This window comes from Adiantum capillus-veneris, chromosome 10, assembly GCF_014529385.1.
Source record: "Adiantum capillus-veneris isolate H3 chromosome 10, ASM1452938v2, whole genome shotgun sequence".
NCBI classification, from domain to species: Eukaryota; Viridiplantae; Streptophyta; class Polypodiopsida; order Polypodiales; family Pteridaceae; genus Adiantum; species Adiantum capillus-veneris.
This window is the reverse complement of record NC_140940.1, coordinates 119,971,615-120,115,793: the sequence shown is the minus strand read 5'-3', so window position 1 is coordinate 120,115,793 and position 144,179 is coordinate 119,971,615. Positions and strand designations below refer to the sequence as shown.

The 144,179-nt window shown below is 42.8% G+C and overlaps 2 protein-coding genes across 3 annotated transcripts; one reads left to right on the top strand and one right to left on the bottom strand.

Annotated features, from left to right (window-relative positions):
• The first annotated feature begins 40,090 nt into the window (after window positions 1-40,090).
• On the top strand, window positions 40,091-108,182 carry LOC147449546 (uncharacterized). Of its 2 annotated transcripts, XM_086521973.1 has the most exons (6): window positions 40,091-40,282; window positions 40,619-40,718; window positions 41,498-41,849; window positions 102,542-102,685; window positions 106,346-106,536; window positions 106,634-108,182. In XM_086521973.1, the coding sequence occupies exons 2-6, from the start codon at window positions 40,668-40,670 to the stop codon at window positions 107,441-107,443; spliced, it is 1,548 nt and encodes a 515-aa protein (XP_086378099.1). In that variant the 5' UTR covers window positions 40,091-40,282; window positions 40,619-40,667; the 3' UTR covers window positions 107,444-108,182. The 2 variants fall into 2 exon arrangements, with proteins under 2 accessions (XP_086378099.1, XP_086378100.1); XM_086521974.1 differs by lacking the exon at window positions 102,542-102,685 and having other exon boundaries at window positions 40,101-40,282.
• An 11,422-nt stretch (window positions 108,183-119,604) lies between these two features.
• On the bottom strand, window positions 119,605-120,093 carry LOC147449545 (uncharacterized). Its single transcript, XM_086521589.1, has one exon. It carries the CDS (start codon window positions 120,091-120,093, stop codon window positions 119,605-119,607), a length of 489 nt encoding a protein of 162 aa, XP_086377715.1.
• Between the last annotated feature and the right edge of the window lie 24,086 nt (window positions 120,094-144,179).

Genomic DNA, 144,179 nt, shown 5'->3' with positions numbered 1-144,179 from the left:
ATGATGCCTCACGGCTACAAATTTTTCCTCTACTAATGAAAGTAGAGGCCAATTCTTGGTACAATGCTTTGCCCCGAGACACCAATAATGCATGGGACATACTACATGCTGCCTTTGTGAAGAGGTTTGGTGGAGGCACAACCTCAAAAAAGTTATGGTAGTTGCTGATAGAGGTAAAGCAGGGAGGTCTGCTAGAGTATGCCACTTACGAATCCAAGTTCGTGGATTTGTGGGAGCGATGGTTGCCTCACTAAAGAAAGGTGAAGGAGCACCTAACTTTTTGAAGAGGACCATTTCATTGCTGGCCTGTGGTCGCCGCTTAAAGAGAAGGTGAAGGGGAGATTCCCTGCAACGTATGAGTTGGCACTGGAAGTAGCCCGCCTTAAATACAAAAATCTGCACATGCAAGCAAGAGTCAACGAGTCAGAGGAACAGAGCTCAGTCCGACTAACTCCAGTGGACTGCAACAGCCGCTCAGAGAACCCAACCATAAGAGGCATCAAAAGAGAAGCAAGACCTGTTGAGTCGCATCACTACTCAGCTTGAAAGTTTATCTATGCATTTGATGCAGCAAGGGCATGCCCCTGTCAAAAATCCAGAGCAAGGGAGAGGAAAACAGAGGCAAAACCAAGAGTACTAGTGCTACAACTGTGGGAGGACGGCCTGGCATGTATTAATGCCAACATCCAAGAAGGCAGAACTTCAATAGAGGAGAAAGGAAGAATCATATTTCTCCACCAAGGGCAAGGCCACCACCGCCCAGGCAACCAATCCCACCTGTTCAAATCCCACCACCAGTTGTGCAACCATAGCCAATCCCACCAATTCAAGTTCAAGTTTAAGTCCTACAGCCACCAATACAACTACCACCACAATCACCACTTACACTCATCACCAATTGGCAGCCGCACACTAAGTTTCATTGGTCTTGCAATAAGTCAAGATGAAGATAACAGAAGAAGGGTCAAGCAAGAAGTTTGTTCAAAGGACTGAAGGAGTGGAACAAGAGGTTAAATAATCAAAAGATGCTACCCCGATGAGGGAGGTAAGTGAAGGGGAGGAGCTGGGAGCACAACGGAAGAGGAATACGCACGCACACACACTCACACACACACACACACACACCACCATAGCCACACACACACAGGTGGAAGGGGGGAGAACCAACGTACTGTGTGCCCCCTTTCTTTCTTTCTTTCTTTCTTTTCCTTATCTTATGCACTAAGGCACAATACACATTGTACTTGGTGTTAGTGCTCACACAAGTGTATAGCTGTACACTTAGGGTTAGTGGCCGTTAGTAATGGGCGATCGGCCACATGGCCATTAAACCTAACATTCTACCACTTGATGTCCAATGTGGGAGACTATAAGAATGGAAGAGAACCACTCTTCACCCAGTGCCCATCAACTCATGACAGTGCTGAAACTGATGGCTGGAGAGACTCTTAGTGAGTGCATCCGCTATGTTCTCTGACGTAGGAATCTTCACTAAATCAAGGCTCTTGTTTGCCAGGCATTCACGACTGAAGTGATAACACACATCAATGTGTTTTGTTCTAGAATGAAACATTGGATTGTTAGCCAAGGCAATAGCACTCTAACTGTCACAATGAAGAACTGGTATACACTGCTCCAATCCAAGATCTTTCACTAAGCGAGCAAGCCAAATAGCTTCTTTGCATGCTTCACTCAATGCAACATACTCTGCCTATGTGGTAGAAATTGATGTACAATCTTGAAGAACAGATCTCCAAGAAATAGCAGAACCAACAAATGTGTAAATCCAACCTGTTTTTGATTTATGACTGTCAACACAGCCTGCATAATCATTGTCTACAAATCCTTGAATGGATGACTCTCCATGACCATAGCATAACTATCTATCTGCAGTGCCACTCAAGTATGTAAGAATCAACTTGATAGCATCCCAATGCTTTTTATCAGAGTTAGACATAAATCTGATGACAACTCCCATTGCATGTGCAATGTCAGGTCTTGTAGCCACCATAGCATACATGAGACTACCACAAGATGAAGCATAAGGAACCTTAGCCATCGCATCTTTTTCCTCAGTAGATTTGGGACAATCGTTCTTGATAAGTTTCAAATATGTAGGCAATGGAGTACTCAAGGCCTTCCCCTTCTGCATGTTGAAACAATCAAAAACCTTGTGCACATACTCTTTTTGAGAAAGGTACAACAACCTCTTCTTACGATCACGAGTAATGCGCATACCCAAAATGTGATTGGCTTCACCCAAATCTTTCATGTCAAATTGACTTTTCAGCTTGGTTTTCAAGTCAGCAATGATCAGCAATGAGCATGTCATCTACATAAAGGATAAGCATAATAAGTTTTCCATTTGGTTGTCTTTTCACGTAAAGACATGGAACCTCATTACTACGCTTATAGCCTAGGGAATGCATCAAACTTGTGATACCATTGTCTAGACGATTTCTTCAAGCCATAGAGACTTTTCAGAAGCTTACAGACCAAATGTTCCTTGCCCTTTAGCACAAACCCTTCAGGTTGCTGCATATAAATCTCTTCCTCGAGATCACCATGTAAGAAAGTTGTAATGACATCCATTTGATCAAGGTCCATATCTTCAGTGGCAACCAAAGCAAGCAACATTCTTAGTGTGGTCATCTTGACCACTTGAGAAAAGATTTCCTGGAAATCAACACCATATTCTTGCTTGAAACCTTTGGCCACTAAACGAGCTTTTTAATTGTCAATCTTCTTCCTGTAAACCCATTTACAAGGCAATGCTTTCCTACCTTTTGGCAATGGAACAAGTTCTCATTTTTTGTTCTTTGCAATAGTGGACATCTCCCTCTTCATAGCATGTTCCCAATGAACCTTATCATTGGCTAGCATAGCCTCTTTGTAACAAGAAGGCTCACCACTGTCTGTCAGCAAAAGAAAATCCACGCCTAGAACAAAACATTCTGGTGAATGTGAGACTCTTTGAGATCTTTGCAACTGATCAAAACTCGTACTAGCCTGTGTAGTAATGGGCTCGGGAGCTGTCTGGACAGGAGGTGATACATCGAAAAATGTCACTTTTCGGAATTCAACCTCTTTCACTGGCTGTTTATGCATCTTAGTCTCATTAAAGACAACATCACTGCTACGCACCACTGATCAACTTTTTGGATCCCATAAACGATAGCCAAATCGACCATCTACACCATAGCCAATGAAGATGCATTTCCTAGATTTAGGATCTAGCTTAGCACGCAACTCCTTGGGTACATGTGCATAAGCTTCACAGCCAAATGTGCGGAGTTTTTCATAAGACAATTTATGTCCTGACCATAACTCCAAAGGTACATGAAACTGTAATGAAGCATGTGGTGATCTATTGATCAAGTACACGGCTGTGTATAATGCTTCAACCCAAAAAGCTTGCGGTAAATTAGCCTGTGGTGATAGCATAGACATAATCCGCTCTTGGATGGTCCTATTCATTCGTTCTACAACACCATTTTGTGCAGGGGTATAAGGAGTTGTAAACTCACACTTAATTCCCCTACTTGGACAGAAGTCTGTAAACTCTTTGGAGACATATTCTCCACCATTATCTGAGCGTAAAGCTTTCAACTTATGTTCAGACTGAGTTTCAACACTCGATAAGAACTCCTTGAAGCAAGAAAAGGTCTCATCTTTAGACTTCATGGCATAGACCCAAACATGCCGTGTTGCATCATCAATGAATGTAACATAATAGGATGCACCACCATGGGATTTAGAAGGCATAGTTCCACATAAATCAATGTGCACAAGCTCTAAGGGTTTTCTTTCTTTGTCAAAAGAATGTGTACGATGTGTCCGTATTTGCTTTCCATATCGACAGTGCTCACAAAAGGGAAAATCTGAAAATGACAAAGACGATAAGTAGCCCAAACAAGAGAGTGTCTTCATTCCCTTCTTTGACATATTTCCTAACCGACTGTGCCACAAAGCAACAGTTGGTAGCTCGGTTACAGAAAGAACACTATTTTTATCAGATATATAAAGAGGATAAAGTGAACCAACTTTAGAACCATGGGCTATAATAAGATGACCCTTCGCAATACGCCAAGACTGCTGATGAAAAGTGACTTTGTAACCCAATTCATCAGGACATCCAACCAAAATCAAATTGCGTGTCAAGGCTGGAACATGACACACATTATGGATGATAAACTTCACCCCATTTTCCATAACCATGGCAATATCACCTACGCCAACAATGTCACAAGAGTAGCTGTCACCAAGTGTAACAGAGCCAATGGTTTCCTCATATGTAGTAAACCAATGCCTATGAGGTGTGACATGCAACGAAGCACCCGAATCAAGAATCCATGTATGGGATACTTCACCACTAACAAGGAGTTCAGCTGGCATAGAACTTTGCAAAGATAGAGTTTCTTGTGCATCATAAAAGACGTCATTTTTTTCAGTCAGCATATTAATGTCTTGCACATCACTATCATCTTGAACTATGTTCAGTCTTCAATGTTAACCGAAATCTTTGGTTTCTCCTCTTTATCATCATAATCTTTGCCTTTACCTTTGCCCTTCTCTTTGTCGTGCTTCCAAGCATAACAATCCTTCTTTATGTGACCAAACTTATCACAATAATGGCATAGAACATTGCGGTGACCACGAGACTTTGATCTATCCTTTGATGCATCTCTATTGCCCTCTTTCTTGGACTCACGTTGCGAAGAACGGCCCTTACGTTGCTTATCATCCCTTTGCACATAATGAGCTTTGCCATGATGCAAGCTAGTCATGGTCTTTCGATGCATCTCCTCTGACAAAAGTGCACTAGTAACATCATCGTACTTTAGCGTACCATTAGGAGCAGAGTTACTAACAGCTGTGCAAAAGATATCCCAAGAGGGTGGCAATGAAATAAGCAAAAAAATTGCTTCCATCTCATCATCAATGGTCATACGTTGTGCACGAATCTAAGAAAAAAGAGAATCAAAATCATTGATATGGCTGGCAACGCTAGCTGACTCCTTCATACGAAGGTTGAAAAATTTTCTCATCAAGAAAACCTTATTGCTAGCCGTATCCCTTTCATAAGTGTCGCATAATTTTAGCCATAAAGCATGAGCAGTCTCGCATTCTAACAATGAAAAGTACACTGACTCTCCAAGGTGCAGTCTAATCGTAGACCTGCATAGCTCATCAAGTTCCTCCCACTGAAACTGAGTCATGTGCATATCTTCAGTTCTAGCCGCATAGGTAATAGGCAACTTTTTCTTCTTTTGGACAAGCACATCATGCATTTGGTTCTTCCAAAGCTGGAAATTAGTGCCATCAAAATTCTTTATGTCACAGTCTTTGCTAGTAGACATGGTGACAAAACTACCAAAAGATTCTAGGAAAATTTCGGCAGAGACTCCTTTGTATTTGGGACTATGTCAACCAAAATACAAGACAAAATGAGCAAGTATGTCATTCACAAAGTATAAAAGAGAGCAATGCCTCTCAAAAGCACATTGTATAGAGACCAACTGAGGCGCATAAACTGTCAAACTGACAATAGACTGCCAACTCGGCGTCAAAAGCACCTATACCACTCTATACATGTCCTATGGCGAGGCCTCGTAAGCGATGCTCCAGCTACCTGTATCAGTGAAGGTATCTCCACATTTGAGAATACCCTACCTCAATGAAAACCTCACGCTATTGACCCTCAACAACGTAGGTTATGCAGCAAAACGTATAGCCAAGTCTCAGAAATGGCTATCTTCCGGACCAAGTCTCAAAAATGGCCGGGATTGTCGTACTAGCCAAAAGATGGCTCCACAAAATCATATAATGGCAGTATCCACAAAGACGTACAAGCTTGTCAAGACGCTCAAACAGGCATCAAATCATGTGCATGCAAATAAACATCCCTACGAGGAGTCAAACCGCTCTCAAAAGAGCTCAAACACTGTCAAAAGTGTCAACATATACATGTACGCATAAACAATTGCTCCCACTGGAACCATAATATCGCAAGCACTGAAACCTGTAGCCTGTGAGTCGATGCCGATGTCATAGCCGAAGCCGAAAGCGAGGTCGAGAAACAAAGAGAAAGCTAACTAGCCGCTCTATGTACCTGTAGTCGAAGAAGACAATGCCGTCAAACTCCCACTCTATGTGTGTGTATGAGGCCACTCCGAAAAAGGCTACACACTCCCGAATGAACCGTGGGCTCTCATAGATGGAAGAGACTGCAACAATGGTACCTGTAACTCGCTATGGAAGCTCTACAGCACAAACTACCAAAAGAGGGCTGAAAATTTTAGCTCCTCAGCCGTATCTCAAATGGGATTTCTAATGGCTCGAATGGCTCCGAAAGGGGGGTAAAACCCCAAAACACCAACTGGAAACGCTCTCGAGAAGCTGAATTTGCCAATGGCGAAATCAAAATCCTATTTGCACTATTGAAAGTGCGCACACGCACACAAAAATGATTTCTGAATTGAAATGGCTCTGATACCAGATGAAGGGGAGGAGCTGGGAGCACAACTGAAGAGGAATGCGCACGCACACACTCACACACACACACCACCATAGCCACACACACAGGTTGAAGGGGGAGATCCAACGTACTGTGTGCCCCCTTTCTTTCTTTCTTTTTTTTCCTTATATTATGCACTGAGGCACAATACACATTGTACTTAGTGTTAGTGGCTCACACAAGTGTATAGCTGTACACTTAGGGTTAGTGGCAGTTAGTGATGGGCGGTCGGCCACATGACCATTAAACCTAACAGTAAGTCAAGAAAATTGTGTCACAAATGTAGTACATCTCTAACCTTGGATGATGTAGACACCAAAGCAATCATCGACAGCATTGGGCAGTAAGGGTAAGAAGGTGTAAAGTGTTGATGAAGACTCGTCAGAGTAAGAGAAATGCAAAGAGCATGGAAGATACAAGAGAAGAGGAATACCAGCTTGCTAGCAAGGCTTTACAAAAGATGGACAACATATCAAGAAAAGGGGAGGGATTTGGAAACTGAAGCCTTTGCACCATCATGGACCAAGAACAATGTAGCAAGCTGAAGGCATCCTGCATCAGGGAAGTTTCACTAGAGGACCATAACAAAGAGGTAAGTATGAATGAAGGTTTGGAGCTGGATATTATTCCAGAGGCTTGGTAGCCAAGCAAGACTTTATTGTGTAGTGTCATAGACTTGGAGATGGGTAATGCCTCTAGTCTACGGAAAGGTGTTATAATCTTGGAGATGGGTAATGCCTCCAGTTTATGTGAGGGTGTTCAGAGTAAGTTTGATGATCAACATGTTGCCAACCTTTTAAGGATGTTCCAGACTCCTCCACAACGCAGCATTATGTGTGCGTGGGATGCATCAGACCTATGGCTATGGTTAACCACTAGAACATATATAGGTAAGATGAGCATGGAGATAAAAATTAAGGAGCCATGGATAGACAAAAGGCTGATAGAATGCAAGAACGAAGGCCTCATTCCCAATTTGGTGCAAATTTTTACGAATAGTGCATCCTCTCTTTGGAGAGCGATGAGTGGATTACGCTTGTATTTAAGCCACAAGGTATGTGGCATGCTATCAACGTCAAAAAAGACAGCTGCCATGTTTGAGCAACGCAAGAGGAGCATGATATGCTTGCTGGTTTTTCCAGTCGCGACAGTAAGCAAGATTTTGAAGACAATTGGAGCTCACCACACCAACAAGGTGGCCATATATGGTGGATTCTTGGCACACTCTTGGGAATCATAATCTTCAGTTATGTCTTTGCAAGAGCCAAGATGCTCATTTCTCCTCTCGCTAGTAGTGGTCACAAATTTGGTCCTATTTGGCATGCAAATTTTATTGTTCAGACGCTGCAGATAATGATCCTATTCTTCACTTGGGATCCACAAGGACACTGGCATAAAGTTCAAGAAGCCATGGGCTTCCCATTTAATCAGCCCGTACTATCCAAGGAACAAGCTATCATTCAGACCTATTGCAGAATCATGGATATCCCAGAAATCTCACCAATGGCCAAATGGAATGGCTAGTTTAGAAGGCAACTCGTTATCAATACCTACAGATTAGCTGAAGAAGAATCAAAGGTAGGGCTTGAGACATGAATGCCTCTAGCCAAAAGGGGAGGGCTAATGATAGCCGGTTTTTAGAAATCAAGAAAAAAAAAGAAAAATTTTATCTTTCCTCTACCCGAAGCACAGAAACACCACCGGAGGGCTCGACAATTCCCCGATCAATCATCAGTGAGCCACGAATTCTCTCTCTCTTCCCCCCCCCCCCCCCCCCCTGCCACGGCCCATGCGGCCCAACTCTAAAGGCACCCTTGGCCAAGGTCCGTCACTGTCCATTCATTAGCCCCGGATTTTGGAGCCGCGACCGCAAGAACTAACCTTATTCGGAAAGCATGAAAAAATAAAAGAAATGTTTGTTTCTGGCTCTATTACTGTCGACCCCACTTTTTTTCCTTAACCTGGCAGCAACAGGGGCCGCCCCGCCTCTCAGCTTGGCCACGCTCCTCCATTATCACCAGAGGACGAGCTCTCTCTCTCTCTTGCTTGGCTCCGCCAACATCATCTCTCTCTCTCTCTTTCCCTTGTTCCTGTGTCACCAAGCCCAATGGGCGCATAAAACATACTTTCTCTCTCACAAGGGCCACCATGCTTGGGACAAGAAGTCTCCCTCTCTCTCTTTCATTACACACACATACTCCACACACCCCCTCACCCCATCCCCTCAGACCCTCGCCCCCCCTAGCCCGCTACGCTTCTCCCTCTCTCCCCCACCCCCGTTGACTCTCTCTCCCCCACTTGTTTTCATACTGGGATAGCCAAGAGGGCGCATACAAAGAACAATTTTCTCTCTCTCTCTCTCTCTCTCTCTCTCTCTCTCTCTCTCTCTCTCTCTCTCTCTCTCTCTCTCTCTCTCTCTCTCTCTCTCTCTCTCGCCACCTACACACGCACACACACACCCCCCTACACACTCACCCCCTCATCCCCGATCCGTCTCCCCATCGCTCACTCCCACCCTCTCTCTCTCTCTTCCCTTCGATGCCGCCATGCAAGGCGTAGCTGCACAGGAATCAAACTCTCTCTCTCTCTCGTATGCACACACACCTACACACACACACACACACACTCTCCCCATACCCCTCCAATCCCTCTCACATCCTCACTGACGCCATCTCCCCCCCCACCCTTGTTCTCTGTAGCTTGCACGTAACCAGCATGTAAATATATATATATATATATATATATATATATATATATATATATATATATAATTCCCTATGTTATCATTCACACACACACACACACACACACACACTTGTCGATGAACACACACACCTACACACACTCACACAAACCCACATACATACGCACACACACTCATAGCACCCACACCCTCACACAATTACAAACATCACACACACGCATTTACGCACTCACAAATATATGCACTCATATATACACGAGCACACATGCCTACGCACATGCACATATTCAAACAATACATGTGCACATAAACGCACCCACAAAACGTTCAAAAAAAACGAAGGAATTCGACATCCACACCCAACACCAAAGAAGAAGGACAGCCAAGTCACGTAGTGGAAACATCAAACCAATAAATGATGCGGAAGGCATGCCCCCACGGCCCGAGGCGAGTGTGCTACATCGATGCACCAGCAAGGCCCGCCATTCACCGGCATCTCGTCCATGACGCATCTCCGCAGTTACAACCTTGTATAAAAACCCATTCTAAATTGCCACCTCTTTCTAGGAGATGGTCATAAAGTCCCACCTAGGAGACAATTATAACAATATTTTTTATGATATGATCGCGCTACAGTTATACATTGTGAAATTGTTCAATGTTACGCCTGAAGAGTGCAACGGCATCCTGAAGTTTGTCATCAAGCTAGATGAGTGCGACCTTGTAAATGAGACAAAGGTTGAGCGAGTCACAATCACACTTATGAATAGAGCTCACAATGCAAGCATTAGGGCCAGATGATCCTCGAAACTTTAGTGTGCAATCTGAGCACAACATTTTTCTTCTTGCAACATTCAAGGTGCGTAGAAGTTATGTTTAAGATAATTTATCGTTATGTTTTAGTTGAAATGCTTTCGAATGTGCATCATAATAAGTTCAAAATTATCTTTTCAGGTGCCCACTAAGAACTTTGATATATTGAATTGGGTTTTTCATCAAACAAACATACCACAAACAATAAGCAAACTGAGAAATGGAAAGAAATTGGATGTGGAGGGCATGGGATCCTACAATGTAGAGTGGCACATGGCTGGAGACCTAAAAACCTTGAAATTCATGTACAACATTTCAAAGGAGCAACAAGCAAAAGCCCTTGCTTGTATTGCATGGGAGGGGTGTAAAGAAATAGGATGCAAGAGAGCTACACAAGACAAGCACACACCACACAGAGATGGAAAGCTTCTTCTTCTTCTCACAGAAAAGAGAGTACAAAATGACTAAGTGCTAAAACTAAAAAGTAGCACATATGTACATGCGGTCACTAAGTGTGAACTCGCTAGAAGCGTACTAGGCTAGCACTATAAGTGTAGTCCAGCTGTAGAATCACTGGCAGAGATCCTCCGTGTCAGTCACCTAACACGCCACTGGGTAAATGCCATAAGCGGCCAAGACCCGTAGTGGATGACAGCTCAAGATGTAGAGCTCAACATCTCAACACTCCCCCTCGAGCTCTGCATGTCGCAGAGTCCAAGCATAGTCCGGAAACGTCGAAGCTTCTCAGCTCCGAGGGCCTTGGTAAATATATCCGCTATTTGCTCCTCTGTGCTGACGTAGACCAAGTCGATGTCGCCCGCCAACACTCGCTCTCGAACGTAGTGGTAATGGACCTCTATGTGCTTGGTCCTAGCATGGAACACTGGGTTCCTAGCCAACTGCATGCTGCTGAGGTTGTCACAATGGATGAAAATCTGCTGGTCCACCTGCACTCCCAAGTACTCAAGTAATGTGCGTAGCCAAGCTACCTCGCACACAGCAATTGCTGCACTTCTATACTCGGCCTCTGTGCTCAATAAAGCAACCGTAGGCTGCTTTTTGCTGCTCCAAGTAACAACAGCACTCCCAAAAGAGAACATGAAGCCACTCGTAGATCTCCTATCAACAATGCTACCTGCCCAATCTGTATATGTATACCCATACAATGCTAATGGTGCATCTGCTGCATAGAACAATGCATAGTCAAGAGTCCCTTGCACATACCGAAGTGTGTGTCGTACTCCATCCAAATGTGGCTTCCTCGGAAGCTGCATGAACTGACTCTCCAAGCCTACTGTGTAGCTCAAGTCTGGCCTCGTGATAGTCAAGTAGATTAGGCTACCCACAATCTTCCTGTATATCTTGACATCCTCAACAACATCACCCTTCTCTGCACTCAGCTTTGCATTCACATCCAATGGAATAGAAATTGGCTTACAATCATCCATACCATACTTTGACAACATGTCCAAAGCATATTATCTCTGTGATAGCCATACACCCTCTGGAGTCCTGATCACCTCAATGCCAAGAAAGTAGCGCAACTCGCCCAAATCTTTCATTTCAAACTCCTGTTTGAGAAGACCCTTCACATGGTCAATCTCCATAGCATTGTCACCCACAATAATAAGGTCATCTACATATATGGTAATGACCTTTGGAAAGCAAAGCGCATATTTGGATGTACGGAGCTCCTGAGAGTGTAAGTCTTAGAAAGGAAGATTGCATCGTAGAGCGTTCAATAGAAGATGAGACATATATTCCAAAGCCTTTTCTAGAGGAGTTATTTGAACCCTTTGGATGGAATCAAATATTGGCCACTCTTGATGTGTGTGTGTGAGTGAGGTGACCCTAACTAAATTCTGTGATGAGGAATGGTATGATATAACTCCCATATTTACGATAATGGTGTTGAAGGAAGCTATAAGGTTTGTGAGTGTGAAAGCAGAAAATTAAGGTGAGGCAGATAGCTACGTCCTAGACCATGATGCCAAAGTGCAAACGAAGGAAGCAAAGCAACCACTAGAATATGTCATCATTGACATACCTAAAGAATCGACAGAAGTTGTTTCAAGGAAGTCGACTCCTGAAAAAGCGCAAACAAAAATAGATGAAGGAGAAAACCTTCCAAGTTCAACGGCAAATCTTTGTTACCATATACATGTGGTAGTGATGTGTGTGAACACACTAGGACCGCCGGGGCATTTTTTCCCTCTTTATGAGTTTTTTTCCCCCGAGCATTGTATATACGCCCATCACTCTAGGGCTATCTATCTTTCCATTGCACACTAAGTAACACACTCTCTATTGTGTGCCTTGAGCTTCCTTCGTCTTCTCCAAGCTGTGTATGTCTCTCTACAACCCTAATTCCAACAATTAGTATCAGAGCAGGTCACGTCCTCTCGGGCTTAGTTGCCAGCTGCTCCAGCACATGCCTGCTCACTTTCTTCAATTTCAGTGAGCTTTGGCAAGCCTTCGCAAGTTGACAAATATTTTGGGATAGCTCGTAGAGCTTGGTCTGCTCAAAATTTTGATTTGGGCTCATTTCGGCCTCCGTTTCCACTACAAGCATTATTGCATAGGCTATTTCGTCATTTTGTGTAGAATTTTTGTCAGTGTCGTTTTTTGCATAATAGGTGCCTTATAGTCTTCTACGGTTTGTGCTATATAGCACAGGTTGTTCCCGCTCCGTTTCTCCTATTTTCGGGCAGTTTTCACATCAGGTGCAGCATTTACCATGGCTGACAACAACAACACAGATATGTTCAAGATGCTTGTTGCTGAGGACAGGTTGGATGGGGACAACTACCCTATGTGGGCTTATATGATGCAACATGTTCTTGTGTCAAAGGGTATCTGGAACATTGTGCAGGGCATTGATGTACGTCCTGGTTTTGAGGATGTAGGCGATGTTGAGGATGTTGCAGGTCTTGCTGCAAGGATTGTTGCTGTTACAGTTCTTTTGCCTACGGCAGAACAAGCTCGTTGGGATGTTAAGGATGCACAGGCTCATGCATTGATTGCGTTCTCTGTGAAGCGCACAATTGTTCCTCACATCCGTTCAACAAAATCTGCAAAACAGGCTTGGGATATTCCAGCAGGTCTTTATGCAAGCCGCAATGAGGCTAAAATTGCTTTGCTGCGTAAAGAGCTGGAGTCGAAGATTATGCATGAGGAAGATGATATGGACACTTCCTTGCTAGTGTCAAGGATATCAATGAGAAACTTATTTCTACAGGAGAAGTCATTTCAGACAGTTCCCTTGTGCAGACTGTTCTTGATGCCTTACCAGATTCTTACGAGACTTTTGCTAGTACTTGGAGACTTATGACCCAAGGAAATCCAGAAGTTGTCAAGTTTGATGCATTATGCACATTGCTGTTGCAAGAGTCACTTTCCATAAAAAACAGGACTAGATAGCGTGCAATTGAACAGGCTTTTATTGCTTCTCAAAGAAAGGGTGGTAACAGCAATGCAGCCACTTCTTATGGTTTTGCTGCGAGTGGCAAAAATTCTGTTCCTAATGCTTCTGCTGGGAGCAATTCGTGTGGAAATTCCGGTGATAAGGGCAAAAAGAAGATGTGTTGCCATTATTGTAAATCCAATGATCACTTGATCAAGTCGTGTCCTAAGTTGAAGGCCAAAGAGGCTAAGAAGAAAGAGGGTGGTTCCACTGCAAATGCTGGTTCCACTACAAATGCAGCCATTGTTGAGTCTTATGTGAAAGGAGACTGTGTTGCTGATGTTGATGCAAAATGGGCTTTTAGCGCAGAGTGCACTTACAATCCTGTTGTCCATGATGCATGCTTGTCAGTTGCTGCAGATTCACATGTGTGGTATTTCGACAGTGGTGCTACAAAGCACAATACCTCACATTGTGAATTGTTTACTTCTCTTGAGTCTGTCCCTCATGGGAATTCAGTCACTTGTGAATTGTTTACCTCTCTCGAGTCTGTCCCTCATGGGAATTCAGTCACTTGTGCCAACAACGCCTCTTATCCAGTTCAGGGAGTTGGAAAGATTGTGCTCACTGCTGCTAATGGCAGTTCCTTCACACTTGTTGATGCACTTTATGTACCTGGGATCAAGAAGAATCTCTTGTCTGTATCCGCACTTGTTAGACTTGGACTTGTAGTCAAATTTGTGGATGAGAGATGTACACTTGCTGATGCACTTTATGTACGTGGGATCAAGAAGAATCTCTTGTCTGTATCCGCACTTGATAGACTTGAACTTGTAGTCAAATTTGTGGATGACAGATGTACAGTTCATGATCTCAATTTTGGTGATGAAATTGTTGCATCTGGGCTTTTGTGCCGTGGGCTGTATAAGCTCACTTTGTATGACAAGTGTGGACAAAATTTTGCAAATGCTGTTGCAGATTCAAGGGCTATTTCAGATGCAAGACTTTGGCATGCACGTTTTGGTCATCTGAATTTTGCCAGTTTCCTGCGTTTGCAGAAATCTGATATGGTTGCTTCTTTGCTGCCTCTTGAAGCACTTGTCAAACATGTTCGTGAAGGCTGTATTTTGGGTAAGATGCCGTTCTAAGTTTCCAAAGGATGGTTCAGTTCGGGCCACATGCAGGTTGCAGCTTGTGCATAGTGATGTTTGTGGGCCCATGCAAACTCTGTCCTTGGGCAATTACCTGTACTTCGTGACTTTTATTGATGATTACTCTAGGCATGCATGGGTATTTCCACTTAAAGCTAAGTCCGAAGTTTTTATGTGCTTTAAACAATTTCTAGCTATGGCTGAAAATGTCTCGAAATGTACTATGGGGCACCCTCCGTTCCGATCGAGGGGGGGAGTATATGTCTCATGAATTTAATGCATTTCTGGCTAGTCGTGGGATAAAACACCAATGTACAGTGACTTATACACCTCAACAAAATGGTGTTGATGAGAGGAAAAACAGGTCACTGACGGAAATGGCATGATGTATGGTCAAAAGTCAAGCTTTGCCGCATTCTTTTGGCTTGAGGCCATCATGTATGCCACTTATGTACTTAACAGGTGTCCTACGAAAGCTTTGCAGTCTATTACTCCATACGAAGCATGGCATGATAGAAAGCCTTCTATTGAGCACATGCATGTTTTTGGTTGTTTGGCATATGCTTTGGTGCCACAAGTGCAGCACAGAAAATTGGATGATAAGGCTGTCAAATGTATTTTTTTTTGTTATAGTGCTGAAAGCAAAGGTTACAGGTTGTATCATGCGCAAACAAAACTTATTCTATTTTCACGGGATGTAGTGTTTGTGGAAGATTCTCTTCAGCCCTTGCTGTCATGTACTAGAGACAGTAATGTAAGCTCACAGGACATTTATGACACTTTGTTGCCTCTTTTTAGTGGTGGAAATATGAATGTAAGTTCCAATGAGGCAAATGTACAGCCTATGGGGGTTTCTGAAAATATTTTAGATCAGCCTATCATTGATGCATATGTACATGATGTACTTGATGAGGAAAGGGCTGAAAATGAGCAGGCTAGAGGTATGCCAAAATGGCTGCTGCACACTTTGCGTGACAGTAAATTGGATGCACCTTTGTCTAGTCATACTCGTTCAGGCTCTCGCCATGCATCTTATGCATCAGATTGTTATGATTTGGCTGTGTCTAGCTTACATGGTGTTGAGGAGCCTCTGTCTTTTGATGAAGCATAGAATTCAGAAAATTGGATGGCTGCCATGCAATCAGAATATGATGCACTCTTAGAAAATGACACATGGACTTTATGTGATTTGCCATTTGGCAAAAAGGCCATTGGTACAAAGTGGGTTTACAAGTTGAAACGCAAGCCGGATGGTGAGATCGATCGCCACAAGGCTCGACTTGTTGCAAAGGGTTATGCACATCAAAAAGGCATAGACTATGAAGAGACTTTTGCCCCCACTTGTCGTATGACTACTGTGCGTTTTCTATGTGCATTGGTAGCTCATTTTGGTTGGGATGTACATCAATCAGACATTGTTACTGCTTTCTTGAATGGTGACATATTTGAGGAAGTTTATGTAATGCAGCCTCGCGGTTTTGTCATAAAAGGACAAGAGGACAAATTGTGCAGATGTAAGAAGGCTTTGTATGGGTTGAAGCAATCTCCTCGTGCTTGGTATGAGAAAGCTGACACTCATTTGGTCAAACAAGGCTTTCGTAACAGTCCAACAGAAAGCACATTGTATGTAAAGCATGAGGGTGATGCACTTCTCATTGTGGTTCTTTATGTCGATAATTTTATGATCATTGGACCAAATGAGAGACATATTGCTGAATTTAAGGCTGATTTGAATGCTACTTTCAAGATGAAAGATTTGGGGATGTTGCATCATTACTTGGGTATACAGTTTAAGCAGTGTGATGGTGGTATTTCCTTGTGTCAGAAAAGTTACATAGAGACATTGCTATTGATAGCCGTTTTTCGGCTCTTTGTAATTGCCACAGTGAGTTACCTCACCCTACCAAATTCACCCAAACGCTATGGCTATCCTTACCATTTCACTGTACATAGGCGTGCGTGAGTCACGGGACTTTTCCCATATCTTCTTAAAAAAACCCTCAATTAGCTAGTCATTGGGCTAGTTGAGCAAAAAAGAAAAAAAAATAATAAAAAATATAAGTATATTATGGCCCATGCGTATGTAAATATTTCTTAGTATATAGGGCCTAAATAAAAGATTTTTTCATAATTATTTTGGTATTTATTTAAATATTTCTACCTAGGTGTGTGTTATTTATGCTCTGTACATTGCCTCACCATTACCACAATTTTTCTTACCATTTTTCATATTCTTTATTCCATATAGAAATATTTTCATGTAAGCTTCTCTTATATTTGGTGTAACTCCACCCCAACAAAAATCCAAAAAAACTAGTTTTATTTATGTGTATATTTATTCACTATTGTGATTTTTCCCTTCCTACATCTATTTTGTTTTTTTTTTTAAAATTAGAACACCAAAAATATTTATCTTTTTATGGTAGCCTCATAATGAGAGAGATTTCTTTTGACCCCTTTATATTTTTTCCACTTATATTATTTATATTTGACATGTACATATTTTTTAGACCCCTCAATGTTTGATTTTCTTAGTTGTACTATTCACTTATATCATAATCTCAACAATATCTTCAATTATAGACCTACCAAATAAGGTCAAGGGTAGGTGGCATGCATACATGCACTATGGAGGGCTCACTCTTGGAGGTATTCAAAAGAATCATCCAAAGAAGGACCCCACAAGGACCTTGTGCAGTGGAAAAAAACGGTCAGTTTTGCTGAATTTTTAAAGTTCACTTGCTCTCTGAATTTGAAAAGGTGATACAAACAAAAGTTGTAGCTCGTGGGCTGAACTTTTGCCTCAAATTTTTTCATATTTTTTTGAGCTACGAGCTGTGAGCTATGATTTTATTAGTGGACCCCAGTTTTCCCATGCTATGCAGCCACACTCTCTCTTCCACTTTATCATTTTCCTCTTTCACACACACTTCTCCACTCATCATCCCCACCTCTCTCACCACTCCTCTCTGCACCCTACTCACCTTCTCCTCAACCTTGAAGAATAAGAGAAACCATGGTGAACTCATACCTCCCACACACAATTCCATTCCAAAATTGACCACCTAGTCTCATTTTTCCTCCTCCAATTTACCCATATCTATAAAAAAACCACAAAATTCAGCCTCTTCTCGTTAAAGACAGCATCATGGTGGTTGATTACTCAGCTTCAATTACCTTGTCTCTCAAGGAAGGTCAAGAGTGGAGAAAAAATGTACCGTCAAAGCTAGTGGACCGTCAACAAGCGTCAAAATTGGCCCTACTCAAGACACTTGGAGCATCAACCTTGTAAGAAATCCACCTTTTCTTACCTCTTAAGAGTTTTTCTTCCTTATTTGTATCCTACATGGATGCTCCCATTGTAAATATCCAATTCCATTTGTAAATTAATACTAACTCTACTAACACTAACCCACTATGAAAAGTCCTATCACCTCCATTTCTCTCCTCTCTCTTTCCCCACCAACTTCTTGATAATTCCAAGCAAAAGAAATTAGATAAATTGCTGAAAATCTAACCCAACCATGGTTAGAGGAGTAACCCTAGCCTTCAAAATTGCTATAAAAGGAGGGTGTAGCTAGCACAACAAGGAGGAGCCATAAGCAAGAGCACTATGCTATAGCTTGAGAAGCCAAGCTCAACCTCTCTAGAAAGAGCTCTTGAGTGGAAGCTCATTGTCTTATGCATGTGCATGTGTTGTAATAGGGGATTAGCAAGGGAACTCTATGCCATTGTAAGAGAGAGAGTGATCATTCAATTGAGAGTAGGAAATCTATCATTTCTCCTACTAGTGTAAGCCCAACATTTGCTGAATCAAGGAGGGTGGATTTGGACTAAGCTTGGATACTTTGTCTCCCTTCCAACGTGAAGTAATGGACAACAATGATGCGTAAGTGTCTTGGTGTTTTTTATTAAGTTCTTGATAGCTTGTCTCTGGTGTTGTCATCAATCTAGTCATAAATTCCACATACTGTAAGAGAGCGACAGGGTGGAGAGGACTCCTCTGGTCTTAAGACAGTGATTGGGGTGGCTTTTCTTGTGATGTGTTGTGGTGAAATTTACGCAAGCTATTTTGAACAAATACTAATCTCACTTTGATTTGTCATGACAGATTTGTAAGAAGGTATTAATGCAACAAGCACCCCCTCCCCCTTTCTCTCTCCTTCTTAAATATATAGTTGTGTTTGCTTGATCATTGCCGATACGTTTCAAAGCAGCCCGAGCACTATCTCTCTCTCTCTCTCTCTCTCTCTCTCTCTCTCTCTCTCTCTCTCTCTCTCTCTCTCTCTCTCTCTCGTGTTTTAGTGTGTGAGAGTGTTCCATTGGTGTTAGGGTTATTGTAAATTCCTTGCTTGTTTGTGGGTTGCTCTAACGATTCTCCTCTTTTGCGTCCTAGTTCGCTCTTAAACTAGGTGGTGCCCCTTGTCTAATTGGGATTTGGCTGTGGGTTTGTTGTTTTGGTTTGTGTTGTGTTGTGCCCCAGCCCCATTGAGCAGCACGGGAGCCTTGAAGGGTGTCTAGAGGTTGCTCTTCTTGTTGCCCGCCCCGGACTGCCTCAAATTGGTGCCCCCACTGAGGACGGCTTGTGTATTTTTGTGTAGAATCAACCTTTAGCATAGTCAAGTAGTTTGCATGAATCACGAAAATTTGTATGATCCCTTCATTCCCATTGCAAGGAAAAAGGTACACATAATTGTTAGTACTAAGTTGCAATTTCAACGTGTCATTCGTAGAATTTTAGGTCCTCTTAGGTTGGCCGAGATAAACGCCTCAGTAAATCCTTTTATTTTGCCTCTCATTAGGTACGACCTTAGTTTGGACGTCTATATTTTTGTTTTGTTTTAAGCATTAGGTCATGCATAGACCATGGATAATGGCCCAGGAATAGAGGTTTTTCCCCTCCATTTCACTCCACACATTAGAATAAATATTGCAATTAGTAGGAAAATCCATTTTCAACAACGTATGGTGTTCATGTTTGGTGCCCAAAGAGTAGGAGAAATTCTCGCATCACCAAACCCTTTCATCCTACCTCTTATTGATTATCATACGTCGTTTGATGTGAATATCCTTATTTTGTTGTAGAATAGATTGCAAGCTAGATACATTATTGTGTAAATCTTTTAAAGAAAGAAAAACAAAAACGGGTGTCACTTTGAAATCAATTCAATGGAAAGCCAACGCCAAATGTCTGGGTATCCTCTTTTCTTTGGAGAGCCTGGAGAGGATGCTGAATTATTTTTAGCGAATTTCAAGATGTCTTGCCGTATCAAGAGGATAATAACTGATCAAGAACGTGTAGAAATGTTTGAGGTGGTCCTTAGGAAAGATGCTAGCACTTGGTTTGACTCTTTGCCTGAGGAAGTTAAGGGGAGTTACACAGAAGTTTTGAATCGTTTCAAGAAATACTTCTTTGATCCCCAAAACACTCAAAAATTATGGCAAGACATTGTTTCTCATAAGCAAAAAGACTTAGATGACTACTACTTGTACAAGCAAGAGTTTCTACGTCTTTGGGCTCTATGGATACGAAATGTTGCTAACCCTGGTGATGGTGCAGAATTTCTAAAGAAGGAGAGGTTCATAGCCGGACTCTTTCCTGACCTTAAGGTAAAAGTTGAGGCGGGTGCACCTGCTACCTTTGATGCAGCTGAAACTAGGGCTGCTGAGAAATATAGGAAACTCAAGTGCTTAAGGGGAGAGGTTCCCATAGAAGGTCTTAGACCCAAAGGTAAGTCACAAGCATCAACATCGAGGGAGATTCCTGAGGTAACGTCGGAAGTAATTGAGAAGTTAAACGAATCTTTAAGCAGCTTGTCAATTCACCTTGCACAAGCTGTAGGTCCAAAGGGACAAGCAAAGAAGTCTGAAGAGCGAGATCCACGACCTAGGAGAGTCTTGCAATGTTGGAATTGCGGAGAGTCTGGACATGGGATGTATAATTGTCCTTGGCCCCGTGGGGAGCCAGGGAGACCTAACTTGAATTACCCAGTGATGAATACAGGTGAAGGAACTGGTCAACAACCAAGGCTTCTACAAAGACCAAATGGACCAAGACCACCTCCACAAGGGGTCGAAGGAGTTCCACCTTTGCCAGATCCAAATGTGCATGTGGTAGAGGTGACAAACTCAAATGAGGTTGACATGGAAGCAAATGGCATTAAGCGTGGCCAAGGGAAAGGTAAAGAGAAAGAAGGAGTCACATCACAGAGTGACCATGGACAAGGCAAAAAGGCAAAGGAGACCAAGGAAAGCAAGAGGACTCGACGTTGTATCAACCTCCAAGACTTCCCTCTTGGACATGGTATGGCTCCGTACAACTTGTTGGAAGACATGAGAGGTAAGGGTCCTGATATTTCATGGCCTCAATTTCTTGCATTATGTTCACAAGTAAGGAGGGATTTAAGAAGGGCAGCTAGCACTAGGAGAAAGGTAAAAGAGAGTGTGCCTGTTGTAAAAATTGCACAAGCTGAAATGAATGAGGACATTACACCGGTGCTAGACTGTTACATCAAAGGAAGATTGGTTAGGAAAGGTCTAGTGGATGGGGGTGCACAAATTTGCATCATGACAGAGGGACTCATGCAAAGATTAGGCATGCACATCCATGAGACACCTGAAATCAAAGTCAAGATGGCAAACAATAGCAAGGCTAGGTGTGTAGGCATTTGTAAAAATGTCTTTGTAGAGGCCTTTGGCATTAAGAAAGCGGTGGATTTTTATGTTATGTCGACCAAGGGAAGTGGTTATCCATTTATCCTAGGAAGACCATGGCCAATGAAAATGCGAGCTTTGCAGGATTGGGAGAGTGGGAAATTAATTTGCAGGAATGACAATCATAAGAAGGTTGTATTTGACATGAAGGAGCAACGCCAAGAGGAGCTCCATGAAGAATCATCTCAAAGTGAGACGGAAGAAGGTTGGACCGATAGCACTTTAGAAGAAGAAAGTAGCGGCAGCATTACTGAAGAGGAGTCTTCCATCGAAGTCATGGGGGTAAGGTTTAAGCCAAGCAACCAAGAGACCTCTTCTCGAGGTTGGGAAGAGGTAGGTTCCCAAGAGAACCAAAAGGTGGAAGATGAAGGAATGTTAGAAGGTATGTTGTCTACAACACTTACAAAGGATGAAAGAGAGGAGTTCAAATGTGTGCTAAGGAAATTTCCGAGGCTTTTTGCTAAAGACTACACCGATGTGCGTGGAGTAGATGTTGTTCAACACAAGATTGAGTTGAAGCCAGAGGCCACACCTAAAGCTCAGAAGCTATGAAGGCTAGGAGTTATAAAGGAACAGGCTCTACTCAAGGAGGTAAGAAAGCTTCTAGCAGCAGGTTTCATTTATCCAGTGGAGAATTCAGAGTGGGTATCTCCCGTTGTTGTCACTCCTAAGAAAAACGGCAAGTGGAGGGTGTGTGTGGATTATCGTCCACTTAATGAGGCAACAAAAAGAGATCACTTTCCCCTCCCATTTCAGGATGAGATACTAAATGAAGTAGCTGGTCATGAGAAGTACACTGTGTGTGATGGCTACTCGGGTTACTTTCAAATAGGTATCGCATTGGAGGATCAATTGAAAACAACCTTTATCACTCCTTGGGGTTGTTATGCTTTTAGAGTCATGCCATTTGGCCTGACAAATGCCCCATAGACGCGGTCAAATTTTTAGTAGCTCTGAGAGATAAAGTGTGCATTGTATAGAAGAAGACATCAATTCATGCAAGCTCTTGGTATCCATCATTTTTGTTGCGGTTTTCCACTGAGAAGATACCATTTTAACCTCCGATTTTGTTTCGAGTTCTCCTATGAAAGATGGTAAAGTCTTTAGAGAGCGTGGTTTAACTCTCTTCAGATGCGACATACCCAACATCCCCATATAAAGATCTTATATCCCCTGGGAAAAATTCATGATCCATGTTTATCTCAAGGATAAGTGCTGACTATAAAGTAGCACTACCATCTTTTTGGTTTCTGATCGATTCCCACAAGGATTGTGGCCACGGTTCTTCTACCTCTGGAATAGGTATCACTACTTGTGAACCCACCCCATTTGTGGTATTGGCTACTTCCCTTGTATCTAAAGGTGCCTCAACTCCTAGCTCTTCCTGGTCTCTATTTACAATACCCTGGCTCTTTAATTTTTGGACTTTATCGCGGATTAGCACCTCCATTTTTGGAGCATCTGGAACATGTGGTTCCATAAGAGCTTGGGCCTTCTAGATGAGCTCCTTGCACATTTGCAACCTCTCTTTTTCATACCCTGGATGAGGATACATCAGCCATCTATCCTCTTGGGTTTGGTTGTTCTTAACCTAGCATCATAAGCTTTCAAGATCGCATCCAAAGGTTCAAACGCTTTGTCGACCAAGATTGAACCTCCCAAGTTAGTCTTTGACTCTTTAGGTCCCTTTGCGTTTTTGTTCCTTTCTTGCTCATGTCTAAGCTGCTCATTTGTTTGATTTAGTTCAGTTTCCAAAGCCGCTTTCTCCTTCAGCCTCTTTGCTTTCATTTTGTCTCGTTTGCCTTTCCATGATCTTCTTCCGAAGGTTCTCACCGATATGTTCTCAAATTTGTTTGAACCTGAAATGTGGCTTTTTCAGCTGGTTTGTTTTTGGCAGCTTCTTGAGCTTGAGCTCGAGTCATCACGTTTAAAGGAATGGCGGGTTCTACCTCAGATCCGCTTGAAGAAGGCATCACGCCTACAATATTCATTGTTGCTTTCCCTTTGTAGTTTGGATTTTTAGCACAATGTTGGCGTAGATGGTCGGTCCCACAACCGTCACAAAACACAAATAATTCTATTTGTGGACCCTTGTTTGGACAACTTCGTGCCCAATGATCACCTCCACACTCATAGCATGGACCTTCTTGTTTCACAGCTAGTGATCTAGCTAATGGTTGTTCTTGCCTTGTGAGGATGTTCTGTGAACCATACTCATGATGATTGGCTATGAACATGAGAGTATTCGCATTGGAGTACTGATTTCTCATGGGTTGTGGCACATACGTTGGTTGAGCATAGTTGACTACTACTCTATCGTCATTCAAAAGAGGTGGTTGTTACCCTAGCACACTATGTGGCTTTGGCTGACTGCTACACCATGGAGTGGGGTAATCCCCTCCACAAGTATTACATCTCCTCAATTGAGGCTGTCGTACATTCAGGTTTTGTTTGTAGCCTTGGTTTATTCTTCTAATTACCCCCTCGACCGCTTGATCAATGATTGGTTCCTAAGGAGTTTGAACATCTCTCTTTGTTGTCAATTCGCTCTTCGGAGATGAAGCACTACTAGTCGCGTTGTCTGTATCTTCAGTCACCTCTCCGTAGGCCTGACAATTGTCAACTAGATATAGAGCTTCTCTAGTGACTTGGTCAAACGTAGTGCATCCTTTCAAATGTAGGTCCTTTTTGAGAGTTTCATTCCTCAAGCTCTCTATGAAGAGAACTAATAATCTCTCATCTTGCGGTAGCACTTGTGTAGGACATCTCTCTATGCATTGTTTGAAGCGAAGAAAAACTTCCTTCACTCTCTCGTTCGCTTTTTTCTTGAAAGCGTAGATTTGGGACACCGTGTTATGTTTGATTCCCCTTTTCGAGAACTCCTCTGTAAATTCTTGGAAGAGTTGTGCTATGTTGGGAAAATCATCTCTGTTTAATGGCTAGAACCAAGACAAGGCTGTTCCTTCGAATGTCAATCCAAATCCCTCATACTGAGTATGAAAATCAGCAATCTGTTCAGCTCTCAAAACTTGTTTGAAGAGTGAGACATGAGCATATGGGTCCTTCGAACCATCATATTTTGTTTTGACACATTGAGCCACTTGATATGGTCTTAATCATTGTGGTTTAGTCACTAATCTAACCAACTCGTGGTCTCTTGGAAAGTCGGATCTCACTCTCTCCTCTAGTCTTGAAGGAAACCTTGGAATCCTCTCAGATATGTGCTCTAGCATCGTTATTGGATGAAAGTAAGTAGAGATCGAAGTACCCTTGTATGTGTATTGTTCTAAGTCAATTGGATCAAAAATCGGACTATGACCAAAAATTAATGGAGAAAAAGGAGGGTAGTAGGGGGTGGGGGGGTGGGGGGGGGAACCAAGAAGCTCACCTCCATCTCTTTTTCAAGAGTCCAACCGTCGACATGGGCCAATCAACTCCTCTCTTGGAAGCTTTTCTCCCTACATGAGTTTGATGCTCAACTTCAAAATACAATCCTCCAAATCCATTTGGCCTCTTCCTTGAACATGGCGGCCCATAATGCAAGGAAGAGGGCTCAAGCTACCATTTTGGAGGAAGCGGAGTCTCTACCCAAGGAAGAAACGGTGGATGAATTGGTGCATCATGAGGTTACCACTCAAATAAAGAACCTTCTCTCACCTCCCCCAAAGAGGCCTTCTAACCTTAAAAACTCTCATCGTGTAGTCCACAATAAAAAAACCGTCCCTTTGGCAAGAGCCTCTCATGAAGAGGGTTTTTATCAACCCTTCAAAAAGCCTAAACCCTCCTCCACGGGAATCCTCTCTTCCTCCTACACCCCTTGTAAACTGCCATTGATCTCCTCCTCCAAGAGCCTCCTTTTTCCTCCTCCCCCCTCTACCAACCTCACCTATGTTCCTTCCCTTTTGAAAACACCTAATTATCCTTTGGTCCCTTCTTCTTCTTCCACCCCTTTCCCTCACCCTCAACATCCCCACCCAAAGCATAGCCTCCCTTTTAAACCTAGAATGTCAAAAAACTTGCAATGGAGGAGGAAGAAATAGGCTTTGAGCACCCTTCCTCTTGGGTCCACTTGCTCTTCTCCCAAACCCCTCTCTTTCCTAACCTTTGGACCCCTCCTCCATGTAACTCCTATTTTCTTCCCCTCTCTTGCCACAATAACAGAAAAAGGTCTAAATATTGGCTCCCCCTCACCAACCCCATCTCTACAAAATCTTAGCCTTGGGCAAGCAAACACTTTTTACTCTAGAGCATAAGATTACTAACCTCTCCTTTCACAACCTAGCCAATCGCTCTCTCTCCTCCTCGGAGCGTAGAGTTTTAGGCCTAGGACTCAACTACATTCCCCCCTCCCCTCCTCCACCTTCTTCTTCTATCTTCGGGGCATACTCCAACCTCGAAAGAAGCATACAACTCAACCTTTTTTTCAATAATGCGCTCCCTCTCACTCCTTCCTTTTCTCTCCCTAATCCCTCTTGGAACCCTCCCTCTCACTCCACCACCTTGAGGCTTGCCTTTGATTGTACTTTCTCACGTTTGAAACCCCTCCTGAATCTTTCTTCTCCTTTCCTTCCCAAAACCTTCTTGTTGGATGCCTTTTCTTCCCTAAAAAATGATCATAAAATTTTAATTAAACCGGCCGACAAGAACCTTGGCCCCGTCATTCTCTCCCAATCTTGGTACACTAAAGAAGTACTACGCCATCTTTTGGACCATGTCACCTACTCTCCCATCTCTACCCCTCCTTTGCCTTTTGTTCAATCCACTCTTTTTGCTATTGTTACAAACTTTCATCTCCTACCTTCCAAAGAGAGAACGTTCATCCTCTCCTCTTCTCATGCCCCTCCCAAACTTTGTCCTTTCTTCCTATTACCCCAAATTCATAAACCTGTCCTTGTAGGCCGCCCCATTTGTTCCTATAAGGGTTATATCCTAGAAAATGCCTCGAACTGGTTACATGTGTTATAGAATCGATATTTTATTATCTATTGCAGCTGACAGGTGGCAAGAGCATCAACAGATAATGGATTATGCAGAAGGATGTTACATTTTATGTATATTTGATTATTCAAGTGCTCTTTGTGAACTTTGGACAATTATGTCCGGCCGGCCAGTTTGTACTCACTTTGACCATTCAAGAATCTATAAATGAAATACTTGCAAGAGGGAAATGGTCACTCTTGCACGCGGGGAGATTGTACCCAGTGCTTGTGTCTTGTTCTCTCCTCTCCTCTCTTCTCTCTCGCCGTGCCGACGTAGCACTCCACTCTAGGAGGTGCGCCTACACGTGTTCTTTCGCTCTCTATCTCTCTCTGTTCGTGTACGACTTGATTATATGCTCACAGGCTTTGTCAGGTATGCGTATTTGCGGTGTTTTGTTGTTTCCTCATGCTATTCGAGGTATTTTGCAAGGATGCTGCGTCTTCCGTATGTAGCAGTGGTATCATAGCATAGGCCACGCTCTAATAACCATAGATTTGGATGATTAACAGCTAAGTATTTTCTCTTTTTTTTGTTCATAAATGTCCGTAGTTAAATCAAATGGTAGAAATTTGTGTAGATTGCATAAGATAATTATGGCCTTGGGAATTTATCAGAGATTGTTTTATTTTGAGTGAAGACCTAAATATTGTTAATATCTCTTGGTAAATATCAATATAGCTTGTTCATGATGCAAGAGAGGTTAGATACAACTAAGAATATGAATAGTAGAAGAACTAGTGATTTATTTTGTAGCAAACCTAGCTTTCAAGCAGTCAATCCGAGGAGCAGTAGAAGAAGAGTTACGTCAATATAGGAAAATTTTCAAGAGATCTCAAAGATCTAGCCAAGGAGGCTTTGATCTTGTAAGAAGCTAGACAGAAGATCTACTACACTATGGTGAATCATGAGGAGAAGAGCAAAGACAAGTTTTGTTTATAATATATGAGGAGCCCTCCCAAAAAATACTCAACGAACCTCCAACTCGAGACCTCTCCTTTGAGGATGATCCATCGCGACTAATGGCTGCGGAAAACCGTCCTAAGAAAAATATACATACTACAAAAACCAAATAAAATGGCGACCCTTTGTATTATCGTCAGACAACTGCCCAAAAATAAATTAAATAAAATAAAAAATGGAGTCTTGAACAATAGCGTCATCAACAACCGAATCAGTGCTCGACAACACCAATTTCTGTCGCAGCATCAGTGGCAGAGTTACCAAAGTAGCAACTTGCAAGGGCATCAGATATCGGTGGCTGCTGCGACGTCAAAAAATGGCGCCCAGCTTTGCAACTCTCTCCCACCAACCACAGCCGCATATCATGCACCAGTGGCGGCCGGCAGCTGGCAAACCACACCCACAAACCTCTCTCCTGCAGCGCTAATGCTTTCTCTTAGTTCTCAACCCCACACCCTTCTCTCTCTGCGGAACTGGTTAACACACTACAGTTCGACATGCAAAGTGGCCCGGGCATTCTAACATGTAGCCAACCGCTGTTAAACTTCACACGCAGCCAAACTTCAATCTCGGCCACTTTTTTTTATATTCGTGGTCTGCATGGCGTCCCCCAGCCACACTTTGGCGCATTCAAACTCTCTCTCTCTCTCTCTCTCTCTCTCTCTCTCTCTCTCTCTCTCTCTCTCTCTCTCTCTCTCTCTCTCTCTCTCTCTCTCTCTCTCTCTCTCTCTCTCTCTCTCTCTCTCTCTCTCTCTCTCTCTCTCTCTCTCTCTCTCTCTCTCTCTCTCGGTCGCGTCCTCAGCCGGTAACCATCTGATCTGTCTCGGTCGTTGGACACACCCGCACCCCACTCCCTCCTTAGTTTCTGGATGCCAGGAAATGGGCTGCACACCACCCGGCCGCCATGGAAACTCGAACTCTCTCTCGCTCTCTCCCTACCACCCATTACTCCTGCGATAACTGAACCTTCTCTCTCTCACACCCTCTTCATGCCTGTCCAGCCGCCACCCTTTTTGCTTGGCCAACCACCAAACTTACACACACACACACACCCCGTCTCAATAACTCTCTCTGCCGCTGGTTCACCACCACGCATTTGCCTCTCTCCGGTCGCCAACCACTCCCATGCAGTGGTTCTCTCATCCCCCACCCACTTCTCATCACTCGGTGGCCGCATGCAGTCTCCAACCACTCCTTTGCGGCTATGACCGTCTGCCAACCCACACACACACATAACTGGTCGACGATCATTTCTCTCCACAGCTTGACTACAACTCTCTCTCTCTCTGGTCGAATACCTCCCAGCCGTCTTTCTCTCCAGTCTCGTTCACCCAAAAGGCCTGCATACCACTCAAAACTCTCTCTCCATGACGAGCACACTGCAGTGCCTTCACCTTTTCTCTCTATTGAGCACCCACACCAAGGTTGATTCCTACCTTCTCCCCTTCTCCTACTGGAAGCTTCGACACTGCGCTCACCTTTCCCAAACTTATCAACCACTTTTGCTGACGAGCTGGAGGTTCATCGAGCTTGCCAGAGGTCATTGCACATAGGTGATACTCTCTCGCGGAAGTTCTCCCTGAGGTATCTGCCAGTGCACTTGATGACTTCATGGTGAGGGAGGAGTCAGAGCATTTCCGGCCAAGCCTTTGCACGCTCAAGCGGTTGGCCGGTTGCACAGAAGCTGAATGCTGCAGAAAAGTGGGGAGTTCGAGTTGAAGAGGGTGGCCTCGACACAGCAAAAAATAGGGCTGCATGTTGGCTATAGAGGGCGCTCAACTGAGGGGGTGCATGAGACGGGCCATGAGCCGCACTGAAGGCTTCAGAACACAAGATGGTGCTTTGCGTAGCATCTGCTTAGAGGAGCTGATAGTGTGAAGTAAGCTGCCATCCGACAAGACGTTTGGTGTCTAGAGGGAGAGACTAGAGAGCACGGCAAGACAACTCAGGGCTTTCCGAGCACTGCAGGAGGGGATATGAGCATTGCGACAGTTGCACCATGCTACTGTTGCATATGATGACAAGGATGCGGGAACGAGGCCGGCACAACAAAAGGACGAGGACGCGGAATTTGGCTGAGAAAGCTCTCAAGAAGTCAATGATCTCCCTCTGTGAGATCGAATGTCGTCCATTGTGTCATCTCCTCACAAGCCTCTCCTTGTGTCTGCGCAGATACAACAAAAAAATTTAAAATTTTTAAAAAAATAAACAAAAACAAAAAACCCGACCTGAAGAATCTCTGATCCTGATATCTCATGACTTTTGTCAGTGGTCCGAAGCCCTCTTTGGACAGACAATGAAATTGGACTCATATCTCATAGTATACTGAATAATGACATATGTAATGTAACTCTATGTTTGGCTGTATATGGCACAATTGGCAAATCCTAGCCTCCGCTAATATTCCACCCCTCTCCTTGTGGTACTGATTATGGCAATTGTCGCGACAAGACATTTAACCTCATAATGGTTGACTACCCATAGTGACGTTGTTTTCTACGTCAAACACCTACTCTGTAATTTGAACTATAGATTACTGATGTAAATTACCACCCACTTTTGGCATTAACACCTGTCTTTACAGGCCATTACAAAAAATATTGGACTCATCATTCCAAGATCCTTACAGATCAATTTGTTCGACGTGGTTTCTCTTTAAACTTCAGTTTTCTCAATAAGGACTTTCAAGTGTTTATACATACTTGCCTGCATCTAACACAAAATCATCTTTAGTGCTTTGTCCTTGAGAAGCCCTTTTGCAGTTGAAGCCCACTACAATGCTATCATATCAAAGGACCTTCAGGTATAAAATTTTTCATTGCATTCCAATCATATACTTTTAGTAGGCTCTCTTTATCGTCTTTGATCTACTGTAATTCATAACCCATGTCTTAGATTAATGTCAATTGTCAGCAGTACCTCTCGTAGCACATGATTCTCGCATCCTTTACACTTTCTAGCAATATCGTTCTCATTATATTTTCAATTGTTGGTGAATGATTTTAATTAGCACAAGCTGGTACACAATGTTATGTGCTCATACTCCTACTGCCAGCTTGCTCGGTAATCACTCTTGGCAACTTCATCTAATTACAACGTGGCTCTATTGCATGCTCTTTCTGAGATTCCTTGTATCAATCAACATTGTCAAATATCCTGCATTATTAATCAGGGACTTAAAATTTGTTAGACTTCTCAAACCTTGAAGATTTTGTGGGTTTTCTCCTTTTCGAATAGCTCATTGTTACATTTTACTAGTTGATGTACATTAGCGCTGCTCCACACCATTATGTTTAGTTCGCTTATCACAATTTTAAGGAAATAAACGTATATGTCTTGCTTCATCATAATCAAATGATTTTTATCATGATCTTCATTTGTTTTTGTTACATTTCTCTAACTCATCTAAGGATTCACAAAAACCTATCCAGACCATAATGCGAGGACATCAGATAAGTAATCTATTTACTTTGCAAACTCATTTTTTTTCATCTCCAGTAAGCATATCCTAACCATATTTTACCCCATTTTATGATACCCCCCCTACCCTGTTATCAAACCTTATTATTTCCTGCTTGACTATACTAACTCTGTCATGCAAGCTTGTGCCAAAATCCTTGTTGTGTTTACTAATACCATTCCCAAAAACAAAAACAACTTTCTCGACATGTACCTCGAATACGTCTATCCTCATTTCTATGCATTGTATTTAAGCTGAATACTCAAACACTACAAACATTGTATTCAAAGGAATTTTTGTTGAGATGATTTGTCATTAAGCTATGCAGCTACTTATATGAACTGTCATGCTTTGAGTTAGTGAACAAAAATTTGTAAGTACTCTGCTACTCAACTATACTCCAAAGTAGTGTCACACACGTAGTAAATGTTTTGTCTTTTTATGTCTTGTCTAGTCCATTGGTCACATGCACACAGATCCGCCGATTTAGGCAGTGTGTAAATGCTCATCTTGGTGTTGATTCGCTGATTTAGGCAACACCAATTATCTGTGCAGATCAGTCGATTTAGGCAGCACATTGACAAATTGCAAATCTATTCACAATGGTAAATGCAGATCCGCCGATATAGGCAGCATTAGTGCAGATTCGCTGATTTAGGCAGAACATCTTAGTGGTGTAGATTCGCCGATTTAGGCAGCACCTATCACAAAATCGTGCTGTAGTGGTGTAGATTCGCCGATTTAGGCAGCACCTATCACAAAATCGTGTTGTAGTGGCTGGTCACCACTGCAACTGGTATGATTTTGTTACCCGGGTACATAATAACAATGATTTTGATTTGGACTTATATTGAGGAATTGGAATTGGATTGGGATTTGGTATCTGGTGATTATTATGGCAGTGTTTATGTGATGAGACTTACTATTATGAGAATTGATTTTGATGAGTGTGACCAATGATATCCTGATTCATCAGGGTATGACATATACTGCTTATTCTAGTGGTATGGGACACTAGAATAGGTAGTATGTGGATGACGGCAAGCATAAGCTAATGTTGTTTAGTTTCATAAATTTTTTTTATGTGATGTTTTTTTTACTAACTACTGTTTTTGACAAGTATTGTTTGCAGATTTTTATCTTCGCAACTGAGGACAGTTGCTTTCCAACGGAGAGGTATGTTATAGAATCGATATTTTATTATCTATTGCAGCTGATAGGTGGCAAGAGCATCAACAGATAATGGATTATGCAGAAGGATGTTAAATTTTATGTATATTTGATTATTCAAATGCTCTTTGTGAGCTTTGGCCAATTATGTTCGGCCGGTCAGTTTGTATTCACTTTGACCATTCAAGAATCTATAAATTAAATACGTGCAAGAGGGAAATGGTCACTCTTGCACGGGGGGAGATTGTACCCAATGCTTGTGTCTTGTTCTCTCCTCTCCTCTCTTCTCTCTCGCCGTGCCAACGTAGCACCCTGCTCTAGGGAGGTGTGCCTGCACGTGTTCTTTCGCTCTCTCCCGCTCTCTATCTCTCTCTGTTCGTGTACGACTTGATTATATGCTCACAAGCTTTGTCAGGTATGTGTATTTGCGGTGTTTTGTTGTTTCCATCATGCTATTCGAGGTATTTTGCAAGGACGCTATGTCTTCCGTATGTAGCAACATGTGCAACTTTTCCCCATACTCTTAGCTAAAAAACAACACCTCAAGGACTCTCATTCTCTTATCTTAGACTTAGCCTCTATCCCCTTCTCCCCCCATGTCACTCTCTTTACCTTTGACTTTGAATCCCTATACCCTAGCATTCATATCCAAGAAGGGCTTAATGCTCTAAAAAGCTCTATCCTAGGTCTCTTTCCCTATCCCAAAGTCAACTTCATTCTATCCCTTGCCTCTCTCATTCTCAACCATCATTACATCTCTTTCAAAGGAAAGTTCTGGCATCAGGTTAAAGAAACTGCTATTGTGTCCAATTTTGCGGTGGTATATGCATGTCTTTTTCTTTGCTCTTTGGAAGAAGGCGGGAACCTTGTCTCTTCCCCTTCTCTCCTATACTTTAAGAGGTTCATAGATGACGCTTTTGGAGTGTGGGATGTCCCCCCCTGCCTGCTTAGAAAAGCACCTCCTTGAGTATGGACATCCTCTCCAAGAGCATATAAGATCACTCCCTTCATCTCCTGCTTCCATTGTCAAAATTCCCTTTTCACCCTTCACCTGCAAACTCAACTTAGCTCGCTCCATCAACCAACCTCTTTCTAAGCTTCTTGTAAACAACTCCAAACTCCCCCCTATTTCCAAACCGGTCATATGTTGGCTAAATGTACCTAATTTGGGCAACCTTCTCTCAAAAAAGAACCCCACTCCCCCATTTCCTTGCCTCCCCTTCATTCCTTAAATCCCCCCCCACCCCCACCCACCCCCTACTACCCTCCTTTTCCTCCATTAATTTTTGGTCATAGTCCCCCCCTACTACCCTCCTTTTCCTCCATAAATTTTTTGTCATAGTCCCTCTGTCTTTGTACCCTATAGTAAGCACTCTTTAAACCTCCTCTTTCCCTCCTTTTCCTACCCCATAAAGAGCTAATTCTCCTCTGTTAAAGAGGCCTCCTCCTCTTTAAACTCTGCACTTACTACCTTGGGAACCCCTCCTCCCTCAGGTGGATACCTATTTAATCCCTCCTACTCCTCTTGTATGGTTGACACCACTGAAGAGCTAATTGCGAAACGCGTTTGGTGTTAACCTCTTTTCCAAGATCTCCTCCCCCTTTCCCCCCCTTCATTACACTCTATAGATATTCCTCTCTCTCACCTTTTCTAACTTTGGCAAAGTAAATGTATCGCTTGCTAAGTGTTATAGCTAGTCAAGTTTTTCCTTGGCTTTCATAAGGTGCGTGCTATTGCCTGCATGCTTTCTTCGTAGCTATACCTGACTCAATTTGGAGTTGTCGATCAAAAGTTAGAGCACTTTTAGTAAACTGCACTTGAAACAGCACTCAAAACAGTCTCGGGACCAAAACAAGGACCAAAACAAAGGAACTTTGGCTTGTATCTTGGCCTCCAGAAGGTATTTTTAGCTCAAACTTCAGATTTGGGATGTACTCAAGTATATGTACAAGATCACCAAGTCAGATATCCCCACTATGCTTAGAGGTACTTGGATTGCCCATACAAGTTGTATTGGATGCTATTTGACTTGAACACAAGCTCTGGGATTATGAAATATTGAACCACTGGGCACCATTTACTATTTCCTCTCTAGACTTGCTTTGCAACATTCCCTCGGATATTGTCGAACAATGTAAAACCCTAGCCCTACATTATTCCAAACATCTCTTATCACATGATGTTCTCTTTGAGCTTAAGCAGATCAAACTGTCTGATGTGGGAGATAGAAAATGCCCCAGTTCTTCAATCATTGCTCACACCAAAGGACTTTCTCTTATGGGCAGAGCAAAAGATTAGAAACGGTTTCTAAGGAACTGTTGGAACTCTTATAGGCCTTTCCTCAAATGCCAATGCAAAAGGGTCGACCCAAATTCAAGTTGTGCTTCTTCAATCATTTGGTTTGACCAACTTTTGTGGTATGTGTTCCAAAATTTACCAAGGTTCTTTCAATTTTCATCAGGGCCAGCACAAGTCTATGCGTTTATAGCTTGAGTAGCTTCATTTCCTTCAGAATTAAGGCATGCAATGATCACTTATTATCATTTCCATGACTTGTTTCACAAATAAACCTTTACAGATGGATATACCTCCAAACACTACTCTGTCTCAATCTACAACATCCCTTCAGGAGGATTTTGCTATTACAGACAAACCAATGAAATACCTTACAGTTTCCATCCAGTGGTCATCACTCAACAGAAAACTCAAGTCAGTTTACCAATAATTTCACTCGAAGTAGATACAGATTCAATCTTTTATTGGACAAAGCTCGGAGTTACAAATGACTTTGACAAAGATACTTACCAAGTTGCAGATGTGATACTCATATTTTTGACAAAGATGAGACAAGTTACAGATATGATTTTTACTGTGTGTAGACAAGGTCATAAGCAAGCTATATACCAATTTTCAGCAAATTCTGAGGTTGAGGTACATGGATCGTGATCCATGTTCAACCACATCTGGACTTGTCCTCTTAGGAGTTTGTTCATGACTATGTCCACAAGCTAAATCTCAAATCCTTTTGGATTTGGACTTGGTTTGATAGGTCAAATGGCCAATACTAGGTCTGCACAACGGTTTTTTGTTGGTCACCTCTTTTGCTCCCTTTTGACCCAAATTTGCTCATCTTTTTTCAAAATTGGACCTAGGGATATGTTTCCTTGTGTAGGCACTATTGATCAAGTCAAGCTGTCACTAGGGTACATGGATCGCGATCCATGTTTGGAGCCCAAATTAACTTCTCTTTGTATCATCAGATTCAACATGATTAGGAGATCCTATGGTATCAATTATTTTTTTAAATGGACCTCTGGATTGAAAGTTAGGTCAGTTTTGACACTTGCACGGAGTACTTAGCAGTTCTAGGCTTTTGGTTTGGTTTTTGATATTCAAATTCAATTTTGAAAAGACCATTAGCCTTGTGATGTCCTCTAGCTAGGGTGCAAATATGGTATCAATATATGACAAAGGAACATGGATCACGATCCATGTACCTATGTGTCAAAAGGTACTGAAACTTGACACGCAGCTTCCCCTTGGTCTCTTGGTGCTGGCTATGTGGTTTTTGTGTGATTTGGACTTGTTTAGGCCAAGCAAAAGTCAATCCCTAAGTCTGTTTTAGGGTCTTCCTCTTTGAAAAGTTTTTGGCTCTTTTCACCCACTTTTTGAACTTTTTTGACAATGCTTCTTTGGGGACGTTTGTTCACAATGGTCTCACCTACAAGCTGGAAAAGTTTCTGTCCAAAATTTTCTCAAGGGTACATGGATCGCGATCCATGTTCCACCACTTTTGGATCTGAATTTTTGGTATGCTGATAGCTTGTGATGTTTGTAGCTTGCCCCAAAAAAATGTCTGGATTTGCAACAATTTTGCCTGACCAAAACTGACTTCTACAGTCTGCTATGACAGTTTTGACAATGTTCTGTTTTTTGCTCTTTTGACCACTTTTTGCAACTTTTTTGCATATGGTTCTTTTGGGAAAAGTGTTTGCCTATGTCTCAGCTACCTACTACTCAAATCTCAGCCAAATTTTTTTCATGAGGTACATGGATCGCGATCCATGTTTAACATCAATTTGACATGAAACTTGGTCAGCTTGTAGTCCATGTTATGGTGATACTCTTCCCCAAATGTTCTTGATTTTGGACAACTTTTTCCTAGTCAGAAGTGAGTTTTTCTGTCTACCATATGGTTTTTGACTAGTTTCTGTATTTGGCTATTTTGACCAACTTTTTTCAATTTTTTGGCATGCTACCTTTTGGCAAAGTTGTTCCACTGAATGTACTTGTCAAATATCAGCCCAAAATGTCAAAAGGTACATGGATCGGGATTTATGTTTGGCAGCATTTTTTCATGAATTTTGTTCTGCTGGTTCTTTATGCCCTGTATAAGCCAAATCTCGCTCCTTTTCGAATTTGGATCCCAAAAAGTTGAAAAAACCCAACTTTTGTGTCTGAAATGCGTGTTTTACTGTTTTTGCCTTAATAGTCAATTCTGATGCGATTTTTGAATTTTTCTTTCAAGCAAACTTGATCAGAGCAGTATCCCAGTGATGCTCAATGTCACTGATCACTTTTCACCAAAAATGGTCTCTGGGGTACATGGATCGCGATCCATGTTCCTCCACAGATTCTTGCCAAACTTTCCAGATTACTTCTAGAGAGTATTATGCCTTTGATCCACAAATTTTTGAATTTGGATCAATTTTGAGGTCTCTACCATCAAATTTTCAGAATTTCAGAGTTATGGTCATTTTTGCCAAAATATGGTTTTCATCCTTTGTTTCCTCAAATTTTTAGCCCAAATTTGATGGTGGTAGTTTCTACTTACCCTACTCCTAAGTACTAAAATGACATGAAATAAAAACAAACAGAACGGTACAAAATAAAGTCGAAACGGAAAATGGAACAGCACTTGGAAAGCATAGAGAAAATTGGAGAATGAAATGCTTTTGGCTATCTCACTCACAACCCTCTTTACTTCTCAAGAATATATATAGCAAGTCCTCGACTTCTAGACTCTATCAAACACTAAACCCCATGTCTAGCTGCTTCACTGCTAAAGTGTAAATGGAAAGGAGAGACAAATATTAAAAAAGAACGCTCTAAATACGCACTAGGTCACTCACCATCTAAGGATCATATCCCTGGCAGCGGCGCCAATGTTAGCGGGTCGCCGTGACGGACGTCTGTAGCATAGCTTTTTGGCACTAACATAATGTCAATACTCAGGGAAAGTGACTCGGATGGGGCACGAAACTCTTTGAGATCATCAATCTCAAGAAGTGAACCTTAACAAGCAAACATAACAACTCTACAAGCAAACCAACACTCAAATATCAGGGAAATCTGCCTATGTCCTTTCTCACAGCTCTAGGTCATCACGCCATTTCGGCACTCGAATGGACTCGAAATGCAACAAAATTTTATGAGGAGGTCTAGGACACCTACGGGCACAATCCTACCAAGTCAAGGTACCAAAATCACGATCCATCATGAAAAAGGTCCTGAAAACTGCAACAGAACATGCCAGAAATGTCGTCCTATGATCTGAGAACACTCTCCTATGGTCAAAATGACTAAAAACAGTGATTTAAGCACTCAAATCTACATTTAAGGCTCACAAACGCGTAGTCATGAACCACAACAAAACTGACAATGCTTACACTAGAATGAAAGAGCAAAGAAAGAGGAACACAATGCAAGTTTCGGATTTGAAAACTAATTACCCATTCATTATTTGTGCCGATTACAAATTGGAGCAGCTCGTAGCTTGAGCGTACGTACAACATAGCTCTTTTCCTCTTCTAAAGATAAACCTCCTTTCTCATTTAGGTTATTGGCCTTTATACCTAAGGGATTCTAAATGGCCAGTGGCCGGCTCACACGGACCTTTACAAATATCATCAGAGCATTACAACTCATGGGATTGATCCACTACTCTGTAATCACGATTTACACAGAGTATTACTACACTAGCTCGAAAAACTTATAGAGTACAAATGTGGTGTCCCGCTACGTGTCTGACCAATTGGGCGCCAGTTTGATCTGTTCTCAAACAATCATGCATATCTATGTCAGTAATAGGCTGATCCGTAGCATTTTTTGAAACCCCCATAGGTTGTACATTTGCCTTATTGGAATTTACATCCAAGTTTCCACCATTTTAAAGAGGCAACAAAGTGTCATAAATGTCATGTGAGCTTACATAGTAGTCTTTGGTACATAATAACAAAGGCTGATTAGAATCTTCCACAATCACAACATCTCATGAAACTAACATACGCTTTGGATCTTTTTTGAAAGTGTAGGGCCTTACTTTAAGAGCTACCTCCCAAGGTTCCATTCCGTTTTTTTTTTTGTTGCAATAGAGACTTCCCTTTAAAGGCTCTTCTAGATAGAAAAACTTATAAGGAGCAACATATACATTTTAAAAAAAAACTCACTTACCTTAAAGGCTTCTCCAAGTGAAAGATTTAAATTCATACTTATAATTTTTTACAACTTTATATGTTTTCCTTTACTCAACTCTTGAATTTTTGAACTTTGAAAGATAGAATTGTATATTAAAACACTCATTTTGAGAGGCTTATATGTTTTATTAGCATGTCTAAGTGATCTTTCAAGGTCACCTTGCCTGTGCAGAGTAGTTGAAGAATAGCTTTCTTTACTTGTGGCTCTTTTGTGAATTTTGAGGTGCTTCCATTTGTGACTTCATCGCCAAAATAATTGATTTACTTATAATTCTCAACTCGGTTTTTTAATAAGAGGGCGTCTAGCGGAGGTACAATCTATAAATTGTGGTATATAGGTTGGGCCTATACACTAGCTCTTAGGAGAAAAGACACGTACTCGGAGAGAAGTTTATCTAGTAAAGACTGATCATTGAAAAGGTTTGGCATTTTTGTAGGCTGAGCTCCTTTGCCTTAAAGCTCTAATACAACAATTATGATATGTAGTGCTCTCTCTCTCTCTCTCTCTCTCTCTCTCTCTCTCTCTCTCTCTCTCTCTCGCGTGCACACACACACACACACACACACACACAAGATTTTGAGTTTAAAACTTCTCAAATCAATCAAAGTAGTGCCTAGGGAGTCCGAAGGCTGCTTTTCGGACATTTTACCCGTTTTATTATGGGCGAAGATGTGAGCTACCTTGCAATACATACATTAAATTACCATAAAAATTTTGCAATCTTTGAACTTTGTTGGGCACCTTTACCTTGAAGGGACCGTGGAGTCCTTTCATCTCTCTCTCTCACACACACACACACACACACACACACATTGAAGATAAAGTTGAAGGCCTAGCAAAACCCTTAAATTAGAAGGCTGCAACACCCTTCAAACTTCCAAGGGGTTCGAGAATTTACCCTTCTAAAGAAGAACTAGGAAAATGCTAGCCTTCAAAAGAATATTAGAAAATTTGAAAAACTAGTTGTATGCCCTTCCGATTAGTGTAGAAAGAAAAGGGGAATTGCTTCTTCAAAATGAGAAGGGCTGCCTACCCTGCGTACTCCTCACATGCCAAATTGGGAAGCATGTCAATAATCACCCCTGCTTAGGAAGGGACTACAAAAACAACAAAGTCCTTTCATCTCCCTCTCTCCCCCTCGGGACTATTTGACACCCACATTTTTAGGTGGGATCGACGATCCACGATCTTTGCATGATGTGGATTGTTCGTTTATTCTCAAGAATAAAAATATTTCGGCCGGGTTGTTCCCTGAAGGATTGAATCCACCACTCGCCACACCGAAGGCCATGACTCTACCATTAAGCTATCACACATCACTTGAAATGGTGGTGAGAACTTGCAATGATATAACAAGAATGCCGGGGTAGAGATCACATGGTGTTCAAAGGGTGATCACTTTGGGATGGGTGGAATCATAGAGGGATCACTTTGCAATAGATGGGTTCACAAGGTCATCGCACTCTAATTGGAAATCACATTCCATGGAGATCACATGGCGGTCACCTGGTGATCACATGCCATGGCGGCCACTTGGTGTTCACTTAAAGTGGGATCACATGGTAATCACTCGGAGATTAATTTAGCATCGAACGACTCAAAACCAATCCCGTCGCCCCGAATTAATAGGGGCCATTGATCCCACTTGACAAGTGGGCTATCAAATAATCATGAGGCTCTCTCTCTCTCTCACCCTCACACCCCCACACACACTCTCTCTCTCTCTCTCTCTCTCTCTCTCTCTCGCTCTCGGTACACATCGCAGATAAAGTTGGAGTACTCACATGCCAAAACAGGAAGCCATTTAAGAACCGTAGTCGTTCAGACGTAAAAACGTTTTACGTTTTTGGGTTGTCCGCACCTCAATCAATTGCAAACCACTTGGGCGGCAATATGCAGGGGAGTAGCAGCCATGGCTTCCCTCCCCAGCAGGTACAGATCGTATACCGTAGCCTTCTTATTTCTGCATTCAGAGCTCCCAGCTATACGCTTAATAGAAGAGAAGAAGGAGCTGAAGCTTGCCTTCTGTTTTTCATGGAAGAATCTGAAGTGTCTTATCAACATAATGTGTAGAAGTTCACTTTCTAGTGAAGAGGAACATCATCTGCGTGTTGCTAAAGAGCCGCATTGTCTGTCGATAGTAGTTTGTCTAAAGGATATCATGAGACCCTAGGATAAAAACCTTGCCCTTCATTCTCTTCTGCACGGGGCCATTTCTTGCTTAAGTGTCTACATTTTGTTGGCTCACCAAAAGGCCACTTTTTGCAGGTTTCGCATAGCCTTGGTTCAACAATCACAAATCCACATGTGATCAAGAATGGACAAAGCAAAATTGCACGAAAAGCTGCCGGATGTAGACATCAAAAAGGTAGTGGCCATTCTCCATCTACATGCTCACGTTCATCTGTTAATTACTAGCTGGGTTCACCTGCAAGGTGGAGCTAATCTTGTATAAGCATGCGAGAGGTTTTCTCGAGGGTGAATCTGCTTTGCATCCCTCTATTTATGATGACTCAGACCTCTATACCAATGCTTGCTCACACGCCCCTTCCTGAATAGTAAATGTGTGTCGTAGTTCTACACTGGTGGTTGGCTTTAATGAGGATGTCACTTTGTTTTATCAAGATCATTGTTTTATTAGTCTTGTGGATGATCACAAGCAAGTTCATGATTTTATATGCAAATTTTGCATTTGAGTTGTGACCACCTGATCTTGTAATTTTATTTGCGGCATGCCCCGTCATCTATCTTTCTGGTGGTATTTGATATTACTGTTTGATGTATTTTAGTAGTGGTAGATTTAAGTGTGGCCAAGTCTTGCCGTTGCTGTTAAAGCTATGCCAAAAACTAAAGGGGGAGAAAATCATACGAATGTATGCTCATGGGTATGTGCGTGTGGGATCAATCCTTACTAGAATACCCACTGTTGTCTGTGTTGACATGGAAAGCTGTTCTATGTAGTACATACTATGCACAATCGAGCTGATGGTTATATTGTTTTCTGGATGTTGTCCGTGAGCTGAATCGCAATTTTCTGTTGGTGAATTAGCGTTAATTTAGGTACTCAGTGTAGCCAAAAGTGTATCATTGCTTTCAGAATGGTGTTGATAGTTTTTTTAAAGCTTATATGCTTACTTTTGATTCCAGATGGGGGAGTCTAATAGTGATTTTCCAGCTCAACCTTACCTTGCAGCCATGCCATCATCATACCCCATACAGATGTGGTCTCATCCTTTATTCCAAAATCTTGCACAAACTGCAATGCCTGCATTTCCAGTGCACGGAGAAGAGCAAGACATCGGAGGCCAGCAAGGTGGAACCCAGACATCCCCATCTGACAAAACTGACAGCCCTGAATTGCCTGGTCCAAGGGCAGACGCAGGACATCGATCATCTCAATCCACATCCTCTGATGCAAATCACGAGTATTCACAAATGGGTGGGGCTAAGATGCCATATGACTATCCTGGTGGCTTTGTCTTTCCAGCACCTTATCCGGGTATCAATGATTGCCTTCTTTCTTGTTTTTGGCCAAGTTGTTGATGTTGAAACCTTAAGCTTTATAAGCAATTAAGTTTCTGCTCAGTCAATGTGTAATGCTGAGGTCAATGGAGTTTCTAAGCAAATTCCCCATGATGTGCTTGAAGGCTTGTTAATTTAGGTGAATTGATGAAATTTCGAGGTCAAGTCTCAATGTTATGTGCATGTTGATTGTGAGAGCTTGTTGACTTACTTCAATATAGTTTTGATATGGCCATTTTGCAATGCATCTGTCCCCGCCCCCCTTTCACAGTGCCTTGGAAGGTTGGCCTCTTTCCATTTTAGCTATGTAAGGGTTCGTCCATTAAAAGGGGTTATGTATCCTTGTCAATCGAGGACATCAATGCATAGTTTACCAATAGTAATACTCCATCTCTCTCAACCTTGTGTAAGCGTCGAGAATGCCATTTGAATTTTATTTGTAAAGTATGTTCCCAATACACATTTGCTTAGTCCTTTGAAAAAGGCCGCCTAATCGGTGCTCTAGGACGGGTCTTATCATCTAAATCGGGCACATGAAGTATGGAGGTTCGGAAGTGCATGCAGAAATTGTAGCGCTAAGCCAAAACAGGACTGTAGGGGTAGTTGGAAGCTTTTTTACGGCTATACAACGGGGTAGGTCTACTTTGACATGGTCACCTTGTATGGAGGTTGGTAGTTGAAACAATAATTTGGATGAAGCCTACTGTGGTCAATGCACATACAAGCAGAAAGCCAAGTGCAAGTGAGCATCGTTTCACAGGAACGACCTCTTCATGAAGTACTTTTTAAGTAGAAGTATTAAAAAAAGACTTGCAGGTCGTATGACTGAGTTGGCCAAATATGGAAGCCTACTAGAGACCATGTGCAAAGGAGGGTGGTCTATGATTGTGAGGAGGAGGAGGAAGGGAGTGGGGGAGGCCACATTCAAGGAAGGCAAGGGAGCCATGAGTTCTTGAGGGAAAAAGAGAAAGATTGGGGGAGCCTGAGCGCAAGAAAAAGGAGCAAGAGGTGGAGTTGGAGAGCATTGAGGAGAAGGAAGCTTGAGGCAGACTCCGGTAGCATTGTCGGGGAGAATGTCGATAAGCAACTGTGGAGGAGTGCTCATAGCGCTAGTAAAGGGAGCGGAGTAGGGGCTGGCTCGGGGGAGGTGATCGCTTCAAGAGAGAAGGGCCAGGTAATAGAGAAACGAAGAAGCAAGAGAGAGATGTCGACAAGGGACTGGAAAGAGTCGCCATGAGCATGGGAGGATGCAGGTGCAGCTCACTTGATTGAGCGCAAAGAGAAGAGGCTAGAGGAGGAGAGTCTGTGAGCATTTGAAGAAAGAGGCACCCTTGGGAGAATTTCAAGGATAGAGCTTGCCTTTGTAATATAAGAACTTTCAGCTTGTCTTGTTTTTTCAATCATGGTTTTCTTGTGTACATGACGAAAGAGTTGTACAAGGGATAAATAATGTTTTTGGAAAATCTATAACTGTGTATGTGAGAGAGAAAGAGTGAGATGGAGAAGCATTATGAGGGTTTTATGGGGTGATAGTGAGATTTGAGCCATCGAGAAGTGAAATTTTGTGTGTGACGGTGTGTTTCCATAAATCTTCACCAGTTTTGGTGCCCCGCAGCGAGGATCGACGTCGGCAAGGAATAGCACGGCAAGTTTTTGGTGGGGGATCTCGACAAGATGGAGTACTGATGTCACGTGCACACTTCACTTTCGCTACATGGACATGCTTGTGCCATAGTCTAGCGTCAGTCTTAGCGTAGGATTGAGCCTTGCACTTTGTGAGCCTCTACCAGGACGTGCATGCCGAGGCCGGTCACACTTACCTCTTATAAGTCATTTTATAAAAAGCGACTTTTGGAATTCTTTTTGTAAGTTTGTTGGGAAGCTTGCCCTCCTACCCAGCATACAATTCCTATAAATGAAACCCATTGGGCACTCAGTAGAAGCAAAAGAAGCAAAGACACAGAAAGGGCAGGCACCGCAGCAGACCGGCAGGCACCCTCAGGCTCCTCAACATTTTCAGCATCAGCAGTTCAGCGTTTTCAGCCCACAGCCACCAGCATCAGTTTTCAGCCTTTAGCTTCGTCGGACCGCAACTCCCCGTTGCAGTTCCTTGCCGTATTGACCAACCAGCAGTAGATCAGCGTGGCGTTTTCAGTTTCCAGCCAAGACAGCCAGCGTTTTGCATTCTTGGCCTTTGCACGACTCGGCCGTTGCAAATCAACCCCGCAATACCGCCAGAGTAGCAGATCCATAGCAGAGCATCTAGCGTTTTCAGTTTTCAGCCTTAACGTTGTCGTCATCGACACCATCGTCAACGACGACACCTTCGTCATCGTCATCGCAGTCCCTACCTTGATGACGACACCTTCGTCGCCATCGTCGTAGATCCCGGACTTAACGACGACATCATCGTCGTCATCGTCGTCGTCGACATAGTCGTCATTAAGTATCACAGCATCAGTACCCCTTAGCATCAACATCTTAGCATTCAGTCAATGTATTGGCATTGTGTAAGAATAAAGAAAGTACTTGCTCTGGCAACATAGCAAGGGGGGCCCTCGAGGGTTGGGACTCGACATCCTTGTGTCGTCGCTTTTCTCTCTCGTCTCTCTCTTTCTTTCAGTTCAGTTCAGTCTTTCAAGTGAAGCAAAGTGTCCCTTGTGTTTGTGTGCGGAGTACTAGTTCCGAGCAAATTCCTTATTCTCTTCCGCGGACCGTTGCACTTGACAACTGACGGCAACTCCAAGTTGACACTCGTGTGAAAAGAATGATCAAGTACTTAAGAGGACTCGAAATATGTGAAGTACTTGAAGACTCATCTACTTGATGAGGTTTAGTCTAGATGGCGAGAAGCCGTCTACTCACCTCTTAGGTCCGCACCATGAATGTAAAAGCAAGGCCGAGTGCATAAACAAGAAGAGTTTGACGACGCTCTTGATTGTGAGAAGTCATCTACTCACCTCTTAGGTCTGCCATGAAGGTAAAAGCAAAGCCGAGTGCATAAGAGATGAAATTATACTTACAAGAGAAGAGTTTGACGACGCCTTTTGAGTAGAAGATCAGTCAATTGATATAAAGCACAAAGCGCTTTTGGAAGGGAAGCGAATTAGAGGATCATTGTGGTTATTTGGGCCGGAGATCGACTCAAAATAACAAGGAACGGGTGGAACGGGGCCCTCCCATTCGTGGAACACGTCCCAGGTAGATGCAGGAGGCGAAACAGAGACACAGAACGACGTTTCGTTCCCAGACCTGATCGAAACGCGGGCCTCTCCTATATAAGCCCTAAGGCTCAAGCTCTTCCTTCATACTCATAGCCTCTCCCTCAAGCTTGAAGTGTCAAGTTTCGACCTCAAGGCTCACCCTCTCTGGGCTCCCTCAAGCCAAGCCTCGAGGCTCTCTCTCCCTCTCCCTTGGGCCTCAAGGCTCAAGCTTGAGGCTCCACCTCTCTATCACTCTCAACCTCTCCATCTCTCCCTCTCCCTCAACTTTCAAGTTTCAAGGCTCTTGTAACAGACTTGGACACTCCAAGTCAAGAATCAACCGCGACAACACCAAATAACCACTTCAAAACAATTCACAGATCACAATAGATTTGCACTGGCCCGGCGGAGTTCCGTGCCTAGAGATATTGGCCCCAAAGACTGGCGCCCCTTTCGGTATTTCTTTTTATATTAATCAATCATCAAAGTACAAGAGAGCGGTTAGGGTTTCGCTCTCAGACTCTGCGTCCAGATGCTCTGAGAAGTGAAGCCCTCACCACTTATTTAAAGATACAAGGGATGCCCAAAAGCAGAGCCCCAAAAGCTTTTAAAATAAAAAGCATCAGTTCTTTCTCTCTCTTAGAGAGTCTTTTCTCTTTTTTTTTTAATAAAAAAAAGCAAAATTCGTGTCGCTCATCATTTTCAAATTTTTTTTTTCAGCCTCCTTGATTTTCAAAAATTAGGGTTTCTGGCAGAAATTAGGGTTTGCAGGAATTTTAGGGTTTTTGGCAGAAATTAGGATTTCTGCTGTCCGCCACGTGATCACTTTGTGACATACCCCCCTCTTGAAAGCATTGTAATCGACCGCGATTACGCCTGCAAAACCGACAAAAGCCATAAACCGTCTTAGCAGACACTGATTGTTAGTACCTACGTACTAGGAACACACATCTAGCACATGTACAAAAACGACAATCACATCACACGACATCACCAGACATCACAGGACATCACATGACATTCAACATTCATTCGGATCTTAGACCATGATTTATCGGCAATGTAGCTAGCAATCACATCTAGGTCCAATCGGGACCTCATTGATGTCCGATTGACTAACCCCTATTGCAACCATGTCTATTCGAGATCAATCAGACCAAAATGCTACAGTCATTTCGGCTATCAGTTCCTGCACTCTAAAGAAGTCAAGAACAAATCAATATCATTATCAGGAATTCCATTTCATAAAGTCATCCAGAAGAATACTGTCAGCTCTCAGTATCCGTGAAGCTCAAAGAGACATCTGTGACTTTAGTATCAAAATCAAGGCATCAGTTGACAAGGGAGCGGAGTGACTCCCCTCTTGTGCATCCCACTGCACCAGATCTCCGGCCAAGCTGAATTCTGGGTTCCGTTTGGAGTAGACTATGCTAAACCAAAACATCGAGGTAAAGTTTCACAATCCGAGGAGTATCTGCTAGGTCCTCCTCCTTCATCCACTTCGCATCAAATGCAGGAAAGTTCTTGAACTTAACCAAGAATCGCCTTCGGACTTTACCTTTCTTCGTATCGTTATGTGCCAAAATTTGTTCAGGAACAAGGATCTCCTCGTTTTCTTCCACTTTGGGTTGCTCATCAGGCTCCCCATCATCAGGCACATCACCCTTAACAGGTTTCAAGAGACTCACATGCAATGCATTGTGAATCCTCCAAGTATCTGGCAGTTTCAATCAAAAGGAGACATCATTTATCTTGTCAGTGATCTGGAAAGGTCCGTAGTATCGCATACTAAGTTTTGGAAAAAGCCTCTCCTTTCCCTTTTTCTTTCGTAGGCGTGCCTTCTTAAAAGTAAGAGCACCCAATCATCCTCCTTCAGTTTCAAGTCGTGACGATGGCGATCCGTTGCCTTTTTCTGTCGTTCTTGAGACTCCTGCAAAGTCTCGCGAACCTTGGCAAGCCGTATCCAAATCTCGCGAATATTCATCCGCTTCAAATATCTAATCTTTCGTGCTCAGGAAGGATGGAACCTTCGCATCACTTTCAACAATCTCACATGGCGCCTTCCCCGTCGAAGAGTGTATCGTGTTATTGTAGGCAAATTCCACCAAAGGTAAGTTCTTTTCCCATTGAGTCTTCTGATCCGAGATACAAGACTTCAATAAATCTAAAACCACTGAATTGGCAATCTCAGATTGCCTGTCAGTCTGCAAGTGGAACGATGACGAGAACTGCAATTGCGTGCCAATGTTCTCCCAAATTGCCTTCCAAAACAAACTCATAAATCTGGGGTCTCTGTCGGAGACAATCGTCTCAGACGTGCCATGTAATCGGAAAATCATCGTGATCATTCTGTGTTCTCGGGAGATCTAAAATGAAATCCATTTCAATACTTTCCCAGGGGCGGGTGGGTATGGGTAAAAGGGTGTAACAATCCTTGTGTCTTATGCCTGTCAAACTTGACCTTCTGGCATAGTGCGCACAACTCTTCCACGTCCTTTTTGAGTCATGGCCAAAAGAAGTATCTCTCTACCCCTTTCATGGTGGTAGCAATGCCGCGGTGACCCGTAAAAGGTGGACAATGGCATTCAGTCATAACCTTTTCCCTCAACGGCTGTGTAACGCACAACATAGTCTTTCTCATCAAGTAGCCTTCCCGAAGGGAGTATCCCGCTACTTTCTCCCCATCCCGTATCCGTGTGAAAATATCTGCAAAATCTGTATCTGTGGCATAGTGATTGGCCATATCCTCGAAGCTCCTATGATGTATCGCGGAAATAGCCAGAACCAACGGTTTTCGAGACAAAGCATCTGCCACCACATTCTTTTGTCCCTGCACATGGACAATCTGGAAGTGGAACTGTGACAAGATGTTCGCCCACTGCATCTGCTTTTCCAAAAGCTGCTTCTGGGACAAGAAATAGCGCAAACTTTGATGGTCTGTAAAGACAGTAAAATCCGCTCCGAGTAGGTAATGCCGTCACTGAGTAAGAGCATGGATAACCGCCAAAAGCTCTTTCTCATAGATCTGTGCTGTCATCTCCGGCCTAGAGAACAAACAGCAAGGCCGTACCCAGACTACGACCACAAGCATCACAATATACTTCAAATCACTTCTGCAAGTCCGACAAAGTCAAAATAGGTCCCGTAGTCAATTTCTATTTCAATGTCCGAAAGGCAGTCACCTCTGTGGGTCCCCACGAAAAAGGTACTCCTTTCTGTGTCAAGGTATGCAAAGAGGAAGCAACCTCTGCAAACTTTCGTATGAACCGCCTGTAGTACGAACACAATCCCAAGAAGCTTCTAACTTCATGGACATTTGTCAAATCGGGCCAATCACGGATAGTCTCTATCTTGGCCGGGTCCATTTGCACTCCTGTTGCTGCTGACACAGTGTCCCAAAAAGTGTATCTCTGGTAGGAAAAATTCACTTTCTTTGCATTAATCACTAATGTGTGATCTCGTAATGCCTGAAAGACTTGAAGCAGATGATCTCTGTGTTCTGCCTCATTCTTGGAGAAAACAATGATGTCGTCAAAGAAAGTGTCAACAAATAGCCTTTATTCTCGAAAAATCCTGTCCATCATCCGGTTAAAGGTCGCAGGAGCATTGGTTAAGCCAAAAGGCATCACCGAAAACTCAAATAACCCAAAAGTAGTCTGAAAGGCTGTCTTGTAGACGTCTCTCGGCGCGATTCGGATCTGATGATATCCACTTTTCAGGTCAATCCTGCTAAAGCACGAGGATCCCTGTAACCTGTCGAGTATATCATCGATCCTAGGAATCGGAAATCTGTTCTTGATGGTGATTTCGTTGAGAGTGCTATAATCGATGCACATTCTCCAAGATCCGTTTTTCGTCAAAATCAACAACACTGGAGAGCAATACGGTGAAGTACTAGGTTGGACAAGACCCTTTTCCAAGAGGTCTTTCACTGGGTTCATAATCTTTTCATTCTGTACTCGGCTCACACGGTAAGGTGGCCGATCGGTGGCGTACTTCCAGGTATCAGATCAATGGTTTGATCTTCAGGCCCTCTGAAAAGCAATCGGCTTGAGTGTGGAGAAAAATCCTGGCGTTCTTTTTATCAGGTCAAAACATATTCAACCTTTATCCATCGTTCAGTTCTCTCCCAAAAGAATGAGTAAGAAACTGAAGTTCATCAAGTACAATCTCTAAGCCCTTCATTTATCAAAGTCGCTTTCTCGGCCCGGTAGTCCACCACGGTGTAGTTCTTGTGGTACCAAGGGATCTTGAGTAGAACGTCACTCGCGTGCCCTGAACACCCCTGTCATTGCAAACGAAGTTTGCCAATACTCGGTGTAATGGCAACATCCCATCCGGGTGCCAGTCGAACTACCTCCGCCTGTGGCGTCAATCTGTCGGGCGTAATTCCAAATCGAGCCACCAATTCCAAGTGAAAAGAAGTTGGCCTTGGCTCCTTCAAAAGAGCTTCCTGATCCTTCACTTTGTCCCAAAAGCGGCAAAGTTTGTACTTTCATTCATTAGATTCGGTGTAGGTCCCACGCCATGTGGTACCAGTTCTGCGTTTCTATCTGCCTTTTTTGCCACGTTCCTCAACTGCTCTCGAACTCTGAGGCCTGTCTCGTCGTCTTTATCATTCTGTTCTTTCTGTGCCTTTTTAGGGCACTTTGCGGAGATATGTCTATGTTCCTCGCATCCAAAGCACTACCCCTCTCTGATGAAGCGAGCTCTCTCCTCAGGAGTAAGCTTGGGTCGTGCATCCTTTTTCTCTGGGTTGCTCTTTTTCTTTCTACTTTCATTCCCAGAAGTCTATTTGGCTCGTTGTGTCATGGCCACATCTGTGGGGTAGGTCAGACTGCCAGAGTGAATGGCAAAGCCCTGCTTCGCATGACTCATCAACTCCTGAATAGAAGCTGACTTCTGTTCCAAGCAGTGGTCTCGGATCTCTGTAGGTAGACCCAAGGTAAACCGCTCAATATGTTCTCTGAACGAGATCATCTTGAATGAAGAGGCGGGTAGAAAAGAGCTCCAGAATCTTTCACAGTAAGAATTCACTGTATCGCTCTTGGTCATCCGGAGATGGTTCCAAGCAGCTCGTATATCTTGTTCATATTCTTGCGTCAACCAAGAAGAAATAAAAAGCTTCTGAAATTTCAGCCATTTAATTGGCATCGTCTTATTTAAAAGAAGCGTGGACCACCAAGTACGAGCATTCCCCTTAAAGTAAGAGGCAGCTCTCCAAATCTTGGAGTGCTCTGAATAGTGTCCTCCCGTGAAAGCGATGTCAAATTGCTGTATAAAAGACAAAGCCTTCGAAGCATCTGAGTATCCTGAAAAAGTATCAAACTTGATCGAGTGGCCACCTACCTTAAACTCTCGGACTTTCTTGCTTTTATCTTCGAGAAAGTCATACTGGTTAGCTTTGTAAAAATTCTTCTTGTTCGCATAAAAGTTTCCGTCATCGGAATCTGAGCTGTCTGTAGACGAGTCCTCAGTAGAACTGTCAGTCTCTGGGCGAGATGTAGCCTTCTTTGCCTTTTTCTTGCCCTTTCCGAAGCTTTGTTTCTTGCTTCGCTTTTTACCTTTTCTGTCTTCTTCGCTCGAATCTGAAGAGCTAGAAGAACTGTAAGAAGAAGAAGACCTGGGTATTCCTTCAAATCGAACACGCTTCTTCTGTTTCTTTGCCTTGTCAAATGTCGACTGACGACCCAAATAACCTGGAAAGTCAGTGCTTTTCTTCTGCTTTTTTTTTGCCGTGCTTTTTGGTTTTCTTTTGCGCGTCAAAAAGATGAGCAATCCGTGCATCAACCACCTCTTCTAATTCCTTCTCCGAATATTTCTTGTGAGCATAAGGTTTCTTGAGAGTGGGTGTAGTGGTTTTTTGCCACTGCTCATGCACTTCTTGAAAAGAAGTCTCGCTCATATATTTTGCAAATTTTGGGTCCTTCGCAAAATTGAGCATCCTCTTCATTGCATCGCCGATCAACTGGCGACGCTCCATCTCTCGCCGCTACGCCTGAGTAGGCCGAGGCGGGCCATACCCTGTCTGAATCTTCGTTGTGATCCCAGCCCGCATCTCCAGATGCAGAGGGAGTCGACTGATCCTTGCATGAAGCTACAGGTGCCATGGAAAAAAAAATTGGGGATCGGATTTCTCGTAGGAGAGAAATCGGCCGTGCTTTGATACCACTGTAACAGACTTGGACACTCCAAGTCAAGAATCAACCGTGACAACACCAAATAACCACTTCAAAACAATTCACAGATCACAATAGATTTGCACTGGCCCGGCGGAGTTCCGTGCCTAGAGATATTGGCCCCAAAGACTGGCGCCCCTTTCGGTATTTCTTTTTATATTAATCAATCATCAAAGTAGAAGAGAGTGGTTAGGGTTTCGCTCTCAGACTCTGCGTCCAGATGCTCTGAGAAGTGAAGCCCTCACCACTTATTTGAAGATACAAGGGATGCCCAAAAGCAGAGCCCCAAAAGCTTTTAAAATAAAAAAGCATCAATTCTCTCTCTCTCTCTCTCTTAGAGTCTTTTAAATTCGCGTCGCTCATCATTTTCATTTTTTTTTTCCAGTCTCCTCGATTTTCGGAAATTAGGGTTTGCAGGAATTTTAGGGTTTCTGGTAGAAATTAGGGTTTTGCTGTCCGCCACGTCATCACTTTGTGACAGCTCTCTCTCCCTCTCTCCATCTCTCTCTCTCTATAACAAACTGCTGACGTGTCAAAGCCTAAAGAATGGAGCCAACTTACAGATGCCGGTCGAGGGGCCTAAACCCTAAGAAGAACAAGTAACAGAAGAAGTCCTCCCAACTTATGGGGACCCCGTCCGATGGGGCCCCAAGTGACATAAAGGATTAAAATAAAGCAGGACCCGCACACGCAAAAATTGATGATGTGGCAGATTTTCGAAAAATGCACTGGCATGATAATGTGGCAGGTTCTAAGGATTTTCGCGTTTTGTGTTGGCTGATGACGTGGCTGTGCGGATTTTCGTGATTTACGTTGGTAGCTTCTTGGCTTTGCTTTTGGACTAGATGCTTTTGAGTTTGAAGGCTTTTCACTGTAATTGCTTTCTAGGCCAAGGGCCTTTAAATCTGAGGGTAGGGCTCATTCTCTAGCATGCTTCTTGGCGAAGGTGCAGAGTCTAGAGTACCGGCCTGTACTGTGTTGATGCAATATAAAGAAATACCGAAAGGGGCGCCAAGGTTTAGGGCCAATACTCTCTGGGGTGGAATTCCGCCACTCCGTGTCGCGTTGTCTCTCTCTCTCTCTCTCTCTCAATTCAATTGTTATTGAAGCGCTAAAAGTCTGTTCAGTCTGTTCTTTTCTATTGGTACATGGTGCGCGTCTTGTGACAGTGGTATTAGAGCATCAGGCGTGTGCTTTTTTGAAAGCATATCGGTCCTACAAAAGAGCAGACAAAGCTATTGGAATTTTTATTTGAGGTATCTTCGCCCTCCAACCCAGACTTATTAGCCACTCCCACCCTTACTTCATCGCGCATCGCGCGCGCTCCCGTCTTCATCGCTCATGTCTTACAGGACATAAGCCATTAAGATCACTTGCAAAAGAAGGATCCAAGTTTTGTTTGGAGTCACTGTTTTTCTTGGAGGTAGTGCCATGCATATGTTGATAGCTACCAAGTAGCATACTCCAAGTACTTGGCAAGCTTTCAAGAAAAATTTTGCCCGAAGTTATATGGTTTCTGACATCTTCCTTCGGAGTGCAACTTCTGGCAGAGTAGGGTCCTGAAATGCTTGCCATGGAAACCCTAGCAGATTATATCTTGAAATTTCACGACATCTCTCAGTAGATGTCTCTTCACGATCAGATGACCTTGGAGGTCCAGTGTCAAAGGGATCTTTGGTGGTTGCCAAGGGAGAAAAAGTCGGTACACTTTACTTGTGTACTGTTAGCACGCAACCTTCAGCTTGTGCAGCAACTACAGAAGTTGACAGTGCGGTGTGGCACTACCGACTTGGGCATATGAGTGCCAAAGGAATGCAAATCCTTCAAACAAAGAAGCTTCTACCAGGTTTGAAAGAAGTGGACTTAAAGTTTTGTGAAGACTGTGTTTATGGTAAACAAAAGAGGGTAAATTTTCAAAAATCAAGAAATGAAAGAAAAAATAAAAAACTTGAGTTGGTTCATTCTGATGTTTAGGGTCCTGCAAGTACACCATCACTTGGTGGCTCATTGTACTATGTAACATTCATAGACGATGCGACTAGAAAAACATGGGTTTATGTCATGAAGAATAAATCTATTGCTATCTTGGGACTACCATCGCCGCCAAAAAAACACTGTTTGTCCAAGAGTTGATGGACCATGTTGTGCTCGGTTACGACCCTATGGAATGAACCTAACCCTAATTTTTTGGTGCAGGTGTCAGGATGTAATGTCAATCGACTTTTCGAGCTCGATTGATGTCGAGATTGCTTTTGAAGTTTGAGTTCTGTTTGAACTTGTTTGGTGATCCTGTTTGGAATTTGTTTGAAATGGATGGTATCTGTTTTGAACCTGTTTTGGTGCCGATTTGAATTTTTTGACTCTGGTTTGATACTGGTTTCAATGATGGGTGATTTTACTCCCGGGTGGAGAAGTGAGAAATACTGTTTTGGTATTGTTTGAACCTCGGAACGACGCAGGCCGATGCCTGGGGAGTGTTTCGTTGTATGTTTGAAAACCTCCGAACGATGCAGGCCGATGCTTGGGGAGCATTTGGTTGTATGCTTGTAAAATAATTGTTGTTGTGACTCCCGGCTCGGACCTGGATGGTTATGCGGGAGGCGTATTAAGAGTCTGATCAGTGGTTACTCTCAGCACCTCCAAACGACGCAGGCTGCGGTCTGGGGGGCGTTTGGTTGTAAAAGGCCTCTATATCTCCCAACCCGGATCTTTTTAGGTTATGCGAGAGGAGCGATGACGGAGTAGTTGAATATCTCCCGCCCCGGACCTTGTTAGGTTATGCAGTAGGAGTGTTCATCGGCAGCTTTATGTTTCTATGTCTTGTAACATGCATATGTGAGCATTTGTGTTGCATTGTGATGTGCCAACCACTGAATATTCCTAATTGGATGAGATTGCCTGGGTATGCAATTTTAGTGCATCAAGACACCCGTGGAAGATTAGTACGGTCTGGGTGTGATGGCTAATTTTACTATGCCGGAATATCGAGAGTTCTGATCTTGACGAAAGGAGAAGCGAACTCCTTGATCAAAAGAGCCGAAAGGAGAAGCTAACTCCTTAACAAAAAGAGCAAACTGATTGTCCCTCGGAATGTCCCTTTGTTTTTTTTTTTTTTTGGAGCTAACTTGAGTTGTTTTGCAGATATGCTGTAATCGCGGACGATTACTCTCTTTCAAGAAGGGGAGATGTAACAAACTGTTGACGTGTCAAAGCCTAAAGAATGGAGCCAACTTACAGATGCCGGCCGAGGGGCCTAAACCCTAAGAAGAACAAGTAACAGAAGAAGTCCTCCCAACTTATGGGGAACCCGTTCGATGGGGCCCCAAGTGACATAAAGGATTAAAATAAGGTAGGACCCGCACACGCAAAATGTTGCTAAATTGGCTTTCTCTTACAAAAAAATAATTCTAAATGAATTATTGGATTTATAAGTGAGAGGGTTTTCTCGCTTGGAACACCAAGGAAAAATAATTCTAAATGAATTATTGGAATTTTAAGTGAGAGGGCTTTTCTCACTGGAGACATCCGAGTACAGAGTATTCCTAGTGCGTCATTCAAAGTAATGACGGGAGCACTGAGAACGGGAATATCTGTAAGGCCACCAGGAACGGGTACTTCTGATGCGTCACATCGGATGGGTGACAGGGAACATCGGAAAGAAGTATCTGACCATCCGGGAACGAACATCTCTGATGCGTCATAGGATGGGTGACATAGAGCATCGTGAAGGAGATTGTACCGTAAGTTCGGTAGGAAAGGACTAGGTGATGGGTATTCTTGATGCGTCACAAGGTGGGTGACGGGTGCATCGGAAAGGGAATATCCATAGTCGGGAGGAAATTCCGAACTGTGTTAGAATTGTGCACAAGGAAAAGCAAGCACTTGAATGAAGATGGGTTCATAGGAACTTTGAGGAAAAACAGATGCTTTCTGAGAAAGTGGGATTGCTTTTCGGGAAAGCAGATGCTTTCCCGCGAGGAAGTTTATGTTTGCATTGCAATTGTGCATGTGATTGCATCCAGGGACGCCTGGGAAGTGCTATGAAAGCATTGTTTTTAACTTATAAGGTTTTATTGAGTTTTTGGGCAGGTTCATACTATTTTTAAAATACTCCGGCCGCCCATTTAATAAGTGGGCAGCCATCTGATAAATAAGGCAACAGATCAGCCATCGTTTTCTCTCTCTCTTTTTCTGGTAGAACGGGAAAAAAAAAATTGAAAAAAAAAAAAACACGGCCGCGATCTCTACGTGAGCAGCTATTCGTGCCCGTGGCTAGGAGCTATAAAAGCATCACATGCCCTCACTTAGAGGGGAGGACCAATCTTTGCAAGGAGGAGATGCTGTTTAACAGATTTCAGCCGTAAAGAAGACGTTGCCGGTGATGCCCATGGCTGCCCCAAGTGTACTAGATGTCGCCAAGACCCAGTGCGCGAGTTCCCTTGCGAAGAAGTGCCTACGAAGCGTGTTTCCATCGCGACAAGTTGCTGTTTTTCTCTGTTTTCAGCCCATAAACGTCGTAGACGGGGCTGATTTACAAGAAGGAACCCGAGAACACACCTCTTTTGTGTGTAGGATTGGAAGAGAGGATTTTCTATGGAGAGATCTCTTCCGAGGAATTGATTTTCTAGAATCGAGTTGCGTTTCGAGTGTCGAGACTTTGAGGGTAACGATTTTCATGTTCTGATCTTTGAGTATTTGATTGCAGGTGTACTTCCTCTTCGTGAGGGAGTAGGAGCAGAGGAAGGCATGAGCCTCTGTAGGAGAAAAGCGCTCTGAGGAACTAGAGCCAGATCAGCCCAAGGGTTTCGTACCCGAGTTTGGGAAGTAGATCCACGGATCGGAGAGAGGTAGTCTCTCAAGTTGTGATCCGGAAGTTGGGATTCCCAAGTAAGGACTTCGTGTCCGGGAAAGCAAAGTTGTTCGACGGGAAGAGGACTCTGGAAAGAGAGTTGGAAAAGAGTTGCAGGGATGCCATGCCTTGAGTCTGGAAGGTGAGATCCAGAGGCGAGAACCTTGATTCTCGAGGAATTGGAATAAGGAACGAAAGTTCCTTGGAATAGGGTTTTGCCCTAGGAATCGGAAGCTGAGGCTTCCGGGAACCATCAAGTCTTATTCTAGAACGAACGTGGTAATACGTTCGGTTCAAGTGCTTGTATAGACTTCTCCTCAGTAATAAAGATACTATCACGGGGGGGGACCAGCCCATCTTCTGGTCTCCAGTACTGTGTCGATCTTCTCACTCTCTATCTCTCTCTCTCTCTATTTATTTCTCTCTATATCCTCTGGCTTCAGTAATAAGTGATAAATCCTATTTATCCGAATGTATTTTATATTGTTATGCGCTCCCGTTTGTGACACAAAAATTGATGACGTGGCAGATTTTCGAAAAATGTGTTGGCATGATGACGTGGCAGGTTGTACGGATTTCCGCGTTTTGCGTTGGTTGATGACGTTGTACGGATTTTTGTGATTTACGTTGGCAGCTTTTTGGCTTTGCTTTTGGACCAGATGCTTTTGAGTTTGAAGGCTTTTCACTGTAATTCCTTTTTAGGCCAAGGGCCTTTAAATATGAGGTTAGGGCTCATTCTCTGGCATGCTTCCTGGCGAAGGTGCAGAGTCTGGAGTACCGGCTTGTACTGTGTTGATGCAATATAAAGAAATACCGAAAGGGGCGCCAAGGTTTAGGGCCAATACTCTCTGGGGTGGAATTCCGCCACTCCGTGTCGCGTCGTCTCTCTCTCTCTCTCTCTCAATTCAATTGTTATTGAAGCGCTAAAATTCTGTTCAATCTGTTCTTTTCTATTTGCACGTGGTGCCCGTCTTGTGACACACTCTCTCTCTCTCTCTCTCTCTCTCTCAACTTTCAAGGCTCTCTCTCCCTCTCCTTCGGGCCTCAATGCTCAAGCCCCCCCCCCCCCTTGCCTCTCTCTCTCTCTCTCTATCGCTCCCTCCCTCTTATCACTTATGGCGCAAGCTTCCGCATCAAGTGAACGTGGGTCTTTGGGTGCCAAGAAGAAGGATGAAGCATCATGGTGGGATGAAATGCATTCGTGAGTGTTGAGAAGGCTTGCGGTGCACGTGCACGGAAGTGCAAACTATGCGGCTTCAAGAGGCAATCCGTTATAACCAAAGTTCGTGCTCACCTCCTTAAGCTAGAGGGGCAAGAAGTAGCATTATACAAGGAGGTGAACGAGAAGTTGTTGAAGGTATTTGAAGCCAAGTATGCCGCCATCAAAGCCAACAAAGTAGAGAAAGAAGTAGCCAAGCCGAAGCGCCACTCAATCGACCCGAGCCACTTGGTTTTTCCCTCTTCTACGCCTTCTTCATCCGTTGGTGGTGATAGTAATGCGGCGACGAGGGCGACATCATTTCGATCGGCTTTGGCAATGCCTAATACTACTCCGGTCTCCACTCCCAAACTTCATCAACACACTCTACATGCCACTTGGGATCCAAAAAGAAAGGAGGATGTGGATGCAAGTGCTGCACGCTTCTTCGATCATGACCACATTCCCTTCATAAAGGCTCGATAAGACTTAAGTCCATCTTCTCATTGCTCAATGATTAATTCTAAATAACGACCGAAATTCTTATACCTATGTGTTACCTCTTGTGTGTAGGTCGGAGTACTTCAAGACTGTGCATGAGGATTGGAGAGTGCGGGGCACACTATGTGCCACCCTCTTCGGAGGCCCTCCGCACCACTACTCGATAGAGAGAAGGCCATTTTGGAGATGGCAATCCTCAACATGAAGAGGCAATGGACGAAGTATGGCGTGATCCTCATTGCGGATGGATGGAGCGACACTAGGAGGAGGTCCATTCATGGCATTGTTGCCTATTCCAAAGGGGAGATGTATTTTGCCCACTCATGACGCTATGGAAACAGGAAAATCAGCGGATGTCCTTGTGAGAGTGGGCCTCTGCTATAGAGACCATTGGGGCAGATCTTGTGATAGGGCTAGTCACCAATGGGGAGGCATCAAACAAGGCAGTTGAAGCTATTTTAGAAGGCATTTATCCTCACATCAAGGTGTCCTTTTGCATGGCACATTACCTCAACAATATCTTGAAGGATTTCGGTAAACTACCTTGGATAGAGCCTCTCATTGCATCTACGTCCAAAGTGGTTTCTTTTATCATTAACCACAACGTGCTTCGATCCGAGTCCTTGAAGCAGTCAGGGAGCAAAGTGCTTCTAAAGTTTTGTGAGACCCGCTTTGCCTACAACTATCTTATGTTAAGCCAGAGTGTCAATGTGGAGTGTGGCAGTTCTTCATCAGTACAGAGTTTGTTGAGACTTCCTATGCAACTACTGCCACAGGGATCATTTTGTATAGGGAAGGTAGAGAATCTTGAGTTTTGGGAGTCTCTCAAGACTCTTGAAAGCAGTGATCCACTTGCTTAGAGTGATGGATGGTATGCAACCTTGCATTGACAAGGTCTATGAAGAAATGGATCGCATGGTGGAGGCACTTGAAGATCTTGAGAAGGACCCAGATAGGCTCGAAGAAATCAAAGACCTTTGCAGCGGTAGGTGGAACGCCTATAGTTTACCTCTTCATGGTGCAGCTTTTGTGTTGGATCTAGAGTTTCAATGTGGAGGATAGTAGCATGATTCAGAGGTCAATACGCATTGGAACACTATCTTGAAGAAGCTTCACCCTGATTGTGACATGCAACGCAAAATCAAGGATCAACTTGCATTTTACAGATATGCAAGGATCATTTGGGACAGCCGATCATCAATGCCCTAATGATCGCAGCAAGCTTTCCTCCGTCTTGTGGTGGCAAGAAAATGGTTTAGATGGTCCCGATCTTCAGCAACTTGCCGCCCACATTCTCAGCCATGCGGTTAGCTCCTCTTGCTTGGAGCAATTGTGGAGTGTGTATAGCCACATTGCATCTAGAAAGAGGAACTTACTTGGAGTGGAGAAAGTAAAAGACCTTGTTTTTGTCGGTGCAAACTTAAGAATGCTTTGCAAATCAACATCCAATGTGACAGACCCTTTCTACAGTGGGAGATGGAGGCAGAGGTAGAGGTGCATGGAGAGGTAGGAGGATCTACGCATTAGGATGAGCCTATGTAGGAGGATCGGGATGATAATTTTTATGACATCGAGGACACCACCGATTGGGAGGAGGGATGCTCTTTTGCCCCTACCCAGGGGTGAACATCAGGTATTAGTCATGATTTATTGCTCATTGGTTTTTGACGTTTGTTTCCTTTGTTGCCGCCGGCTTTATCCCCTTTTTGTATTGCACCACCACATGATTGATTGAGTCTTGACATGTCACCTAGTGACTCTTACAATTGTTATTTTGCACTCTATCTTCTACATATCTTTTTGTACTTGTAGCGCCTTGGCTGGCCTTGTAAGCCATCTTAATAATCTTCAAGTTATCTTTTTTTCTATGAGAAATCAAGATGCTTTTGTGAAGGATGATCCCAATTCATGTGTTGTGTGTAGTGCGTTTGCAACCGGTTATTGCGTCGGGGCGTGGTGCAATGCCGCAATCTCATGTAAGCCTTAAGACTGAAGCATCATTGCAAAGCATGCCTAAATAGGATTCTACTTTGACTAATGGCCGTGTGTGGCTCTCTACTAATATATAGGTTGAATCCAGCCTAATTTAAACATATTTTAAGCTTACTGTTCCGGCCCCCGTGCTCGTTCCGCTTTTTTGGAGCCCCCTCGTTTTGAAAACGTTCCGAAGGCCCCCGTTCCCGTTCCGTGCAACTTTGGATCGACTTTCGAGTTGGCTAGTAGATCCAAGAAGTGTGTTCGTTTCAAGGATGACCCCAATTCTTCTTCGTCTTTAGAGAGTTCCGATAGTTCCTTTCTTTAGTTCCAGTGAGGATGAAAAAAATGGGAAGATGTGGATAAAGACCAAGAAAAGGAGATCTAAGAAAAAGTCTAGAAAGCTCGAAAAGAAATCTAGTAGTTCAGAAGAGGAGGTCTCGTCCTCTTCCGACATTTCTGACGATGAGAAGAAGAAGAAGACTAAAGAGCTCAAGGATGGGCTCAAGCGGTAAAGTTTGACACTTTTTTAGGCTTTAAGGATGCCCATCAAGCTCTTGCATTCATGTAGTTTTTTGACATTGCTTTTTTGGGAGACGCTTTTCGGAAGTGCCAAAGTACGAAAAGCGACGTCTTTCTGAAAGGTCATGCAGAAACATGGTGGTCAATCCTGTTATTGCATAAGAAAGCACCTAAGAAGTGGGTAAAGTTCAAAAGACTCTTCACTTCGGCATGGTTGACTGAGGAATATGAAGAGAATGTCATCACAGCGTGGACTCATTTGAGGATGACGAAGGAAGATACTTGGGTGATGTATTGACAACGGTTTTAGAATACCTTTTTGCCAGTTGCTTCTTTTTGAAAGATCCCTTTTTTGGAGCAAGTGAAGCGGTTTTGTTGTGGCTTACCCAAGGAGATCTTGCGGTACTATTTGAAGTAGGAATCCACGAGCATTCAGAAGCTCATGGGACATGCATAGGACAGATTTTCCATGCATTCAAGCTCATCGACTTATTCAACGGACAAGCTAGTGTCCCAAGTCAATGGGAAAGGAGTCTTCCGAGGAAGAGAATGTCGAAGTTGGCGATGCAGAAGCGTATAGCAATGGGGAGAATACATGAGAGACTCTGGGAATTGCCTATATATGCAACCCCCCTTTGTACTTTTTGGCATGTTGATCAATGTAGAGTTCCAGCGGGCACTCTCTCTAGCGTTTTCCTCCCTCTTGCGTTTTTCTGTGTGCAGCCTCTCTCTCTCTCTAGCGTTTTTCCACCATCAACGATCTCTCTCTCTGGGTTTTTTAGTCGGCAATCTCACTTCTTCTCTCTAGCGCTCCCTCTCCATGGCGTGTAACACCCTACACTTGCAGTTTTTGCTTGCAGGTGGTTGTCGTGCCAGTGGGCGGTTTGCGCTAGGATTGATCAACGATTGATGTCTTTTTGCAAGTGTTGGATTTGTGCAGTCTGTTGCATGGGTACATAAAGGCAACGTCTATTGAGCTAGTTTTTGTCCTTTATCTGTTTTGTAGGCGTAATCGAGGGCGATTACAAGAGGAGGGTATGCCACAAGTTAGTGACATGGCAGCACCAAAAGACAAGGGGGGGTTAGCATTTTTAAACCTAACCATGACCAACTTGTAGATCATGGCCAAGGGGCATAAACCCTATTAAGAACCAAAAACGAAAATTAGCTGTTGATGTGGCTCATGTATGGTAGGCTCGAACTTTGCGAAATTGATGACATGGAAGTCAGCCCGCAAAACGTGGAGGGTTGTTGTCACATGCACATCTAACCCTATGTGCATGTGGACAAGCTACTTCAGGTCTAGGGTTCAAGTCAGCTTAGGATGTGTTCTGGCACCTATGTGAGCGTGTGCGCAGGCCGTGCATGTCCAGGCACTTAGAGTAGTTGCATATCCTCTGGTTGCACACCATGATCATCAGCATTACAGTCAGTACCCATCATGAGCATTTTACGGTGCACAAAACCCATTTTCCCTATTTTATCCATTTTTTTAACTTATTATTAATAAGTGACTTTGTTGGGAAACTGAGTAGGGCAAATTTGCAAAGTTCTATAAAAGAAACCTAGCGCTAGCACTATCTGGCAGAAGAGGCAGCAGAAGTTCACCAACTTACAGTGCACCTTCTCAGCAAGACCGGCAAGTGACCTAGCGTTTCCAGCCAATAGTAGATCAAGACTAGTGTTTTGGCTACAGTTTAGGCTAGTGTTTGCAGCAGCACCAGATCAGCCTTGGCGTTAGCAAATTCCAGTTTCAGGCCTAGCGTTTTTGTAGATTGCTCCAACGTTTTTGCAGATTGTTCTAGCGTTTTGCAGATTCACAGCGACAAATCAAGCCCTAGCATCAGCGTTTTCAGTTTTCAGCACTTAGACTCCGCAGGTTAGTCCCAAACCTCGCAGATCTCACCTACCCGCAGCATATCCTCGCCGCACGGTTAGATCATATAGCTTTTCCAGTTTCAGCCCGCTGTCCGCAGATTTCAGCATCTGCGTTTTCAGCGCATCGTCGCCGCCATCGCCGTCCTCGCGACACAGTGTCAGAATTCAGCAGTTAGCAGATTTGTAGATTTCAGCCCCTAGCATTTTCAGATTTCAGCCCGTCTCGTCGTCGTCATCATTGTTGTCGACATCGTCGACAAGTCCATTGCATCTAGACCATTGTACCAGATTTGTGTAATCAATAGCAGAGATCTCTCTTGCCATAGAGAGAGGGGCCCTTGGAGGAGGGTTTGACAACCGTCTCAGCACCTTCATTCACACTGTCATCCACTTTGTTTGTGATCATTGCACTCTCTCACTAAAGGAATGGAAGGCTCTCCCTTCCGTAAGTAAAAGGAACCCTTGAGAATAGTTCGAAGCACTCATCTTGAGCATAGTTCAACATTCACTTCCGTTGCACCTTACAGTTGTTGATGTGGCAGTGCAAATCTGCGCAGGCTTTTGGGAGCAAGAGCTTTTGGAGGTGTTTGCTTTTGGGGCTCTGCTTTTGTACTCTTGGGGCCACTCTCTGGCAGAGCATCTTGACGCGAAGTTGCGGAGAGTTGGACCATCGGGAGTTGTACCTTTGTGATCGGCAATTAAGAAAGAAATACCGTGCCTCAAGATCCACAATGTCAAGGGACAAATAATCTTGAAGGAAGAGAGGGAGAGCAAAATCTGCACGTGATTCGTTTGGACAATGGAGCTCTAGGTCTTGTGGCTGACAAGAGGGAAAGTGAAGAAAGAGAGGACGCGCAAAGAGCAAAGGTGCACGAGAAGGAAAGGCAAAGAGGTGGATGTTAACCCAAAAGTAGCAAGAAGAAGGTGTCATATCCATCAAAGGGATTTCCTCTTAGGACAAGGTATGGAAGAGTATACTCTTGTCGTAATCGAAAAGCATCATCACTTATAGTCTACTCCTAGCACCTAATCCCAAGTTAAGGAGACTATGGTCAATGAGTGTTAGCACAAGACCAAGTTCTAAGGCCAAGAAGAGTGGTAGGCAAGCTCTCATGCGGAAGGTAGGCTGTTCAATTGACATGGTATCCGTGGTTGAGGCATTTCTAGGCAAGAAGAAACAAATCCTAGCTCAGTGGATGGAGGAGCAGAGAGAGAGACACGATGATGGAGGCTACCATGCAAGAGATTGTAACTTAAATCTCGATTAAAGTAGATGTGAAGATTGAGGATGGCTAATGCATTTTTGGTATTGACTGCTTGGTAGATTTCTATGTCATCAAGGTAGGAGTTCATGCTTATCCTTTGTAATACCATATTAAAATTATGGTGATGAGTTTTGAGATGAAAAAGTCATAAAAATTTAGTGTAGTTTCAACAAAATTTTCATAAATTGACTATAACTTCTCATCAAAATAAGATTTTGCATAGATTTTAAGGTTTATGGATAGGAAAAATCTAATTATAACAAGACCTCAAGCTTCATAACTTAGTTCTTTAGACCATATTTTTGTTATATTAAACAAATCCAAAGCTTGCAAAGGTTGACAAAGAGGAAAATTTTGGTCTTTCAAGGCCTCTTTCATTAATATAATGAGGTTATGGGGCAAAACAATGTATCTATAGGCCAACATCCATCAACTAATCATTTTTCAAGGTTCCAAACTCACAGGCATCTTGTAATTTAAGCTCATTTTAGAAAATTTATAGGGGGTAATTTCTTGCAAAACAAAATTGCTATGAAAAACTAATGACAGTGTACATATGGATTTGATTATCAAATAGTATCACCTTAAGTAAGTACAAATCAATTAGCAGAATATTGTCAGCCCAGTAGTATCCCTGAAACCCGAAGGAATATCAGTGACTCTATATCAAAAATTGGGGTAATCTGCTGACAAAGGAGCGGAGCAACTCCCCTCGTGTCTAGTGTTAGTACTGACGCACTAGACACGACACGTCTAGCACTTGTACAAATCAACAATCACATCACAAGACATCACTCAACATCACAGGACATCACATGACAAATCACATAAAATTTCATTCTAAATCTCAGACCATGACTATCGGCAACGCATCTAGATTCATTCCAGACCTCAATGATGCCTGATTAACTAATCCTTATTGCAATCATGTCTATAGAGATTTATGAGACCGAAATGTTGCAGCCATTTCGTCTTTTTGTTCCTGCACTCAAACAAGTCAAGTACAAATCAAACATTTTCATTTTCGAGAATTCCTGTCATAAAGTCATACAACAGAATACTGGTCAGCCCATTAGTATCCCTGAAACCCAAAGGAGACATAAGTGACTTTATTCAAAAATCGGCGTAATTTGTGACAAAGGAGCGGAGTAACTCCCCTCTTGTGCAAACCTGTTGCACTAGATTCACCCTCGTTGAATTCGGAGTTCTATTGGAGTAGACTATACTAAACCGAATGCTTCAAGGTAAAGTTCCAAAATCTGAGGAGTATTTGCTAGGTCCTCCCCCTCCATCCATTTCGCATCCAATGCAGGATAGTTCTTGAATTTAACCAAGAACCGCCTAATTGCTTTACCTTTTATCTTTCTGTCCTTGTGTGCCAAAATCTGTTTTGGAACGAGTATCTCCTCGCTTTTCTCCACTTCGGGTTGCTCATCAGGCACATCACCTTTAAAAGGCTTCAATAGACTCTCATGAAATGCATTGTAAATCTTTGAAGTATCGGGCAGCTTGAGTCTAAAGGAGACATCATTTATCTTTTCTTTTATCTGGAAAGGGCTATAATACCTCATGCTAAGCTTTGAAAAAGCCGCTCCTTTTCCTTTTTCTTTCTTAGGCGTGCCTTCTCAAAACGTAAGAGCACCCAATCGTCTTCCTTTAAGTTCAAATCTCGTTGATGTCGATTTGCTGCCTTTTTATGTTCTCTTGAGATTTCGCTAAAGCCTCACGAACCTTGGCAAAAGCAGTGTCCAAGCCCTTCGTGTATTGATCAACTTCAAAAATCTTGTCTTTAGTGCTAAGGAAGGGTGGAACCTTCGGAGCACCTTAATGATCTCAAATGGCGCGTTCCTCGTCGAAGAGTGGATGGTGTTATTGTAGGCAAATTCCACCAAGGGAATTTTTTTTTCGCATTGAGTCTTTTGATAAAAAATATAAGACTTAAATAAATCCAGTATAACTGAATTTGCAATCTCAGATTGCCCATCTGCCTGCGAGTGGAATGATGATGAGAATTGCAACCGTGTGCCAATGTTCTCCCAAATAGCCCTCCAAAACAAACTCGTGAATCGGGGATCTCTGTCGGAGACTATTGTCTCAGGCATGCCATGTAGTTGGAAAATCTGTGCAATGAACAGTCTCGGTAAAAGATCCGGGTTCATTGTTTTCTTCACTGGAATGAAGTGAGCTTGCTTGCTAAATCTGTCGATGATAGTCCAAATGTCATCATGCCCACTCTGTGTCTTCGAGAGATCAAAAATGAAATCCATTGCAATACTTTCCCAGGGGCGGGTGGGAATGGGTAAAGGCTGTAGTAATCCCTGTGCCTCATGCTTGTCAAACTTGACCTTCTGGCATACTAAACAATTGCGTACAAAGTCGTCCACGTCTTTCTTGAGTCTCGGCCAAAAGAAGTAACGCTCCACACCTTTCAAGGTGGTGTCGATGCCGCGGTGACCCGTAAAGGTAGACAATGGCACTCAATTAAACCTTTTCCCTCAACAGTTGTGTGATGCACAAAATCGTTTTCTTCATCAAGTAGCGATCCCGTATGGAATATCCCGCTACTACCTCCACATTCTGTATTCGAGTGAATACATCAGAAAAATCCGTATCTGTGGTGTACTGATCAACCATGTCCTTGAAGCTTCTATGATGAATTGCGGAAATAGCCAAGACTAGGGGCTTCCGAGACAATGCATCTGCCACCAAGTTTTTCAGTCCCTGAACATGGACAATCTGGAAGTGAATCTGTGACAAGATGTTAGCCACCGTATGTGCTTTTCTCTGGAAGGCAGTCACCTCTTTTGGTCCCTACGAGAAAGGGACTCCTTTTTGTGTCAATATGTGCAAAGGGGAAGCTATCTCTGCAAACTTGCGAATGAACCGCCGACAGTAAGAACACAAGCCTAAGAAGCTTCTAACTTCATGGACATTCTTCAAATCTGGCTAGGCACGTATAGTTTCAAATCTTGGCCGGGTCCATCTGTACTCCTGTTGTTGAGACGATGTGTCCCAAAAAGTGTATCTCCGGCAAGAAAAATTCACTCTTTTTGGCATTGATAACTAATTTGTGATCACTCAATCCCTGAAAGACCTGTTGCAGATGGTGTCGATTTTCCGCGTCATCCATCAAACGACACATCAGAGTTGTCCATTCTTTCGCGATGTTTACCGTCACCCATCAAATGACACATCAGAGTTGTCCGTTCTTGATGGCAGTCCTGTAGCTACAATCTTTTAACAGTTCTTAGTGCACACAGTAAAATATCCTAAAAAAAAGATTAATCATTAAAAATAAGAAAATAGTCCAATTAGCAACATCCCTCTGGCTTCTAAACAGTTGACCTCAACTGTAGTGCTTGGACATATACCTCCAGTATCTCGGGATAAGCTGCTAATTTCTCTTGCGTCATCCACTGAGCATCGAGATTCGAATAGTTCTTAAACTTAACCAAATACTTCCGTGTTATCTTTCCGGATTTGAGAGACCGCTCCTGACGACTTATTATCTGCTCCGGTTGGAGTATTTCTTCTGTTTCCTCAACCTCAGGAGGTTCCTCAGCACTAGGCTGGCTTGGAGGCGGTCCCACATACGGCCGGAGTAAACTGACATGGAAAGCATTATGGATCTTCCAATTAGGCGGTAGCTCTAATCGGAAAGTGACATCATTCACTCGCTCAGTGATCTTAAACGGCCCATAGTAGCGGGTAGAAAGTTTTACCACCTTCCCCTTATGAGACGCTTGTTTCTTAAGTCTTGCCTTCCCAAACTTGAGTAAGACTAACTGTCCGACTTTTAAGTCGAGTTTCCTCTTGTGCTTGTTTGCAGCTTTCTTATGCTTTTCCTGAGAGCGTAGAATAGCTCTCCTAACTTGCCCGTAGGCTGTGTCCAAATCCCAGACAAATTCATCTGCTGCAAAGATCTTATCCTTAGTTAAAAGGATCGGTGGAAGCAAAGGCTTACCATAGAGAATCTCAAAAGGTGCTTTCCCTGTCGATGAGTGTATGGTATTGTTATACGTATACTCGACAAGAGGCAAATATTTCTCCCAATCAGATTGCCGGTCTGACACATAAGCTTTTAACATATCCAATACTGTGGAATTGGTTATCTCACTTTGCCCGTCCGTTTGAGGATGGTAGGCAGATGAAAAATTCAGCTTCGTACCAAGATTATCCATCAAGGCACGCCAAAAATTTCCTGTCATGCGAGGATCTCGATCACTCACAATAGACTTAGGCATTCCATGATGCTTAAAGATCTGTGCTATGAAGACCTTAGCCATATGATCTGCTTTGATCGTTTTCTTGACTGATATAAAGTGTGCTTGCTTGCTAAACCTGTCCACAATGGTTCAGATTGCGTCATTTCCAGTCTGAGTTCTAGGGAGGTCCATGATGAAGTCCATGGCAATACTTTCCCAAGGTTCATTAGGCACAGGCAAAGGTTGTAGCAACCCAGGCGTCTTATGCCGGTCATACTTCACTTTTTGGCAAACCAAGCATTCCCTGACATACTTATCCATGTCTGCTTTAAGGCTAGGCCAAAAGAAATATCTTTCCATTGCTAAGGTTGTAGGGAGAATACCCCGATGACCCGCATAAGGCGAAGCGTGTGCTTCATCCATGATCTTCTTTCTTAATGGTTCCGCCACACATATGGCCCCCAAATGGTGGAGAAGTCTGGATCATGCGGATACAAATCCGGTAGTGCTTCTAATTCTTGGTGATACACCGAAGTGATAGCGTTCACCCTTGGCCGCCTAGACAATGCGTCTGCGACCACATTCTTTGCGACCACATTCTTGCTCCCAGTCGTGTGAAGGATCTGGAAGTGAAACATAGACAAAAAGTTTGCCCATCTCATCTGCTTCTCAGATAGTTTCCTTTGCGTAAGAAAATACCGCAAACTCTGGTGATCAGTCTTGATCACAAAATCCGCTCCTAGAAGATAGTGTTTCAAGTTGGATAAGGCGTGAATCACAGCCGTGAGTTCCTTTTCGTAGATTGATGCATGCAACTCTGCATCTTTAAGCCGTCTGCTTTCGTAGGCCATTGCATGGCCTTCTTGGTTTAACACTGCTCCGATGCAATCGCTTGAAGCATCGCAGTGAACCTCAAATGGTTTCCTTAAGTCAGGCACTATCAAAATAGGTCCATGGCTTAGCAAATACTTGAGCCGATCAAAAGCGCCTTGTTGTCTCGATCCCCATCTGAAAGGAATCTTCTTCTTTGTCAAGTCATGAAGTGGTCCTGCTACATGAGCAAATCCTCGGACAAACCTTCGATAATATGAACATAATCCCAGGAAACTACGCACATCATGTACCGTAGTGGGAATAGGCCAATCTTCTACCACTCGGATCTTGGCAGGATCCATACTCACTTGATTGTGAGAGACTATATGGCCGAGATAGTGTATCTCTGAGAGAAAGAACTCGCTCTTCTTTGCATTCACATGCAACTCATGCTTTCGCAATTCTTGAAACACTAAGTCCAAGTGCTTCCGATGTTCCTCTTCTGACTTAGAGAAGATGAGTATGTCGTCAAAGAATACTCCCGTAAAAGCTCGATACGGGCTGAAAATGCAGTCCATCATGCGATTGAACGTCGCAGGAGCATTGGTCAAGCCGAAAGGCATTACCAAAAATTCATATAGTCCAAAGGTTGTGCGGAAAGCAGTCTTATGGACATCCTTAGGGGCGATTCGTATCTGATGATACCCTTGAAGTCTATGCGACTAAAGACACTTACACCCTGCAACTTATCAAGTATATCATCAATCCGAGGGATCGGAAAGCGATTCTTGATCGTGATCTTGTATAAAGACCTGTAGTCTATGCACATTCGAAACGTGCCATCTTTCTTCGGCACCAATAAAACTGGAGAGCAGTAGGGTGAAGCACTTGGCCGTACTAACCCTTTCTCTAGAAGCTCGTTGACTTGCTTCAAAATTTCCTATTGCTGAGCAAGACTTACCCGATAAGGGGGTTGATTGGGAGGCGAGCTACCCGGTATGAGATCTATGCGGTGATCTTCCGGGCGTACCGGAGGGAGTTCATCAGGAAGTGTTTCCGTGAAACAATCTTTGTACTTTTCAATAAATTGAAGATGCTTAATTTCCAGACTAAAGAGAGAGTCCCTACTAGTTTTATCCTTCTCACGTGCAAAAATCAAGCAAGCAGAAACACACTTCTTCATTTCTTTCTTAATGGAGATATGGCTTACAATTGGGAACTGCCAATCTCCTGCATCAGCATGAATCTTTATTTTCTTACCCCCATGATCAAAAGTGAGGGTCTTTTCCACATAATCGGGAATAGGTGTCATGTGGAAGTGCCATGGCATACCCAAGATGATATCACATCCCTCGATGGGTGCCATCAAAAATGATTCACGGTCCTTGTACTTGCCAATCCGAAGATTGAGCTGTCCTTGTACAGGAGTTGCATTGGTTGTCAACCCCTCGAATGCCGATCCGGATGTAACCGGTATGCCAAGCTGAGCCGGTGTGAGGCACAATCGTTCCGCAGTATCCAGGGAGATGAAGTTATCCGTGGATCCTGGATCATAAAGAATCAGTACTCGCTGGTTGTTCAAAGACCCCCAGCCCTTCAAAAGTTGACGCTTCCCTTTCACCATTTCTGTGTTTCCTTGAACATCTGGAATTTGAGTTCGAGCTTGGTGGTGCGGGTTCCTTCCTTGCTTTCTCTTGCCTTGTAGAGGCTTGTTCTTGCCGTTGTTGCTTTAGCGGGCAATTTGGTTTCATATGTCCTTTCTCGCCACAATAGAAGCATCTTCCTTCCTCTCTGAAAGTTTGAAGTTGAGTAGGAGCAAGATACTTAGTTCGCTTGCCATTGCCCTCTGGCTTCTTAGAATGATCATAGTCCCTAGATGGAGGACGTTTTCTTCCTTGGCTCCCTTGGTCATCGTAGACCCCTCTTTGTCTTGCACGGTAAGTGCTATGTTCCATTTTTCTGGGTGTCCCAGTTGAGTGCAAATCCTCAGCAATGATTGCCGACTCCATCATCCTCTGAAGAGTGTCATGCGGATACACTTTCATACTCTTTCGAAGCTGCGGTTGGAGACCCGCTTCGAACTTTCGTTTCTTTTCCTTGTCGGCAATCTTCATGAAGGGAGTGACCTTCAGAAGAACCGACCAATACTTGTCCACATAAGTCGTTACTCTTTCATGTTCCTTCTAGGCAAGCCAGTCCCATTCCTTCCGTATGTCCTGCTCGAAGTCAGGTGGAAGAAATTGTTCATAAAATTCAGATTTGAAGCTCTCCCAAGTTCTGCCCTGAGAACCTTCCAGAATCTTGGCTAACCACCAATTACTTGCCGTTTCCTTGAGGTGCATCCCCACATGGCGTAATTTGGATCTTTTTGTGAAGTGCCCATTGGTAAAGGCGACTTCAAACTGTTTGATGAAGGACAGTGCTTAGGAGATGTCTCTCCGTCCGTTGTAGGTTTCAAACTTGATGTCCTTGTCGCCCGATTTGAAGACTCTCATGCGATGTTGAGACTTGCGGCCATGCTTCTTGAATCGAGGCTTATCTTTAGGTTGATGTAGGGTAGTAGTAGTAGCGGCTTCTTTCTTTTGACGAGATGATCGAGAAGTAGAAGTATAATCAGGAGAGTAGAATGGAGATGAGATAGAGATGTCCTTGCTCTTATCTAACAGAGAGAGCGCTTTTTCCTGGCCTTTCCGTGAAGTAGGCCGTTCATTCCGATCCAAAGATCCTTTGTGCACCTCGGCACGTTCTTCTTCTCTTGCCTCCTGTGGTCTCACGCCAACAATGTTGTCTGGATGCTTGGCTGCATCAGTTCCATTTGTTTTCTTCATTCCGCCCAAAAGCTTTTGGACGTCTGGCGACAGTAAGATTTGTTGCAAATCCGCAAGCTGAGCTTGTACTTGTTGAAGCTCCTCTTCAACGCTTCTCCCTTGGCCCGACATGGTTCTTCCCGGAATCGTCCTTTGCAGAGAAAGAGAGGAGTCCGAGCTCTGATACCACTGTCACAAAACGGGAGCGTACACGAGCACTTAGAAATCTGAAAAGTAATATACTTTGCAAAAGGGAGAGAAGGGAGAAGATCGACACAATATTGGGGACCAGAAGATGGGCTGGTCCCCCCCCCCGTTAAGAGTATTCTTTATTCAGGGAGAATTCTTATACAATCACGAGAACCCGAGGAAACCCCTTTGTTTTGTAATCTTAGACCCGAAGGTCGTGCTTTTCCGTAAAGGGCTTGGGCACAAGGCCGTTCCTTCCCGTAAGGGCTTAGGTGCGAAGCCGTTCTTTCTCGCAAGGGACTTAGGCGTAAAGCCGTACTTTCCCGTAAGGGACTTAGGCGTAAAGCTGTACTTTCTCGTAAGACGGGGGATTCCTGCAAAACAAACCACATAAAGCAACAATTCTCAATGCGTATCAGCACCTTATACCTGTCGCTCCTTGCTCGGAGAATCGACCACCGTACTCAATCGTCACGCGAACACTTGCAATTTTCGTCGCCAGTCTCTGCTCCAGAATCCCAGCGCTTGCACTTTCTACTGCTTCCCGCTCTGTCCCCTAACTGGAACGCTGGCTACCCTTTTATAGGGTCTGGCACCCGGCGGGAATAGAGTCCAAAAAGCAGAATTGGGCGCTCCCTAGAGAGAGGAGAGAGAGAGATCGCAAAATCAGCCCCCCCCCCCCCCCCCCCCCCCCCCCCCCCGTAGCTTTTTAGCGTTGCCTTTTTTTTGAGGGACTTGCTTTATTTTATCAATAAAGGCTTGGTCACTTAAAAGTGACCGGCCACTTTAATAAAATAAAGTGTGAACCTGCTCAAACTTTAAAAACTCACTTAGTTAATGAAAACAATGCTACACGGACACATTCCAGGCGTCCCCGGGTGCAGGACACGACACAGATGCAATGCAGACATAGACTCCTTGCGGGAAAACATCTGTCCTCCCGCGATTGTTCTTGCTTTTCGTAAAAAGCTTCATTGAATCCATCTTTATTCTTGTGCTTGCGTTCTTACGCGTATTTTCTTACTCAGTTCGGATTTCCTCCTTAGCCTACGAGATGCCCCCTTACTGATGCATCCGTCACCCATCATGTGACGCATCAGGGGCACTCGTAACCCGGCCCTTTCCACCAAACTTACGGAAACTCCTTCGCGATGTTTACCGTCACCCATCAAATGACACATCAGAGTTGTCCGTTCTTGATGGCAGTTCCTGTAGCTACAATCTTTTAACAGTTCTTAGTGCACACAATAAAATATCCTAAAAAAAAGATTAATCATTAAAAATAAGAAAATAGTCCAATTAGCAACACATACCTTACTGCTCCGGTCACCGAATGATGCACCGTAACACACGGCTCGAAGCCCATCACCTCGGCTATCTCGAGAAATATAAAACTTCAGTATTTCTAAACTTAGACCCCCAAGTTGGCCTAGTTGCCCTTCTCGCATGCAACCGCAATCACCTTCTAAGTTGAGACCGCCCGCTTCGGATGCTCGTAATTCATGACGTACAAGTCCGATTCACAAGCTGTTAAGCACGGCTGAAAACCCTTATTAAAAACCCTATTTTGGAGTCTCGAACAGCCCAAAACATCAGCCAACAGCTTGACCAAAACCAAGCCTTTGTACAGGGTTTTTTACACAGACACTTTCAAAGCTGGAAGCACTATGTACATATATATACATGGGGGTGGTCACGAAGTTTTTTTGGCATCATTTATGGCCTTTGTACTCATCCAAAAAATGTCTGACATAACTTGTCAACCCCCCCTAGCCTGCTTGATCATTCATGACAAGCAGAGGTCCCTAGGGTGAACAATTGATGCAGCTCATTCCCAGAAACCTCATCCACCTTATGTGGCGCATTCACACTCTTTGTTTCCATTGATAGCATCTCATCTGTCACAATTGTCATCAACCGTACTAAATACTTCTCAAGTCTATAACCATTAACACAATAGCTATGTAGTGTACCATCTAAATCAGCCAGCTGATATGTCCCATTATCAAACTTGTTTACAAGAGTAAAAGGATCCTCCCACTTGATCTGAAACTTCTTTTAGAAAGTGTGGTCCAATTTACTATTGTATCGCAAAACAAGATCTCTTTTCTCAATTCCCTTATCTTTCATGCATTCATTAGCTCTTTTCTCGGCCTTTTTACATATTTCTTGATAGTAATCCAAGGCCAAAAGCCTGTCTAGCTGCAGACATTGTAAATCCAATAACCTTTGTTGCCAAGCATCTTGTTGCTCTTCATCTTGCAATGACAAAAACTTGAGTGCAGGGATTTCCACTTCAATAGGCATCAAGGCTTCTTTGCCATAAACCAAGTGATATGGTGAGAACCCCGTGCTAGTTTTTGTTGTCGTTCTATATGCCCATAACGCACAAGGCAACTCTGAGTCCCAAGTTTTGGCATGTGTTAAAGTCATTTTTGTCAAAATCTTCACCAATTCTCCATTAAACCTCTCATTAAGTCCATTGCACTGCGGATAATAAGGGGTGTTGTATTTATGCTCTATGCCAAGCTTCTTGCATAAGAAATCGAACATTTCACCTCTAAACCTTGGCCCTCTGTCAGGCAGTAACTCCAATGGCACCCCGAACTTGAAACATATGTGCTCGTACACGAATTTTCCCATCTCCTTGCTGGTAATATGTTTGACAGCCTTGGCCTCTGCCCAACGTGATAAATAATCCACCGTTGTCAAAATATACACATTCCTCTTACTTGTAGTGGGTAATGGCCCAATAGCATCGAGGCCCCATTTTTCAAACACTTCATTAGCCAGGATTGTCTTTCGCAGCTCGGGTTTAAGAACCCTTTTTCCCATCTTTTGACAAGCCAAGCAAGATTTACACCAGTGATTGACATCCCGTTGATACTAGGCCAAGCATAGCCTTCTTGCAAGATCTTGTGAAGCATAATCTTCATAGCAAAATGACCTTCGCAAGACTCTTCATGGTTTTCTTCTAAAATTTTGTAAATCTCCTCCTTCCAAGGCACATGACGCAACACCAGATCACTTCCTTTGCATATCACCAATCATTTTGTACTTCCTTGCTTTTCTCATAAAAGCATACTTTTTAGATGAAGGCAAATCTTCAGGCAAGAGACCGGTCAATAAGAAATCCACCTCTTTTGACAACACCTCTCTTCAATGATACAAAGGGGCATCCGCTTTCAACACAAACACACAAGTAATCATTGCTTGCGCGGCCTCATGCGCTTCTTCATTTTGAGTCCTTTCGACATACTGCAAGCTCCATGCCTCAAACTTTTTGAGTGGCGATTTCACTTTGAAGCATAGATTCTTCAGTCTACGATTCTTATTCTTCCATACTCCCAACACCTGCTTTACCACTAACAACGCATCACCTTTGATTTGCAAACGTGTGATTCCCAATTGTAGACAAATGTGTAACCCGCCTTCAAGAGCCATATACTCCTCTTCATTATTACTCTTTGCATTGAGTTTTAACCCTTGCTTTCTCACAAGATTTCCGTGCACATCATAAATAACAACCCCACCAGAAGCAGCATCATGACTTCTTCGATAAGAGCCATCAAAATGTAGCAGTGAAGCATTTGATATAGTAGGGGTTTCTACTTTTTTCCTTTGGACCACCTCCTCTTTAACCAAAACAGGAGTCTCTTTATAAGTGAGTAAGTCTGCCAAAGTAGCCCGAGTACTCTCTTCACTAGAAAAGTGAATTGAAACTCTTGCAGCTCAATAATCCATTTCATCACTGCCTTTGATATATTTGAGTTATTGAACAATTGAGGAAGCAATGTAAAACTGGTCAGAAAGGTGAACGGTTTTTGCAACAAATAATGTCTAAACCGTCTACACCCATAGACCATGCTAATCATTACCAATTCAACCTTTGAGTACTCTCTTTCATGAGGAGTTTTCACCCTGCTAGCATAATAAACAGGCTTCATATACTGAGACTCTTTCCCTCTTTGCTACAACATAGCCCCAATAGCATCTTCTCCAACTGATGGGTTAACATAAAACTTCTTCTCCCTATCAGGGGCCTGCATAACAGGTAAGGTGCTCAACACTTCTTTAACTTTGTCAAAAACATCCTCACAGTCATGTGTCACTCCAAAGGATCATTTTTGACCACTTGTTGCAAAGGATACAACAGCTGTGATGCCAAAGGTATGAAACGAGACAGATATTTGACCTTCTGAATGAAAGTAGCCAATTGTCTTGTATCCTTTGGGGATGACAGTAATAGCAAAGCTTCTACTTTCCCTGGATCTGCTTCAATTCCATTTTCAGAGATCATATGCCGAAGAAGCTTCACCCTTGGCTGTGCCAAATGACATTTTTTAGGGTTTAACTGACCCCCGCATTCATCATACCTTGCAAAAGTCATCTCAAGCTTTTGAACATGCTCCTTGCGTGAGCTGTACACACAAAAATAATCTATGAACCCTTTGACAAACTTCCCAAGGAATGGAGTAAGAACCCAATCTACCTTTCTCTCAAAAGCCCCAGGCCCATTTGTCAACCCAAAGGGAAGGCAAAGAAAGTAAAAACAACTCCATGGAGTGATAAAAGTAGTCTTCTTCTGATCTTCAGGGGCAAGGATAAGCTGAAAGTATCCTGAATAACCATCATAGACGCTATACCTTTCAAAACCAGCCATTGTATCCAAGAGTTGATCAATGAAAGGCAACGGGTAAGGATCCTTTTTGGTCACTGCATTTAACGGCTTATAATCAACACAAACTCTCCAACGTCCATCCTGCTTGGGAGTGACCACTACAGGGCTGACCCACTCAGCATTATCTACTGGAACAATAAACCCTGCATTCAAAAGCTTATCCACTTCTTCTTTTAAAGCATTCATTTGCTCCTTACCCATTCTTCTTAGTTTTTGTCTCACTGGCTTTGCTCCTTCTATCAACTCAATCTTCACTGTGTCCCAACAAAACCCCTTATTTCTTGATATGATGTGATGAACAGATTCAGAAACTTGTCCAGCATCTTCAGGTATTCTGCCCTTTCTTTTTGTGACAAATCTGTACTTAGCATATTTTGAACAAAACCTTTCTTCACCGATAGCTCCTGCTTGGGCTGCATTAACTCTTCAAGCTGCTCCAATCGACTTGACGCATTTATATCCTCTGAAATCTGCAGCACTTTACAATCTTCTTTCTCCTCTTCATTTCAGTAACAAAAAAGACACTTCACCCTCGTCACTGGAACTCGAAGTAGCACTACTATCTGAATCCTCTGAACTTCCCTCACTGGTGATTTGAGATTCATCATCTTCAGACACCTCTTCTAATGCCAGAGGCTGTTTGGTAACCATATCAAACATCCTCTTCTCTCCCTTTTTGCTACATACAGCGATTGTGCCCTTGCCCCAATCTTGTACAGCACCCACAGCTCTTAACCAAGGTCGTCCCAATATGAGAGGGAAAGCTCCCAAACCTGTCGGCATAACGTGAAAATTCACCATGACTTTCACATTAAAAACCTCAATCTCCAAACCTTTGACTAGTCCCAAACACTTAACTTTGGCATGGTTTGCTAGTCGAATCCTGAACCCAGAGCTTCCAGACATGATCAAGCCAAGTCTCTCGACACATGACTATGTGATCACACAAACTTGTGCACCTCCATCAATGTAAGCCTCTCCCATGCCCACACCTTTGTGCCAAGCGTTCACCACAGGACAGATGTCGGGTAACTCCTCCAGAGACAACACTCTGACATGACCACGCTTTGGCTCTTTTTTTAATAGGATTCACTAACGACTTCCATTGCCTCTTAAATTTGGGTACCATGTTCATCAACTGTCCAAAAGTACAATTTACTTTCCTCCCAATCAGATCCTCCTTGAGACTATAAGCTGTGTGACCTTCTCCCAATAGCAAATCCGCTACTTCAAACTTCCTGCGAGGTCTCCTTTTCTTCTTGGTCTTTGCATCTTCACCCTCTTTCTCCTTCCCTTTCTTCTTGCTAGGGCCAACACCATTTGGTGGCCTTTCCCGCTTCCCCAATGGCATCATATCTGCCTCTTTATTCTCCACTTTCACAATACCCACGTGACCACCTGATGTTGAAGCTTGATTCTCCTGTTCAGCACCACGATCCTCTCGTATATCCAAGGCATAATCATTAGACCTGTCACAAACCTGCTGAGGAAGTCGGTACATATCACCTCCCATCCTCTTTGGCTTTGTACAATGAGTGCTGATATGTCCCAATTCACCACAATTATAACAGGTAGGAATAAACCTTCTTGCTGGCTGAGGAGCACCTTGTCCACGACCCACATTGGCATTAGGTTGAGCTTTACATGCCCGAGCCATCCCTCTACCACCGCCACGACCACAACCACCTCCAAGGACATTGAGCCGCAACTCCGATATCATGGTCATCATGTCCTGCATATTATGCTGCAATTGGTCAGTGTCAGTAGCCCTTCGCATAGGTTGAACTCCAGTCTCTACCTGGCTCTCCTCATTTTGGCCACCATTAACCTGTCCATGGACCACTCTCCCGTACTCGTGAAGTCTTTGAGCTTTCCATTCTTTCCCCCTGGCAACTATAACTGCTTCTTCAAAAGTGGTAGGCCGCTTCAACTCAACTTTAAACTTCAAACTCTCCTTTAAGGTTGCCACAAAACGGTCCTTTTTTAACATGGCGGGAGGGGTTTCATTTCCCAATGCTCGGGCCCATTTATCCCAAAGGCGGGTAGAATGCATGACAAAATCATCCACACTCTGATTAGCCCTGTGAGTGTAGCCCAAAATCTCATGCCAAACTTCATCAGGTGCTTCGACATTCCTGTATTGTGCCAAAAACGCCAACTTCACATGATTATAATCCAACACAATCCCTGGCGTTTGTGCCTGTGCCACCTCTCCATAATTATGTAGCCAAGCTTTTGCTTCATCTTGTAAACTGTATTGCAGGAGCCGTAACAGTATAATCGGATCTTGTATGTCCCGAAGCAAGCAAGTAACTTCCAATTTCTCAATAAAAGAGTGCGCATTTTCACTAGGCAATCCATGAAACTTACGAAACTCGTCTGCCATGTTTGATTGCCACACAGACACTTACATGTGACGTAGAAACTGCAAGGGATGTCGATGGATCGCTCCAGTACCTAATCCACCTCACATTGGGTAACCCGGCCCCCAGTGCTCGGCTTCAAACAACCTCACGACCCTCACAAAGGCTGCAATCCAATTAAACGACCGCCTCACTTGCTGTCCACAAATAGCACATACATAGGCGGTTGTCCATAAGGACCCACATCCCATTTACATTTTCTGTCTGCAAGGTATACGAATTTCGTAAAAATTAGAGCACACGAGAATTTCTCCTCAGTGGGGGCACCAAAACGATGTTAGCGTGCAAACAAGAAGGCAAATGAGAACCCCTATAGCCTTGCACACATCACACCGTCGGAGAGAAACACCACAAAGATGCGGAAAACACCTATGTCGAACGCCTGTAGAGTCGGGCGGAAAACAGCCCCAACTCGAACCATGATTAAAATTGATGAAAACCAAGACCGTAAAGATGAAGCTTGTGTCGTGTAGACCTCCGTAGAGTATCCATATGCTTAATTCCGACACCAGACGAGAGTTACAAGCTTTCGAAGATGGGGTCTCTCTCAAAAGCTCCAAAAAAGCTAGTCTCTGTTAGGAAAAAGGGTGTGCAGGGAATTACAGCTATTAAAAGGGGATTTTTTTGGCTCTTATCCCAAGGGATTTTCTCTCTCTTCTTAGCCGACATGGTTCTCTCCTTGAGCACCTTTTAATTGATCCAATTTTGGTCTTTTTTGGGTCAAAAATGAGCTGTAGGCCACTTTTTGACCAAGGCAAGTGGGGAAAGGGGATGTCTGGTGCACCAAAAAAGTTGCCAAGCGCCTGGGCAACTGGTGTGGACTGAAAATGGCGCCCCCTCTCTCTCCCAAAGTCCACGAGCCCTCACAAGCAAGGCCAAGAAGCTCCATTAGCTCCTTTAATACACCCTTAGGGGGTACCCACTCCCCCCCTTATACCCTCTAATTTCCACTTTCTCCCCCCCATGTGGGATTAGTCCATTGCCACTTGGAACCATCCTCTCACCTTCCCAACTTCTCAAAAATTTCAAGCTTCTCCCAAAGCATGAGGGGACTTCTCGGACAATTTTCCCTGAGGCATACCTTACTGCTCCGGTCATCGAATGACGCACCGTAACACACGGCTCGAAGCCCATCACCTCGGCTATCTCCAGAAATATAAAACTTTAGTATTTCTAAACTTAGACCCCCAAGTTGGCCTAGTTGCCCTTGTCGCATGCACCCGCAATCACCTTTTAAGTTGAGACCGCCCGCTTCGGATGCTCATAATTCATGATGTACAAGTCCGATTCACAAGCTGTTAAGCACGGCTGAAAACCCTTATTAAAAAACCTATTTTGGAGTCTCGAACAACCCAAAACATCAGCCAACAGCTTGACCAAAACCAAGCCTTTGTACAGGGTTTTTTACACAGACACTTTCAAAGCTGGAAGCACTATGTACATATATATACATGGTGGTGGTCACCAAGTTTTTTTGGCATCATTTATGGCCTTTGTACTCATCCAAAAAATGCCTGACACCGTGACACAGTAGAGATTCACTTCAAAACAGTTCACAGTTCACAATTGATTCGACACGGCCGACGGAGTTCGGTGCCTAGAGATATTGACCCCAAAGATTGGCGCCCCTTTCGGTATTTCTTTTTGTATTAATCTGAGTCAAAGTACAAGGGAGTGGGAGGGTTCTCACTCTCAGACTCTATGTCAAGATGCTCTACAGAGTGGGAACCCTGCGCACGTATATAAAGGTTTACAAGGGATGCTAAAAACAGAGCCCCAAAAGCTTCCAAGTTTAAAGCAATTTTAAAATAAAGCATCTTATCCCAAGCCTCTCGAAAAGCTTGTGTAGAAAATCAGCCCACGCAAAATTGTGCTCAGCTTTCTGTGTAGAAAAAACTTGTCCGTAGAGCTGCCGTGATTTGCGTCGCAAAACGCGGAATTTCGTACAGCATGCCACGTCAGCACTCAACGTGATTCCCGGATTTTCTGCCACGTGTCTCTGCTGCCTTTCACGGGCTTGCCAGCCGGGGGTGTGTGTGTGTGGGTGCTTTGTTGCAAATCACATTCAAAATTCATTGGGATCTCAGACCATGATTAATTGGCAACGTATTTAGTAGTCGCATCTAGATCCACTCGGGACCTCATAGATGTCCGATTAACTAATCCTTATTGCAATCACGTCTATCGAGATCTTTCAGACCGAAATGCTGTAGTCATTTCGTCTATCAGTTCCTGCACTCAGACAAGTCAAGAACAAATTAGTATCATATTATTGGGAATTCCAGTTCCTAAAGTCGAATACTGTCAGCTCACAGTATCTCTAAAACTCAAAAGAGACATCAGTGATTTTAGTATCAAAATCGGGGCAATTTGTTGACAAAGGAGTGGAGCGACTCATGAAACCGGCCTGTTCAATCCAAAAAGGGCGGTAGACTTTACTTCAAACCTTGATTTAGCTTTCACCCATTATTAGTCGTCTATTTTACCTGTACTTTCAAGACACAACAAAGGGGAGAGGGATACAGGTTGCTAGATTGCACCTGTATGAGTAGAGGGACACCAGATTGGCCCCTAACTTAGGCGCCCCTTTCGGTATTTCTTTATTGTTCAAAAGAGGGAATAAACGCTGTGGTTCCTTACAAGCTGCCCCGTACAAACTCGGCTGAATTTCCATTGTTCCAGCCTGATTTCGGCAGCACAACTGTACTAGAACCCTTCACGGTCAATATTCCCACGCATTGAATGACTTTCCCGACGCATACGGGCACTTTGCAAAACCTGGCGAGAATCTGCAGCACGCTGAATTCTCTGTTTTCAGCCCTGAAAATGCGCCAGATCACCTGTACAGTGGTCCCCTTACGTCCCCGAACCTCCTGGGGGTATTAGGGTCCGTTTAGGGCCAAAACCCTAAACCTGCAAAAATACACAGCAGGTTGTAATTCACCGTTTCGGGCTCCGTTTTGCATGTCGGTCGCATCCGTAGCAAGTCCTCGAGCTCCCGCACCTGTAGGGCTACTTGCCCTTTGAATCGGACGAGATTTCTGGCGTGAAACCTCTCCGAATTCACCTGTACCTACGGGGGAATTAGCCGCTAGCTAATCCAGTACCTGTGCAAGAGGCTCTTGCCTCGGCAATCGCGCATGAACCCACACAACTGTACATTGGTCAAATGAAGAGCCCACTAGAGGGGCATAACATACTGCCAAAGGGGAGAGAGAGAGGGCAGTGCGTAGCGTGCAGGGCATCACTCGTGGCACCGCACTGTGCATAAGAGGGAAAGCAAGCACTCCATAGCTCTTAACCTGTGACTAATCTGAAAATGAGGCTCTCCCTCTCCTAAATTCAGCGCCACTTCTTGTTGCATGAGGCAAGTGCACCAGAAGGTGCCACTTGGCACATTTATAAGCATTTTCCCGTTTCGGGGTTGCCGTCTAAAAATATCCCAACCGGTTGCCCAGTTGACTTCACGGCAGAGTAAGAAAATGTTCCCCTTGTCATTCCGGAGATAATGACGTCGACACATTTTCAGGTCCCAAAATAGCAGTTCCCTAAATTTTAGGAGATGCTGCCATTGTATCTTTCTAGGTCATCCGACCCTCTTTGTACACTGCGGCCACATCCAGAACTGAAATGTAGCCTTTGTAGCAAAGGATTCCACTTTGGCTAGTCAATGACCCCACTTGGCTAACCATAGTGCTTGTCCAACCTTAGTGCTCTCTTGCCCTCAGGCTTGGACTCCCTCTGGACAGTTCCACACTAGCTATGCAATGCAAGGCAGTTAGATTTCCCGAGGGGTGTTTCCAAAAAGCGAAAGTAAATAGATAACAAGAAAGAAATCAACAAAAAGGATAGATAGTAGTCACACGCTGGTGACATACCCCCCTCTTGAAATCTCAAACGTCCTCGTTTGCATCTATGTCGTACATGCTTACTGTCAACACTGATGTATTCAACGCCTGTCGACACATATACGACACATACATGCTCATTGTCAACCCTGGTGTATTCAACACCTCGTCGACTCATGTATTACCTGCGTGTGAACCCTATCCCAATGACATAGTGGTAACTTCGCACTCTGCCATTGCTTTGAGTCACTAACTTTCCAATGACAAAATGGTAGCTGCACATTTTGCCATTGTCTTATAGTACACGTTGGATCCCGTAACACTTTCGAGCATACCCAAACCGACAGTTTAAGAATGCAGTTACACATGTACTCTTTAATACAAGCAATTACTGTATCCTTGACAAACTGACAAGAAATACTCACTTCTATAGCACTAATCAAATTATTGGACATTCCATAAGAGCAATTGCCAAACTGACAATTTGTAGAGCTCTAACATTCATGTAACAGGTATTTCATTTGAGCTCACTTTAAATACCATGTACATCATTTGTTTCAGAAGCCATTGTCACACTGACAATCCATGTAGCTTTGAAACTCAAGGGGTCAAGGTAGGTTGCAAATGGAAGGCTTCAAGGTAAAGTGATAACACAGTTGGTGACTCTACAAGTTCACCTTCTTCCATCCACTTAGCATCCATTGGTGGATAGTTTCTGAACTTTACCAAGTATCGCCTAGCAATCTTGCCTTTCACTTTCCTTTCTTTGTGTGCCAAAATCTGTTCCGGGACCAAGATCTCGTCAAGTTCCTCGACTTCCGGCTGATCTTCAGCTGACATATCTTCTGGCACATCACCCACATAGGGTCTGAGAAGACTCACATGAAATGCATTGTAAATCTTCCAACTGTCAGGCAATTTCAGCCTATATGCAACATCACTGATTATGTCGCATACTTGAAAAGGCCCATAGTAACGCATGCTGAGCTTTGGAAACAGTCTTTCCTTGCCCTTCATCTTCTTTAACCTTGCCTTTTCAAAGCGTAAAAGCACCCAATCACCAAGTGAATATACCACTTCACGACGGTGACGATCAGTTGCTTTCTTTTGTTTTGCCTGAGTCCTTTCTAAGGCCACTTTGACCTTCTTGTACATTTCATCCATGTCCTGAACATACTTATCTGCTTCAAATATCTTGTCCTTTGTATGCAGTATGGGAGGAACTTTCTTGCCACCTTCAACTATCTCAAAAGGTGCCTTGCCAGTTGATGAATGCACTGTATTATTGTATGCATACTCCACCAATGGCAAATATTGCTCCCATTTTCCTTTATGCTCTGACACATAGCACTTCAATAGATCTAGGACAGTAGAATTTGCCTCTTCTGATTGCCGATCTGTTTGAGGATGAAATGACGAAGAGAATTTGAGCGTTGTGCCCATATTCTCAAACAAGCCTCTCCAGAACAAACTTGTCATGCGTGGATCACGGTCGCTAACAATCGACTGTGGCATGCCATGATACTTGAAAATATTGCTCATAAACAAGCGTGCCATCTGATCTGGTTTTATCTTCTTCCTGACAGGAATAAAATGAGCCTGTTTGCTGAATCTGCAAATAATGGTCTAAATACCATTGTTTCCTGTCTGCGTTCTCGAAAGATCAAAGATAAAATCCATAGCAATACTTTCCCATGGTTTATCTGGAATAGGTAGTGGTTGCAATAACCCTGGTGCCTTTTGCCTGTCAAACTTGACCTTCTGGCATATTAGGCATTCTCGGACAAAGGCATCCACATCCCTTCTCAATGTAGGCCAATAGAAGAATGTCTCAACCGCTTTAACTGTAGCATCGATACCACGATGCCCTGCATACGGTGGGACATGACTCTCTTCCATCACTTTGCATCGCAATGGCTTTGTGACACACAATCTGCCATGCATCATCATGAACCCATCTTTGAGAAGATAGTGTTCATGACGTTGTCCTTGCATTAGCTGCTCGAAGACCCTTGCAAAATCTTCTTCATTTTCATACTGTTCTCTCATATCATCAAGTTTATGATGATAAGGAATTGACACAGCTGAAATTTGTGGCTTCCTTGACAAGGCATCAGCCACAACGTTCTTCTTGCCTTCCACATGCACAATCTGAAAATGGAACATGGACAAGATATTTGCCCATCGCATATGCTTCTCAGATAACTTTGTCTGTGTCAAGAAGTACCGCAAGGTCTGATGGTCCGTTTGGACAACAAAGTCTGCACCTAGCAAGTAGTGTCTCCAACTTAAGAGCGCATGAATCACAGCCAGTAACTCTTTCTCATAGACCTGCATGGTCATCTCTGGCCCTTGCAAAATTCTGCTCTCATAGGCTACTACCCTGCAATCTTGCATTAGCACTGCACCAATGCTACTACCGCAGGCATCACACTGGACCACAAATGACTTCCTAAGATCTGGCAACACAATGACTGGATCTGAAGTCATCTTTTCCTTTAAGAGATTAAAAGCTGAAATCTCTTTTTGTGTCCATCTAAAGGTGACTGCCTTCTTTTGAAGAGCATGTAAAGGTGAAGCAATCTCAGCGAAATTTCGGATAAACCTTCTGTAATAGGAGCATAGTCCCAAAAAGCTTCGGACATCATCCACCGTCTTCAAATTTGGCCATGACTTGATCGCTTCAACTTTTGCAGGATCCATTCTGACACCATCCTTTGAGACAATGTGTCCCAGAAAGTGAATCTCTTCCAGAAGAAACTCACTTTTCTTTGCATTGATGAGCAACCTATGACTGCGTAGCTCTTTGAACACAATGGCCAAGTGATGCCTATGCTCCTCTTCATTCTTTGAGTAGACTATCATGTCATCAAAGAATGTACCAACAAACTGTTGATGTGGACGGAAAATTCTGTCCATCATCCTATTGAACGTAGCAGGAGCATTTGTGAGACCAAAGGGCATCACTAAAAATTCGTAAAAGCCAAACGTCGTTCCAAAAGTAGTCTTGTGCGCATCCTCTGATCTAATGCGGATCTGATGGTATCCACTCTTTAGATCTATCCTGCTAAACATAGCCGCTCCTTCTAATTTGTCCATAATATCATCAATTCTAGGTATAGGGAACCTATTCTTGATGGTATTCTTGTTCAGTGCACGGTAGTCTATGCACATACGCCATGAGGCATCCTTTTTTTGCACCAACAACACTGGAGAACAGAATGGAGATGAACTGGGCTGAATCAGCCCCTTTTCTAACAGCTCCTGTACTTGGCCCATTATCTCTTTCTGCTGAGCGGCACTAACCCTGTACGGAGGCTTATTTGGTGGGCTACTGCCTGACACCAAATCTATCGCATGGTCCTCGGGTCTCTCTGGCGGTAATTGAGACGGTAATGAATCGGAAAAGCAGTCACTGTACTGTTGTAAAAACATTGACCTTTCTTTATCTAGCATAGATAAATTTGATTCATCACAATCTGACACTTCACGTGCAAAAACCAAGTACGCAGAAAGATGCTTTTGCATTACAAAAGTAATAGCAGAAGCTGATACAGTAGGAATAGACTCCCCTTTAAGCTTTACATCCAGAATGTGAGTCTTTCCCCTGCTCTGTACAGTGATCTTTTTGTTGTAGGCATCCATGATTCCCTGTACACGAAACAACCAAGGAATACCTAACAACACATCACATCCGTCCAATGGCATGATGTAAAATTCTTCAGCATCTACATAGGACTGGATATGTAGACGCAACTTTCCAATGATGGGTGTCACAGCCTCTGTATGGCCAGGACATGCCAAACTTGCCTCTGTTGTATACCCCATCTCTTCAGGTCTGATTCCCAACTTTGAAGCCAATTCTGGGGAAATGAAGTTGGCTTTGGCACCTGGATCAAAGAAGATAAGCACTGTTTGATCCCTGACCTTTCCCCATGCTCTGCAAAGCTCAGTTGCATCTGAATTTGGCTTGTCGCCCACCATATCTGGCACTAGACCAGCCATGGGCTTCTTTCCTTTCTTGTCTTCCTTGTCATCAGAATCAGCTGGCCTTTTCTTTGTAGGACAATTGTAAGCAATGTGGCCAGGCTGCTCACATATAAAGCATTTGTTCTGTGTCCTCAGGACCTTCTTTTGCTCTTCTGACTTGCGAGGAAAACGTCTTTTCCATTTCTTTGCTGGTCCTTTTTCTGATTCAGCCGTAGCTTTGTCTTTCCCTGCGTTGGCTGACACCTGAGTCCCTTTAGGAGTCTCATTGGGAACGTGCTTCTTGGCTGAATTTTTCTTGCTCGATCCTGCCTTGACGCCAGTGTTAAATTCATAATCTTCTCCCTTGAGCAAACCATTCCCAGTGTTTGCTACCCTGATGAGCTGCGTCAAAGTAGTGACTTTTGTCTTCGTGCAGTATTTTCTCAATCCTTTGGGTAGGCCACAACAGTATTTTTCAGTTTGTTCTGTCAATGGCACAAACCTATAGGAAGTTACTGGAAGTAGAGCTTTCCAAAACTTCCGATTGTAATCATCCAGATTTCTGCAAGTGGCAGCATTTAGCTGGTGCCATTCTGTCATGACATCTGCTTCAAAGTCATCAGATAACCATGCTGCTGCAAAAATCTGCTTGAAGTAAATCCATGTGGACGGATTCCAGCCATACCAAAATTTGCTTGTGGCATCCCAAATTGGCCATGAGTGCTCTGAAACCCTGGTTGCATACCCATGACACTGTACATGGGGTTAGGCATCATTGTTTGAGCACCCCCGAACACTGTTCCTGGTGTGTAAAACTGATTTCCAGGTGCATGACCAGCCATGCTCTGGAATACGGATCCACCTCCAAAATAGCCAGGGTGTACTGAAGGTGGTGGGAAGACTTGTTGCATAGCCTGTAAGTTGCTTCCTTGCCCATTAGAACCAGCTATAGGCTGCTGAAAGGTGGCGGGCTGAACTGGTACAGCTTGAAATACTGGCATCTCAGCCACCTGTTCTTGCACCTTAGGCATAGGTTGTGGAGACTGCATGTTCTCCGTCAAGTGTACAGGTGTTTCCATTGACTGTGCGGTATGAATCACCTGTGCTCGAGCCTTAACAGGCTTTTGAATATGATCTAGTGACCCAACTTGCTGAGACGGATTAGGAGGTTGCAGAAAGGCTAAAAACCTCGGGTTCTGCATTACTTGTGTGAACATAGCCACAGCAGTAGCCAACTGGGTCTTGAATATATCGTCATCTGTCTGTGGTGGTCTTGAGGACTCACCCACTTCATGTGTCTGTTGACCCTGTGAAGAGGAAACCTCTTCAGTCACATCATCTGGTCTGTCAGCCATAATTGCAATTCCCTGTGTCTGGTCTATGATCCCCTGTGTCTTCAAGCCTAAACTGACCAAGGCTCACTTCTATGGGAAAAAGTGATTTAATCCCGTCGATGGAACCATGAAACCGGCCCGTTCAATCCAAAAAGGGCGGTAGACTTTACTTCAAACCTTGATTTAGCTTTCACCCATTATTAGTCGTCTATTTTACCTGTACTTTCAAGACACAACAAAGGGGAGAGGGATACAGGCTGCTAGATTGCACCTGTATGAGTAGACGGACACCAGATTGGCCCCTAACTTAGGCGCCCCTTTCGGTATTTCTTTATTGTTCAAAAGAGGGAATAAACGCTGTGGTTCCTTACAAGCTGCCCCGCACAAACTCGGCTGAATTTCCACTGTTCCAGCTTGATTTCGGCAGCACAACTGTACTAGAACCCTTCATGGTCAGTATTCCCACGCATTAAATGACTTTCCCGACGCATACAGGCACTTTGCAAAACCTGGCGAGAATCTGCAGCACGCTGAATTCTCTGTTTTCAGCCCTGAAAATGCACCAGATCACCTGTACAGCGGTCCCCTTACGTCCCCGAACCTCTTGGGGGTATTAGGGTCCGTTTAGGGCCAAAACCCTAAACCTGCAAAAATACACAGCAGGTTGTAATTCACCGTTTCGGGCTCTGTTTCGCGTTCCGGTCGCATCCGTAGCAAGTCCTCGAGCTCCCGCACTTGTAGGGCTACTTGCCCTTTGAATCGGACGAGATTTCTGGCGTGAAACCTCTCCGAATTCACCTGTACCTGTGGGGGAATTTGCCGCTAGCTAATCCAGTACCTGTGCGAGAGGCTCTTGCCTCGGCAATCGCGCATGAACCCACACAACTGTACATTGGTCAAATGAAGAGCCCACTAGAGGGGCATAACATACTGCCAAAGGGGAGAGAGAGAGGGCAGTGCGTAGTGTGCAGGGCATCACTCGTGGCACCGCACTGTGCATAAGAGGGAAAGCAAGCACTCCATAGCTCTTAACCTGTGACAAATCTGAAAATGAGGCTCTCCCCCTCCTAAATTCAACGCCACTTCTTGTTGCATGAGGCAAGTGCACCAGAAGGTGCCACTTGGCACATTTATAAGCATTTTCCCGTTTCGGGGTTGTCGTCTAAAAATATCCCAACCGGTTGCCCAGTTGACTTCACGGCAGAGTAAGAAAATGTTCCCCTTGTCATTCCGGAGATAATGACGTCGACACATTTTCAGGTCCCAAAATAGCAGTTCCCTAAATTTTAGGAGATGCTGCCATTGTATCTTTCTAGGTCATCCGACCCTCTATGTACACTGCGGCCACATCCAGAACTGAAATGTAGCCTCTGTAGCAAAGGATTCCACTTTGGCTAGTCAATGACCCCACTTGGCTAACCATAGTCCTTGTCCAACCTTAGTGCTCTCTTGCCCTCAGGCCTGGACTCCCTCTGGACAGTTCCACACTAGCTATGCAATGCAGGGCAGTTAGATTTCCCGAGGGGTGTTTCCAAAAAGTGAAAGTAAATAGATAATAAGAAAGAAATCAACAAAAAGGATAGATAGTAGTCACACGCTGGTGACAACTCCCCTCTTGTGCATATCCGCTGTACCAAATTCCGCCGAGCTGAGTTCGGGGTTCAATTTGGAATAGACTATGCTAAACCAAATGCTTCAAGGTAAAGGTTCACAATTTGAGGAGTATCTGCCAGGTCCTCCTGCTCCATCCACTTCGCATCTAGTGCGGGATAGTTCTTGAATTTAACCTAGAACTGCCTTATCATTTTACCTTTTACCTTTCTTTCTTTATTTGCCAAAATCTGTTCTGCAACGAGTATCTCCTCGTTTTCCTCCACTTTCGGTTGCTCATCAAGCTCCCCATCATTGGGCACATCGCCTTTAAAAGGCTTTAGTAGACTCACATGAAAAGCATTGTGAATCCTGCAAGCATCTGGCAGCTTCAGTCTAAAGGAGACATCATTTATCTTTTCGGAAATTTGGAAAGGTCCATAGTATCTCATGCTAAGCTTTGGAAAAAGCCGCTCCTTTCCCTTTTTCTTTCTCAAGCGTGCCTTCTCAAAACGTAAGAGCACCCAATGGTTCTCCTTTAATTTCAAGTCGCAACGATGTCAATCTGTTGCCTTTTTGTGTCCTTCTTGAGATTTCTGCAAAGCCTCCTGGACCTTGGCAAAAGCCGTGTCCAAGTCCTGCGTGTACTCCTCGGCTTCAAAAATCTTATCTTTCGTGCTTAGGAAGGGTGGAACCTTTGTAGCACCCTTAATAATCTCAAATGGCGCCTTCCCCGTCGAAGAGTGAATCGTGTTATTGTAGGCTTATCCTAGATTCATCTAGGTATATAAAAATTTCACCAAAGGTAAATAATTTTACCATTGAGTCTTCTGATCCGAAATGTAAGACTTCAATAAATCCAGTACCACTGAATTAGCAATCTCTGATTGCCCGTCATGAACGATGCCGAGAACTGCAACCGCGTGCCAATGTTCTCCCAAATAGCCTTCCAAAACAAACTTGTGAATCTGGGGTCTCTATCGGAGACATTTGTCTCAGGCATGCCATGTAATCTGAAGATCTGGGCCACAAACAATCTCGCTAAGTGATCCGGCTTGACTGTTTTCTCTTCTGGAATGAAATGAGCTTGCTTGCTAAATCTGTCAATAACAGTCCAGATACCATCGTGCCCACTCTCTTTTCTCGGGAGATCAAAAATGAAATCCATTGCAATAATTTCCCAGGGGTGGGTGGGTATGGGTAAAGGCTGTAACAATCCCTGTGCTTTATGCCTGTCAAACTTGACGTTCTGGCATACCAAGCAATTGCGTACAAAATCGTCCACGTCCTTCTTGAGTCTCGGCCAAAAGAAGTATCTCTCCACACCTTTCAAGGTGGTAGCAATGCCGCAGTGACCCGTAAATGGTGGACATTGGCATTTGGTTAGAACCTTTTCCCTTAACGGCTGTGTAACTCACAACATCGTTTTCTTCATCAAGTAGCTATCCCAAATGGAATATCCTGCTACTACCTTCCCATTCCATATCCGAGTGAAAATATTTGTATCCGTGGCATACTGATCGACCATATCCTCGAAGCTCCTATGATGTATTGCGGAAATAGCCAGAACCAATGGATTTTTGGACAAAGCATTTGCCACCAAGTTCTTCTGTCCCTGCACATGGACAATCTGAAAGTGAAACTGTGACAAGATGCTTGTCCACCGCATCTGCTTTTCCGATAGCTGCTTCTGTGACAAGAAGTAGCGCAAACTCTGATGATTTGTGAAGATCGTAAAATCCGCTTCGAGCAGGTAATGTCGCCACTGAGTAAGAGCATGGATAACCGCCAAAAGCTCTTTCTCATATATCTGTGCTGTCAATTCCGGCCTTGGGAACAATCGGCTCTGGTAGGCAATGACATGGCCTTCTTGCATGAAGACCGCACCCAGACTACGACCGCAAGCTACGACCGCAAGCATCACAATATACTTCAAATGACTTCTGCAAATCCGTCAAAGTCAAAACTGGTCATGTAGTCAATTTCTCTTTCAATGTCTGAAAGGCAGTCACCTCTGTGGGTCCCCACGAGAAAGGGACTCCTTTCTGTGTCAAAATATGCAAAGGGGAAGCAACCTCTGCAAACTTTTCAATGAACCGCCCAAAAAGCTTCTAACTTCATGGATATTCTTCAAATCGGGCCAATCACAGATAGTCTCTATCTTGGCCGGGTCCATCTGCAATCTTGCTGCTGAGACAATGTGTCCCAAAAAGTGTATCTCTGGTAGGAAAAATTCACTTTTCTTTGCATTGATCGCCAACTTGTGATCTCGTAATGCCTGAAAGACCTGTAGCAGATGTTCTCCATGTTCTACCTCATCCTTGGAGAAAACAATGATGTCGTCAAAAAAAGTGCCAACAAATAGTTTATACTCTCGAAAAATCCTGTCCATCATTCGGTTAAATGTCGCTGAAGCATTGGTTAGGCCAAAAGGCATCACCAAAAACTCGAATAAACCGAAGGTCGTCCGAAAAGCTGTCTTGTAGACATCTCCCGGCGCGATTCGGATTTGATGATATCTGCTCTTCAAATCTATCCTGTTGAAACAAGAGGATCCCTGTATTCGGTCTAGAATATCATCGATCCTAGGAATCAGAAATTTGTTCTTGATGGTGATTTTGTTGAGAGCTCTATAGTCAACGCACATTCTCCAAGATCTGTCTTTCTTCAAAACCAACAACATTGGAGAGCAGTAAGGTGAAGTACTCGGGTTGGATAAGACCTTTTTCCAAGAGGTCTTTCACTTGGTTCATAATTTCTTCATTCTGGGCTCGGCTCAGATGGTAAGGTGGCCGGTTCGGTGGTGTGCTTCCAGTATCAAATCAATGGTATGATCCTCAGGACGAGCTGGTGGCAACTCGCTTGGCAGGCCCTCAGAAAAGCAATCGACATGAGAGTGGAGAAAATCTTGGTGTTCTTTTTCTAGATCAGACATATTTGTCCTATGATCATCATTCAACTCTTTCAAAAAGATAGAGTAAACAAACAGATTGGATTTCATTAATTTTGAAACGGCCGAAGCGGATACAATAGGGACATACTCGTCGTTAAGTTTCACATCAAGTACAATGGTTCGGCCCTTTTCTGTAGTTAGTGTTGCTTTCTTTGCCCGGTAATCGACCATGTCGTTGTTCTTATGGTACCAGGGAATTCCCAGGAGGACATCACAACCTTCCAAGGGCATTATGTAGAAGTCCTCGTGCCCCAAATACCCCTGACAATGCAACCGAAGTTTGCCAATCATAGGTGTAATGGCTATGTCCGTGTCGGGTGTCGTTAGAAGTGCCTTTTCTTGTGGCCCCATCCGATCGGGTGTGATCTCGAGTTGCGTCGCCAATTCCGGTGAAATGAAGTTGGCCTTGGCTCTTCCATCAAAGAAAATCAGGGCTTCTTGATCTTTCACTTTGCCCCAAGCTCGGCAAAGTTCTGTACTCTCATCAATTGTGCTTGGGTCAGTACTCATGCAATCTGGAACCAGTCCTGCTTTCATCTTGCCTTTCCGTCCACGTTCCTCAGCTGCTTTTGAACTCTGTGGCTTGCCTTCATCTTGTTCTTTCTGTGCCTTTTTAGGGCACTTTGCGGAGATATGTCCTTGTTCCCCGCATCTAAAACACTTCCCCTCTTTAATGTAGTTGGCTCTCTCCTGAGGAGTGATCCGGGGTCGTGCATCCTTATCTTTGTGATCTCGAGGGCTCTTCTTCTTTCTACTTTCATTTTTAGAAGTCTGTTCTGTTTTCTGCGTCATGATCTCATCTGTGGGATAGGTCAAACTGCCTAAGTGAATGGCAAAGCTCCGTTTCGCATGACTCATCAGTTCTTGAATAGAATTTGACTTTTGCTCTAAGAAGTGATCTCGGATCTCCATAGGAGGTCCCAAGGTAAACCGCTCAATCTGTTCTTTAAACAAGATCTTCTTAAATGAAGAAGCGGGTAGAAAAGAGCTCCAAAATCTCTCGCAATATGCGTCCAAGGTATCTTTCTTGGTCATCCGGAGATGGTTTCAAGCAGTTCGTATGTCGCGTTCATACTCCGGAGTCAACCAAGAAGAAATAAAAAGCCTTTTAAATTTCAGCCATTTAATTGGCGCTTTCTTGTTTAATAGAAGAGTGGACCACCATGTTCGAGCATTTCCCTTGAAGTAACAGGTAGTCCTGCGAATCTTGGAGTGCTCTGAGTAATGTCCTCCAGAGAAAGCTATATCAAACTGCTGTATGAAAGCATCTCAGAATCCAGAAAAAGTGTCAAATTTAATTGACTGTCCACCTTCTTAAATTCTTGAACTTTCTTGCTTTTATCCCAGAAAGTCATACTCGTTGGCTTCATAAAAATTCTTCTTCTTTCCATAAAAACTGTGATCATCGGAGTCCGAACTATCTGAAGACGAGTCCTTTGTAGAACTGTCAGAAACTGGAGAAACTTAGGATTCTTTGCCTTTTTTTCTTGCCCTTTCCGAAGCTTTGCTATTTGTTTCGCTTTTTCCCTTTTGTGTCTTCTTCGCTCGAGTCAGAAGAGCTCGAAGAATTGTAAGAAGAAGAAGAAGAAGAAGAAGTGGATACTCCTTCAAATCTGACATGCTTCTTTGGTTTTCTTAGCGAGGCAAAAGCAAATTGACGACCCAAATAACCTGGGAAGTTAGTTCCTTTCTGCTTTTTGTCGTGCTTTTTGGCTTTGTTGGTTGCGTCAAAAAGCTGGGTAACTTCAAAATAGTTCACAGTTCACAATTGATTCGACACGGCCCGACGGAGTTCCGTGCCTAGAGATATTGGCCTCGAAGACTGGCACCCCTTTCGGTATTTCTTTTTGTATTAATCTGAGTCAAAGTACAAGGGAGTGGGAGGGTTCTCACTCTTAGACTCTGCGTCCAGATGCTCTGTAGAGTGGGAGCCCTGTCCACATATATAAAGGTTTACAAGGGATTCTAAAAGCGGAGCCCCAAAAGCTTCCAAGTTTAAAGCAATTGTAAAATAAAGCATCTTATCCCAAGCCTCTCCAAAAGCTTGCGTAGAAAATCAGCCCACACAAAATTCTACCGAGCTTTTTGCGTAGAAAAAAGCTATCCGTACAGTTGCCGTGATTTGCGCCGCGAAACGCGGAATTTTGTATAGCATGCCACGTCAGCACTCAGCGTGATTCTCGGATTTTTTGCCACGTCTCTGTCGCCTTTCTCGGGCTTGCCAACCGGGAGTGTGTGTGTGTGGGTTCTCTGCTGCCCCTTGTCCAGGCCATGCCACGTCACTAGTTTGTGACACCTCCATCGAAGAAAATTAGGGCTTCTTGATCTTTGACTTTGCCCCAAGCTCGACAAAGTTCTGTACTTTCATCAATCAGGCTTGGGTCAGTACCCATGCAATCTGGTACCAGTCTTGCTTTCATCTTGCCTTTTTTGCCACGTTTCTCTGCTGCTCTAGAACTCTCTGGCCTGTCCCTTTTTGGGGCACTTTGTGGAGATGTGCCCTTGTTCCCTGCAACCAAAACACTTCTCCTCTTTGATATAGTTAGCCCTTTCTCAAAGAGTCAGGCGGGGTCGTGTATCCTTCTTTTCTTGGGAACTCTTTTTCTTTCTACTTTCATTGTTGGAGGTCTGTCAGGTCTCTGATTCAAGATCTCATCAGTGGGGTAAGTCAATTTTTTTGAATGTATCAAGAAACCCCTTTTCGCATGACCCATTAATTCTTGGATAGAATTTGACTTTTGTTATAAGCAATAGTCTCTGATCTCTGTAGGGAGTCCGCAGCAAGACCGCTCAATCTTTTTTCCTTAAAAAGAGACCTTCTTAAATGAAGAGGTTGGTAGAGAAGATTTTCAAAACATCTCGCAATAAGCGTCCAAAGAATCTCCCTTGGTCATCCGAAGATAGTTCCAAGCGGTTCTTATATCCCGTTCGTACTCTTGGGTCAGCCAAGAAGAAATAAAGAGCCTTTTGAATTTCAAACACTTGAATGGAGCTTCTTTCCTTAGAAGAAGAGTGGACCACCATGTTCGAGAATTTCCTTTAAGAAAAGATGTACCCTCCTAATCTTGGAGTGCTCTGAGTAGTGCCCTCTAGAGAAGGCTATGTCAAACTGCTGGATGAAGGCCAAAGCCCTTGGAGCATCATGGAATCCAGAAAAGGATTCAAATTTTATCGATTGTCCACCTTCTTTAAATTCTTTTCCTTTCTTGCTCTTGTCTTTGAGGAAGTCATATTGGTTGGCTATGTAGAAGTGCTTCTTCTTTTCATAAAACATATGGTTATCGGAGTCCGAATTGTCAGAGGATGACTCCTGTGCAGAGCTATCAGAAACTGGGCCGAATGTGGGTTTCTTTGACTTTTTCTTGTCCTTTTCGAAGCTTTGCTTTTTTCCTTTTTTGTCCTCGTCGCTCGAGTCAGAAGAGCTAGAAGATCTGTTAGAAGAAGAGGAAGAAGAAGAAGTGGGTAGTCCTTCAAAGCGTACACGCTTCTTTTGCTTTCTTGCAGATGCAAAAGAAGATTGACGGCCCAAATAACGAGGGTAGTCAGTCCCCTTCTTGTGCTTTTTCAATTGCTTTTTGGATTTGTTTTGGGGGTCCAAAAGTTGACTGATCTGAGTCTGAACCACCTTTTGAAGTTCTTGTTTTGTAAACATCCTCGGAGAAGGAGGTTTCTTGAGTGCCGGTCCGATAGGTGGTTCGATGGCTTTCTGTCACTGAGTGTGTACTTCAACGATGGATTGCTGAGACAATATTTTTGCAAATTGAGGGTCTTTCGCAAATTTAATCATCTACTTTGTGCCCTCGTCAACCTGTTGTCGACACTGCATCTTTTGAAGTTCATATTGAGTAGGCCGAGGTGGCCCATACTCTTCCTCTGTTAATCCGTTTAAATCTTCTGTGTTGTAAGGTGCAGTGGAAGTGAATGTTGAACTTTGCTCAAGATGAGTGCTCGGAACTGTGCTCAAGGGTTCCTTTTGCTTACAGAAGGGAGAGCCTTTTATTCCTTTAGTGAGAGAGTGCAAATGATCACAAACAAAGTGAATGACACTGTGAATAAAGGTGGAGAGAGAGAGAGAGAGAGAGAGAGAGAGAGAGAGAGAGAAGAATACGACACCAGACGGTTCTCAAACCCTCCTCCAAGGGCCCCCCTCTCTATGGCGAGAGAGGTCTATGCTATTGATTGCACAAACCTGGTACAATGGTTTAGATGCAATGGACTTGCCGACGATGTCAACAACAACGACGACAACGACGAGACGGGCTGAAATCTGAAAACGCTAGGGGCTGAAATCTGCTGAATTCTGACACTATGTCAACGAGGACGGCGATGGCGACGACGCGAGGATGATGCGCTGAAAACGTAGATGCTGAAATCTGTGGACCATGGGCTGAAACTGAAAACACTGGCTGATCTGACCGTGCGGCGAGGATCTGCTATGGGTAGGTGAGATCTGCGAGGTTTGGGGCTGATCTTGTGGAGTCTAAGTGCTGAAAACTGAAAACGCTGATGCTAGGGGTTGTTCTGTCGCCGGGAATCTGCAAAACGCTGATGCAAGATGCAAAACGCCAGGCTGAATCTGGGATCTGTAAAAACGCCAGACTGATCCTTGCGAATAATCACATCTGTATCATGCAAAACATGTGTGTCGTGCTTTGGAGAAGAAAAGACTAAGAGAGTCTCCTTCTCTTGTTTCTTTTCAAGCTTCGCCTGCACATTAGAAATGAGAGGTAAAGAATGAACAACTTCCTCACCACGAATGACGACGGAGAGTCACTTTTGGCATTTAGGGTGAGAGTATTGTCTGTCTAATCAACGAGAGGGTTATGCTCACGAAACTATCTAATGCCCAAAATCATAGCACATCTTGAAAGAGGAGACACTACAAATTTCCTGTGGAAGGACGCTTGTTGAACAGTGAATAACACATCAAAGCACTCTCGTGTAATAAGAGAGTCCATACCGAGAGCGAAGCCCAACATCTCAACATGAGATGTCTTGCTAACCTCCAAGCGGGCTCTTTCGATAAGAGAGACACCGATCACATCATGCATACTACCAGAATCAAACAAGACCACCATGTGTTGACCATTTACATGACCATAACACTTCATGAGAGGCTCATCAATGAGAGGATCATGAGAAACTTGGGACACACGGGTGTTCTTATTTATGGCATTAACAGAGGATGTGGGTTCCGTGGGTTCTTTAGGTTCGTTGGATGGCCTTAGCAATGCTCTCGCACAAGAGATGAAGCACAACAAAGGAAAGCCGAAGGAGAACAAGTCTTCTCACAATACCTCTCAGACTCCTCAGAACTCACGGAACGGTAAGAATGATAAGAATGGTAACTCTTCTAACCAATCTTCCTTTAGTCCTTCGGAAAAGAACTCTCAAAATGAATCTAAGGGTAAAGCTAACACACTTGCTAAACCTAAGCTCACCCCATATGAAAAAGTTGCACAAGGCTAAAGGAATGTCTCTTTGCGCTCATCATCCGATTTGCGTAATTACCGTGCTAGGTACTGAAGTGGCATAAACCGTGCCTTGAGCTTGTCTTGGAAGTCGGCCCAATTGAAGGAAAGGGGCGCGCCTTCTTCGGCTTCCTCTAGGTGCGTGGTCAACTGTGCCTCTTGCCATGCGTGGTACTAATTAATGGCATCACCGACAAGGTACATGGATGTCGTCAAAACCTTGCTATTTCTTGTTTTCTTAGTTGTCGCAAAGTAAGCATTAAATTGATGCAACCAAGAATGAATAATAGTAGCATCCAGTTGTTGGAGTCCGAATCTCTGCTTGTGCTACTTGATGAACTACCAACATCTTTGACAAGCTCGGGCTTCGAGGTGAGTACCTTAGGACCAACTATTGCACGCGTTGGTCTCTCTGCACCTCACGCTCTAACTCTAAGGCCACTCATCTTTCTTCGACTGTCAAGCGCGCTTGCTCACGCTCATGCTCCAAGGCTATCCTTTTGTCTTTGGCTGCCAAGCGCGCTTGCTCACGCTCGCTCCAAGGCTAACCGTCTTTCCCGTCTTTCTTCGCGCTCACGATCCAATTTTGCCTTTCTTTCCTCGGTCACCAAGCGCGCTTGATCACGCTTGCGATCCAATGTTGCCTTTCTTTCCTCGGCCGCCAAGCGCGCTTGATCACGCTCGCGATCCAAGGTTGCCTTTCTTTTGTCGGCCGCCAAGAGCGCTTGATCACGCTCGCGATCCAAGGTAGCGCGTTGCGCCTCTTGTTGTAGCATCATGTCCATCATCATCTTGACCAAAGCCTCTATAGGATTTGGTGCAAACCGTGGCGTAGATGGGGAAGTAGGAGGGTCGGAAAAACCTTTTGGTGGGAAAAACTCTTCTTCACCACCTCCGTGCCCATCACCTTTACGCAAAGTATTCATTCCACTTCGGGTGATGACCATACACTGAGAACTTGGGTACTTAAGTCCACGAGGAACTTGGGTTCTTGAGGTTCTTGAGGTCTTTCTTTAGCTTGCAATCTGTGTTAGAGAAGGCTCTTCTCTTATTCGAGCTCGACTCTTCCCTGCGGCTACCTTGCGCTCACACCAAGGTTGCTTTTGCCCACCTCACGTCGATTGGCCGGCCGCTAAGTGCACGGTCCGCTCTCAATGAGTGAAAAGAGGAACAAGGAGAGGCCGGACAAGCCCTTCTTTCTTGGGTTATCTGCCACTCTTCAAAAAACACGATTAGGAATTTTCATCCAAGCGCACTTGGGTTACGTACGACCTCAACAAGCAAAAAAAAATTCTTGTGGTTCTTTCCTTGAGTGATACAGAACACTGCCAAAGCTCTGATACCAATGTAAGGTGCAGCAGAAGTGAATGTTGAACTTTGCTCAAGATGAGTTCTCCGAATTGTGCTCAAGGTTTCCTTTTGCTTACGAAAGGGATAGCCTTCCGTTCCTTTAGTGAGATAGTGCAAATGATCACAAACAAAGTGAATGACACTGTGAATGAAGGTGCTGAGAGAGAGAGAGAGAGAGAGAGAGAGAGAAGAATACGACACCGGACGGTTCTCAAACCCTCCTCCAAGGGCCCCCCTCTCTATGGCGAGAGAGGTCTATGCTATTGATTGCACAAATCTGGTACAATGGTCTAGATGCAATGGACTTGCCGACGATGTCGACGACAATGATGACGAAGACGAGACGGGCTGAAATCTGAAAACGCTAGGGACTGACATCTACGAATCTGCTAACTGCTGAATTCTGACACTATGTCGGCGAGGATGGCGATGTCGACGATGCGACGACGATGCGCTGAAAACGCAGATGCTGAAATCTGCGGACATCGGGCCGAAACTGAAAACATTGGTTGATCTGACCATGCGGCGAGGATCTGCTGCGCGTAGGTGAGATCTGCGAGGTTTGGGGCTGATCTTGCAGAGTCTAAGTGCTGGAAGCTGAAAACGCTGATGCTAGGGGCTGATCTATCACTGGGAATCTGCAAAACGCTGATGCAAGATGCAAAAACGCCAGGCTGAATCTGGGATCTGCAAAACGTTAGGCTTGATCTGCTGCCAAAACTGCTCTTGATCTGCTGCTGGTTGGAAACGCTAGGTCACTTGCCGGTCTTGTTGAGAAGTTGCACTGTAAGTTGGTGGACTTTTGCTGCCTCTTTTGCCAGATAGTGCTAGCGCTAGGTTTCTTTTATAGAACTTAGCAAATTTGCCCTTCCCAGTTTCTCAACAAAGTCACTTATTAATAATAAGTGAAAAATGGTTAAAATGGGGAAAAATGGGTTTTGTGCACTGTAAAATGCTCATGATGGTTGCTGTGTGCAACCAGAGGATATGCAACTACTCTAAGTGCCTGGACATGCACGGCCTGCGCACAGGCTCACAAAGGTGTCAGAACACTTCCTAAGCTGACGTGAACCCTAGACCTGAAGTAGCTTGTCCACATGCACATAGGGTTAGATGTGCACGTGACATGCGTCTTCTCCCGCATCAGCAGATGCAGAAGAAGTCGACTGATTCTTTTCGGAATCCATACGTGTCGTGAAATAAGGAATCGGATTTTCCGATAGAAGAGAAATCGGCTGTGCTCTGATACCACTGTAACAAACTTGGACACCCCAAGTCAAGATTCTGCCACGACATAACAGAGATTCACTTCAAATTAACTGACAAAACCAAAAGAGAATCGACACGGCTCGGCGTAATTTCGTGCCAAGAGATATTGGCCCCAAAGACTGGCGTCCCTTTCGGTATTTATTTTTATATTAATTTGTGAGCAAAGTACAACTGAGCCCGCGGGTGCTCGCTCTCAGACTCTGCGTCCAGATGCTCTGAGAAGTGAGCCCCCTTGGGTCACTTATGAAGGTTTTACAAGGGTTGTTAAAAGCAGAGCCCCAAAAGCATTAAACTTGAAAAGCAATGTCTCCCAAAAGCTAGGGCTACTAAAAGCAGCCAACAGAAATCGAAGAAATCGTGGAATTCCGTACAGTTTTGCCACGTCAGCAGCCAACGGTTTTACGGTAGTCCATACAACAGCCATGTCAAGATGCTCTTCGCTTGTTATTAATGGCACTTAGGCCCCTTGGCAAAGGTCCATAAGTTGGACATGCCACGTCATCAGGTTGTGACATTAGCCACTCCCACCCTTACTTCATCGCGCATCGGGTGCGCTCTCTTCATCGCTTTGTCCTATAGGGCATAATCTGGGTTCTCGTGGAGAATCTGACAGAGTAACACCTCTCAACAGAAAGGCAAAGAAAAGTTGAAATTTGGCGCGAGAACTAACGAAAAGAAAGAAGATTTGGGTAAATTTCTCGGTTGAGAAGTTTGCCAGAGCAAAGTACAAGCGTCAATTGCAGGTTGACACATGTGTGAAAAGGTTGATCAAGTACTCCAAAGACCTGAGATTTGCGAAACACCTGAAGAATTACCCGATTGATGAGATTCACTCAAGATGGCATGAGGCCATTGAGTCTCCTCTCAAGATCGGGTGGAAAGTTGAAAGGACAAACGAGTGCAGAAAAGCAAAAGCTTTGCTCGCAGGAAGAGCTAGAACAAAACTGTTGACTAGAAGATGAACCAAATATTAGAAAGGACATTGAAAGAGATAATGATGTACTGACAATCTGGTTGTTTGTGATAGATAACCAGAAATAGGAGCGAGGAACCCGCATCTGTATGGAGCTGGACATCCACTCTTTTGCAATGAGGTGCCTTGCCTGCTTTGCAGGTGAAATCCAAGATGAGATGGTGAGATCGGGAGCGACGGAAGCTCAAGACGGGATCCCTCGATTCAAGATAAGAATGATGAATTTGAATGGGATGATGACGTATGTTGAATGATTTTAGTGCATCAAGATTCCCATATGAATGAGATGACTGGATATTGTGGAGAGCGCATCAAGAGTTATTGTGGGATGAGATGGCCACACAGGGATCTAGGTGTATTTGGACGGAGGAGATGACTAGATGATTGAAACACTGTGTTGAACTAAGTGTATGAAGGAAGAACTTTGAAATAGGAATTTCGCAAGGTAAATTTGATTTATTTATGAAATTAATGTTTTCTGGAAGAACTTGCTAGATGTGTCCAGATAATAGGTGAAATCAATGATAAATAAATGACGAATTGGGAGCAATGACCGCTCCAGAATGAACACGATAATTATCATGAATTTTGAATGAAACTAATGGAAGAACCTGCTATTTGTGAACAGATAACAGAATTGAGAATGAGATGATGATGATTTTGGAGCAATGACAGCTCTCGAATGAACCTGATAACGAATCATGAATTTTGAATCACGACTGATTCAATGGAACTGTCGTGAGTGCATCCAGAGTTCTCGCGGGATGAGATGGCCACACGGCTAGAACTGAGTGATTGGACAAGTGTGTTCAGTATGAACTTAGTGATGGATTGGGATCCCCGGAAATGATTACTGGCACACGATAGTGCTTGAGGCGAAGGATTACTCGCACACGACAATTCTCGAGGTGAATGATTACTCGCACACGGCAGTGCTTGAGTGGAAAATTTCTATAGACATGATCGCAATAAGGATTAGTTAATTCGACATCAATGAGGTCCGGGATGGATTTAGATGCGATTACTAAATACATTGCTGGCAGTCATTGTTTGAGATTTGGAATGAATTTTTGTGTGAATGATGTGATCTATCATGTGATGACATGTGAGGTGATGTGACGTGACTGTCGTCTTTGTACAAGTGCTGGATTTGTGTCGTCTAGTGCGTTGGTACTTAGAATCAGTGTCTATTGAATTGGTTTATGGCTTATGTCTGATTTTGCAGGCGTAATCAAGGGCGATTACAATTCTTTCAAGAGGGGGGTATGTCACAAAATGAAGACGTGGCAACCTTGCGTGCACACACATACAGTGACCCTACGACAGAAATGCCACATGGCAGCAACACGGACCATCGCAAAACACGCTGGTAGGTTGGCGTGACATACTCTACGGAATCTTGCTTTTTGCGTTGGTTGATGACGTGGAAGCCTGTACGGATTTCTGTAATTTGCGTTGGTGCTTTTTTTTGGGCAAATTTTGAGGACCAGTTGCTGTTGGGGTAGTTTGCTTTCGAGTTTACGGCTTTTGGGGCTCTGCTTTTGGCATCCCTTGTAAGAATAAAAAGGGTCCAATGGCCTCATTTTTTAGAGCATATGGATGCAGAGTTTGAGAGCTGAGGACCCATGGGAGTTGTTCTTTGATCAAACATTAATATAAAAGAAATACCGAAAGGGGCGCTAGTCTTTGGGGCCAATCTCTTTGGGCATGAAACTATGCCAGGCCGTGTCGACCAAATTGAAGTGTGATTTTAAAGTAGTGAAGTATTTTAAGTGATTCTCTCGTGTGTCGGGCCCGATTCCCGGCTTGGGATGCCCAAGTCCTGTGACATCTGCTTCTTAGCTAACTTCCGTTGTGTGAGGAAATACCGCAAACTTTGATGATGAGTTTTGGTCACAAAGTCTGCCCCTAGAAGGTAGTGCTTCCAGGTAGACAAGGCTTAACAATTCCATTCTCTAAATGTGATCTGGTATGTGCAAGCTTGTAAGACTTATTAATTATGGCGGATAATTATTGCTCGCATTCATAATAAACAACCTATCCTAAGCTAAGGCAACACTTAAAAATTACACTTGATAGTACTATACAAAAGGATGTAGTAGATTATAATTTATCGAGATAGTGAGTTTGTACAGTGGAACTCCATTCATAGATCGAGTGATACATGCAAGTAGTACAGGTGGCAGATGCTAGTGCATCCACATAGATGGCTAGGTGTTATGTGCATGAGGAGATTTAGGAAAAGTGTATGCTCCATGTGGCATATAAATGGAGTGCTAGGTGTAGGCATGTTTCCCACAATGTTGTGATGAGTTTAGATTGGGTATGGTTCACATGTGGTGAAGTTAGGGTTATCCTAACAAAGCTTGTGTTTGATGCCATTATTTGCACAATACTTCAGAAGAGCACTGGAGGTGAACTCACCCACCATGGTCTATTTGAACAATTTGCAATTGGTTGGTAGATTCTTCTACACAATTGGACGCCAATTCTTGGGAATTTCAAAAGTCTCGTCCTTGTTCTGGAGAAAGTATATACCCAAGTGAATTGATTGAAGGCATCCACTAGCAGCAAAATGGAAAGAGCTCTTTCAAAGGATGAAGTCTTCATAGGTCACGTGCGTCGGTGTGAACCAACTTCAAAACTGTAGAATCACGTCGGGTGGAGTGCTTTGAATTAGCCTCTCTGTGTTGCTTCTTAAGAATGCAGGAACTGCTTTGTCCTAGCTTATTTGCAACATCTTGTTATTTTTCTTTTCAAGACTTTGAGATATTTCTGAACTCCTTTGTGTCTGTATTTATGATAGTTGTCTTGAACGAGAGTATGCCATCTAAATGTTGTCCGTATGCCTCGCATTTCTTTGAACATTTTTTATAATTGCCAAAGATGGTGTTATTTGTTCTGAGCTGTTTATATATTTTTTGGTCTTGTTCTAGTAAATCTGCTTTTGTTGTTTCTTTCGTTATGTGGTGAGAAAGGATACTTGATCCAAGAATCATGGAAACCTTCGGTTCATTTTTGCAACGTAGTAACTTTATTTCAATGTTTCTTCTTTGGAATGTTCAAGCCAATAAGTATAAGCTCAATGAAAGTAAGGGGCTTGAAAGCCCACTTTCTTTTTAGCTTAGTGGCTCACCATTTGTTATCCAGCTTTCATTGGTACTAGTAATTTTCCTCTTGTGTGATAGAAACTCCGTATTTTTGGTCTCTTGATTTTATTTTTTGTGCTAGTGTTATAGCACTCCTTTTAATTTGTAAGTGCAGACTTTTTTGATCTTCTTGTAGGTGTATGATATAGGTTTTCCTAGACTGGCTCTAGGATAGTTGTAGGTCATGTAGCACACAACCAGTGTGCATCAAGGTGGATAGGTACGATAAGCATTGTACGAAAAAAACATTGTGCGGTATGGGTTATCACTACCAGTATGAAAAATTTGTTAGCCATTGAATACAATTATACAAATAGACGCACATATCTACTCATGCATGCTTGCATACATGTAAATGCATGTATACATGCATACAACCTGATACATGCATGCATACACTCATGTATTTGTGCGCGCGTATAAAAAAACCATCAGTATGAAGAGTACTGAATACGGGTATGGTTTTTATGATATGGTATGGAAAGATTGATAGATACGCGTTTGGAATGCAACCCTGGTGTGCATGTGACAGAGATCGTTGTTATAAGAGGGGCATCCATCAACATCACTGTAGGGCTCTTGGATTGCCATAAGAAATTTCATACTCGTATTGGTGACCCATTTCTGTGATGTGCCAAAATAGGATTTTGAACCATTGTACTGGTAACTGATGGCTCAAAAAAATAACAAACCCAAAGTAACCCATCCTTCTCTTATTTGGCCTTTCAATTGTCTAATGGGCAGTGGGTGGGCACAATGTTCCTTTAGCTTGTTTTACCATGGGTCTATACCTTGCACTTTCCTTTATGGGTGAATCTGGGCTTATCCTAGATTCATCTAGGTATATTTTTTAGTCGTATAGCGGACATGCAGACTTCACATTGTGAAGTTTTCGTCCGAGTTACGATCAGTTGATATTGTGCTAATTCTTTCTATCTTTTGTGGTGCGTATGCCCTATCAACTTCCTCATTTTTGTGCTAATTTTTCCGATTTAATGCTTCTTTTAGTGCTAGGCTTCATTGTGGCCGAGTCTGCCCTTGATCTCCGGAGTCATGACAGAAACTCAGTACGTTGAACTTTGTGTTGATGTATGCTCATGTGTGTGTGTGTGTGTTGTGTTTGGGAGCATATGTTAGTACCTAGTTGTACACCCACTATTGGGCACTGACGACGTTAGTGGGGATGTCGTGGTATTTAGTCAATACTATGCATGATGAAGCTGATGGTTATATTGTCTTGTGGGTGACTACCATGGGTCTATACCTTGCACTTTCCTTTATGGGTGAATCTGGGCTTATCCTGGATTCATCTAGGTATATTTTTTAGTCGTATAGCGGACATGCAGACTTCACATTGTGAAGAGTTATGACCAGTTGATATTGTGCTAATTCTTTCTATCTTTTGTGGTGCGTATGCCCTATCAACTTCCTCATTTTTGTGCTAATTTTTCCGATTTAATGCTTCTTTTAGTGCTAGGCTTCATTATGGCCGAGTCTGCCCTTGATCTCCGGAGTCATGACAGAACTCAGTACGTTGAACTTTGTGTTGATGTATGCTCGTGTGTGTGTGTGTGTGTGTGTGTGTGTGTGTGTGTGTGTGTGGGGTGTTTGGGAGCATATGTTAGTACCTAGTTGTACACCCACTATTGGGCACTGACGACGTTAGTGGGGATGTCGTGGTATTTAGTCAATACTATGCATGATGAAGCTGATGGTTATATTGTCTTGTGGGTGACTACCATGGGTCTATACCTTGCTCTTTCCTTTATGGGTGAATCTGGGCTTATCCTTGATTCATCTAGGTATATTTTTACATCAATTAGGTCTAGCACGATGATGTGTGAACAATCTTATCTGAGTGTCAGATTGGCTTTATGCAGGGCAGCTGGATCCCTTGATGTTGTGGATGCATCACATGCAACGGCAAATGGCTTATTTGTATTCAGCACCTGGCTGCAGAAATGGCCACCAGCATCCCACACCTACATCATCAAATGGAGTGAGTCAGCGGGGCTTTATTAAGATTCCTTCTGGCATACCTCAAAAGCAATCGCATCTCTGGGAGAGACAGGTCTTCTATTTAACACCTTGAAGTTTCTACACTCTGGCATGAACAAGCCCTTAAAATTGTGTTTGTAATGAATATGGGGTGTCTTGTGAATTTCCAGTCAACTGAAAACATGCAGCTGTGGACAACTGTGACACGACTTACTGCCTCTCTGGCAAGAGCAGAGGCGGAGATTTTTTGTCAGCGTCGTAAGCTTTCGAAGCTAGAAGATGACCTGCAGCTCATGAATGCACGTCAGGATGCAATGTCAGAAGCTTTGCAGCGTCAATCCGTCTCCCCACAAAGAAAGCGGGTGAGAAGGAAAAGAACCGCCACGGCACCTGTTGCAATTCTTGGCCTTCCTGCTTCCCATCTGCTAGCAGAAAAGGCACAAGTTAAGAAAGCAAGGGGACTCATCAGCGAAGGGGACATCTTGAAGGTTTCCTATCCTCCATCAGGACGGTCCGAGGGAACAGACCTAGATAGCAACCTTGAATGCACGAACATAATTATGCATGGGGCGAGTGCAAACGGCCCATCATTAATTGTGGGTTTGGATAGAAAAGAAATCCCAAATGATGCTCCAAGTAATGATGAAGTGGGAAGAGATCATGGAGGCAATGGCAATGCTTGTACAGGGGACATTGGTGCCACACGGGGGAGTGAAGATGGTTGTGTTCGAGGCATTATTCCTGCAGAGATGACAAAAGAGACTTCCAGTTCACAGAATGCGGAGATGAAGCAGGAGTGTGGCCATGAATCAACACGCGACATGGTTAGGTGTAATGAAGGTGCAGCCTCTGGTCAAAGAAAAGTAGAGGGGTACCTCACAGAGAGTGAGGCTCTGCAGGCTTTGGGCTGCAACGATTGTAATACAGACAGCGAGATGATGATGGGTGAGCTCTGTATTGTGGAAGATAGGTTTTCTTGAGCTGCTTTTACTGATCGTAGCTCAAAGAGTGTCAATTAACACAGCGAGAGAGGACAACTCGCTGGAAAGAATAGTAGGAGAGGGGCTTTGTGGCATGCTAGTTGTGTTTTGAAGACCTCCAATGCAAGTAACTCCGGGAATGAGGTGCATTGTGGAAGGGAAGTTAGGGACAGGATGGCCTCCTCCAAACAACAAAGTGAGGAGGTTAAAATGATCAATGAAGCCACTACAGAGGATAGTTCTAGAGAAGCCATTGATGTAGGGGTGGTCCTATGAATGTATCAATTTTGCATCTTGAATGCAAAACTTTGTTTCGTTCTTAGCGAGATCGAAGGCCAGCTTTTATTAGAGTCGGCTCAAGATGCCCAATCAATATCAATGATTATAATCCCCGTGGGTGATCAAAGGTATGCGTGACAGAGGGACATTTGATTGAGAAGAGCTCAAGGGGATATTGTAATGTCAGGAACAAAGCCTGTTCTTGAGCCAAGCTCATAAAACGATAATAGTTCTGCATTTTGCTAAGTACGAGACTGTTAATTTCAGTCACATCACAGATGAGTGTTACACATTGCTTCTGGACAGTGTTAGGTCTTATCCACTTTTTGCTTTTTAAGAGTTCTATGCAGGAGTCATGTAGTGTGATTATAGAGAAAAGAAGGCTTGATACATGAGTGAGAGGAGTATGGTTGTCAATGACATAAATAGAACATGTAGCCGTGTGCTATTTGCTGTGGGAGGGTGGATCCAAATGCGCTTCAAATTCAGGTGATTCTCCGAGACGATGATTGTTGATAGTCTCCATACACATTACTGTGCTTGCAAAAAACCTAGGTTAAGTGTAATCCTATCTACAAATTTTTGCTCAATTTTAAACTTGAAGGTGTGAAATAAGGGGACATGAAATAAATAACATGGCACGTATAGACTTCTGGACTCCCCAAAGGTGAAAAATTGCTTTCTACCGGTGCTCGGGGAAAATCATTTTCACAAACATACAAAAATCCCTCTCAAGACAAATCTGAACTGGAAATTTTACAATACTAGCCAGTATTTTTGCAAAATTACACTATTTTCCATGTATTTTAAGCAGAATTTTCTCCTTGCCCTCTTTTCAAACAGCTACTTTGATTTTGCAACCGGCTCAAGGCTAAGTTGAGGCACACTTTTCCCGAACATTCAAGTTTCGCTTGCCAACAAGTCAAAACTCCACAATTTTACTCCTATTTATGCATTTTTTTAAAGCTTTACTCCTTCAGGGTGGGTTCGAGGACCTTCACATAGTCAAACTAGCAGCACCTTTAAGTTTCTCCTTTGAATTGAGAAATGCATCCCCATGGACCTCCATATCATCATTTTGATTAAGCTGCACATCTTAGAAGCACCCCTATTGTAGAGGGCTTTTGAACCATCCTCTAGGTTTTAGAAGGCCCTTCACATGAGGAGTGATTTGATATAGCGAGTCAACAACATCATTTTACCTCCAGCATAAGTTCTCTGTTTTTCCTTGGTTGATATTTTGACACTTAGCCTACTCACCATCGACTTGGTAGAGTACAACCTGTGGGATTGCACTACCTTTCAAATGAGGGCCTTTTAGAGGCTCATGTCATTGGGAGTGTCATAATAAAATGATGGGGATCTATGCTTTGTATGTTGGTTGTTAGAAATCAATGCCTTGGGGTATGTGAGAGAACATTGCTAGCCCATTGGTCTCTTTATTGTTTATGAGGGGATGAGGTAACATTCTACATTCATCTCAGCGTAGGGACATGGCCACAACTTTAATGCACAAAGTTACATAGTATGCCATATTATGATGATTTTTCTTTCAAGGTACAAAATAGATTGCAATATTATCTCAAATAGATCTTTACACTATCTACCAAAGTAAATAGCCAAGCAATGACTAGTAGTATGACACAAAGCTTTTGTAAAGTGCTTATAGTACGTTTCTACATTTCAAAAAGATCAGTTCATCATGTGCAAAAAAGTGCAAAAGTATCTTGGTCTCTTTAGTTTCTAATTTTTGAAGGGATTCAATGGCTTTCTTATAAACATGGTCACCATGTTCAGCTCTCACTTCGTGTTGAATGAAGTGGGTGCTTTGAAAGCAAAGGCCAAAGTATATTCTCATGCTATGCGCAACTTTGGCAAAGTATCTTCTATGCATATGATGTACGTGTTTATCAATGGTAGGAGAAGTTGGCCCAATTAAAGTGAAATGTGAAGTATCATGAACATACTAAACTGTATGTCCATTCTGCATTGGGCTGACATTGTTGCCCTGACATGCCTCGTATGAGCTCGAAATTTTTGGGGATGCTCTTTATGGGTGCACAAAGTGTTTGATAAAAGCCACACATACATGCTATAATTCCATGGTGCAAGCTAGTAGTTTGGAAAGAGCTACAAGCCCAGTCTCCAAGCCTAAAATGAGAACTAGTCTTAATTGGTTGTCCATGCCATAGAAATATGTTGATGTGGTTCAATATTGACGAGTTGTTGCGAGTCAAGAATAGTATGTCTACATATAGTAGATTGCATTGTAGAGAAATGGAGAAACTTATTGGACTACTGAGTTGGAAGTCGAATAAGCATATCATCCGCGTGCAAGGCAGAGAATGTTGTTTTATCAAGCTACAAAAAACCATTCGATTGTCATGTAATGAGGAAATGATATAAATCACAAACCATGTATGAACATTATATAAAACTATTATAGAAGTATGGGGGAGAGTTTTCACTATGTCTCCCCATAAATTATAATGAAGGCAAGCCATGCCTTGCCTGGTAGTCCTGCTGTCCGGTCCAAGCAAACACATATACATGGAGATTTGGATGCAGATAATGAACATGTACTACTTGTAGACATAGAGTTTTTGATAGACACTACCGTTGTTGATTTGCAAACCTTGTGATGATATCTTTGACTGTTGGCCAAAAATGGATGCCTTACCAAATGCATCCTCCTTGCACTCTAGCATGTCATACACAGAGACCTACATCACGAAGTTCCCGAGCAAGATATCACTCCTATTTCTAGCATGAGATCTTCCCAAGGATGATTCAGATCTTTTGGGATGGAACTAAGCATGGTCCTTTGCTACTACTCTCGCAATTGTCCTCTCTTAGCTAAAGCAGATTGTGTTATTGCAGCTCTCTAGAGTGAACCATCTGAATTTCTTACAATTTTCACAGGTAACATTTCATTGGAATAACTTGTTTGCCCTCTTAAGAATGATGGTTCAACCTATTGAGCTCAATTTCAAGCTCCTCTTCAGTGCCTTTGTCTTGATACAAGGGTCGAGATCTATCACCATCATAATTGGGGTAATACCTCACATCCAAGACCTTTGACGCTTAGCTTCTTATCTCTCAAGTGAACTCATTCTCTTTAGTGATTGCCTCATTTTCATTGTCCTCTATGCTGATAATCCTAGAAACCCTTTATGACCTGCTAAAGATTGATTCATACTAGAGGAATTAGATTCCTCATCCAAAAAGATCTTTTTCCATTGGTAGGAGATCTTGTCCTCTTGTTCACATCCCTCATGGAAAGACTAATTGCATTCACAATCATGGAAACAACCTTAACCCACATCTCTTGATCTCTCTTCATAACATCTTTTGAATCCATAGTCATACGTGTGGCAATTTGTGATGCATGAACAATCCCTTTCTTTCGATCACGAAAGCTCGCAAGCTGCACAAAGCAACCATGATCCATGACAAGTGAAACCCTACCTCGATAACCATCGAGCTTAAGTTGGGTTGCTATCATCTTGATCTCTTCCACTCCGACTTTTGCGTATGTCCTCATCGTCACTGCCAGCATATCCATTGTATCTATTCCTACGATCATCGTGCTCTCTGTGAGTCCTTTGATCATCATCCCTTGGCTTATATATTCCGAAATAATCAGATGGCATCCAAGGTTTGAAATAAACGCACTCTCCTTGAGCTACCCTGCACCATGCTTCGAATCCACCGTGCAGGTGCCATGCTGCATAGCTATGGAGGCCCACCAGCTCTGTATGGATGAAGAAGCTGGTGGAGCAGAAAGCGCTCATTTACATACAGTTACTGTTCCTCTTCACAAGAAAGCAAACGTATAGGTAGAAACGCGGAGCTCTAAAGGCATCTGTAACCTGCTAAAAATGTTTGTACGTTCAGACGACTCTTACATGGGCCTTAAACTTTATCTGTAGGCATGCGTTTGTGCCTGTGTGTGTGTGAGACATTGAGAGAGAGAGAGAGAGAGAGAGAGAGAGAGAGAGAGACTTTGCATGGTGCCTTGCAAGTTGCAAGGCAATGAAACTTCACTTGCATAATTCTAGTAAATCCTATGGATACACACACACACACACATACACACATACACACATGTTAATGAGTTTTTTTGGCCTTTAGAAGGCCATAAGAGAGTGAGTGGAGAATTGGTGCACTTTTTGGACCGTTGATTAAAAATCACGGATTGACGACACATGTCAAGTGAGCTTGTTTTATAATATATATGGGTCTTTCCATCATTGTAACTTTGTCTCTTCTTTTAGTGCTCAATTGACTTCTTTGCTTTATAAAGGTTATATTTTATTTTTATAATGTAAGTGGGTCTTTCCATCATTGTAATTTGGTCCCTTTATTTGATGCTCACTTGCTTTTTTTCCTTTTTAAATCTTTGTTTAGTTTATAAAATGTAAGTGTCTCTTTTCATCATTGTAATTTGGTCCCTTTATTCAATGCTCACTTGAATTTTTTTAAAGCTTTGTTTAGTTTATAAATGGGTCTCTTCATTTAAGGATCTAATGACTTTCTTGTCGACTTCTTGATTTAAAACGTACCTTTTTTCTTGTAAATTTTCTTTTCATTTACAGACCACTAAAAATTTATAAATAGTCCTTAAACGGAAGAATTTTTTCATCACTAAGATTTTTTTTTTCAACTTTTGGTTTTGATATGCAAATGTCACCTTATTACTTTAAGGCATGTATTATTATTAAGGATTAGCTTTAGAATTTTTTCACAACTAAGATTTTTTTTCAACTTTTTGTTTTGATATGTAAATGTCATCTCGTGACTTTAGTGCACATATTATTATTAGAGATTAGGTTTAGACATTTTCAATATTCATTTCTATCACAAAGATATTATGGATTTCTTTCATTTAATAGCATGCATCATTTTATTGTGTAATTCGTTTTATTAATATATTTATATAAGAATTAGATCAATTCCTAAACTCTTACTAATATTTTATATGCTTTATGTTTTCATGAGGTCAATTAATATAACACTCATACATAAGGGCATAAGGAAAAGCGAAGATTTTTGGTGCAGTTCCTTTACCATCGAATTGAATTGTTGGATGTTCTCCATGTGGCAATTGAACGGATTTGGATTTAAATATGTGCATATGGGAGCGCCCCCCCACTCTCTTACTTCGTTGGAGTCGAGGTATCTCTCTCTCTCTCTCTCTCTCTCTCTCTCTCTCTCTCTCTCTCTCTCTCTGTAGGCCACCGTAAATCTTTACCTTGTTAATTTCACAGCCTCACATGGCTTGACTTTTCTTACATTCTATAGCTTAATTCTAATCAATATTCATGAAAGTCTATTTTATTGAGCGGTCGTCGACTGAGTTTCCTTCCTACAAAGAAGCGAACCGAAAATACTAGCATAAATTTAAAATGCAGGATTTTTGAACTATTTTATCACATACTTCACCAGTTTTTTTTCCCTTTACCATGGTTTGCAACAAGCTGGTCTCTATTTTCAACAGGCTCAAGGCTAAGATGAGGCAATCCTTTCTTGAACACTAACGCTACTTAAACTCAACCTAATGATTTATCATGTTAATTGTTGTAGAAAGCCATCGTGATTCTTTCACTTGTTTTACTACTTATCAAGGGCTTCAACTGCTTTCTTACATTGGCTTTGGGATCAATGTTTTTTTTTTTTGGATAGATAGCATGTTTACAAAGGAAGCAATACACATAGAAAAAACCAACAAGTTTCATTGAAATATTTTAGAACGTGTAGAATCCTCACCTCAATGTTTGGATTCTTTTCTTAAGACCACCAGATCCAACCTTCAAGGTTTCAATATTTCTCTATAAAAAAATGGAATTTTGTCCATATATGAGAAATAGTAGTCTCTAAATTTCTCTAAATTTTGTAGGTTTCTCACCTTCAAATTTTAAATTTAGAGGTAAGTCTCAAAATTTATTGGTGGGATTACACTAAACCTAGGTTTTTTTCGAACACTGCCCTAGTGTGAAGTGTAGTGTGTCTACCAAGATTAGGCAGTTGATACTTATACACCTAATTATAAGGTGCTGCCTCTCATAGGAAGGTAAGCTGGGTTTGATCCAAATCTCTCTTTTGTAACTTGTAAGTGTACCTTACAATATGAAGGATTTGTTGGTTTATACACTAAATTGTGGAAAATTTAGCCAGCTTCAAGATTAGCTTGACAACTATATGGGATTTTGTGACTTAAGCAGGGAAAAATACACTAAAGGACATTTTTTGTGAACATTTGTTGAAGGGTGAATCTACTTTTCAAGTTGAAGGCCTTAAAGAAATTTCCCTTGTCTTTCTACACTAATTCTAAGGGCATACAACTATTTATTCAATTGTTTTAATATTCTTTTAAACGGTAGTATTTTTCTAGCTCTTCTCTAGAAGGGTAAAGCCCCTTGGAAGTTATGTATTTTGACCTTCTAGTTTAAGGCCTATGCGATGCCTTCAATTTTATTTGCAATCTGTGTGTGTGTGTGTGTGTGTGTGTGTGTGTGTGTGTGTGTGTGAGAGAGAGAGAGAGAGAGAGAGAGAGAGAGAGAGAGAGAGAGAGAGAGAGAGAGAGGACTGCATTGTCTTTTCAGGATTGTTTTAGGGTGCCCATAATTTTCCAAAGATTTTAAGCAACCTAGGGACTCCCTAAATCAATTTCAAACACCGAGTAAAACTATTCGAGCAAACATAAAATCCAAGAGGAACATGCCAAATTCACTTTAAAAAAAGACAAATGAACTTCCCTTTTTTATGAAAGCTAGAGAGAGCGAGAGAGGGAAGAATGGTGAAGGCAAAGAAAGAGAGATAAAAGGAAATAAAAAAGACAAGCATGAGAGATAAAAATAAAATATTTTAGGGAGTGGAGATTATTCAGTCCTCCTCTCTCTTTATCTTAAACTAGTGAAAGAATCACGGTGGTTTTCTAAGATAATTAGAACGTGATAAAATCATTAGGTCGAGTTAAGGTAGAATCAGTGTTCAAGAAAGGATTGCCTCAACTTAGCCTTGAGCCGGTTGAAAATGGAGACTACATGGTTACAAACCATGGTAAAGGAAAGAAAAACTGGTGAAATATGTGATAAAATAGTTCAAAAATCGTGCATTTTAAATTTGTGCTAGTATTTCTGGTTCGCTTCTTTGTGGGAAGGAAACTCAATCGCGGCCGTTTAATAAAAGAGACTTTCCTTAATATTGACTAGAATTAAGTTATAGAATGTAAGAAAAGTCAAGCCATGTGAGGCTGTGAAATTAAAAAAACTCATTAATATATATGTATGTGTGTGTGTGTGTGTGTGTGTGTGTGTATCCATAGAATTTACTAGAATTATGCAATTGAAGTTTCACTTTAACATTCTAAAACAATAGAACGCAAGAAAAGTCAAGACATGTCAGGATATGAAATGAAAGTAAGTCCCATCATGGCATTGAAAACAATGGAAGTCTCCCTAACCCAACACAACACTAAGGTTTCTTTTAGAAAGCCAAAAAATTGGATAGATAGATTAAAAAAAACAATGCAAAGAGAAAACGAAACCTAGAAACTGTTTATGTCTGAGAATTTGTGCATGTATGTGTGTGTGTGTGTGTGTGTGTGTGTGTGTGTGTGTGTGTGTGTGTGTGTGTTTTGTAAAATAAACGAGGGAAGAATGATCTCCCATATGGGTTGGAATTGGAGCTGATCTCTTTAGAAGTTTAGATAGCCGATCTCTTTCTGAATAACTGGAATAGTGTTCACATTCAGATTCAGACTCTAGTTCAGATAAAGAATTACATAGTAGGATTACAAGTGAAGATAATGTAGCTCAGGAACAACTTCATGACTAAAACCACACAACTAAGAGTAAGAAGTCAAAAGATAAGCATCCCAAAAGTACAACCAACCCGATTACAATGTAGTGGGTCCTATTAATAGCCCCTTGAAGTTACTGTGGTAACCGCCATGGTAATTACTGAATGGTTCGTTGTTTGGCTTTCAGGAGCCGGTTCCCACCTATTGAGACTGTCTCCGCCGTCTACATCCTTCCCTCCTTTCTTGAATTTTGGTAAGACTCAAAATTTTTGGAAAAATCCACCGTCTGATCCTTCTGAAGTGTTCCTTCTGAAGTGTTGGGGAAGCTCTTTGCCTGCTTGCTGAGTTGGTCGATGTTCCTCATGAGTTGGCCTATTGTTCTCCATGAGCGTATTCTTCTGGCATTTTCGGCTATTGTGGTATTGCTAACGTTATGCCATACTTCATGCTTGTTGAGTGCTTGATACCCCTATAGTTGTAATTCCATGGGTGTCCAGCCAAAGAGATACCAACACCTGACTGGGAAAATCCACCATCTGAATCTGAAAATTCTTGGAAGAATCCACCGTGTAATTTTGAGAACGGCTGGAAAATTCCTCCATCGAATTTTGAGATGGAACTACCCAGTATCCTTCCATTGAACCCGCTTCCTTTTTCCCTTTGGTCTTGATGGTGTCTCAGAAGTCCCAGTGTCAGCATTGTCCTTATAAATGAGTCTGTAAATGGCCTCCTGCTCAAGCTGATCCCACCTTTCTTTGGTCATTTCGACTTCATAAGGCGTGAGAGGAAGATAAGTTTTGGTGTTGGGATCATAGAGCGTGCGTCTGCCTTTTGTTAGACGAGTTCTGGCCAATTTGTGACAATGCGAAGCTATATGGATCCATCCTTCTGGAAGAGGTTGATTTGTTTTAATCCTAGCTTCAAAAGAGAATCTCAGCCATCTCTCTATATTGTGGTCCTAGGCCTGGTTTAGCAGTAATTTCCTTTTCAGAAACTTTAGAGGACTCAATAGTGAGTTGCAGCAGCTGGTTTGTGATCTTAGTGAGACCTCTAATCTGGATTTTCCATTTTCCCATACACAGCTTGATCCTTTGCACCTCATCTTTTAATTCTTGGAAATCATTTAATTGAAGAGCATCATTGAATAGCGTTTGCCAGGTTTTCCATTCCACAGTTTAATAATCTTATAGTATGTGAGCCGATCTACTAGTTCTGTATGATGAGGATATAGTGTTGAAAAAAACCTCGGCAGCTCCGCTTCTCTTGTTGGTAAAGCATACATGAGAACTAGGGAATCAGGTACAAACTCTAGGAAATTAAGGACATCCTAGTTCTCCTGCTGCATCATCTTTCTGGTAATTTTAACCAGCTAACATAATCTCCGGAGAGCAGTTGCCTGTTCTCCTACTGTCATTTGAGTTTGAGGCCCCTTGTTGGTGGTAGTCTGATCTTCAAGAATAGCTCGCACCCTTTGATCCAGAACTCCCCTAGCAATCTGTATTTGCACTAAGACCTCTTTTAATTGTCTTCTGACATCTTTCATACATTTATATGTCGGCTTATTCCCCAGCAGGAGCTCTAATTTGATGGCTAGGGAATGACAATCTGCAGTAGAATGCCACTGCCAATGTGGATTAGCTACTTTCTCATTTGCAGTTAATATCCATTCAGGCGCTCTCTCTAACAGTTGTATTGTACTAGGATGCTCAGGCAATTGGCACACCTCCTGATCATGGAAAGCAGCTGATTTCCAATGTGGAACCATTTTTCGAGCAGCGACATATAGTCGCTGAAATCGCTCCAAATCAGTGATAAGATCATCATCCTCCAGATACATCTTGGTTATAGAAGCCTGCTGATGTCTTAATCTCTTATTCATTGTGATGAGCTATAATGAATTTCGCTCATCACCTGTTAGAATCTCAGTCACAACTTTGCCTTTCCCTTTATCATCCATACTGTGCTGTGATGACTGATGTACTGGTGAATTCCCAGTGTTGCTGGGTTGTTGTTCTCCCACCTGCTAATCACCCGGCTGCTGACCTTCATGCTGGTCTAGTTGGTCTATCTTTGACTGATTCCCTCCTGTAGCCCCCACTCCACCAGTACCAGGTCTTGAAGGTGGAGATGGAGTAGAGTCATCATCATCATGCCCTTCTTTTGATTCATCCTCCTTCTCTTCTTCTTCTTCTGTCTTATCATCATCCTCCTCAAGGTTGTTCTGCTATTCAATATAATCAAGGATAGCTTGATTTGCCAAAGCGCTGTTATATTCAAAAAGTTTGTCTTGTAAATCACTCTGCATTGTTTCCATGAGAGTCCTCAAATTATCCATATTGCAAACAGCATTCCCTTCTGGGTTTAATATCTCAGCCATATTATTATAGATGTATCTTTCCGTTAATGTGTCTTTCAGAGCAGTGTGACTAGTCAGCAATGAGTTGAAATCAACTCGCTTCATTCTTAACAGAGTTTCGAATCTGTCTGCAGCCCTTTCAGCTTCTGTCTTTTCTTCCCTCAAGGTCCGTATCTCAGACTCTACCTTGGATAACTTATTTTCTAATTGTTGAATGGTCCTAGCGACTGAGTTTCAATGATATTGTGGCACCGCATCTGTGCTGCTCTCTCCTGCTCCAGCTTTTCAATTTGCTGCTCAGCCTCCTTTAGTTCAATTTTTACCTTGGTTAAATCATCATCTGACACTGAAGCATCCAGCATTTGTCCTATGGCATTCACAATAGTGTTCCAAGATGACTGAATAAGTACAGAACAACCATCCTTCACTGTGGCTGGGTCACAGACAGTTGGCTCATAAACGCTGACAGGAGCCATATATGGTAATGTAGAATAATAAGATGTATGCAGAAGTGGACGTCCTTTGAGAGGATGAGTCTACAGCTGCTATAACCTGGTTTTCTTAGTTAAACGCAGTAAAGAAACTGCCAAACATACCAAGCTTTGAAAACATTCTGAGACTTCAACTTGGCAGTCTGTTGAAGCACATTATGTGACAATATCTGATAGAGATTGATAGAAATTGTAGAGTCCAATCTTTTTGCTAAGAGCATAGCAAATAGTTTCTCTGACACATAAGTCGGATTGTTTTTAAGACTCACAGCTTTAGCTACAATGAGGTAAGCAGCAGGAATGTTCAGACCTACTACTGGAACCCCTTGCGCACTGGATTTTTGTTTCTTTTTGGCAGCATCATCTTCTTTCAAGGCTGCACTGATTTGCTCTAGGATTGCCACAGATGGATTTGGCCCATTTGGCATTCGAAATGCGAAAGCATTATTTTTTGGAGTGACTGACACTTTCCTACCATAGACCATAGCACTTCCGTCTTTGGCATTGAAGGAATCTAGAACTTGCCTTATAATAGCTATGTCAAACTCTATCCTTGTGGCTTGCACAACCACATGCAAATCCCACAGTCTAAGTAAGGCCTTGGCTTGCTCAGTAAACACATATCTGTGTATTTTACTCTGAGGAATAAGCGAAAGAGTTGCTTTTGCAACATCAATAAGGGCTTGGGTTTCTTCTATAGTTTTCTGCATCTTCTCCGACATTTTCTTCCTACCCATACACCGTAAAGACGATGAATCGGTATACGAAGAAGAAGAGGACTTACTTGATTCATCAAACCCGTATCCTGGTGTGGCTGGCAAGGATAAACATCAATCCACAGTCTCCTTGGATGAAGAAGTTTGTGGCTGTAGTGAGGAAACTTCAAAGCTTGGCGATGGCAAATGAACAACAATAGGTAGGCGTCGCGTAGGAGATTTGCGAGGAAAAACGCTTACTTGCCTCACTGTTATACGCGTTCGCGCCATAAAAGCTCCACCATTTACCGTTCCTAGAGTTTTGTGCACCGCAATTGACGTGGTAGACATGCATTGGACAAGACTCTCTCTTGTCTTTGAAATGATTACAACTGATAGTCCTTCTGACCGTTGTTCCCATAAAAATTGATATTGGTTTCCATACTTTTCTGTTTTTGGTATGGACATGGTTTGGTCGTACTGGTACTATTCTGACTTTTTGACTAGCTCTAGAACTGGCTGTACATGAAAAAGACCTAAAATAGCTGATTCTGGAATTTCCTTATCTTCAGTTCCCAGACCGTCAGTACCCTTTTCCCGGAAAGTTTCTCTGCTTTTGAATAATAAAGCTTGATTTTGGCTCCATTATATACCCCTGGCAACAGTATTCCAGAGAAATCTTTCAACCTTACTGTTCCATTGAAGAACACCCAATCAACTTCAAATGGTCTTGCCCAGGCTATCTTTAACTTCGGTTTCTTAGGGCCTAGTTTTGACTGATATAGGAGAACCAGATCGCCTTTTTGAAACTCCTTGACCTTAATTCTTCTGTCATGCCAGTTTTTCCTTCTTTGTTGAACAATTTCTTGTTCCAGCATATCCCTCTGTCTCAACTCATCTAGCTGTGTTAGCTCCTCCAGTCTCTTTTTTAGATTGTGATTAAAATCCAAGCCATGCTCTACTGCCATCCTGAGACTGGGTATGACAAATTCCATAGGTACAACAGCTTCAGTGAGATATGCCATTCTAAATGGTGTTAACCCCGTAGTGACCTTATAAGATATCCTATATGCCCATAGAGCAGTTGAAGTTTCAAGTCCCATTGTTATGGCTTTTTCTGCACAATCTTGGTGAGGATAGTCTTGACAGTCTTATTGCTGCTTTCGGCTTGCCCATTGCATCTAGGATAATATGGTGTTGATTTCCGATGCTTGACTGAAAGCATATCCATGAGAATATCCATAGTGTCATTTATAAAGTGTGTACCTTGGTCTGACACAATCTCCATAGGACATTCGTATCGACAGACAATATTCTCAAATAGAAACCTAGTAGTGGATTTTGCTGTGTTGTCATTAGGAGAAATATGAACCTTGCATGGGCCTTGTAAGGAATCCTAATTTTTAGGGATTAAGGTTAATGGTGTGTAGGGTTAAGGGGACAAGGACATTCAAGAAGCTAGTTTTGAGTAGGCTTTTCTAGCCTTTTTTTTAGACACATGTAGGATGTGGACCTAAGAGGTCACCTTCTCTCTCTAGCTTTTTGAAAGTGAAGGGAGTAAAGAGGTGTGGCCACATCATCAAAAACGTGGATCACTAAGAGCCAAAATTTGACTTTTTAAAAAAAAAGTTATTTTTACTTATTTTTGACTTAAAACTCCCCCCCAACATATATCCATATCAAAAAAGTATTTTTTGACATTTTTTTAAACTTACAAGCACTAAAAGTCCAATTTTTCAAAAAAAAACTCCCCAAAAAAGAAAAACCTTTCTTCTCTCTTCCTCCTCCCTCCTTTCTCCCTCTCCTCTCCCTCCCTGCCCCTTCTCTCCTCCTCCTCCCCTCTCTCCCTCTCTCCCACTGTCCCCTTCTCTCCTCCCATGTTCCTCCCTCTCCCTCCCTGCCCCCTTCTCTCCTCCTTCTCCACACTCTCTCTCTCTCTTCCACTACCCCCTTGTCTTCTCCCATGTTCCTCTCTCTCCCTCCCCCCTCTCTCTTTTCATCCTTTGCTTCCTCATGCAACAACTACCATGGTGCTCAAGGACATCACAAATCGTATGCATACATATTTGCTTGTTCGCAACGTTTGCATCGAAGGCCGCACGTGAGGGTGAGCAGAGGTCATCCTAGGAACGTCGTAGCATCGGTGAGATGAATGTTGACGATTCTTCAATATCTTGCCAATACCATCACATATTTGAATAAAACACCCCTTTATGCAAGGTAACAATATACTTCTTACTTTTGATTGTGTTCTTCTTATCATAAACTTTGAAGTCTAAGGTGTTGCCTCTACTTGTGTTGTAGTGCTTGGCACAAAGGTTGCTTTTATGCACAAATAGTGAAAGGATGCAGGTTAGAGAGGCCAAGTGTCACCACTTTTTCTCTAAAACAGTCTTCTTTGTTACATCTTGCAGGTAGGTGCTTCAAATCCATGCTTATTAGGGGAGGTAGTCTCATCCTAATGTATATTTTTATATTGTTTATTCCCAGCTAGATAGAAATACTTGCAAATTTGTACAACATATACTTAAGAAGTGTCTTCATTATATAGCTTGCAAATGTTGAATTCATACATGTTTTTGTTACAAGGTGACCTCTTGCTATGCTAGTTGAGTGGCGTTGTTTGCAAGAACGGCTCAAGGAACTGGCATAACATGAAGCTTTTACGGTGGCACAAAGCTCTCCTCAGCGGCAATGTGGCTCCCACTACACCAAAAATCATTATGCTGACATGAAGAGATCCCTAGTAGGACAATGCAAAAACTTTTCATCAGCAGCAACACACTCTTTCCTAACATAAGGGCACTCCTACCAAAGATATTTTTATGTGATAGGTCACCCCAGGAGCATACCATGTCATGGAATGGATGTAAGAACTATGACCACACTACTCCTTGTAAAGTGTTCACAGATGTATGTTTATCAAAGTTAATGAGAAGAAATTTGGACTTTTTTGTTTGTTGATGTGTAAGAGCACTATAGGTCTACCATATTTTAGATTGTTTGATAAGTTAAATAAAATTTGTAGTCATTTAAAGTGTAAGTTTGTTTTTGTTTGGTAAGATTGTACATGAGTAGACATAATAAAGTATAAGAGATCTTGACGGAATAAGCCTCGATTAGATTCCTACCATGCACTTGTGCTACCAGACCTCTCCTTGAACCTTTTGATTTCTATCATTGTGGGAAGTCTAAGGGTGGTCTATTTTCAAATTTTTAGCAATAACTTTTTTTTGAAGGAAATTTTGGTTATTTTAAAGTTTGTACACAGTCTAGGAGTTCATTCTGATTGTTTTCCTTCAGTTTCAATTTTTGATCGAGGGCACTCCTTGGAAGCCATTTTTGAAGGTGTTAGGGTGAGATTTTGAGAAAGTTTTGTATGTAGGAAATGCAGTCCTTAACACAATTAAAAAACATTGGTTCTCTGAGTATTTTCAGATTCCATGGTTTTAATGCCCGTTCGAGCCCGTAGATTAAGAAAAAAGTAAGAAATGTCTGTTTTACATCATTTTTTAAGAAATTGCCAACTTGCACGTTGATTTTTGGAAAATCCGAGTAGGATATGATTTTTTTGCATCACACGATAGTCGAAGAGCGCGACGAGATGAACAAATTTATGTGAGACAAGCCCAGACAGATTCAGAGCCAATTGAACACTAGAAGCTCTTGAAAACAGCCTAAAAGTCCAACACTTATTTTTTTTTTAAAAAAAAAACTTACCACTTGAAGTATGACCATGCATAAAAATAAAGCCTGTACTTGTCATTTTAGGGCCCTAGGGACCCTCAACATGAGGGGCCACAAGGGCACACAAATCAGCCATCCAAAAATTTTAGGGCCCCAGGGACCCTCAACATGAGGGGCCACAAGGGCGCGCAAATCAGCCATCCAAAATTTCTGGGACCCTCAACATGAGGGGCCACAAGGGCGCGCAAATCAGCCATCCAAAAATTTTGGATGGCTGATTTGCGCACCCTTGTGGCCCCTCATGTTGAGGGTCCCTGGGGCCCTAAAATGACAAGTACAGGCTTTTTTTGATGCATAGCCATGAGATAGAATTGGACAAATTGATGTATTCATAGCAAACTCCCCTCCCCCCCCCCCACAATGGCAAATAGCTAAACATTGTATCATGCCATGCATAAAAATAAATCTTGTACTTGTCATTTTAGGGCCCCAGGGACCCTCAACATGAGGGGCCACAAGGGCGCGCAAATCAGCCATCCAAAAATTTTGGATGGCTGATTTGCGCGCCCTTGTGGCCCCTCATGTTGAGGGTCCTTGGGGCCCTAAAATGACAAGTACAGGCTTTTTTTGATGCATAGCCATGAGATAGAATTGGGCAAATTGATGTATTCATAGCAAACTCCCCCCCCCCCCCCCACAATGGCAAATAGCTAAACATTGTATCATGCCATGCATAAAAATAAATCTTGTACTTGTCATTTTAGGGCCCCAGGGACCCTCAACATGAGGGGCCACAAGGGCGCACAAATCAGCCATCCAAAATTTGGCCACAAGGGCGCGCAAATCAGCCATCCAAAAATTTTGATGCATAGCCATGAGATAGAGTTGGGCAAATTGATGTATTCATAGCGAACTCCCCCCTCCCCCCCCCCCACAATGGCAAATAGCTAAACATTGTATCATGCCATGCATTAAAAAAAGCTTGTACTTGTCATTTTAGGGGCCCAGGGACCCTCAACAAGAGGGGCCACAAGGGCGCGCAAACTGGCCATCCAAAAATTTTGGATGGCCAGTTTGCGCGCCCTTGTGGCCCCTCTAATTTTTGGATGGCCAGTTTGCGCGCCCTTGTGGCCCCTCTTGTTGAGGGTCCCTGGGCCCCTAAAATGACAAGTACAAGCTTTTTTTAATGCATGTCCATGAGATAGAACTGGGTAGTTTAATGTGTTCATAGCAACCCCTCCCCCCCCCAAATGGCAGATACCTAAACCTTGTATCATGCTTATCAACCATTTTTTACTTCCTTGTGTCCATCCCCTATTCTTGGAAATATCTTGGTCCCTATTTGTGCCTGGATGGGCATTCTATGCGCCGTTGTGGTCCCTCTTGTTGAGGGTCTCTGGGGCTTCAAAATGACAAATAGGGGCTTTGTTTTAATGTATGGCCATGAGATAGAGTTGTAGTGTTTGATGTCCGGAGTATTCACTATGTCAAATTTTCCTATATCATGTCCGTTCACCACAATGGATTGAAAGTAGCCCTTATAGGCCTTACCTACACATGTTTCTGTAACTTTACAAGAATATAAATTCCCTTCTGTTGAACACATGTGCTATGTTACATATAATTTAGTGAACTCGCAAGGTCAAAGGCCTCACAAATTTTGTGCACTCAGAACATTTAGCACTAGAAATCAACCAAACAAGGAGCCAATTTTTACTTCCTTGTGTTCACCTCGTGTTCTTGGAAATGTTTTGGTTAAGCCATTTCTTTGGTATTTAAAACCACATGTGACCCCTATTGTTATAGTATCCGACCAAAGGTTTCTTGATTAGCAGTTATATAAGTTCGAGTGATACATATCTTCTATGTTAACAATGCATGTATCTATAATTTATGTTTACACTTTCTCTATCCAAATGAGCTACATAGTAAACATCAAATCCGCAATTCAAAAATTAAGTTCACAAGGTGATAGCTATTGGTATGATCTTTAACAATACCAAATAAATAGCTACCAATAGCGAATGAATAGGGATATTTAAGAAGGTTTGATACCAAAAACTTGTCAACACTACTCAAAAAGGTGGAAACTCAAAGGCTTTATAATATATATGATGAAACAAGAATCAATAATAGTTCACCCCTATATATCTATACCTCCATCTCAAGTTGTCATTTCTCTAAGTCAAGCTTGGCATAGGAATAGTATGGAAACAATAACATTTTGGAAAGCAAGAATTTAGCTTTCTCAACTTTTGAAATGTTGCTATTGATATATATTCAACATCCCCAAACGAGGACATTTTGACAAAGGTTATGATCCACTTAATAGGAATAACCATTAGTGATTAAACTGAAATCAAAATATTGCATGAATTTCTTCATGGTGGAATGATTAAGACTTGAAACTTCAAACATCTTACAGACAAATCAGAATATCCAAAAAAATCAACAATATTTCTCAAATCTGTATGAAACTCCAGTAATCTAAATAAAATACTCTCACTCAGTGCGACACCATTTAACAAAAAGAAATATTTATACTGCACTTATAGAGGAATCCGGCCTCATAAAAATAATTACAAATGGAGACAATGTTGTTGCTGTTAGGCTTCTCTTACAAGTATTTGTCTTTCTCATCTAGAGATTCATATACACAAGTATTTGTGTGTCTATGACACTAGGGAAGATAGTAGTACTATAGGGATGGCTTTTCTAAGAGCTCTTAGAGAGTACCTATTGGTTCAAGATTCTACAAAAATCCTACTATTCTTATCAAAATCTTTTAACACGGTAGTGAAAGGTTCCTCACGGAACAAAAATAGGGTGATTTCCATCTCTGCACATGGTTGCTTGCTCATGTCCTCTCAAAATAAGTTGACTCTGTAAGTAAGCAACAGATTATGTGAGCACAAAGTTATAAAGTACAAAATGATATCATTCTAATAATCTAATGACAACTATACAAAGAATAAATTATAAGAAAAATCTTTGATGACTCTCCATAGATAACACAACTTACTTACATTGTGAGACTCAATCACATGCTACAAAACTATAGATGGTGCACCAAAGCCATCAACAAAATAGCACCACCCAATGTTATGAGGTGTAAAGCCTAAACATTGAAAGCCATAAAGAGGTTAATTCCCTCTAGCATGATAAACTTAAAGATGCAGATGATCTTAAGCTCTGAATGTAAGCTACAAGGGTAGTTTTCTCACCATTCTATCTTTATGTTGGACATGAATCCTTGCGATGCCCATGCACTATTCACACCTCCTGTTCTTGTGGTATGCAAGTCATGTGAGTTGATGCTTTTTCCACCTTCGGGAGTAGAGGTTTCCATGTAGTGCGAGTGAATGAAAGTAGAAGGAGGAGAATCTTGTTTCATGCTGTAATGGAGGTGAAAGAAGGGAGAGGAGCTAGCTTGGTGTTGAACTATGTGGTGGGCAAGGGGAAGAGATGGGGAAGAAGCTTGCTTGGTGCTACAATGGAGATGGGAGAAAGTTAGTAGAGAGATAATGTTGGACAATAGGGGGTGCATGTGGTTGTTGCAGCCATGGAGAGCTTGGAAAAGGGTTTGTAGAGAGAGAAAATCACTTTTAGCTATAGAATAGGTTTGGAAAGACTTTGGAGGATGGAAAATGATGTTTTGAAATTTTTTGAAAAAATTAATTTTTTAGAGTTTTTTAGTGCACGTTTTTGACTTTTGGAGGTTAAAAATACTTTTTTGACCATGAAATAGGTTAGGGGACCTTTTAAGGAGGGAAAACTTGAAATTTGAAATTTTTTGAAATTTTGAAATTTTTAGTGTATTTTTAAATCCGGGCCAAAAAGTGGGGCAAAAAAGGTCAAAGTGGTCCCCCCCCCCCCCCCCCCCCTCCCTTTCCCCTAGCCACCTCCCTTACCTTCTCACTAGGTAAGAGGCCATTAAGAGGTGTAAGACTACCTTGTCCCCCTACTTTTTTGAGGGTATAGAGTGTGTCCACCACCCTCTTCCTATTGGCTGGCCTCTAATTAACCTTAATCCCAAAGGGCCCCTAGAGGGTTCATATTTTTCCTAATGCGAGAAGAGCCTTAGCTTCTACCCACTTGGTCACATAACAGGTAGCCATCAATATATACCTATTCTTCCTTTGAGTAATCTTCTTGAATGGACCCATAAAATCCAGACCCCATTCATGGAAACACCCAGTGGTTGGACCGGTGTTAAAGGAGTCATATCTGTTGCTGTGGGTCTACCCATTCTTTGGCATATATCACATGTTTTACAAAAGCTTCTGACATCAGATATTAAAGTCTACCACCACAAGCCAGCCTGCAGAATCTTCTTGAAAGTAATATCAGTAGAAAAATGTCCACCAGATTCCCCATTATGTGTCTCTGAAATAACTTGCATTCTACCCTCCATAGGCACACATCGGCGAAGAATCCCATTGACACCCAATCTGTAAAGTGAGCCGCCAATGATAGTGAACTTTAGACTTTTAATAACCAGAGCCTTCTTCAGATTCTGAGTCCAGTCATCTGGGAACCCACCCTTAGAAAGAAACTGATATACTTCATACAATTCAAGATCAACCGATTTTGCCACTTCTAGCTAAAATAATTCTACATCTACATGCTCGTCTCTTAAAGACACCTCAGAGTAGCCCTCCGTACTCCTAGACAGGAAATCAGCACCACAATAGTTTTTGCCAGGTTTATGGAAAATACGAAATTCAAATTCCATAAGGAACATCATCCACCGTATCAGCCTGCCTTGAATAATGACTGTATTAATCAGAAATAATAAGGCTTGATGATCCACATAGAAATGAAACAACTTGCCTAGCAAATTATGTCTGAATTTAGTAGCATTGAAAACCATCCCTAAGGCTTCTCTTTCAGTAGTTGTATACCCTTGTTCAGCTTGACTGAACCTGGGACTGGCAAAGTATATTGGATAATCAGTTCTTCCTTCTGGCTGAGCTAGTATTGCTCCCATTGCCAGTCCTGAAGCATCAACACGTACATGAAAAATGACATCCCAATTCGGTTGTCGAAGAACTGGTTTACTGATGATGGCATTCTTTAATTTCTGAAAACTTTCCTCACATTCAATAGTCCAAGTGAACTTGTTGGTTTATTTGTAAGTTCATACAATGGTAATGCTTGGGAAGCAAACTTGTGTACAAATCTTCTATAAAGATTAATATATCCCAAGAAAGAACTTAATTCTGATGCATTTTTAGGCGCCTTGGCCTGTTGAACGCACTGGATCTTGTCATTGGCCATTTCTATTCCATTTCTGGACACCACATGTCCCAGTAGCTATCCTTTCCAGACTAAAAACAGATTTGAATGGATTTAGACAAATCCACTTTCTTGACAGCGCTTAAAAACCATCTCCAGAAATAGTAAATGCTTTTCCTCTGTTGAATATACAATGAAGTCATCCATAAATATGGCAAAGAATCGATGAAGAAATTCATTGAATATTTCCATCATACATTGTTGAAAAGTCGCTAGTGCATTGCAAAGGCCAAATGGCACGACCCAGATACATAAATGCTCCCCACTCCGTAATAAAAGTGGTCTTACCTCGATCCTCAAGAGCAATCTGTAACTGGTTATAGCCACTATAACCATCCATAAAGCTATACATCTCATATCCTGCAATTTCATCAAGTAACATGTCTGTGAAGGGTAATGGAAATGGATCCTTAATGGTTTGGGCGTTCAGTTTCCTATAATCCACACATACTCTCAGCTTCCCATTCTTCTTGGGCACAACCACAATAGGAAACAACCAATCACTACTGGCTACTTTAGTAATAAACCCAGCTTTTAGAAGATTGTCGATCTCTTTCTTGACCTTCTTAGCATAATTTGGATTCATTCGATATCGCTGTAGTCATATTGGTTTGGCGTCTGGTTTCAGTGGTATTTGATCTTGACAGACCTCTGGATCCACTCCTTTGAGATCAGTATGTTCCCATGCGAACACATCTTTATAGTGCTGGAACATATGTTGTGCCTTCTCTTTCATCTCAGGATTCAAATGTTTATTGACCTTGATCAATCTAGGGTTTTCCTCAGACCCCAAATTCCATTCCTCTATCTCCTGATCATCTGGAAGCAACCAGTTAGGCCCTTCGCCCTCTCTCTTGGTTGACTCCTCAGCGTAATCCCAAGACGGTCCTCTGAGCTCTAAACTACTATTTTGATTTTTAGTAGCTCCTCCAGAGTATACTTGTTCTACTAGTGTGCTGAAATTAACTGGTTCTTCTGGCCCTCCAGTTAGCTGAACTGGACCTTCTCCTGTATTCAGTTCAGTGAATTGGTCTAGAAATTGTTTATTTTGTTTTTCAGCTTGATCTTTGTTCAGTAAAACTGCATTGAGATCTATCTCTGTTAATGAAAAAATATTCATGGCTGCTAACATTCTCTCAATTTTATTCACCTTATACTTCTGGCAAAGCTCCTTGGGTCTCAGTTCCTTGTTACCATATACATAAGGTAGCAATGTGTGTGAACACACTAGGACCGCCGGGGCATTTTTTCCCTCTTTAGGAGGTTTTTCCCCCCGCGCTTTGTATATACGCCCATCACTCTAGGGCTATCTATCTTTCCATTGCACACTAAGTAGCACACTCTCTATTGTGTGCCTTGAGCTTCCTTCATCTTCTCCAAGCTGTGTGCGTTTCTCTGCAATCCTAATTCCAATAATTGGTATCAGAGCAGGTTACGTCCTCCAGGCTTAGTCGCCAGCTACTCCAGCACACGCATGCTCACTTTCTTCGATTACAGTGAGGTTTGGCGAGCGTTCACAGGTCAACAAATATTTTGGGTGAGCTCATGGAGCTCAGTCAGCTCAGGTTTCTGATTCGGGCTCATTTCGGCCTCCGTTTCCACTACAAGCAGGTCTACACAAGCAATTTTCTCATTTTGTGCAATTTTTTTGTTAGTGCCGATTTCTGCATAACAGGTGCCCTACAGTCTTCTATGGTTTGTGCTATATAGCACGTGTTGTTCCCACTCCGTTTCTCCTATTTTCGGGCAGTTTTCACATCAGGTGTAACATTTACCATGGCTGACAACAACACAGATGTCTTCAAGATGTTTGTTGATGAGGACAGGTTGGATGGGGACAATTACCCTATATGGGCTTATATGATGCAACACGTTCTTGTGTCAAAGGGCGTATGGAATATTGTGCAGGTCATTGATGTACGTCCTGGTTCTGAGGATGTAGGCGATGTTGACGATGTTGCACATCTTGCTGCTATTAGAGTTGTTTTGCCTACGACAGAACATGCTCATTGGGATGTAAAGGATGTGCAGGCTCATGCATTGATTGCATTGTCTGTGAAGCCCACCATTGTCCCTCACATCCATTCAGCAAAATCTGCAAAACAGGCTTGGGATATTCTAGCAAGTCTTTATGGAAGCCGTAATGAGGCTAAAATTGCTTTGCTGCATAAAGAGCTGGAGTCGAAGATTATGCATGAGGAAGATGATAAGGAAACTTTCCTTGCTAGTGTCAAGGATATCAATGAGCAACTTATTTCTACAGGTGAAGTGATTTCAGACAGTTCCCTTGTGCAGACTATTCTTGATGCCTTACCAGATTCTTACCAGAATTTTGCTAGTACTTGGAGACTTATGACCCAAGCAAAGCCAGAAGTTGTCAAGTTTGATGCATTATGCACATTGCTGTTGCAAGAGTCACTTTCCAGAAAAAACAGGACTAGACAACGTGCACTTGAATAGGCTTTCATTGCTTCTCAAAGAAAGGGTGGTAACAACAATGCAACCACTTCTTATGGTTCTGCTGCGAGTGGCAAAACTTCTGTTCCCAATGCTTCTGTTGGTAGCACTTCATCTGGCAATTCTGGTGATAAGGGCAAAAAGAAGATGCATTGCCATTATTGTAAAGCTAATGATCACTTGATCAAGCAGTGTCCTAAGTTGAAGGCAAAAGAGGCTAAGAAGAAAGAGGGTGGTTTCACTACAAATGCTGGTTCCACTACAAATGCAGCCATTGTTGAGTCTTCTGTAAAAGGAGACTATAATGCTGATGTTGATGCAAAATGGGCTTTTAGCGCAGAGTGCACTTACAATCCTGCTCTCCATGATGCATGCTTGTCAGTTGCTACAGATTCACATGTGTGGTATTTCGACAGTGGTGCTACAAAGCACATTACCTCACATAGTGAATTGTTCACCTTTCTCGAGTCTGCTGTCCCTCATGGGAATTCAGTCACTTGTGCCAACAATGCCTCTTATCCGGTTCAGGGAGTTGGAAAGATTGTGCTTACTACTACTAATGGCAGTTCTTTCACACTTGTTGATGCACTTTATGTACCTGGGATCAAGAAGAATCTTCTGTCTGTATCTGCACTTACTAAACTTGGACTTGTAATCAAATTTGTGGATGACAGATGTACAGTTCATGATCTCAGTTTTGGTGATGAAATCATTGCATCTGGGCTTTTGTGTCGTGGGCTGAATAAGCTCACTTTTTATGACAAGTGTGGACAAAATTTTGCAAATGAAGTTGCAGATTCAAGGGCTATTTCAAATGCAAAACTTTGGCATGCACGTTTTGGTCATCTGAATTTTTCCAGTTTGCTGCGTTTGCAAAAATCTGATATGGTTGCTTCTTGCGGCCTCTTGAAGCACCTGTCAAACATGTTTGTGAAGGTTGTATTTTGGGTAAGATGCAGCGTTCTAGGTTTCCAAAGAATGGTTCAGTTCGGGCCACATGCAGGTTGCAGCTTGTGCATAGTGATGTTTGTGGGCCCATGCAAACTCCGTACTTGGGCAATTACCTGTACTTCGTGACTTTCATTGATGATTACTCCAGGCATGCATGGGTATTTCCGCTTAAAGCGAAGTCTGAAGTTTTTATGTGCTTCAAACACTTTCTGGCTATGGCTGAAAATGTCTTGAAATGTACTATGGGCACCCTCCGTTCCGAACGAAGGGGGGAGTATATGTCTCACGAATTCAATGCATTTTTGCCTAGTCGTGGGATAAAACACCAATGTACAGTGCCTTATACACCTCAGCAAAATGGTGTTGCTGAGAGGAAATACAGGTCACTTACGGAAATGGCACGATGTATGGTCAAAAGTCAAGCTTTGCCGCATTCTTTTTGGCTTGAGGACATCATGTGTGCCACTTATGTACTAAAAAGGTGTCCTACGAAAGCTTTACAGTCTATTACTCCATATGAAGCATGGCATGATAGAAGGCTTCTATTGAGCACATGCGTGTTTTTGGCTGTTTGGCATATGCTTTGGTGCCACAAACACAGCTCAAAAAATTGGATGATAAGGCTGTCAAATGTATTTTTGTTGGTTATAATGCTAAAAGCAAAGGTTACAGGTTGTATCATCCGCAAACAAAACTTATTCTGGTTTCATGGGATGTAGTGTTTGTGGAAGATTCTCTTCAGCCCTTGCTGTCATGTACTAGAGACAATAATGTAAGCTCACAAGACATTTATGACAGTTTGTTGCCTCTTTTCAGTGGTGGAAATACGAATGTGAGTTCCAATGAGGAAAATGTACAGCCTATGGGGGTTTCTGAAAATGTTACAAATCAGCCTATTACTGATGCAGATGTACATGATGTACTTGATGAGGAAAGGGCTGAAAATGAGCAGGCTAAAGGTATGCCAAAATGGCTGGTGCACACTTTGCGTGACAGTAAATTGGATGCACCTTTGTCTAGTCGTACGCGTTAAGGCTCTCGTCATGCATCTTATGCATTAGATTGTTATGCTTTGGCTGTGTCTAGCTTACATGATGTTGAGGAGCCTATGTCTTTTGATGAAGTACAGAATTCAGAAAATTGGATGGCTGCCATGCAATCAAAATATGATGCACTTATAATAACACATGGAATTTTTGTGATTTGCCTCCTGGCAAAAAGTCCATTGGTACGAAGTGGGTTTACAAGTTGAAACGCAAGCCGGATGGTGAGATCGATCGCCATAAGGCTCGAGTTGTTGCAAAGGGTTATGCACAACAAAAAGGCATAGATTATGAAGAGACTTTTGCTCCCACTTGTCGTATGACTACTGTGCGTTTTCTATGTGCATTGGCAGCTCATTTTGGTTGGGATGTACATCAATGACACATTGTTACTGCTTTCTTGAATGGTGACATATTTGAGGAAGTTTATGTAACGCAGCCTCACGGTTTTGTCATAAAAGGACAAGAGGACAAAGTGTGCAAATGTAAGAAGGCTTTGTATGGGTTGAAGCAATCTCCTCGTGCTTAGTATGAGAAAGCTGACACTCATCTGGTCAAACGAGGCTTTCGTAACAGTCCAACAGAAAGCACATTGTATGTAAAGCGTGAGGGTGATGTACTTCTCATTGTGGTTCTTTATGTAGATGATTTGCTGATCACTAAACCAAATGAGAGACATATTGCTGAATTTAAGGCTGATTTGAATGCTACTTTCAAGATGAAAGATTTGGGGTTGTTGCCTCATTATTTGGGTATACAGTATAAGCAGTGTGATGGTGGTATTGCCTTGTGTCAGAAAAGTTACATAGAGACATTGCTATGTAAATTTGGACTTGAGGATTGCAAACCTATTGACACTCCCATGGAAATGGGTTTGAAGTTGAGTCTACATGATGCTGGCGATCCTGCTGATGTCACTCTTTACCAAACTGTTGTTGGTTGCCTCATCTATGTATGCAACACGAGGCAAGATATTCAGTTTGCACTCTCACAGGTAAGCAGATTTATGCATAGCCTAGGGTCTAAGCATTGGCAGGCTCTCAAGAGGATTTTCCGCTACCTTAGTGGCACTTTACATCTTGGCTTGTTTTATCCCAAGGGGGGATCATTGTTGCCAGATTTACATGCTTTTTCGGACTTAGATTGGGCTGGTTGTTTTGACACGCAAGTATCCACAAGTGGTTTTTGTTTCATGCTTGGCAGTTCATGTATATCATGGTTGAGCAAGAAGCAACCTACTATGGCCACTTCGAGTTGTGAGGTTGAGTACAGGGTAGTCTTCACAGCTACGGTTGAGTGTGTATGGCTCAGACGCCTTATGTTTGATTTGGGTGTTGGACAGGACACTGCCAACACTATCTACACTCACAGTCAGAGCGCATTGGTAGTTGCGAGGAACCCAGTTTTTCATGCTCGCACAAAGTACATTGAGGTGCATTTCCACTATATCAGGGAGAGGCGCTCAATAGGAGAGATCAGCGTGGCGTATGTGCCAACACAAGACAACCTTGCATATCTTTTCACAAAGGCACTGTCTCGTGAGAAGCTTGAAGCTTTTCGCAAAGCTTTGGGCTTACTCCCCTTTGTGTACTGATCATGTCCTCAGGGCATGGCACTTCCCTTTACTCATGTGCTAGCTCTCGTTCACCGCATCACTCCAGGGGGGATTTGTTACTATATACATGTGGTAGTGACGTGTGTGAACACACTAGGACCGCCGGGGCATTTTTTCCCTCTTTAGGAGGTTTTTTTCCTCGTGCATTGTATATACGCCCATCACTCTAAGACTATCTATCTTTCCATTTCACACTAAGTAACACACTCTCTATTGTGTGCCTTGAGCTTCCTTCGTCTTCTCCAAGCTGTGTGCGTTTCTCTGCAACCCTAATTCTAACATTCCTTTCTCCAAATTCTAGTGTTATTCATTTGAATTTGGATTCTTCCCCACTGGCCCCTTGTATTGTCAAAGTCTGATCAGCATAGTCGTGAACAGCCTGTGCCGTTCGCAGCCATGGGCGCCCTAGTAGCATCCCATACGCTCCTTGCACATCTAGTACTAGGAAACTAGCTTTGAACTTTTTTTTGCCCACTCTTATCTGCATACTCTCTATCATACCAGTTGCTTGCACCACTCGATGATCCGCCAATTCCCATCCTTTGTTAAAGATGTGTCCCCAGAATGTTTATCCCTGCTCCTCCATCTAGTATGACGCTTGATAGTGGTCCCCACTGTTTATGAACTTTTTAATCCACCTGAATCACTGGGACTTCATCATCTTTGAGAGCCGACAATTCAACTGATCTGGCCTCCACCTCATCCTTCATTCGCTATCTGATGAATTTCGCTGCTTCACGCAAAGTTCTTCTAATGTCCTTTAACTCCACAATGAGTTTTTGAATTCTGTCACAAATCTTGACATGAATTTCCTCTTTCTCATGATCAGAGTTGTTATCAGAACTTGAAGAACGGGTAGTATCTTCACAATACCATTCCTTTATTTTAGTGCTTTCAGCTCCTTTATCAGTTCCCAACTCTTCCATCATTCTTTGTAATGCAGCCAACATGGTCTCAGGTATCCCAGGCTTTGAGTGATATGGTTGTGCTGTCTCAAAAAATTGGGCGGGTATCTTTTGAATGACCCAGGCGTCAGAACTCTCTTGCTACTCTAGCAGCTTCTTGGCTAAATCCTTCATGATTTTCGTCGCAAGTTCTCTCTGCTCCTGCCATTCATCAACCACCTTTTCTTTACCCTTGGCCTTCCATACCTCTCTCTGCTGAGCCCATTTGCTACTTTCAGGAGTGACTAGTTTTGCTGGATTTTTTGTAATTTCCTCAATCACCGTCCCTTTACGTCGTGTAACTACTCGTATGGGAACTAGTTCTGGAACCTTCGCCTCAGTATCTGCAGTCACATGTGTTTCTAGAAACTGAGCCACGAAATGCCCATACTTACCACAAGTATAGTGATTTAGGCTTCGACTCTGGAAATTACCATGACCCCGGCCCCAGCTAGTACTCCCTTGGTATCTGCCACGCCCTGTACCAGTACCATTGATACTTGATTTCTCTTCTTGAGAAGCACTCGTAGTTTCCACTCTTATTGGTTCAGCATTGGTAAATGCCACCACCAACAAATCTTTTCCCTTCTTGAAATGATGAATTCGAATACCACAATTGTTCCATATATGGCCATAGGCTTTGCAATAAGTACACTGTGGGCATTCATTTGAAACATGGTCTTTAGATTTACACTTTGAACACCAGGTTCCACTATTCTTACTGGTTTTCTGGTCTGGGTAATTTCAGTAATTTGCCGGGCCATCTCTTCAGTCTTCCTAGACCAAGATTCCTTCTTAAGCTTGTTTTTGGTCTTTTCATCTGAGCTACTTTTAGAACTACTGGAGGCCCTACTGGAATCAGAATCCTCAGTAGAAGTACTGCTACTACTGGACCTCCTCTTCCTATGACTCTTTTCCATCTTAGCTTGCTGTTCTAGCTTTAGGGTTCATTGCACCAAATCATTGAATTTCTTTGTTGGTGCTGGCACCTCCTGTTCCCTAAAACCATTCAAAAACCATGCTTGCAACCGCTTTTGAGATGGTGGCTCCTGCAGTTGTCTAGTCTATTCCTTGATTTTCTCAACATAACTTTTGAATGACAATTTTCTTTGCTTTATCTTATCCAGTTCACAGAGTATATCCTCATCTTCTCTGTTGTCTGAATATTCCAGTTGGAAAGCTTTAAGCAGTTTATTATATGATATGAGTTGGCAAGCCAGGTAATGGTAGTACCATTTCCTTGCTGCCTCCTTTAATGTTTGCAGAAAGTATTCACCCCAGTCATCTTCATCAATGTTTTTCAACTCAGCATACTGCTCCAAGGCTTGGATATGAACATCCGGGTCATCCTTCTTTCCCCCTTTGAACATGGGAAAAGAAATTTTCAATGAAGATGTGTAATCGTGTCTATCAGCATCATTTCTTCCTCTTTTCAGCTTGGGGCCCTGACTCCTTTTTGAAGCTTTCTTATAATGGTCTGTGTCTGCATCCCAATTAATATCTGCCTCCATCTTAGTTTCTGTCTCCTCCTGGCTTTTCTACTGGAATCATGGCGACTTCCTTTGCTGCCTTTGGCTCCTTCGTCCCCCTGTATGGTCCGAGAACTCTTGGCCTTGCGTTCTTCCCTTTCAGCCCTTATTCTTCTGGATTGACTAGAATGAGAGTCCTTTACCTCATCAGCATGATTGTGCTCCTCCTGAGCCTCAATGTCAGTTACTTGTTCATTCTTAGGATCAGAATCTCTTTCCCACTCCTCAGGGATAGGGTCAACGCGGTAGGATGGTTTCCGGCCACGCCTGGGTTTGGGTGCCATCACTGCAGCTGAAGGAGAAGAGTTTTCTGGTCAACGAGCAACAGCTCTAGCCACCGTGATCGCCAAAATGGAATTGGAGTTGATCTCTTTAGATAGCTGATTCCAGTGTTAGAATTTACAGCTACTGGTAATTCGTTAGTTCAATCAGTAGAACTGGAAGAGAAGATAGAAACTGAACTGGAATAGTTACATGAACTGAAATACATCTGCTGAAGCGAGAGATAGACTGGATGAGTGGAAATAGTGTTCAGATTCAGATTCAGATTCAGAGTTCATGAAGAATGAATACAAGGTATATCTGACTGAAGTACACTCGACTACTGTATTAAGGATTATAGAGTAGGATCAGGAACAGCTTCAGGACTAAAACCACACAACTAAGAGTAAGAAGTCAAAAGATAAGTAGCCCAAAAGTATAACCAACCCGATTACAATGTGATGGGTCCTATTTATAGCCCCTTGAAGTTACTGTGGTAACCGCCATGGTAATTACTGATGATTGGTCCGCTGTTCGGCATCCAGGAGCTGATTCTCACCTATTGAGACTGTCTCCGCCATCTACATGGGCACATGTGACTACTCTATGTGTGTGTGTGTGTGTGCGTGCGCGCGTGTGTGTGTGTGTGTGTGTGTGTGTGTGAGAGAGAGAGAGAGAGAGAGAGAGAGAGATCTCATCAAAGAAACCAAAAAAATACCACTCCTCTCTCTCTCTCTCTCTCTCTCTCTCTCTCTCTCTCTCTCTCCACATCCAAACATTCAAAATAGTTGATTACGAAAGAGCTCCAAAGGAAAACCAATAAACTGATCAAAGGAAATCTTTCCGTTGCATGAGTTTTTTTGGCTTGCTTAGATTTTTTTATTACAATAGATGTAAGACATATTTCCACATTTTATGGTGTATGTATATATTTTAGGGCACAAATTACAACCACAAAATATGGCATATGTTTTATGTTTCATAGTATGCTATATATACTTATGTTATGGTAGGCAAAGTGTGAGACGTGCATTCCATTAAATGAAATATAGCATTCGTTTCTACAATCTGTTCAAAGAACCCAATTAATTTAGCCTTGAGATTTTGATGAAATCTACAAATTTGAAAGCAAAATGGGTGCCTTGTCCCCAACAACCGATCCTACAGCTATCATCTCCGATCTTTGGTGGTACCTCTATCTCTTTGCCCCATCCACTCCCTTGCCCTATGTTACGACGCACTCCAACAAACCCTACAACTGCATTCATTGCTCCACAGTACATTCTTTGAGTTATCCACCTGCACACATCCCCTTAGCTAAAAAAGCACCTCCACCTTACCTCGCATGCCTTGTGACCCTCGCAGTGGGGTCACAAGGCATGCGAGAGAGAGAGAGAGAGAGAGAGAGAGAGAGATCCCTTTGCCTGCTCCTATCGACCTTTGCATGCTTTTTCCTTGCATTCGTCAATGCATTTAGTGCTCCTCTTCTCATCAAAAACACAATTTGACAATTTGCATGCTTTTTCCTTGCATTCGTCAATGCATTTAGTGCCATCCCCCCCTTTTCACCTCAAAACCATGAGGGCATTTTGTTTGCTTCCTGTTAATGAAGCATGTTAAAAACTTTTGTTCAACCTACCTACCCTACCCTGCACTCGGTGTAATTCAATTCCATTATGTGGAATCTTCACAAGATGCTCAAGATTTCCCCCCACTCTCCAATTCAAAGGCCACAACTAAACCACTTTTTATATCACTTTTCATTACTCACATTTGAACCCATCACGTTGAATATCCAAGGGTTAAGCTACACCACTAGGTTACAAGCCCATGATGGTGTGTAGGATGGCCTTATTCATCAAAAAACAATATAAATGATCCCCCCCCCCCCCCCTTTTCCACTTATGATGCCAACCTTCTCGATCTACTCTTATTCAATTAGATGGAATCTCATCAGATCGGCCTCCTCTCATTAGCCAAGGATGCAAAGAAAAAGTTTACGGATCTCGAGCTCACGACTTTGCAGATCCAAACATGTCAATGTAGCTAACCAACATGCCGCAACATCGTGGCTATCTTTGAGGCGATGCATTAAAAAAAAAAAAATCAAATTTGTGTGCCTGCTCTACCGCGCGTCTTTCATTTGCCCTTCCTTCAGCCCCACGTGCCCCCCCTCCCCCCCCACCCAAAAAAGAACATATTCCCTTCCTTCAGCCCCACGTGCCCCCCCTCCCCCCACCCAAAAAAGAACATATTCTCATTTCATTAATAGTAATCTATTCATATTCCATGTTCCTGTCTTTTTGAAGTCCTAGCATGTTCACTTGGATGGCTTTCAAGCCTTCTTAATGCATCCCAAACCCGCGTTCGTCTGCATAGTGCTTCAACCCCCCTCGTCCTGCTCATAGAGAGAAGAGAATGGGTTCAAGGATGAGTCCTCCTTACTTTGATCACCTATCCTCCCTGCAATGCCCTTCCTTATTAGATGGAGACATGCCCTCCCTCCCTTTGGCTATGTGGCATATGCAAGTTTTCCTCTCGCAAATTCTTGCCCTATCCCCACGACTCAACCATTGCACGATGTGCCTCGCACCTTGGCTGCCGTCGCTCCACAAATTGCAGGGAAAAAATAGGCATCCCATCTCTGTTGGTAGCTATCGGCCATCCGCCTGTGATAAAGAGACCTAATAGCCAAGGCCCCTCGCTGCTCTGGCTTGCCAAACTGCATAGGAGAGATCCATCCCACCTGCACTTGCACCTGCAATGGAACGCGAACATTGCATGATGCACCTTGCACCTTGGCTACCCTCGCTCTACAGACCACATGGAAAAAATAGGCATCCTAGAACGGCTGGCAGCTGTCGGTCCCATCTTCCTACGACAAAGAGTCCTGCAGGCCTCACACCCTCGCTGCTTTGGCTTGTCAAGCTGCACATGAGAGATCCATCCCACTTGCACTCGCACCTACACACACACACACACAGTTTTACTTTAGTACTCTTGGTTTTTTATAATAAAAACATAGCTTACTTTAAATAAATCACACATAGAACTAGCCCTTCTTTTGGGACCTGTTGGGGGTGGTTTTTATATATTTATTTTTTGGCAATGATAAACACACACACAACTCTCTACCCGAGGCAGCTTAATTACTTAAGATCCTACTTAAAGCCACTACCGTATATTATCACCATGGGGCATAGCCCTTGTAGTTAACCTCTGAATTGTGTAGTGTTACTTCCTCTAGCATGGCCGAGCGTGAATAGATTTGGGGGTTCCTCTTCATTACACCCCAAAGGCGGCCTCACCATACCCGCTGTGGATCTCCCCACTCATGGATATCTGCGCGCCAAACATGGCAACCGCCCTCATTCCTTCCTCTACTTAAAAGGTGAGGGCGCATCTCTGCCCCTCACTTAGCTCTGTTTGTGTTCATTATTTTGCATCAAGCAACTGCGTGACTGTTTCTACATGGAGCTCTCAACTCAAATAACACAGGTAAGCGGTGTTTTTTTACTATGGCAATACTGGTGCTGCTATGTCATAAGGCATGAAAACTTTAGTGAAAATTCCATGGTATTAAGGAATGTTGCAAAAGGGAAAATCCTCCACGAATGATGTAAACCCCATTTGGGGGGTTCTGATATGTTTTTTGCACTGTTTCTGTTGTTGAATCTTATTGGGTACTTTTTCTACGTTTTACTGTTCATTGGGGTATGATGTTTATTATTACTACTGCCTGGCTTGGCAATGTAGGGCCTCTTGTTGATGGCATGACATAATGTTGATGCATTAAAATTTGTGGGATGGGAGATTACTCTGCATATTTACTAGTCTTTTTTGACTAACTGATGTTGTAGGTCGCACAATATTACAAGCCGAATTAAGTAATGGGGTTTGGCCCTAATGCGAACTGCTATTGGGTTTTTTTACAGTGGTTGGGGGTTTTTTTAACCCCGTGTTTGCTTAACGCAGAAATCGTTCAAATGAACCTTTTAGGAGGGGGGCTATACCCCGGGTGTTTTCTAGTTTTAGACTTGTTATTGGTTAGAGAGCGAGCACAATACTGGCTTTATGGTAAATTGGGGGTTTGGCCCAACTGCATATGGATGTTGGATTGTTATAGTTGTTGGGTTTTGGGGTATGGCCCGCCGACTTCATATTGATACTGGACTTATTTGTTACTGGTTGTCTTGATAAGGTATTACAATACTTTTGCATTCACAAGGTCAGGTATAATTGAAAGATAAAACCATAAAAGCATTTATTCCTTTGACTGCATGATTTGACATACGGTCTGGCTTGATACCGCAAGGGCTCCTTGCCACTTGGTTTGCTAAGAGATGGATAATTAAGGTAAGTGATATACAAACTGGGGGAAGATTTGTATTCCATGAACCCTAATGGGGATAAACTGTTTCTGACCTAAACAAACACAAACGAGCTTGATACTTTTTGAACTATAAATGGAAATTTTTAAGGCTTCTTTTATAGCTTCATGTGGTGGAGCTTCATTAATCTGAAAAGGTAACGGAAAAAAAACTAATAAAGATGTTGATGAGGGAATAAGACACTTGGACTAGAAGGGGTTATGGCCTTCTAATCAAAATAATATTTTGCTAAAAGCTTGGGGTTTTAAATAAGTGACAACATCTTTACTTTAAATCTATGGACTAAGCTTGGAAAGGTTTTTAAAAAGTTTGTAAGATGGACATGGATAACAACTGGTATAATCTATTGATACCTGTAAAACACATCCAAGGCTAATTGAATTGTTGTCTTCTTTGTATGGATGCAGGTAAGGACTCTATCTTATCTTGGAAGGTTTTTTTGACTTGGCAAGCTGTTCTACACTGGAAGGAACACTCACTTATGATTTGGGAAGTTCTTTTACTATCTATATATTGAAAGGGGACCTCTTTCCTACAAACATTATACTTAAATAATTCTAATACTGAGTTGTTTTTGTACTTATCTAATCTTTGTTCCATTGCCAGCTATCTTTTGAATGTAAAAGTTCAATTATGTCTTGTTATCTAAGATTAAACAACTACACATACATGCTATACATAAGGTTTTTCTTTCTAGAGAAACAGTGATGCTGGCTTTGGAAATTATGTTCGAAATTGAGTTCTACAGTCTGTAATCCCTTGACTGGTTGATTGGTGTTAGGTGGTCCTTCGTAGACTCTATTTTTGGTCCCCTGCTCATGGCTACTATAGTCTTTGACTTTGCCGGTTTAAGGTTTGCAGGCCCAAAATTACAATTACTGCTTCTACTTTTATGTTTATACTATTCCTTTTTCAGGACTGCACGCCCTATAGAAAGACAGCTCGCATGAGCACTAAACACAACCCTGAGAATAATGCAAAGATTCTCGAACAGATTAAGCTATACCTTAAGGACCATAAACCAAAGAATGCTTTGGCAGTTAGAACTTGACCCTTCCTCTCTAAGAAAGCCAAAGATTGTATTACTTACTACGGTAAGTAAAGTAAACCTCACCCCACTTTTTTGAAATATTGCAGACTCTTGCTCTCTCACAAGGATTGGAATTGACCTCAGAGCCCTTCTCAGTAGCCACATCTCTTGTACTTAGATGTATTAGCAGCTTGGATGCTTCTCAACTAATACACGACTCGGCTCTTACCTTTGACAAGAAATTATCTGTCTTACATATGCTGTCTTTTAATGATTGGGTCAAAATATTGGCTACTCTGGATAAAGACTCCATGGAAGGGGTGAATTTAATTACCCAATACATACCCCAGCTTCCCCTACTTTCCTCACAATACCAACAAGAGCTTGCCCTTTTTTCTTCCTCTGGTGCTGATCTATCTAACTTTCAAGGAAGTTGTGTGGTCTCAATCCCTCTTTTGTCTGTACACCGGCTACTCCAACTATTCCACAAACTGGTGGTATCTTTTGTCAGGATAGTCAGCCCTTGAAGCAGTTAAGGAATTTCAGAGTAATCTTTGCTCCCTCAATGACTCTAACCTTTTGGAGATGGTGCCTAAAATATCCAAAGTTTTTCATGTCTTACCTGCTAGACAAATTGAAATTGAATTCCTTGGGGTTGACCATCAGCTTTGGGTCCTGCCCAACAAAGCATTCTTAGCACCCATTTTGAGTGAAACTTGGGTTTACCTTGCCAACCTTCCTGCCTCTACTGTGGAAGACTGCAGACTCAAGATTTTAAAAGGAAGACAATTTTTGGAGAAAGGGGAGCTTATCAAAGCACCCTTCAACCTCAATCTCATTGACCACTCCAAATGCCCCTCCAATACATGCCTCTACATCCGTACCAAAGGAAACATGGAATTTGCCAAGAGTAATCCAGAGTTTTACACTGAATCCATCTGGAATGTCTTTCGACCTTTTGTTAAATGTGCCTGCAAATTTCTTGACCCTAAAGCCTCTTGTGAATCCAACATCATGTGGTTCGATCATACTATTTGGTTTATTCTCAACCATCTGGACTTACTCTTCCCAGAAAAACCTGTGGATTTTGACCTCTCACTCATTTGCTCTTGGTTAGGTGGCCAAGCTAAGCAAATTATAATTGCGCAGATTGCCTCAAACATCTTCCGTGGATTAATGCTAGATATCCTGAAAGAGTTGAAATCTGATGAACCTGGGATTTACTTAACTACTTATGCTAACTTTAAAGGTGTTAAGATCATCACTAGTTTACTTAAACAATGTATTGATAAGGATGACTCCCCTTCTCTTAAAAGACCCAACTCTTTGACAACCCCCAACTCCTTCACTTCCTTTCTAACACCTATATCATCCTCGAACCGGGGAAAATCTCTAACTGTCCCACTATTATATGAAAATACCTTGCTTGGAAGGCCGCCCGCAATCGAGTATCTGGAAAATAATTATGTAGTATTAACTCTCCACTACAAATAGTTACCGATAATTTTCTCTAAACACTTAGGGAATCTAGGCTACCCTGTACAGAACACTAAGTTACCTGTTTTATTTCCCACCTATAAAATTCATAAGCATCAGTTCAAATGGATATTTGATACTTCCAATAGTATCTTTATTGATATCACCAAGGATATTACGGTATGCCTTGACCTTATACTAGCCGAAATTTGAGCTTATTTGTGCCACTAAACAGAAAATCTTGGCCTTAAGACCATTCTTGCCAAGGTGATTAAAATGGCTTTCTTCAATGTTGGAAAGAAGAAACTTTTCTACATCTCTCTTTCCAAGAAACCCAGGTGGATTAAAAAAACTCACTCCTTACACACCTTACACTTCAATGAAGCTAAGCTTTGCTTTTACATCTCCTGAATGCTTTGTAACTGCACT

Bases quoted from the DNA above. Each gene is read 5' to 3' on its own strand.
- LOC147449546 (XM_086521973.1), top strand. From the start codon at position 40,668: ATGGACAAAGCAAAATTGCACGAAAAGCTGCCGGATGTAGACATCAAA. The intron at 40,719-41,497 runs GTAGTGGCCATT...TTTTGATTCCAG, and splicing joins CGGATGTAGACATCAAAAAG to ATGGGGGAGTCTAATAGTGA. The intron at 41,850-102,541 runs GTATCAATGATT...CTGATTTTGCAG, and splicing joins CTTTCCAGCACCTTATCCGG to GCGTAATCAAGGGCGATTAC.
- LOC147449545 (XM_086521589.1), bottom strand. From the start codon at position 120,093: ATGGCATATCTCACTGAAGCTGTTGTACCTATGGAATTTGTCATACCC.